The 123,399-nt window shown below is 35.3% G+C and overlaps 6 protein-coding genes across 14 annotated transcripts; 3 read left to right on the forward strand and 3 right to left on the reverse strand.

Annotated features, from left to right (window-relative positions):
- Positions 1-2,469: 2,469 nt before the first annotated feature.
- LOC109091913 (transcription cofactor vestigial-like protein 3) lies at positions 2,470-8,726 on the reverse strand. 3 transcript variants are annotated; one of them, XM_042763309.1, is made up of 5 exons: positions 7,514-8,726; positions 6,487-6,817; positions 6,096-6,098; positions 5,101-5,562; positions 2,470-3,961 (listed from the first exon to the last, which is right to left on the reverse strand). In XM_042763309.1, the coding sequence occupies exons 1-5, from the start codon at positions 7,661-7,663 to the stop codon at positions 3,921-3,923; spliced, it is 987 nt and encodes a 328-aa protein (XP_042619243.1). In that variant the 5' UTR covers positions 7,664-8,726; the 3' UTR covers positions 2,470-3,920. The 3 variants fall into 3 exon arrangements, 1 of the variants encoding a protein (XP_042619243.1); XR_006160767.1 differs by lacking the exon at positions 6,096-6,098 and having other exon boundaries at positions 2,498-3,961; positions 5,101-5,564; positions 6,487-6,814; positions 7,514-8,724; XR_006160766.1 differs by lacking the exon at positions 6,096-6,098 and having other exon boundaries at positions 2,499-3,961; positions 5,101-5,564; positions 7,514-8,724.
- Positions 8,727-16,280: 7,554 nt separating this feature from the next.
- On the forward strand, positions 16,281-27,253 carry LOC109074944 (charged multivesicular body protein 2b-like). The gene is made up of 6 exons (XM_042763310.1): positions 16,281-16,826; positions 19,120-19,211; positions 22,302-22,496; positions 24,427-24,529; positions 25,360-25,466; positions 25,887-27,253. Exons 1-6 carry the CDS (start codon positions 16,793-16,795, stop codon positions 26,004-26,006), a joined length of 651 nt encoding a protein of 216 aa, XP_042619244.1. The 5' UTR covers positions 16,281-16,792; the 3' UTR covers positions 26,007-27,253.
- Positions 27,254-28,705: 1,452 nt separating this feature from the next.
- LOC109074945 (pituitary-specific positive transcription factor 1-like) lies at positions 28,706-45,814 on the reverse strand. 3 transcript variants are annotated; one of them, XM_042763312.1, is made up of 9 exons: positions 45,551-45,813; positions 43,592-43,662; positions 35,702-35,897; positions 33,338-33,487; positions 33,052-33,150; positions 30,989-31,234; positions 30,319-30,483; positions 30,127-30,187; positions 28,706-30,034 (listed from the first exon to the last, which is right to left on the reverse strand). In XM_042763312.1, the coding sequence occupies exons 3-9, from the start codon at positions 35,841-35,843 to the stop codon at positions 29,824-29,826; spliced, it is 1,074 nt and encodes a 357-aa protein (XP_042619246.1). In that variant the 5' UTR covers positions 35,844-35,897; positions 43,592-43,662; positions 45,551-45,813; the 3' UTR covers positions 28,706-29,823. The 3 variants fall into 3 exon arrangements, with proteins under 3 accessions (XP_042619246.1, XP_042619245.1, XP_042619247.1); XM_042763311.1 differs by lacking the exon at positions 43,592-43,662; XM_042763313.1 differs by lacking the exon at positions 43,592-43,662 and having other exon boundaries at positions 29,941-30,054; positions 45,551-45,814.
- An 18,194-nt stretch (positions 45,815-64,008) lies between these two features.
- LOC109054562 (5-hydroxytryptamine receptor 1F-like) lies at positions 64,009-85,385 on the forward strand. Its single transcript, XM_042763314.1, has 3 exons — positions 64,009-64,185; positions 82,330-82,457; positions 84,173-85,385. The coding sequence occupies exon 3, from the start codon at positions 84,175-84,177 to the stop codon at positions 85,252-85,254; it is 1,080 nt and encodes a 359-aa protein (XP_042619248.1). The 5' UTR covers positions 64,009-64,185; positions 82,330-82,457; positions 84,173-84,174; the 3' UTR covers positions 85,255-85,385.
- Positions 85,386-94,562: 9,177 nt separating this feature from the next.
- On the reverse strand, positions 94,563-103,521 carry zgc:152951 (uncharacterized protein LOC569013 homolog). Of its 4 annotated transcripts, none has more exons than XM_019071787.2 (9): positions 103,284-103,521; positions 101,211-101,473; positions 101,001-101,115; positions 97,658-97,734; positions 97,260-97,457; positions 97,026-97,163; positions 95,842-95,931; positions 95,581-95,724; positions 94,563-95,366 (listed from the first exon to the last, which is right to left on the reverse strand). In XM_019071787.2, exons 2-9 carry the CDS (start codon positions 101,463-101,465, stop codon positions 95,238-95,240), a joined length of 1,146 nt encoding a protein of 381 aa, XP_018927332.1. In that variant the 5' UTR covers positions 101,466-101,473; positions 103,284-103,521; the 3' UTR covers positions 94,563-95,237. The 4 variants fall into 4 exon arrangements, with proteins under 4 accessions (XP_018927332.1, XP_018927333.1, XP_018927334.1 ...); XM_019071788.2 differs by having other exon boundaries at positions 97,658-97,731; positions 103,284-103,520; XM_019071789.2 differs by having other exon boundaries at positions 94,564-95,366; positions 101,226-101,473; positions 103,284-103,520.
- Positions 103,522-103,832: 311 nt separating this feature from the next.
- LOC109054533 (glucose-6-phosphate exchanger SLC37A1-like) lies at positions 103,833-117,895 on the forward strand. 2 transcript variants are annotated; one of them, XM_042763316.1, is made up of 21 exons: positions 103,833-103,980; positions 104,406-104,593; positions 107,011-107,092; positions 107,509-107,617; positions 107,724-107,802; positions 108,501-108,636; positions 108,903-108,979; positions 109,183-109,349; positions 109,459-109,511; positions 112,578-112,595; positions 112,659-112,736; positions 112,827-112,961; positions 113,042-113,132; positions 113,787-113,849; positions 114,334-114,440; positions 114,578-114,626; positions 114,817-114,890; positions 114,979-115,057; positions 115,167-115,264; positions 116,133-116,197; positions 116,316-117,895. In XM_042763316.1, the coding sequence occupies exons 2-21, from the start codon at positions 104,538-104,540 to the stop codon at positions 116,329-116,331; spliced, it is 1,632 nt and encodes a 543-aa protein (XP_042619250.1). In that variant the 5' UTR covers positions 103,833-103,980; positions 104,406-104,537; the 3' UTR covers positions 116,332-117,895. The 2 variants fall into 2 exon arrangements, with proteins under 2 accessions (XP_042619250.1, XP_042619251.1); XM_042763317.1 differs by lacking the exon at positions 112,578-112,595.
- Positions 117,896-123,399: the final 5,504 nt, after the last annotated feature.

Genomic DNA, 123,399 nt, shown 5'->3' on the forward strand with positions numbered 1-123,399 from the left:
AAATTCATGAAACTCATGAAAACTGAATTCATTGAATGAATGAATTAAATAATTAATGATTAAATCTATTGCATATGAAACTTAGAAAATATTTTGTTATTTTTGTATTTTATTTATTCATATTTTGTTTTTATTTTGTATTTTTTAATGGTGGGGACAGTGAAAACATGATCAGATTAGCAGAAGTCTGCACTGCAAAAAAAAAACAAACAAAAAAAAAGGTTTTTCAAAGATGTAAAGAAAACCAATATAGTTGCATTATGTTTTACAAGAAAATATTTTTTTTTCAGTATTTCTACTTACATTTTTTATGTTTAATTAAGTGCATTAATTGCCATTTCTTTGTAATTATTTCTGCAATTTACAAGAAATTTCAGAGATAAAATTATTTCAAAGTAAAAAAAAAACAAAACAAAAAGAGTGTCAGAGTGAGCTACAAAATAAAATAAAATAAAATAAAATCTGTTTTATTGAGTCCTGACATTTAAAATATCCTGATATAATTTAAAAAAGGTATAAATTAAGGTGAACATGCAATGATAAATGGACTTCAGAAATCATAAACACTACTGGTTTATTATAAGAGTCACTTCGCAGTTAGTGTCACCCTGTTGTCTTTCAATATTTTGCACATCAGTCACATGAATGGTCTTTCTGGTTTAGTTCTTCAGTAAACACTCTCGTATGGTGCAGTGCCACACACTGACCTGTCTCTGTTCAGAAGAGCGGCCATGTGTTTCTGCTGTTTATGTCACTCTTGTGGAGAGTGGCTGAATGTAGCTGGCAGGTCTCTCTACCCCTCATTTATCTGCTGCTTGCGGTCTGTTAGGGCCACTTGAGAAGCTCTCCTACTGCCTGTGATCACAGGGCCATCGCAAAACTTATATAATCAAGTATAGCAATTAGCAAAGCAGAGGGATGGTGTACCCGCCTGATATGAACAGGCTTATTCATCCACTAGAGCAAGATAACAGCCATCATTCAAGTCCCATCATTTTATTTTAATGGTCGACCTGACCAAAAACACTGAGGAATATGGATGAATCAAGATATAACACAATGACTGTTAGACACAGGAGTGCAGAAGAAGGCTCTTGCTCTGAAGGATAAAATCTCTGTCATTCATCATTTTCATTTCAATATTTTTGGTTCCGTTACAAAATCCTAATGCTTATTTTATGTGGATTAGAGTGAGGTCTTCGCATACTCATTTGGGAAGCATTTAGCTTTTAAAAAGAGTGCTTATGGGGACCTCTCTTACTCTCTTAGACAATTAGGCAGAAATCAATTAGGCAGAAGAGTTTTCCTCTACTTTGAAAAATTATCTGGTTTATAAAGCAATACTGTTTTTTTTTTTTTGTACGTTTTTATCTTCAATATTTTCAATAATTGCTCTGTATACAGTTCATCTTTTTCTTTCTCTGTTTAACAAAACTTTAAAACCATAAAGAAAATAATAATTAATAAAAAGGTACTTATTACAGAAATAATATATTTTAAGGAATACAGTAAGTGCAAACCGGATGTAATGTTTTCAGAAACTTAACTACATATAAATTAAATATAATATAGGTTAAATTTATATTAAATACAGTTGAAATGTAGAGTGTTTTTGACATATTTAAAGCAGATTTGTATGTACACTGAAAAAAATTACACTAGTAAATTTTACGATATTTAGAAACACTGAATTAAAAGACTGAAATTGTATTTTCTTGTAACATACTTTTTTTACAGTGTAATTTTATAATTCTGATGGTTAAAGTGTACTGTTGAATGTACTGACAAGCATTTATGGTAAACTAATATATCATGAAATTTTATTGAAACTTGTATGTCATGTACTTAAACATATTTGTAATGTGTTGCTATTTAGTACATTTAAAATATCTTAACTTTAAATAAGCAATCAAGTACTGCTTTAGTATGTTAGTCAACACATTAAAAGAAGTGTACTTCAACACATTTTAAAACAATGATTTAAAGATTCATTTAAAATAAATCTTTTAAATTGGCATTACATCAAAGGTGCTGTATGTAATTTTTTGACTCTACTAAAGCATACAAATACCATAAAATGTTTGCAGATATTTAATAAACATGCTAAGTTAACATACTTGTTTATCTGAAAAACAATGCACCCACTGACAGTTTACCCAAAAAATGTGTGTTCAGGGCTGGAATGTCATCCTCTGTTTTGGTTTGTGAAACCCACCCACTGACAGTTTACCCAATTGTATTTCAGTACCCCGGGTTGCCAGTTGGTGGAAAACACAGCGTATTTCATTATATTCATCATCAAGTGCGCTCGTTCCTGTTTGTGTTTTCAATTTGGCAACCTGCATGGGTCAAGTCTAAGGAGGAGGGGCCTGGTGAAAAAACCCTCTCCAATATTTTGAATTTGGACTGCAATACCTAGTTCAACCACTCGGTGTCAATCCTACATTTAGCACCTTTAAGTGGCCTTTTATTTTATTAATATTATGTTATCTGCAAAAAAATATTTGAAGTACACTACAAATGTACATTAACACAAAATAGTCTTTCTAGCCTAGAGTTTGAGAAATCTATCATGGCGCAGTGTCAGGATGAAGCAGCTGCTGATGCAGGAATGTGAGGGTCAGTGCCGCCACCTGGTCAGAGATCTCACTCTCGAACCCTCCATTCACACTGCCTGAGCTTCTCCACTCACGGGACAACCAGCCCAACAGCTGCCTTTTACCACAAATACAATGCAGTATCTGGCACTGAGCTTGTATAAAAATATTTAAAGCTGCAGCCCTCTAAAATAATGTCCGATTTCACACCAGCATATTCTACGCTCTTCGCATTCTTTGTGTGGATTTGGGTCGAAGTTGCACGGAGAGGGCGACTGCCACATTCTTTAGCTTTATCAGGATCTCTATTAGGATGAATCTTCAGTGGATGAGAGGAGTCTGTTTTAACTGCAATTGTTCAAGTGGTCTTGGATCGCCAGACAGGAAGCGCATACCAACTTTTAACATTTAAGAGCATTCACGTAAACATTTTATTTTACATTGCAATATAACTCTATGTGTGACACGTCCCAGATTTCGCAGCTTTGCGAGAGATAAAGTTGAATGTGAATGGAATGACACTATCCCTTCTGGGACTTTGCGTTCTCCGTATTTCCTTCCCAAAATTGGTCAAGAGCAGCATAAGCGGTGTGTTTTGGTGCCACTGACCTCTCAAATGCCTCACATCCCATTGACGAGGAAAAGTAAACAGATTTAAAATAAATGTGACATTATGAAGCACTTCCACTGACAACATTTAAAGGGACAGTGATCACTGTAATGATTTAATAATCCATCCAAACAAAACAGATTGTTTGCCAATAAAACTTAGCAGTTCATGTATAGCAGTAAAACTAATGACTGATTCCTTAGACGATTTGACATCAAAAATAATCTTTTAACATGTATTACGAACAGAAAACACAAGACAAATATATTAAAGTAAATCAAGATTTTCTCACACATTTCTGCCTGCTGTACTAATACAATCAGTTCTTTCAACAGAACCTGTGGTTAGTACATAAACACAGCTCTGAAGCATCAGCCGTGTCGAGAAAACCTCCTCTGTGTAGAGAAAGAGGGAGATCTGCCTCTTAAACCTTGTTTAAGGGAGTGTGGCATCCTTTACAGAAGTGTCCTGAACTGGATCTCTGTCCATGAGCGCACATTAAGGGCACAAACTCAAGACAGGATGGTATGCTTTACAAAAACACTAGGTTGTCCCAAAGCTGTTTTTCTGCTTGTCTCGCTGATAGAGACTGATGCTCCCCTGAATAGTTCCCAATAAAGTCTTGTGAGGAAGCAATCCACACGCAGTGCTGTGGGCCTCAGCTGCAGAAGTGGTCCAGTCTCAGGCATGGAGTCCAGTGAAGCTTCTCTGTCTCAGAACCAAACACTGGCCTTCGCTTTGTCTTGCTCAAGCACTGAGGAATCATTAAAACATTAGAATGTGTCATTTATAATAGCAGAAGGTATGTTAGAAGGAATGCAACAGTATTCAAATATATATATATATATATATATATATATATATATATATATATATATATTATATGATATATAATATATCTCTGAGCATTAGATGATTGCAAGACTGACATGGAATTGATATTTTGTGCATTCATATATATATATATATACGTGTGTGTGTGTGTGTGTGTGTGTGTGTGTGTGTGTGTGTGGGGCTATCAATGGCAGGGCTGCATTACATTATTTATATGTGAAAGCAACAAAAATCATAATGTGAAAATAAATATGATTTGTTTCAAACTAGTCAAGACAATGAAGAATTAGTTATTAAAATTATTTTTATTATTATTATGCAATATGAGTCACAACTATTCATATTTTTATTGTTTTGAGTTTTTAACTTATAATGTGAAGCTATTTTTGCACTAATGCTAGACTTATTTATTTGTTATATACTCTACTGTTCAACATTTTTGGGCCAGTCAGAAATTAATACTTTTATTCAGCAAAAATGCATTAAATTGGTCAAAACTGACAGTAAGGATATTTATAATGTTACAAAGTATTCTTATTTCAAATCAATTTTGTTCTTTTGAACTTTAAACTTCTATCACAAATTCTCTTGAATAAATGTATCACGGTTTCCACAAAAAATATGAAGCAGCACAACTGTTTTTTTTTTTATTTTTTTTAACATTGTTAATGATAAGAAATGTTTGTTGAGCAGGAAATCAGCATATCAGAGTGATTTCTGAAGGATCATGTGACACTGAAGACTGGAGTAATAATGCTGAAAATTCAGCTTTGATCACAAGAATAAATTAATTTTAATATATATTCAAATAGAAAACAGTTATTTTAAACTGTAAAAATATTTCACAGTTTTTACTGTATTTTTAATCAAATGAATGCAGCCTTTGTTGAGCATAATACTTATATTACTCTTACTGGCCCAAAACTTTTGCAAGGTAGTGTATGCGATGCAGTAGCTTTTGACTGTAATCACCTGTATCATGACAGATGTCCACTGACCCATGGAAATAACAACACAACAATGCAAAGACCCATGACCTGTCCTCTCATCTCGTCTCACCTGTATCATGACAGATGTCCACTGACCCATGGAAAGAAGTGGGCCAGTTTGCGATGCTACTCGGTTCCAGCTCAGTTTTGATTCCGTCTGCGCAGGACGTCGGGCTACAAGACGCTCTTACACCGGGCAGCAGAAGCGGGCTGAAGCAGGGGTCCAGAGCGGGGCTGTGAGCGTGATGGAGCACGTGGTGGGTGTGGGAATGTGCATGCGGGTGGCGGGGGTGCATGTGAGGGTACATCTCGTGAACGTGAGGGTATCCCGCTCCACCCTGGGCTCCCAGGCCGTAGTGCCAAGAGTCAGTAAGAGCAGAGGGAGGGGGCAAGCCGTGGCTGCTCCAGAGCCCAGTGTCTGCAGGGTGGAAGGCAGCGGCGTGGGGGAAGTCAGGGTGAGAGGAGGTCTGAGAAGGGTAGCCACCACCCCACAGGGACGACGGTAAAGGTTGACCCTCAGAGTGGGAGTTTCCTCTGAAACACAACAAACAGTAAGTTCCAAGAGTGCAATAATATCTGGATATCTGATTTTTGTAGTATCCTTTCATAACGCTTAAAATTAAAGTGAAGGCGAAAAAAGTGATTAAAAATGTAAAAATTTACACTTTTCAATATGGATTTAATGAACTTAAACATAAAACCTTGATGCTGATAAAAAAAAAAGTTTGCAAACACAGAATATGTTTAGCTAAATAAATTAATCTTAATAAAACGAACCATAAGCCAAAAAAAAAACTAAAAAATAATAGGTAAGTAATTCACCAATTTCTCTTGGTATTTGTCACTTTTCTGTTTTCTTGATTCTGTTTCAGATTCATGAACAAAATTTCGACAGCCAGATGTGTTGTGGAATGTGCGTACAAAACTTCTGTCAGATTTGATGTTCGTTTTAGGGTCAATTTGACCCGCAAATTTCATTGTTAATAATGTATTATTTTGTAATTATGTAAAATACATAAAAATATATAAATTATGTATTTTTGTTATGTTAGTTTGCCCAACTACCCTCTAAGGTTATTTACCTTAACGCATTTGGAAGATGCTTAAAACAGGCTTTTTGCACAATTTTTGTTTAAACAGTGCTGTTTATAAAATGTCAGTAGTTACAGTGCTGTTTATAAAATGTACCATTTGTGAAAAAAAAGTTTAAAAAATAATAGGTAAGTAATTCATATGTTTGTGTGTGTGAGCACTGCTAATGTTAATGATTTTTGGTAAATTCAATTGAATTAAATTAGGACACAGATTTTTAATGTAATACAAGGGTTAATAATGAACAAGGGTATAATATGATTAATTTTTAATGCAAATAAACTATATATATATATTTATTAGCACTATTACTGTATTTTAGGATTACAAATATTGTAGATTCCCATCAAACACTGTCTTCTACCTTTCCATGGTCCTCCAGAGTGTAGTGTGCCGGTCTTGGCATCATTGCTGAAGGCGCTGGGCTGGCTCAACGCACGTGAGAAATGCTCGTCCACCACATCCCCGATGTCTCCGCGGAAATAGGTGAACACCACACACCTGGCGCTCAAGTACTCGGCCTCGGCGGGCTGCGTCTCCTTGCAGCGCTCCTCTTCGCCAGCGCTCTGCTCCTCCTCTGGTGGGAGCTCAGGCTCAGGACGGGGCTTCAGCGCTCCAGGCTGCTTACTCTGGCCACAGTCAGAGCGAAACTCCTCAGAGTCCTGCATCCTGCTGTAGGCACTGAACTTCTTCTGCTGACACAGACACAGACAGTGTTATACTGGTCAGGGGTTAATAGATGGAGCACACATTCACCACCTGGTCTTGGACTAAAATAGATTATCGAGGATCATCTCTGAATGTATGCCGATTTACTCCCAAGAAGATTTCCGTACGAGAGACTGTATAAACACATTCAGCTGTAATTCACAGCTTGGAATTTGAAGAATTCTTTATCGGATGTCATGCGGTTTTATTTCATAACAGTAGCATTTAGATAATAATTCAGTCTGGAGACACCTTCTCATATCAGTATTACTATTTTACACTTTTTAGAGTAGCTATACATCTATAAATGGAAGTTTGTGAATGAATAAAACGTCAAAGGAAAAACATGCTTCATGAATTGCATCCAGACTCAGATGTTTTTAGTCACTTGTTGACTGCAACTCCATCTCCATTAAATAAAGCGTATACATATTTTTTTTTATTATGATTATTTGTAGGTTTGCTTTGTAACAAGCAGACATTTTTAATATTTAATTGAAATTTTGAAAATCAATGTCTACGTGTCAAATAATTACATAATGACCACGAATGTAACATTTTTACAGCGATGCTCGGCTCTAAAGAGCGCTTTTAAACCATCTCAGCAAAAATATCTGAAGCAGAACTTTCTTTTTCTCACTCTGCATCAGTTGTGTGTGTCAGCCCGAATGCATGACCTATACCTGCTGCTGCTGATGGTGCTGCTGATGGTGCTGATGGTGGTGGTGGTAATATGCCGCTTTGTAAGCCGCTGCTGCTGCTGCTGCTGAAGTCGCGGGCAGGTAGTGATGAGCTCCATAACTCTGATGATACATAACATCCAAACAGCTCATGGCAGAGGCTTAGACGATCTCAAGAGGCTCTTCAGGGACAGGACAGCTTCCTCAGCCACAGATGAATGTGCTCATCATTCCCCCCAATATAAACCTGAGCTTTGACAAAAGCGCCGCAGTTTGTGAAAGAAAATATTAGCATCAAAACAAAAGTGTCCCCATCGAGTCTTCTCCACCTACAGACAGACAGCGCATCAGCACAGAGCGAGTGCGCGAGCTGCCCGTGAAAGTTACAGCGGCTTCTCTGATTGGTGGGAAGTTTGGAGCGCTGCGATCTGATTGGTGGAACCAAACTGAAATATTCATAAACCAATACTTTACTAGTAAGTGGCTAGAAAAAGCCCCAATACTGCTTGCTACTGAGTTATCTTGTACACGCTCAAAGCTAACATTTAAACAATGCTTAACAGGTTGTTAAGAGCATTACGCCTTTATTTGCATTCTTGATTTTAGTTTATGTTTCTGTGGCGTATGGCCTGATAGACATTTTGACACTGGCGATGTGTTAGGCGCTTGAGGGGAAATTGTAATATCTGAGGATTTGTTTTTATGTCCTCATAATTAGCGATGTTTTAGGTAGGTTTGCATCAGGCATGTGCTGCCACCTGCTGTAGACCAACTGAGTGTCCGAACCAGAATTCAAAACATATGTTTTTCATTGCACATTTTAAACATCGGGCAAAGAATGCATATTTTAGCTTTAATATATATATGAATGAATACATTTAGGACATGAATTGATGTCCTAAAAGAATTATGCTATTATGAATTATGCTATTTTGTTTTTTTGTTTTTAGGATAGAAACACTGTAAAACAGATTTGGGGAACCAGATTAATCTATAACGAGGGGACACAAGTCTTTAAAATAAAGAAGATAAACAAAGTAATGCTCCATACTTCATGGTCTTTATTTCCATTTTAAATAAAATGTGAATATTTCTTAATAAAGAAAGAGAGAATCTGGAAACAAAGGGCAGGGGATAGAAGTAACAAGAAACAGGGTTATATCACAAATATAAAAAAAATAATAATAAATGTAAAAACAAAAAAGAAAATTAAATGTGTGTGCTTATTTAATTAAAAATCACTATAATAACACAAAACAACTATGTGTTTCAATCATTTTTAAAAAAAAGTGCTTATTTAATGAAAAATCACTATAATAACACAAAACAATTATGTTTGTCAATCATTGTTAAATTCATGCATACCTTAATAAGAGATACAAAAGGCACATGACCCATATTCCATTTGCAAACATGGCAAGTCTGATTATATTCATGGTCTATTATAAAGTAATGGATCGACATTTTAATCATTTTATCAACATTTTATTATCATATCATTGAACCATCAATAACTGTAGTCATCTTCAGAACAGAAGAACAGTGTCAGAACATTTGTCCATTGTTACAAAGCCACCTTATGTGATGAGGAGCATTTAGAAAAGTCAAAATGGTCCATTATATTATTCATTTGCTCAGCCCAGCTCTGTCCCCAGTTGTTGTTTGATCTCATCTCCTCTTGTAGACAGGGCTGAACATGTCGTCGTGACAAATGATTTGTTCACTCTGATGGCTAGAGACTACGCAGAAAGAGATGTGAATAATTGAGTGGTGTTGTGATACTAAGTCTATCTAGGGCACAGTCTGAGTAGGCACTTACAGCTACAACAAGACAAACACACTCATGCTTTCAATACAGTGCAGTGAAGTCTTCTCTTGTCGATCCAAGCTAGTACTACAGGCTGAACTGAATGAATCTCACCACAGTGTTCCACTTTCCTCTAATAATAATTCTTAACATGTTTATCATTTTCTTTAAAAAAAGAAGCTTTTGAGAAGGAAACACAAAAGATATATAGCACTGAATTTGTTTTCTCTCTCTCTCTCTGCCTCACAGCTCACAAAGGATGCTTCAGAGGCTAAAGACTCCACTGGCACACATTTTGTCAAATCCCCCATGCGGTGCAGTCATTTTACTTGAGAACAAAGGAAGTTAAAGTACAATACAATAAAGTTTGATTATCATTTTTGTTAAAATTTTCCTTCTTTTTAAAATCCTTAGAGCTGCGTGCCATTGCGTTAAAACTTTTAAATATATATATATATATATATTATATATATATATATATATATATATATTCAGTTGCTTTCATATCATTTTCAGTGCCAGTGCAAAAACAAGAGAGTCAATGGAATTCAAAACAAAGTTCATGCATTTGTTAATTCTAGATGGAATTGTGAATGATAAAATGAATGATACAATTTTTTTTAATGAAAAAAAAAAAAACAGTTCAACTGAATTGAGAATGCTGCTATTTTTCAGTTGTAATCATTATCGCTTCCATGACCGCATGGTGGAAGTTGTCACAGGTGTGGCACAAAAGACATACGGGCTGATGTATTGTTCAATCTAAATATAATAAATTCCAGACAAGACCTTTGCATGTGAGAATTTGCCTGCAGACAAGACTTCTGTGCAGAGGAACAGTAGCATTAACCCTCAATTAAATGCAAATTAGAGTAACACAGCAACTTTAACTATTAACAAATTCTGTTAGACACTGAAGATGAGATCTACACCCATTCATCTGAAATCCACCTGTCAGTCTCACAGTCTGCTTATATATAATATAATGCAGAGATATACAAATAGAATATGTGTACAAATATATAACAAGTATGCTGTTTCCTTTGTGCCATTAAAATAACATTTTGAGTGCTGCATTAATAAAATGTGTTGTAAAATCTTCTCTGCCTGGTTCCATCTTGTGTTACTTGTTGATTTTGATTGACGCATGTCAGTTTTTGCATATGGTGTCTGCATATCTATACTGCCTTGTTGACTGAACAGAAATAATCTTGTAATGTTGAGCAGGTTCAATGGAGTGCTTCTTATTGAGGGGTATATGAATTAAAAAAGATATAATACTTATCATGTCAAGACATAATCATGATACAATACGTATCATTTTTCATTTGAAAAATGTAGATTTCCAGATTTTCAGCTCAAGTTCTTCTTGAACATCCTTTCTTCCTCTCTTCCAGATGGTTGTGCAGAAGCATGATAAATCTGATAAATCCCAAGAGTCTCAGAAATGCAGGAGCTCTTAAATGTTTATTCTTTGCTTATTGGCTTTGCTTTAATACACACTGAAGCATATAATGAGGGAGAACTTGATTGTATATCAGATAAAAAAACAACGGCCATTTCATTTCAGTCCATAAGATCTAATTCTGCTTAAAGAATTTTCATAATTTCTCTATTTGATATTTGAAAGACAGGGCAAGGAATCCTGGCTGATGTTACGGTCAATTGATGTGTTATAATAAGCTGACATGATTGTTTAAATTGAATGAATTAAGTTTTCTAACCACCTTATGGTCTTCTTTCCACTTAATGAGCCACAAATTGTGTTAAATTAGAGATTCACGTGAAATCTTGTATTCTCTAGAGTGCTATAATTCATAAGCTTCATAAGACACAGGGCACACAGCAATATCTCCACCAGAATGAGGTAATCATGTGCATAACCATCCCATCATGCCTTAAGGCAGTGTTAGCAGTTATCTCTACGACATCAGCGAGGCGTAAGGTTTAATGGGGTTCAATTTATGTCACGGGCAAAATCAAAGAACATCATTTCTTGCTGAAATTTTAAATTCTTCCCCAAGACAAATGGTGAAATATGTCACAGAGGTCTTAATGGGAACATCAACAAGCATGTCCTAGGACACAACGATCCTCTTCACATTTTTAATTGTTCAGAAACGATCCAGCTGGTTCAGAAATCACACGGTCACACTCGTCCTGCATTACAAATTTGAATGTTAATTGCATATGCGACTCTTGAAAGGAGGCTCATTCCTGCTGGTATGACCACCATGGAGCAGGTTCAGATTCAGGCTTTTCATGTTAATTGGTCACCTTCATTATTGTTCATTTAAATAAACGCTCCACTCTATCAGGACCATCTTCAGCACTGATTGGGTTTGGTCCACAAGCAGCAGATAATTGGATGGTTTGTTTTTTTATTAAAATATTATCCTTTTGGAAAATTTGCTTTTTGAAAAAAATGAGCAATTAATGTCATATTACAATTTCAAAGACCTCATAGATTGAGACAATCACACTTATCTTTGCTCTTTGAATGTCACTGAAAATATACTTTTGGATTGTTATTAACAATGAACTATTTAAAACAGGGTTTCTGAATGCAAATTTAAGACTTTTAAAGACCTTTTTAAACAAAGTAAGGAGAACAATACGTCAATGTTCTCTTAATGTAAATGTCTTGTATTAGCAACACTTCAAAGTTGGAGAATACAACTTCCAACTGATCTCCATTACTTTTTCATTCATTTTACAAACATAATAATAATAATAATAATAATAATAATAATAATAATAATAATAATAATAAATAAAATAATAATAAAAAAGGCTTAAGGCTTGAATATCTCCCAACCACTAGAATATGGAAATAACTTTTACTGATCACAGTGCAAAAAAGCTTGACTTATTATTTTTTGCAATGCATGCAACATTAAATGTAATTTCTTTATAAATTTAAGATTTAATGCTCTAATTTAAGACCTTTTTAAGGCCTTAAACTGTGGAAGGGTGAATAAGACTTTTTTAAGACCTGAAGAAAAAAAACTGTAAAAACCTCAAGCATACCATCAAAACAAGTCTTTCAGTTGAAATGGGCTTATTAGACACATTAAAAGTTGCTTTTTGTAAGTTGTTCAGAATGCAATGGCTTATCAAGCAAGCTATTGTTAGTAATAAACCTCACAGATTCAGTCACAGGTCTTTCATTCTGCTGTACCCGCGCTTTTAGTAAGTAACAGAGAATGCAGTTCATTCCCATGCATCTCTGCCTGAATTGCTATAATTACACGACTTATACTTAGACCTCCGTTAGATCCTGAGCAATGCTGGCACACAAAGTCTGTCTACACTTTATATTTCTGAAGGACTGCGTTTCCCTCCATGAAGGACTCGTTCTCCCGATGTCCTTGTGCCTTTAATGATTTTAATTCCCCATGCAAATACCGTTCATTTGACTCAGTTGAATAATTCTGGCCTCAGTTTAACCCTAAGGCTGTAGAAGAAGACCTGCCACTGGGACCCCATTTTGTAGGTGTGCAGCACCTCACTTGATCATTTGATGATGTCATTGTGTGCCACTATCCATGCACTAGACTGATTAATTATGTGGTCATTAACGGTGTAGTATGTCACAAGCGCTCATGCATAATATGTCGCTGTACTCCTGTGTGTGTGTGTGTGTGTGTGTGTGTGTGTGTGTGTGTGTGTGTGTGTGTGTGTGTGTGTGTAAGGCAAAATCAACAGGGGTAATAATCTCTCATTATCCATAATCCCTGGTTGGCCCAGTGCAGTAAGGCATGGGACACTCTGATGCTGTATTCTTCCCGGGGCAGATGGAGTGGAGTCAGTCACTCGATATATTAATGCCTTGCCACCAGAGCAGTCGGGCAAAACGCATTCATCACATGAAGATGTGGCTACTAAATCAGTGTGATGAGACCCAGATTCAACGCTTCTTGTTTGCATACATCTATAAGTCTGTCTTGTTAACAGTCATGTCTTGAACACTAACATTATATAGTGTCATAAAGATTATTTTGACAGTCTAAGGTGATTAATTTTATATTGCATAATTTATTATATAGTTGGTATGTATTATATGCAGGGCTCCAGACTAACATTTACGAGCAGTGTCACCAGCACCACTAAGTTCTACAGATGGTGGCCAGGAGTAGATTTGGTATACCACTGTGGGGATGGTGTGTGGGAGTATTAAATATAAAGATAATTTAATCATAAAATTACTATTGTTTTGCATTAATAAGTGCAGTTACTAATAATATTACATGCTTATTTCTTGGTAATACACATTTGACAGTAGAGCACTGAGCTTGGGTTGGGAAGCATACAAAATGTACTTTTATTAACAACAGTAACGTGCAAAATCTAATTTTTATATCTAATTTGTGTTTTTTACATTCTTATTTAATGTAGCATTATTCCTATAATATGGAACTGACCGATAACTTCAGTGAATATAAAAGGAACACCCTTTATGTGTGATTCAGTCACAAATTAATGAAAAGTTTGTGCTTGTCAGTGCACTTTGTGACTTTTATAACTTCATACACAAAAAGTGCAAAACTTTCTTGATGATTTGATGTTTTATAAAAGTGGTTTTTATAATTTCAAAATATAAAGCAAAAAGTACAAATGAACTACAAATAAGCCAATAAGTGCTCCTCTGCTGCCATCTACTGGATATAGTGGTAATTTAATTTTATTTAATTTTATTTTTTTACATAACTGTTTATTTTCCACAAAGTATATTTTGTTCATCCCATTACACAGTACAACAGAATGACAGTGACAAGACAGGACACAGACAATTAAAAAAAAAACAATATATATATATATATATATATAAACAAAATAGACAATGTACAAAAAAGCAAAAAAAAAAAAAAAAAAAAAAAAAACAATATATATAATATAGACAATTATGTATGTACAGGTATGATATGAAAGCAAAGGATCACGGGAGCCCAAAGTGTCCATCAGTTGTACCCTTCGAAATCCTTCATTCCGAATGGCCCTTTGAAGTGGCCAGTTTTGAGCACTTCAGTTTGGAACCCTTCAGTATGGCGGCCATAATTGTTTTCACTCCGAAGTGCCCTTCGGAGGGCGATATATCCCGTTTGGAACACACCGTCTGTCGCACCGGCAGAAAAAAATGGTTGCAGTCTGGAGCCCTGATTAGTCTTTTGTTCAATTTTATACGCAGCCCAATATTGTAGTCATCTTGGACCTTTACGGACAGCTAGTGGCACGTTTAAAATACACCGTTATAGAAAATAATACACATATTTATACAAAATAAAATTAAAACCATGGCAATAAGTAAAAATAACCAAAAAAAAAAAAAAAAAAAAAAAAAAAAAATTGGCTTTACCAACACAGCCCTTTAAATGAAATGTCACAAAACAACATTATTGTAAATCTACTTGTTATTTTTGTGGCGAATCCATAAGAAATTAAATATGGGCCTGTTACCTTACCACGATACATAGCCTGTATGTGTTTTTTGTTGTTGTTGTGCCAAGGGTGTACAAATAAAAATATAAAAAATACATACATGTATTTATTAATAAATAAAATTAAAATAAATAAAGAAAATAAAGAAAGTCCTTGCTATTTCACAGTATCTTAAATGTACTAAACAAAAGCACAGTTTTTACAGCATTTTGTTTGTACTTTCCTTAATAGTGCTTATAATTATCCAATTCATTAAGTACCACAGAAAAAATAGGTTTTATATATATATTACAACATTGAATATCATTAATATATATATATAATCAAGATATAATATATACATATTATATATATATTATATAAATATATATATATATATATATATTTCATGTTCATATTGTAAAAGAAAATTGCCCAATTTGTCATTTATAAATCTAGAAACCTCCCACCATAACAGTCAGTTCCTCACACAAAGACTTTTTTGCTAAACATATCATGAAACATCTAAACATGCTAAACATCCACTGAAGATGAAAAATGTAAGTTTGGAATGACAGAAATATAATTTTGAGTGAGCGACTGTATGAATGATATCGATGGCACATCAGAGTGGACAGATTAGAAATTAATTCTGGATCAGTACACCTCCTCTAAACATCAACACTGTAACAGGAATAGTGAAAGTATCTAATTTCACAGATGAGATATCTTACTTTATATTAGCCTGCTGTCTGGAAACATAGTTAGCACATTAGCATTAAACGCCTGCCAGCCTCGGGCAGATCCATGAGCAGAGTAGACAGATAAATGTTTCAGAGGACTCTCCGTGGGACTTCTCCAAAGGCACAGAGACAGAATCTCTCTACTATGAAATGGAGATTTTAATATACTTTAAAGACACCCTCAATAGCAAATAAAATAGTAGTTTTACCTCGTTACTGCAGGGTAGAATAGGTCTGTGTGCTTGGGGCAAGATGGATCACCAGTGGGCTTATTACCATTATTAGCACATTTAGTGCTAGTCCCTGTAGCCAGCCTTGCTGAATGTAGGAAAACATCTCCCTAATAACCTTAACGAGAATAATGCCCCAGGATGCGCCATGTCCTCCGTAGAGAGAGGGTATAATGTGCTGGGGGCCACACACCCGTTACCCCTCCCAAAGTCACCCGCAGCTCCTCATGTCTCGCTGGCTCTGGTTTCTTAGCTGTGGGGCAGTAATCTCCTGTCTGCTCCACTTTACCATAGCATGAGAATTACACCCACAAGGTACCGAGCCACAAATTGTTCAGGTGGATGGAGCGTAAAATTGATAAGAATATTAAATTTGCCACAGACAATGCTATGGCATAATCTGCAGTAAAGTCTACTGATCGATACTCCAGAAGAATAAGGCTTATAGTGCTTTGTTATCCTATAAATTTGTTGAAATAATTTAAGGGAGAAATTATTAAGAGTGAAACTACACGATAAAAAAAAAAATTAAATAACCTAGCGAGTCATTATGCAGTTAGTTGACATATTAATCTTTTGTTTATTTTTTAAACTCATAATTTAGGAATTTCTTACTTAGGCTATTTCCTGTACATATGAAAGTAAAAGGAGGCCACAATATCGTTCAAACTTTCCAGCTTTTAAATCACATTTTGTCGTGACTACTTCATTTAAAATGTGAGTACAAAAACTCTATTACTCTGAGTTCATAAAAACCGCATGTTTAATAATAGAGAAGAAATAGTTTTAGATGAATCATAGCTAGTTGCACTGCAGGACACTGCTGGAAATGTCAGTCCCCCACCCATAAGAAGAGCCTTTTGTGGAGTAAGACACTGCCCCCTACAGGACGCGAGGAGAACTGCACCAGGACCCCTCGCCCGTGACGTCACGCGCGGCATGACTCGATGGGCTCATGTGCTGGTGCTCCTGTCCTGACAAACGAGGAAATCGGGACCTTTGCGTGGATCGATAGTCAGCTCGGCTCGGGCAGTTAGGCAGAGGAACTAGTTTTATACTGAATTAAAGTCTAAGTTGAGGCAGCATGGCATCTCTGTTTAAAAAGAAGACGGTCGACGGTAAGCCACTTTGTTTATTGTTTTATTATAGTAAGTTTTTCCTGGTCAGATCCCCGTTATAATATAATCTACACCTGTCTGCCTGCTGCATCTCTTGAAACTTTATCAGCTGTTCAGCTGTTTTTACATACCGAAGTCACAGTCATAAACTCGGAATATTAGCTGTGTTCATATAGATGCTTTTGTTATTATTGACTGTGAATAAACTGTACTTTCATTATAATAACAGGTGTTTCATATGAATTTATGACACAGTTGTACTCATGTCTGTCTGTCCCTGATCCACGCGTTATGTCGTCTAACATTAATTACATAAAATTTGTATTTTATTTATATATTTAGTTTTTTTTATTATTATTATTATTTTACATAAATGGTTTTATCCACTGTACCAAAAGTGAAAACGACATTTTTTACATTGCAAGCAGTTTTTTTCCCTTTTTTTTACATTATAAATGTCTATTATATCGAGAGCTCAGCATGCAAAGCAAACATCCCCTCAATAGACAGCATTGTGTAGATCAAGTAGAGATCTGAATAATTAGGATAGTTGTATGGTTAGATTAACAGGTTACCTGCCTTAAGACTTAACTGTCTATTGTATATTTCAAAAACTTCCACTTGAACCTGTCTCTAATGATCAACAATATAAACACTTTTTAAATTCATAACTTATTCATACCAGTCATACATTTTTGTGTAAGGCAAAATGTTTTTATTATTATTATTATTATTTATTTTTTATTTTTGCATTGTCACTATTCAAATTTTTAAAATTTTGTTTTATTTATTTATTTTTTGCTTTTATCAGCTATAAAAATGACTACTGCACATACGGGCTCATATCTTATCAGTAAAGCAGAAGAGTTGGAGGTATTTGAATCAGTCGTGGTCTTTACTCACATGCTGTTGTCATGCTCAAGCTGAATTCCCATCATTCCCGAGCCTTTGTCCTCTCGACCTCCGTGCCAAGGTGAGCCAAGCGTCATCGTGCCACAGTATCCTCTCAGATGGCAGAGTTGGTTGAGCTCAGCGAGTTTTGTGGACGATAACCCTCCCTCAATAATACGTTTTCAATACGTCATCTTTTGCGTAGACTTGTACGTGTACACAAACTCTCTCATCAGGGTTCAGGGATGGGCAAGTAACAAAATTATGATAACTATGTAAAAAAAAAAAAAAAAAAAAACACAAACTCTTTGTGACTTTTCTTGTGCTTTTCCTATTTTTGTACAATATTAATGACATATTTGTTTCACTTCATTATCAACATATATGTAGAATTCTCTCCCAATTCTATATTTTCATATCTTTAATCCATATTTCATACTTTTCAGAACTTTAAATTAATATTTAAACAACTTAACTTTTTGTTTTTTCTTTTAACCTATATTCTTACGTTTAACTTATTTTTCTTATTTTCTTTTATATTTTGCTTTCTTTTTTGACTAATTTGCATATCCCCCTTTTTACCATTTTATTTATAATATTTATTCATTTGATTATACTAATGAATGAACAATTAATTCATTCATTTACTTGTTGATTACTATGTTTTTCCCTCTAAAATTAAATTTCTTTTTTTTTTAAATATAGTTAAAGCTGTGAATAAGTTTACAAGACTCCACTCCTTACAGTGTTTTTTCTTTTGTGTTCTTTAACCCATTGTCTCCTAATACACTCTCTGTTGCTTCTAATATTGACTGTTTAACCTCATGGGATGATATGATTTGATTGGCATTCACAAGGGCACATGTTGGGCTGATTGCTGTGTTGGAGAGTCACATGATCCTTCAGAAATCAGTCTAATATTTGATGGTCAAGAAACATTGTTTATTATTATCAATGTTAAAACAGTTCTGCTGCTTAATATTTTTGCAGAAACCATAATACTTAAAGAAGTTTTGTCTTTAAAAATAGAAAGTAAAAAAATAAAAACAGCATTTATTTGAAATAGAATTTTTTTCATGTAACAATGTAAAAGTTTTTTTTTGTCAGTTTTGATCAATTGAATGCATCCCTACTGAATAATAGTGTTATTTTTTTTTATTTAAAAAAACATATAATATATAAAATTGTGTAAATAAGTTCTAGCAGAACTTTTGCATTGTTACTGTAGAAACGTATAGTAAGTCAACCAAACGCCTTTAAATTTTTATTTTTTTTAAGAGAGAGCCTAAAGGAGGAGGGGAAAAATGAAAGAGAAAAAACTCTCAGTTTCAGATCAGTGAACTGTATGAGGATTTTCCAGACGGTTTTATTGCATGTTTTTCTCTGCCCCATCCTGTCACAGATATCATTAAAGAGCAGTCCAAAGAGCTGAGAGGCACCCAGAGACAGATCACCAGAGACAGAGCTGCCCTGGAGAGACAGGAGAAGCAAATGGTAAGAGGAACAAAGCAGTTTCATATCAGTTGACTTCAACTCCCAACATCCTCCCTTCCAGCTCCATGTGTCTCTGCTTATGCCAGAAAGTCCCTCTTTGATTTCTTTTTATTGCACCAAAGAATAGAATAAGCTAATTAATTTAGTTTTGATCGTTCTGTTAATTGCACTGAGAAACAGGTAGGTCACGTGGGCTTCATATCTCTTTAAGTTAAAAACTGTTCATGGCTCAATACTTCTGAGGATGACTTGAGCGCTCATGTCGGCCCACCGCAATATTAAACTCAGAAGAATCCAACACTCCCGCTCACTCCCTCCAGTTACGTTAATTGTTTCTATGTAAACATAAAAATGTGCATAATTGCTTCCCAAGAGGGGGGCCCTTTTTTCCTTCATCTTTATTGTAATTAGACATGGTTGTGCTTTGTTGTTTCATTTTTTTAAATGACCTATATTGAAAGATAGCTGCAGGGCGGTCATGTGCCGCTGCTTTAACACGCTTACAGTGGGTTCGGAAATCTAAAAACACATTAGAAATATGTAATGCAAAGTCTCAGTTAAATTTAAAGACACTTTTTGGATGGTGAGGAAATTATAAAAACGTTTCCGTTTTGGGTGAACTGTTTCTTCACCCCTCAAAAAACCTGCTTCAGCTGGTGTCATATCTATCATCTGCTGGATAATTATTAGTCATCTGAAGTGGGTCATGCTTTTCATTATCTGGTTTCTGAAAGGGTTCTGTTAAGCACATCAGTCTGTCACTTTTATTCTAGTTTTCCGATCCATAGTGCTGTCCAGTGACTGACGTGACAATAAAACATCTCTTATACGCCTGACGTTACAGCTTCGTCTCACTCAGCTCTCTATACATGAATATTTATAATGATGGCACATCATTTTTATCATGGTGTAACAGTAAAAAATGCCCTATTCAAGTCATATTTTGTTAGTGACAGGTAAACATGGGCAATATTCTCAGAAGCAGCGTCGTTGTTTGTTAAAGTAGGACATTGGTATGTGTGTGTGTGTGTGTGTGTGTGCGTGCGTGTGTGTGTGCTTGTGTGTGTGTGTGTGTGTGCGTGCGTGCGTGCGTGTGTGTGTGCTTGCGTTTTGTTTAGCAGGCATCATGTGAGGTGAGTGCAGCACCTGCTCTAATGTGTGTGTCATTAGAGTTTATTCTATCTAATGTGCCTGTTTAGCTGATCAGCAGGAGTTTACCTGAGAGACTAACATTAAGAGCACACAAGAGAAGACAGGATCTGCTGAGGTAACGTTAAATGTTTAGAAGAATATGCCTAGATAATTATTAATAATGACTGTCTTAAAGGTGAATTGTGTAATTTCTGCACAACTAGTAGAACCAAACAACTGCAAAGGTATATTATATTTTATTTCATTTTTATTATATATTATCTATTTGAATATTTTTCAAAATGTAATTTATTCCTGTGATCAAAGCTGAATTTTTAGCATCATTACTCCAGTATTCAGTGTCATGATCCTTCAGAAATCATTCTGATATGATAATTTGGTGCTCAAGAAACATTATCAGTTTATCAATATTGAAAACACTTGTGCTTGTTTTTGTGGAAACTTTGATTCATTTTTTTCAGGATTATTTGATGAATAAAAAATGAATATCATTTATTTGAAAGAGAAATCTTTTATAAAAAATCTTTAGTCTTGACTGTCCCTTTTGATTCATTTAATGCATCCTTGATGAATGAAGTCTACACTTCCCAAAACAGTTCACCTGCCATCGGTTGAAACTGAAATGTACATGCTGGACCTCTTAAAAAGAGCAGTGTTTTGGAAGTGTCTACTCTCTTTGCAGTGTCAGCCCACTGATGGCTTAATTATAGTCAATTTAGCCAGATCTCGCTTGAAAATGCAGCAGCCGAGTCTGACAAAACAACACAAAAACAAGCACAAATGCTTCCACATACCCATTTTACTGGCGACTTTATGAAACACCAGTAAGTGGAAATGGCCATACTGCTTATATTCTCTATACATTACAGGAATAGTTTTCCCAAAAATGAAAATGAATTTTTTTTTACTCCTCCCAGTGTTGTTTCAGTCCTGAATGCTGTTATTTTACACATGAAATGCAAAAGGAGACATTTTGAAGAGTTGCTGCCTTGTTCCATACAAAAACTATGAGTGACCAAATGTCAACCTCCGAAAAGAACAAAACATAACAGTATAACAGTCATAACAGTAGGCCATATGACTTCTGCACTATATTCAGTGTTCTGAAGCCACACAGCAGCTCAAAAGAATAAGATGTTATTCATTGAGTGTTCAAAAAACACTCTCATTCTCTTATAATATGCATTTATTTTTACCTTACTTGCTCAACGACTCGCAAATGATTTGTTTAATGATTCATTTTTCCAAACCCCTCCTTTGCGTGACGCTGATCTGAGGTGATTGGCCCTATTGGTCTCATTTTCATGTCTGTAATGACTGATAAAGCAGTGTTTGTGAGCGCAGTGCTGCTTTGTGTGCAGCGTTACTGAGGAAACAGTTATTTTTATGCTCCTAAAGCGGCACCTAGTGGCAAAGAATGAATTTGCATTTTCATTCAGACCAAAGCTGAAAGTCCAACAAGTGGCTGGGCAATATGCTAATGTTGACGTCAACATGAAACGACTTGGGATTAATTTTAAAACCGACTCATTTCAATGATTCAGAGTCGATTATTTCTTTTGGGAGACAATAACTTTATACACGGTGCACTTTCAGATTTAAAACTTTGCAGGGTGTTTTTGTTCACTTTGCATGAATGGTAATTTTCAAAAATCCGTCTCATGGGAGATCTCTACAGACTCAAACACACACTCAGTTTCCCACATTACATCTGAAAAAAAACACCTAATTGCTTGAAGTTCCTCAGGGCACAAAGCTGTTTTCAGATGATTACTAATGTAAAGAAACACAGACCTCTGGGTCTAAACAAGTAAACATGGCACACGTTGGTCATGAACATGTCTGGGTGACGTGTTGTTCTGTCCTAGAAGTCAAAACTCAATTTTGTTCTAGCCACTATAACACCCACTGTTCACTGGATGTGTGTATTCTTTACAGGAAATGGAAATAAAAAAAATGGCCAAGACTGGAAACCGAGAAGCTTGCAAGATACTAGCCAAACAGCTCGTACAGCTCAGAAAACAGAAGAACCGAACCTACGCCGTGAGCTCTAAAGTCACATCCATGTCCACGCAGACCAAGGTCATGAACTCTCAGATGAAGATGGCTGGTGCCATGTCTACCACAGCGAAGGTAAGACGCTCAAACCTCCGAATGGATCTGCACGACAACCAAGTTAGTTATTCCAGTGCTGTCCATGGAGGGCTTTAGTGGGACCCCCTAATCACGGGTCTCTGCAACAGTCCCAGTGCTCCCCCACCCCCTGATGACAGCTCTGTATTATTCACATGTAGCCTGATGTGTTCCCGGGAAGTGCTGGAAAAACAGAATCCCTCATGTAGCGATGAACTTCAAAAGAATCCTTAAACAGGGTTTAATTGTCATGTCGTTGAGGGGCTCTTTACTTCAGTGCTATTATTGTGACCCAGTTTATATAGTTTCCTCTCCACATTTAGAAAGATCTCAGATAAGGGCATTCTTTATGTGCTGATTCACAATGTCCTCATTACTGTTCATATTTTCTATGATGCTTGAACAGAATTTAAAATATGAGACATATTGTTCCTGTATGGCACTTAGAGCAGCTCAGTAAAAAGTGTGGTGTGAGGACATTATAAATGCAATGTTTATGGCGGTTTTCTTTGTTTTAAACAAGCTTTCTAAAGGTCTTGTTTTAAGATATTACCAGAAAAAGTTTTGGAATTTTTTATATGTATATAATATGAAGTTTAGATATTACCAGAAAAAGTTTTGGAATTTTTTATATGTATATAATATGAAGTTTAGTTTAGTTTAGTTTAGGAATAATAAGATAATTTAAGCAACCCCCTCAATGGAATTCAAACCTGAGTTGTTAAACACATTATAGCATTTTGTATTTTTATTTTTTTAAGTGTTTTTGTCTCAACTGGTTCAAAATGTTTATATTTTCTGTTTTAGTTTGCATTTTTGTAATTTGGTTGTGTGTTTTTGTTACTATATATATATATATATATATATATATATAAATATATATATTATAAAAATTTATTTTATTTTTAATTTTAGTCTTTTTTATTCCAAAAAAATAAACAATAATAAAATATTTTTTTTGCTGAAAATATTTGTTTTGGATCTTTATATTTTATTTTATTTCAGTTAAAATTTATTATATTTCAAGTAATGAAAGATTTTTTTATGGTTTTAGTTTAAGTTAACTATAATAACCCTGCTGGATACTTTTTTAAAAATGTAGTTAAGATAATTTATTGATCATTAATATATTGAAATATGTACCAATCAATTTTATGCCAATTACAAACTCTATATGTAATTGGCATAAAATGAAGTCTATGCAACACAGCTTTTACAATCTCAACTACCTGCTTTTGTCTTAAGCCTAACTGTTACACTTTAAATGTTGTGTGAAATGGGTAGGTTTATTCATTTTACCTCTGGAGACACTTATTTTGTTGAATAAGGAGACATGCAGATACTCAGTGTGCACTTCTAATGCACACACTTCACGAAGCACATCTTATCTTAACCTATCACTACAGGCATGTAGTGGCATCACATAAAATGCAATTTCAGCCAATTCAGTCTCTGATCGTTCCTGTACTCCTATAAAAGATTCAGTGTGTCTGTATCCAATCCATATTGTATGAGAAAGGAAGCTATTAATATTTCCTCACCTGATTGTTAATGCATCGTGGGATTTGTAGTCAATCATAAGGAGGTAGCTGGTGTAATAGATCTGAGATGGGTGATAATGAGGCTGTGTGTAAATAATTCTCTCTAATCAGATAGGACTCTTCCTGTGTGTCAGCCCCGCCACAGTCTAGAAACCCAGAGGGACAGTAAAACACACTTCTCTCCATGCGACCTATTTTTATGTTCTGTGTCATCTACTTACTGTACTCCCCCTTCGCACCAAATGCTGTGAATCTGAAATTTATGTTGAGCTGCACTCAAAATATATTCATCCGTGGTGGATTTTTTATTACCGTTTTGTGCACCGTAAGGATGCTGTGTTTATTCTCTGGGAGTGTGATGGATGGCTTGAACTCTTTCTGTCTTTCAGACTATGCAGACTGTCAATAAAAGATTGGACCCCAAGAAGACGATAGAGACGATGCATGACTTCCAGAAAGAGAACTTAAAAATAGAAATGACGGAGGACATGAGTAAGTTCTTCAAAGCGTCTGACACACATTAGAGGCTGGATTTGTGGTTCTCAACTGACGGATCTGTTCTGGTCAGTTTTCAGAGGGGAAAAAATGATGCTAAACAATACACACTGAATATACATTATATATTGAGTTGCACTGTATTTTTTAAATTCATCTAACCATATAATTATGCGTAGTCAGGATAGCATAATAAATAGGCGTATCAGCACTTCCCATACTTTACTTCATATCATAAGTTATTCAGCCAGTCAGTTTGGCACATTTTATCTATCGCTTGGCTGAAGCAGCCAAATTAGGTAGATGCCAACCTGGACAGATTGTGTGACATGTTTTCATTCTCAAAAACCATGTTTAAACTGCATAAATTAAAAGATAATATGAATCAGACTATATTAAAACTGGCTCACGTGCAACAAGGGCATAGTTTGTGCGCACAATGAGTTCTGTGCAGTGAATTATTGGCTATAAACTGCATGAAACCATCCAAATTTGTTACTGTGCAATTAATAATTTTGGCACTGTGTTGGGTTACCTCTAGTTTTCAGCAGCTAGACCTTACGGCAGAAGTCCTAGTCACTGTATCCAAAAACTACCTATTTAGACTGTTCTGCATGACAATACTGAATTAGGAGATTTAATGAATGAATGAATTTAAAATCAAATTGTTAGTAAGTGCTTCAAACAGCTAAATATCTTTTGAAGCAGATTGAAGCCAGCTTTTCATCCTTAGCAGCTCTCGTTCAACTTATTAGGTTATATTAGATATTAACTTATTGAGGTTATTCTATCAGATTTCATCAACTTCTACAACTTTTTGTCCTTAGTCAACAATACGCTGGATGAGATTTTTGATGAATCGGGCGATGAGGAAGAATGCCAGGACATCATGAACCAGGTGCTGGATGAGATCGGCATAGAGATCTCAGGAAAGGTAAGCCGCTTTCTTTCTGTCTGCGGCTGTGCTATTCTAGCGACGGCCCCAGCGGCGCTTTCAGCAGATGGCTGGACTCTGGCTGTGCCTGTGATTACTGTAGGCCTTTCTTTAGATTCATGAGATGCAGAATCATCGGATCTGATTGCAGCAGATGTGTATTCCCTCGGGCCAAAATGTAATTCTCATATTACCATATTCCACAGATTCTTTGTCCTGTTTTTTTCCAAATAAAGTGCTTGGGTTCTGTTTTTGCAGAACATTTGGGATAAACAATGATCATATTTGATTGGTGCCACATCTATCGCCCAAAACAACAATTAAACAGAGGCTTATGCTGGTGGAGTTGCAGCAGGTGATCTGTGAAATCTGAAGTTTTACAACTCTAATAAAAGACTTCACTTGTTATTGTTTCCACAGATGGTAAGAGCCCCCTCAGCAGGAAAGATCCTCCCTGGTGCCTCCCCAGCAAAGTCTAAAGCGGCCACTATCTCAGACGCCGAGATTGAGAGACAGCTGAAGGCTCTGGGAATGGACTAAATCTCTTCGCTCTCCACACATGTGCACCCGTTGCCACCAAAGGACTGAGTTCATAGAGGGAATAGGGATTGTCCAAGTAATAAATGAAGGAAAAATGTCAATAAACATACTCTTACTGGAGTATCGCAGGGAGTTGCTGGAGGAGAGTCAGTGGTCAGATACAGCAGATGATGGTTTTGATGTTCTGATAAACTGTTGTCTAAATCTGCTGCACATATTGTAGGGTATAAGAGTGAAGGATGTCATTTTTGCACAACTAGTGGCTCTAAATGAAATTGCAATCTGTTTGTTTGAGCAGCATGATTGGGTGGGATATAACATCAGCTCAACCAATAGTGTGAGCTTGGGGCGGGGCTATCTGTTTGGGTGACCAGTGGCAAAAGGTGGGGGTGGCGGGTGATTGAAAAGTCTAAGGCTGCATCCAAAATCACATACTTCCCTACTATATAGTGTGTGAAAAGAGTAGTGTGTCCGAATTAACAGTAGTCATAAAACAGTAGGTGAAAAGTCACCGGGTGACCTGCTACTTTCGGGCGAGATTGTGAAGTGCACATCTGATGAACACTTTACTATCCCGTGAGGCCACAGGACAGGATTTGTGAATAGTAGAGAAGTGACACATCTGACTTGTAGGTCACATGAAAGTGATAACATGTCGAATGTAGTACATCCAGATTACATTCATACTATTTAGAACATGCTTTTCGCAAACTGATTACTGTATTTAAAAGAGGTACCTACTGTATGTACCTGAGTATGTGATTTGATGCTGCTAGTGTGCAGAAATTACACCCTTTACTTTTAACTTTAAAGGGTGCTATTACTGTGACAATGAATTGTCCTTTAAATCCTTTAAACTGGGAATCCCATGTATTATAGGGCTAATCATCTCAAACATCATGTTAGTCAAAAGATGCTCATTATGTGTATTTTTAAAGTCTTTTTAGGTTATGCATTACTTAAGGAAGTAAGTTACGGAAAACAGTTTTCCTTTGCAGTGAGGTTTGGTATAAACTCTTGCATAGTACATACAAAAAATGATCTTGCATGAGAATCTTTGTTGATATGATAATGTGATGAAGTCTTTACTTATCAACCTTGAAACAATGCAACCATTGAGACCCTTTAACTGCTTGGTAATACTAAACTAAACAAACTGTAGTTTCACAATGGTCACAATGGTACAACTTGAATAATGTGCAACATATGTACCATCATACCATGTCAATGCTGTGAAAATAATAACAGAAATAATCAGTCCTGTGAGTTTTTATACTCTGTTTATATTAATTAATACTTTAAACTTCATAAATAAACAAACACTCATAACTTAACTAAAATTCACACATACAATTCTGAACATTAAAGTTATTTTAGTATTGTGGTCATTAAAGGTGAACAATACAGTACATTGTGAATGAAAACAGTGTTACTGACGTATTTCCTGCTCGTATGTTGTTCTGCAACAACTTAATTTGTGTTTTGTCCGCTGTGTTGCCGTCTCAGCTGGGATTGTGGAAACTGTTAACCATGTCAGGCTCTGATATAAAATGTAGTTAATTAAATGCTGAAATACACAGTTTTACAGATTTTTGCCCCAATTTCCAGTAGTTGCTGAAAGTCTGCAGATTTCAGGCAGTTGGAGTTGACCAACTTTCAAAGAAAATCACGTAGTGTATGGGAACAGACCATGAATCCATTCAATTTGAAGATATCAGACATAGTGTTTTAAAATCTGTTCGGATTAGAACTACAGTATCAGTTTTTCTTTTCAACACTTTTTCCATTCTAACTAACACAATGTATATACAAATGTACAGTTTATGGTTTGATTTGATTTTTTTAATTAATAAAGTACCTTCATATTTGTGAATAACTGGTGTTTCTACCTGTTTTAGCATATGTACAGTTAGCTAATCTGTATGACCATTAAGAGACTAACTGAAAATAAGAGTGGGGTCTGTACTGATCTGTTAAACCTTTAAACTGTAGTCAAAATGTTACGAACCTCTACAATTGTTCTAATGGCCTTTCAGAGCATTTCATATTTCATTAAATTAGACACCATTATTCATAATCATAATGAAACGTGATTTTTAAATAAGGTCTTAATGAGTTTGTAGAGTGACCTTTCTTCAATGAACCGTGGTGCAGTCCATTTATTTTAAAGTAATTTAATGAGGTATGGATGTGTGACTGCTGCAAGCGTTTCTGCAGGACTGAAAAAGCCTTCGACGGCAGAGTCTGCTGAAAATACATAAGGACAAATGCATTGTTTTATTGTTTTTATGTATTATTGTATGGTTTTTTTTATGTATGAAATATGCTGAAAATGTCAAATCCTGCCAACATTATCCCAGAGTATACTGTATTTATTGCATTATTAGATCAGATGGGGTGATAAGGGATGAGTTGCTGACACAGTCAACGGCAGGAGATGATGATTATCATATAGATCATCAGCCATATCTCTCTGCTGAGAGCGCTTGTGTGCAGGTGAGAGGCTGTGCTGTCTCATTATAACACTGTCAGGAACAATGCAATACTGTAAAGTCCCTCAGTAAAACCCAGCAGAGCTCTGATGATAACACATCTGCAGTAGACATCAAATTAAACACACATGATAGATGCTTAATTCTCTCCCTATATTATGTTTGATTATATTTAATCTGAATCACAACACACTTATGTTGTTACAATTCATGTGAAGCATGTTATTCACATTATAATATATGACTTGCAGGATCTTATGATAATATGACAAACCAAGTGTGACTACAATGTTAGTCATTTATTTGGACAAAATTCATAATTTCTATACAAATGAGATCACAAAATGTTTGGTCGCTTCATACAAAACTCTACAGTGCAATGACACATTTCCAGGATATGTTCTCAGAATATATATATTTTTGCTTATATATTAAACTTTGATTGGAATGAATTTAAATATATTAATGATGAATAAATTATTTTAACTTCTTTAAAAAAGTATCAAGATTATATTCTACCCTTATAAGCACTTAGCACATAAGCACGTGTTCTCTTCAGGTTATAGAATCACAAACATTTTATTTGAGAGCAAAAACACTCATTTATAAAAATTAAAAACAAAACTAAACTAAAACATTATGTATTTTAATACCTCAAGTTTCAATTCAAGTAAAAGGGTTGTGTTAATCATCTGATTTATTAAACAAAAATTAAATTAAATTAAATAATGTGGACACTAAAGGCACAACTAACAATCTATGAATGCCATTGCATCATATAACATAATATCAAACCAACTGGCAGTTATTGAAGCTTTTCAAACAAAACATTTAACAAAATAGGTCAAAGTTTAAAAATAAAAAAACTGTATTTGAACAATTAAAAAAAGAGAGAGATCAGAAATTTGTTGGGATTTATATGACAGAAGAGTGGGTGTACATTATTAAGAGAAGTACTGTGACACTGTGACACTATTTGTAAGATGTTAATGATCATATATTCATAAATTAGTTAATGCGAATCTCCACAACTGTGAATATTGTGATAGGACACTTGTGTGAACCTGAGGAAAACTGACTTCAGACATCTACTAAAAACACATTTCAAATGCAAAAATGTTTCATAATGTCATAGTTTGTTTGCATATGTCATTTGGTTTGATATTTTGATTTCCTTGATATAACATTCAGACTTTTGTTTTTGGGGTCACTGCATATCCTCACTCCTGCTGCTGAATCAGCATGAACCCACTCACTGCCAAAGGGTGGTGTTGATTATTTGCCTGTAGATAATCACACATCAGCATCGCTAAGACCCCGGATCTTCAGGGTCTGCAGGCTGCGATCTCTTTGGCCATGAAGGAGCTGTGATGTAGGCTGGTTTTGACCCTCTTCTCCCTCTGCCGGCGGTTACAGAACCAAACACGCACCACCTCCTTCTCCAGATGGAGACCCTCTGCCATCCGCACAATCTCCTGAGATGATGGCTTACTCTTCTCCACAAAATTCCTTTCTAAGGCTTCCTTAGCCCCAAGACTGAGGGAGGAAATTAAGAACTAATTAGGTATTAATTAGAGGGAAATGCTGATATAATGGCTTTTGTTTTTTAGATCAGATTCCTCATTTACCTGATGGTTGTTCTCCGTTTGCGTTTACGCTCATGCATGCCCATCTTCTCATTAAAAAGAGCTGATGAGAATCACAAATTAGAGCTAGGTATTTTAGAGCCATCTTGTGTTTTCATTAAAAACTCTGGGATAACGGTATGATAGTGGTAAATAAATACATAAATGATCTCACTCAGGAGTGTGTTGACTCACCACCGGCTTGCTCAGCCTCCTCCAGCCACTTTGCCAGGATGGATTTGAGCTTGCAGGCGTTTTTGAAGCTGAGCTGCAAGTTCTCGAAGCGGCAGATGGTGGTTTGGCTGAATTCAGAGCCGTGCACAGCCGCCAGGGCTTCACCCACATTGGTCTGTGTGTAACCTGTCAATCACAGCTAAAAGTTAGGAGAAGTTTTAACCCTTGTGAAAAAGAAGTGTGCTTAATCGTATTGAATGTGCACTTTTAATGTACTTAAAATCTTAAAAATAGCTAATTTAACATTCCCTTAATAGTTTCTCTAACGTTCACATAACCAGGAAAAAATGTTTTTTAAATCATTTTGAAAAATGGAAGTTCTGGATGTTCTAAAAAAGTTTGAGGGTTTATGTTTCATAACACACATAAGTACCAATTCTAAGAATTTTTTTTTATATATATTCTGCATTAAGTCTCGTTTACTTGTGCTGATTATTTTGGTCAAGAGTTGCCCATTTAGGCAGAGAAATGACCAAACAAATGTCAAACAAACAAATTGTGCAGCTGAATGTAGATAATAGCTCAACAATAGACTGCCACAGAAATAACTAATAGAAACTAATCAGCTAAGCTAAATAAACTAAATATGATGCAGCAATGTTTTACATAAGTATATAAAACATGGTCCAACCTAGTTTGATCCTCCTCAGTTTGAAGTCATTAGCAAACTTCTCCAGTTCACGGATCTGAGGTGAGTCCATGTCAGGCGGCTCTTCCAGGGGCCGGCTTTTCCTGCGCAGCTCCTGCTTGATGTCACCTAGAGTGGGTTCGTCTGTGAGCAGGGCCTGGGGCAGCGGCGGTAAGCTGTGGGTCAAAGCACAGGAGCCCCCACCCAGACTGTGCTCTGGGAACTTATAGAGGCGTGGAGCCAGAGCTCCTGCGGGACAGGACACAAATGAAGGTTTGATTTACTCAATTATTGTCTTTTCAGCATCATTACAGGTACCCAAGGACGTTTATCATTAAGGGACACTGAATTATTTTGCTGTTACCATAAAATGTCAATACCAATTTACTTCATATAAAATACAAAAATTAAAAAAGAAAGAAATTAATAAAATACATCATAAAAATACACAAGGCTGTGTGTTAGAGCGAATAACTGTTCAAGGAGATCAAAATCTAAGAATATCTAACATAGAATATCTGTGTTTTGTGACAGTTGTTCATGAGTCCCTTGTTTGTCCTGAACACTTAAACTGTCTTTTGTTCTTCTGAGAAATCCTCCAGCTCCTGCACATTCTTTGGTTTTCCAGCATCTGCTGAATATTTGACGGCTTTCCAGCAGTGACTGAATGATTTTGAGATCCATCATTTCACTCTGAGGACAATTGAGGGACTCATACATAACAATTAAAGTGAAAATATTTACTGATGTTCAAGAAGGCAACACAATGCATTAAGAGCCGGGGGTGTAAACCTTCGAACAGGATAAATGATGTGTACATTTTTCTTATTTTGATTAAAGATCATATTACTCATAGATCATATTAGATCATAGTATATCACTGCTGGAAAGCGGTCAAATAAGCAGAAGATGAAAACCTTCAAAGAATGTGCAGGAGCTGGAGGATTTCTCAGAAGAACAAAAGACAGTTTAACTGTTCAGGACAAACAAGGGACTCATGAACAACTGTCACAAAACATGAAAACAGTCGTGGATCATCCAGGTAACCACTCACAGTATTAAGATTTAAGGGTATGTAAACTTTTGAACAGGGTCATTTTTTTAGAAATTCAGTTATTTTGTATTGTGGAGTATATATAAACATCTGTTATGTGAAATAGCTTATTTAAGACAGTACTAAATAAAATATAACATGCAATTTTCATGACCCCTCTTATTTAGGGGTCTTTTTGCAAGGGGTATGAAAACTTATGCACTTATGCACATCTATCTATCTATCTATCTATCTATCTATCTATCTATCTATCTATCTATCTATCTATCTATCTATCTATCTATCTATCTATCTATCTATATACATATATATGGGGGGATTTAATGTTTTAACAATAAATTGATCTGCATCTCCCTCTAGTGGCTGGATATATTCAGAGCAATATCACTTCTGCTTCACACACACTGTATTCAGTTTTGATTATGTTTGAAGGGTAGTTTAATTTCAGTGGCGAGAATTCTAGAATCCAACAGGCAAATCAATGTAGCCTATTTCTTTTACATTAAGAGCATGCATAATGCATAAACATTAATATGATTCTATTATAGAGTTATAATCCAGTACAGGCAAATGTGAAATCAAAATATTCAAATGTCAATGCAAGGGTTAATTATTTTCTTTATTGATTTTATTTAATTATTTTTATCTTTGGACAATAAGGATCTCTTCTGTATGCATCACTAAACCTATAAACGCTACAAACACTTGTTATTTCTTGCCACAGACACTAGATGGAAGCACAAATATGTTGAAACGACCTAGTAAACGCTCACATTTCTAGTAGCGCAAGACAAGTGTGGCACAAACACACTAGACACCAGCACACGCTGCTGTCATTGTCATGGATAACCATTTTTCTCTGATGATATATTATTTATTCTGACTGACTTTGCAACTTTTAAAATATGTACACTTGGCTGTTCTGTTTGTCAGCTCTCAGTAGGAGTGAATAACACTGCAAACACCTGAATGTCATGGGGTTTGGAGGTTTGGATTTAAGCACAGGTTGTACCTTGCAGTGAGTTGGCACTGTTGACCATGTTGGCATGAGGCATGCTGCAGGTCTGCAGGATGCGGGTCTGAGAGATGCTGGCAGAGAGCATTTCCTGTGCTGGAGACAGAGATCATACATCATTAACACACTCACTCACTCACTCACTCACTCACTCACTCACACACACACACACACACACACACACACACTAAAATCTGTGTTTCTGTGTGTGTGTTTATGATGTACAGTAATACATATGCACAGATTTGGCGCACTTGTGTAACTTGTGCAGAACATGACGTACCTGCCATCATGCCGTAGGTGGTCTGCTGGTTGCTATAGTGACATGGGGGCATTGGGTAGTGCAGGCTGGCTGACGCATTGCCCAAAGCAGAAGCGGACAGGTGCATATGAGAGCGTTTGGACGACTGGACCAGAGGGAGACCTGAGGGGACTAAACCAGACACTAATATCAGTGATACAGACAGACAGACAGTAGTGCATATACAAGATTGGCATTGAAATGATGCGATCAACCTTTGATCCCTTATTAAAAACACCCATTGTTTTATCCAGAGTGCCAGCAGTTAAATCCCCAGATACACTAACCACCACATTATGATAAATAACTCTTCAAACTTCAGAAAGCTGACGTTCCCAGCCACTTTCCGCAGGTGTAAGCGGGACTGAGTTAACAGAGGGCATATGTGCATGAATAAAAATGCCAAAACATTTCATTTGAGAGTTTTGCATCTTCTGGCTCAGAGCCTGAGCTGAATTGCACAGTTCAATAATTATGCATAAGAACTATGATTTACTTTGGTAAACAATGAGCAGAGATTTGAATCAATTCATTGAGTTTCTGACAAGACTTTCACTTATGCTCTCTCGCGTGTGAGACAAAACCGGGACAGAATAAGTACATGATCATTTAGCCATCAACGTGTCAAAGTAATAATATGGCTGCTTTGATAATTATCTTTGAAGAAGTAACAGCTGTGCAAATTGAGCTGATTAGCCACGTCTATATAATTTTGACTTATTTCAACAAATTACTGTTTGTCTTGTCTTGCTCCCGATAGTGACTGTGAGAGGTGTCACTAAAAACCATCTGACAAAACACACACTACCTTTCAAAAGTTTAGGGTCAGTCAGAGTTATTCTTTTTTTAGAATTTGAAAGAAATTAATAGTTCCACTCAGCAAAGATGCATTAAACTGAAATTTCAGTAAAGACATTTATAATGTTAAAAAAGTTTTCTATTTCAAATAAATGCTGTTATTTTGAACTTTCGATTCTTTAAAGAATCCTGAACTGAATCAGTTTTCAGAAAGTATTAATCAGTTTTTAACACTGATAATAATTTATGTTACTTGAGCATCAAATCAGCATATTAGAATGATTTCTGAAGAATCATGTGACACTGAAGACTGGAGTAATGATGCTGAAAATTCAGAAAACAGTTATTTTAATATTAATATTTCAAATAAAGGCAGCCTTGATGAACAAAAGCAACTTTTTTTCAAAAACATTATACAATCTCACCTGCTCCTCTAATTTGAATCACAGTAAAATACGTGTTTCTGATTTGAAAAGACATTGTTCAATGCATTATACTTTTGTGATATTTCTCCAAAAACATTTCCCCTGGGATAAAGAGATGTGATCTTTGGAAAGGTCACTTCCTCAGAGTGAGAGTCAGATGGATTGTGAGTGATGACAGCAGTGAGGACTGGAGATAATATCAAATAATATGTGAACTTTAGGGTCATATAGACTAGGTCGAAAGGACATCCGCTCATAGTCCAGTGTCTCTCTCTTTCATCATCACCTTGAGCTTGTTCTGTGTTTTTCATAAAAACCTTGAAGGAAAGTATTCCCACTGGACAGATGCTATCATGGCAGAGTTGAGAATGATCTACAAAAGTACAATTTTCCAACTTATTTCAGATGTAATGTTTGCATCCTCTTTAATTAAAGAGTTTTTTTTTTTTTTTTTTCATTTGGAAATGTTTCATACAATAGTGATTTATTTAGTGCTATAAGATTTTTTTTTTTAAAGAAATTGATACATTTATTCAGCAAGGATGAATTAAATTGTTTAAAAGTGACAGGAAAGTCATTTATGTAAAAAAAAATACTTCAAATAAATACTATTCTTTGAACGTTCTATTAATCAAAGATTAAATAAATCGCTCACAGTTTCCACAGACATATTAAATAAATACATCTATTCAGCAAGGATGCATTAAACTGATCAAAAGTGACAGAAAAGTAATTTATGATATCAACTTAAAAAAAAACTCAGTTTCCACAAAAATATTAAGCAATATTAAACTGTTTTGAACATTTAAAAACATGTGAAACTGGAGACTGGAGTAATAATGCTGAAAATTCAGCTTTGCATCAAAGGAATAAATTGCTTTTTTTCAAATATATTAAAATAGAAAACAGTTATTTTCAGTTTTAATAAAATGTAACAGGTTTTACAGTATTTTGGGTGAAAAATGCAGCGTTGGTGAGCATAAAAATTTTACAGACCCCAAACTTTTGAACTGTAGTGTGTGTGCATTTAATTAAATATATAAATTAAAAATGTTTAATCTATAATTACAGTGTTTGATCGGTTGTGAATCACTGTGTGATGGTCCAAGAGCATCAGATTTACCTGGAGGCACCATGTTGGTGGCGTGGCTGGTGACGGGCAGACAGTCTGCAGCTCCGGTGTGATGCATGAGCAGCGGCAGAGCAGCCGAGTCTCCGCTCAGAGTAGTGAAGCAATCAGTGGTGCTGAAGGCCTGGCAGGTCATGACTCTAGATCTTCACCTCAGGGTCTGAGTCCTGCACACGAGGCATCGGCACACCTGTGTGACACGAGCAGGGCGTGTGCAGGTATTTATACTGAGCCCCTCAGACCCCCTCATCCCTGTTAATGAGCTCTTGCTGTTAACAAACCATGACGGCCCGCTGAGGCAAAGCTCTGGTAATTAGGGCAAAGAGGTGCAATCTGATACTGTCCACTTCCACTGTGTGTGGCTTCCAACAAACACCAGCGACAGCTCTGACAAACCACGGCTTATGGGACTTAAGATTAATTAGCCGTTTAAGGATGTGTTTACATCTACATTTGAGATGCATAGAGGGAATGTGTCCAGTTGCATAAGTATGGAGTTATCACTGAATGTATGACACGAAAAAAAAAAATGCATGAGTATTAAACCATAGTATAGTAATAAAGAATAAAGAGGAGCACATGAATATTTATAAATTATATTATATTTATAAATTTCTAACATGTCCATGTTTTTTAATTCAACATCAATATTTTACATTAAAATCACACATACATATACTGTATGTTAACTGAAACAATGGTTTGGTATTTCTTTACATGAAATTTCTGTGTTTCATGATTATTTTTGTGTTTCATGATTATTTACAGTAAAGATTTTGCTGAAGGTCTACAATATATTTGTGCTAATGGGGCATGTTGTTAAAAAAGGTCAGTGTGTGATCAATTCATATTTTATATTAATTATGAATTCTATTATAAAATAAAAATATTAATTATTTTCTAGCCACCATTGGTGGAATTGATATTACTATTATTATTATTATTATTTTGCTTTTTTGTTAAGCCTCCACTTGTTCTTGTTCAAATACGAAACTACAAATATGTTTTTAAAAGAACAAATATTTAATGTATTTTCTCAATTAATGTCATAAGTGTATATAGAATAAAATAGAGGAGCTGAAACATTTTTAAATTAAATTTAAATTAATTAAAGCATGTTAAACTGCTGATAAATTACAGAATGTAAAACTGCATTAAAAAACACGTTAACCATTCACTTTTTTATTATTATTTCTTTAAAAACTATGATAAACTTGAGTGAGCTATTAATGGGGCATGTTGTCACAAAAGGTCAATGCAGAATCAATTAATATTTTAACTAATTTATTTTCTGGGAGCAAGGGTGGAATAATAATAATAATAATAATAATAATAATAATAATAATAATACTTTTTGTTACAACTTTATCATACATGCCTATTTTTCTCCATTTTAATGACTAAAAAGCCTCCACTAATTCTTTTAAAAGAAAGAAGAACTATGACAAATGTTTTTAAAAGCACAAATACTCCATGTACTTTCTCAATTAACATGAGGTCATAAAAAGTATATGAAGAATAATTACAGAAGAGCTGAAACATTAAAAATTTTAGATTAATTAAAACATGTCAAACTGCTAATGAACTGCAGAATGTCACACTGCTTGACATTTCATTTCAAGCATTCAAACAATGTTTAATTTAGTTTAGTGAAACATGCTTTGGCTTGATTCCACACGAGTGTGAATGTTTACTTGACCGGTGTGTTGCTGGCCATCTGGTCACTGGACAATTAGTTTGTGTTGTGTGTGTTCTGGCACATTCATTTGTTTGTTAACATAATCTCCAAAAGCCCTAGTCTTGAGACAGAGATGTTGTGACTTGCTTTATTTGTGATCATCTAAATTACTCTGCTTAGCTGAGCAGGTGCCCATCTGCAGGCTCAGGTACAGCACAATAGTTCACTTCAGCACAACATCCTGAGTCTTCGTGTTGCCTGAATTAAAAATTAATCACCTGAATATTCCCCCTTTGCAAACTGAGGAGGATGTGGTGAATATTTCTCATCAGAGTTGTAAATTGTTGTATATCAAACACAAATTTTTTTTTTTACTTTCTTCTGGCATCTCACACACAATGGCTGATTAATAAATACTGCAGAATTGTAAATTAAGGTCTTAATCGTGGATTTTAGCGATGGAAATGCACCATTATATACCCATGTCTAGATTTACATGTCATGTAATCATTTGAGTGTTCAAACTTAAATTCAAAGCATAATCTGAGTGGGGAAATGTTTTGACTCATACATCCCTGACACAAACTCCAGATCCACTGAATCCGGTGCGGATTCCTGTTCAAATGACTGTGTTACACCTGTAGTTTTTTCCATACACAAAGGTAAATATGACTGTACCTTTAGCCAAGTTTTGAAACCATAGGAATGTATACAATGGCAGCAACAGAAATATAATAAAATAAACAAATGTACAATAAATAAGGACAGTTATTAAAGGGGCTATATGTATGAATTTTCATACCAATCACTTTTATTGCCAATGTGTGGACAACTTGTAACAACACTTAAAAAACACGATCTTCCCTGAATTCTTAGGCTGTCATATGAAAGCCTGTGGACTGATTTCTATGTGAAGGATTGGGGATGTTTTTGCCGGGAATATCAGAAGGATGTGACGAGAGCTTCTCTTCCATTATATGACATGTGAAATTAATGCTTTCACAAAGATCAGCATAATCCAGAATGACTACTGTAATGTCAATGTGTCACGCAAAGAAAAGGGATCAAAATAGTCTTACTTTATAATCAAACGTCGCTGTCCGATGAAAAACCACGTATGTCCATTTTGCAGATTTTGAGATTTTTTCGACGGATTGAATGTCCAGGTTCATTTCCGTATACAGTATGCTTCACATATCTAAATGGCCAATGAAAAGTTGTGAAATCATGTCATCTGATTTTCACGTATATCCATTTGGTGTCAAAGCTGTCATCACGCCGCGTATCTCCCGCCCCTGTGGAAGCATCTCGCCGGTCTCGTGAAGTTTCATCGAAGCTCAGCACTGGATAGCCGAATAACACTGTGAGGTAAAGTATCAGCAAACGTTTGTTTTTGACAACTGTTCTCAAGTTATTATATATTTAATAAAACTAAGACGTACGCTATTTAATAAACTGAGCGTATTCATCTGTCAATATGAAACGCGACTTGGCCATTCTAATTAATAATCGGAAGAACGCGTATCGACCACCGTTACTGTAAAATATGCACGTATGTCCATTTAAACTCAATTTTGGCCAAATGTGGATTATATCATTACACTGGCAAGAATATGGTTACATGTAAAGATGCCATACCAAGTATGACAACGCTACGTTCAACTGCTTTTGAAATACGGTGTTTTTTCACACATACTCAAAAACTATAATAAAACTATAATAACACCTCAACTTTACACAAAATATATATAGTCTTACTTTATAATCAAACTATCATAACGGTGTAATTTTACCTCATCTTTCGACATAATGCCGGTAAACTGCAGAGCTGGTTCAAATATATCCACATCACTATGATCAAATGCTTTCTTAACTGCTGTTTTCTCACCTCTGTCATTTTTGTCTTATGTTTATTTTGTTATTGAGTGCATCATATTTGCATATTTATCTAAACGCTGCTCTCAGAAGCGTGGACGGTGTCTGGGATGTTCATTAACAATATTGCTGCAAAGGTATTTCAGACTTATTTTTAACTTCTAGCCATGAGGCCAAGGGAGAGCATTTATGAATGGCAGTGCCATGTGACAGTAACAACATGACTAGTCTCAGCAAGGGATTCGCTCATTTCATGTTGACCGTGCATGTACTGGATCTTTTCAGTAAACGGAAATGATTAGTTCATCTCTTGAGTCTTCGGGTCTGAGTCGTTTGTTCTTTTGTCACGTCATGTGACAGCAGTATTGAATACAGAAATTAGTAAATAATTCCAGTCGTCCTTATAAACACACACATAGTCAGTTTTTTAACAGTCATGTGATGCATTTCTGGTTTCAAATTGTAGCTTTTTATTTCTTTTAATTTATACTTTTGTGAATTTCTGTCATGATGCTTCTTTTTCATAACATTGAATGTGAGTAATAAAGAGTTAATTAATGCTTTCAACTTTATCCGTATGATGGGGGAAATCACTGATAAAGTTATTAAAGGGATAGTTCACCCAAAAATGAAAATTTGATGTTTATCTGCTTACCCCCAGGGCATCCAAGATGTAGGTGACTTTATTTCTTCAGTAGAACACAAACTGAGATTTTGCTTTTTTTTTTTTTTTTTTCCTTCAGTCTGTCAGTCATATAATGGAAGTGAGGGGGAATCACAGCTTTGAGAGTCAAAAAAACATACAAACAGCCCGTGACGATACATTGATGTGTAAAGACACAAAATGATCAGTCTGTGCAAGAAACTGAACAGTATTTATATCGTTATTTACCTCTAATTCACGCGATTACCAGCAGGCTCATGACTTACGGCTGTAATAGCAAGAAGAAGAAGAAGACGCGTCAGGACAGTTCGGACATTGCGGAAAACAACAAAAAAAAACATAAATAAATAACAATCACATTTTTGCACAGACTGATCGTTTTGTATCTTTACACATTCTACATGGAGCTGTTCACAACCTTGGACTCAGAACTATCACAATATTGATGTCTAAACATAGTGCCTTATGAATCTGAGGTGGTCAGGTGATACAAGTTGTAGCTCTCAGAAAACTCCAGTTCACTAATTGTAATTACTAACAAACTGCATCGCCTCAATGAATTAATTGTTTCGGTTTCTCATAATTTGGCCTTGGTTGCATTATAGGTTATTTTTCTTATTCTAAGTGTGATCAAAGCTGCTTAATTAGATGTGTTGGGGAATTTGGCTCTTAACTTGTAAACATTTTAACTATATTCTGCTGAAATGAATGAAATGACTTAAAAAAAATTGCTAATTTGTTCACTTAACGGCAACCGGAGCCACTCAGTAAATCCATCCAAACTTCCCATCAAGTGTGCACAAGTGCAAGCACAAGCTAATAAGTTGCTGGCTGCAGTTCACTTAACGGCAACCGGAGCCACTAATAACAATGGTTTCTGAATTCTACATAGCCCCTTTAATACTACTAACTGAAATAAACAGTTCTTAACACTAATAGTAACACACTAATTATAATATAGTTTGTTAGTCTATGTAGTCTAATTTGCAATTGCAATTGCAATTAGTTCCAATCCAGGCAGAATTTAGAGTCAAAATACTTTTTTATCCAATCAAATAATAAATGGTGCTAAAGTTCATAGTATTTTAAAGTGTTGTTTTTTATTCAAATTTTGAATGTTTGAATTTTTATTTTTCCATTTTAAATCTAAAGTTTTAGTTATTTTGTTATGGGGTTTTTAATTTTTATTAGTTTTGATTTTTAAAATATGCTTATATACTCATATAGTTTATGTATTTTTTAAAGAACAATGATAATTTTTTTTACTTTTATTTCAGTATTAAGTTTAGTTAGTTTTAGTAGATCAAATTAAACTAAAGAACAATGATAAATGTTGCCTTTGCAACTAGCCGACATAAAATAAGCATATGTTTTTTAAATGTTTTTCATTACATTAATTTTATATTCAGTTACTTAAAAATAAATCTGCCTTTTAGATGTCATTTGTTGTTTAAAACTCATATGACTGGCTGAAAAACAGCTGTGGTCCCATGAGTAAAAATGACAAATGTATAATATCATGTACTAGCAGGGTGCTCTGTGCCAGCAAGTCATTGAGAGAAACACTAACACATGCTTTCTCTAGTTATTGTAGAAAGCCTCCTTAGTGAAAACAAACACAGTATTTTTCTAAGTGCCACAAAGTTCACATTTTTTTGGAGAGATCAACCTATGAATAGCTTCAAAAATGTTTTAACACCAAATTAATGACATATTTAACCATTAACAATTTGATGAAATAATTGATGGCTGAAATTCTAAACGGATGAAGTACTAAATAATTACATTACCAAGAAAGTAAGTTTTATTAAAAATGAAGTATTATTGACAGTAAAACAGTCTGATTTGTAACTGCAGTAAGTCCTGCAGTAATGCGACAGCACTTTCAAATCCTCCAGCCTGTCAAAAGAAGTGACCAATGGAGGTGAATGCAACACATGTCCCAAGTGAGCTGGTGACTGCTCTTAAAATAACCCCTATTGTAGCTACGAGCTTCTGTTGTGATGGAGGGTGAAGCAGAGAGATAGATGAAGAGAGAGCGAGAGGGAAGAAAAGCAGAAAAGGGAAGACCAGTAAAAGCAGGCTTCAAGCACAGGATTAAGGAGACCGTGAAGAAGACCCTTTCCCATCAGAATGAACAAAGGACATGTGATTTGAAGAAGTAAGACCATGTTCATTACGTCTTACAGGTAAATCCCTGCATATTGAGTCCTCGTAGCCTGTCAGAGTAACCAAGCACGGCTGCACAAAGCCCCTAAACTTAATTAATGCAGGGGGCATGAGCTGAGGAGCAGTGCTCGGCCCCTGCACCTGTCCTGACCGGGTCCTCGCCCCAGCCTGACATACACACCCCTCAGTCAATGATCCAGCCCTGCAGTGGGAACATGAGCATCACACACCTTCTCACAGGTATCACACCCGTCTAACCCAAGACACACTCGTACTGTACAGCTTCCTAATTCTGGAAATGTGTGTGTGGAGAAACATCCTCTGAATCAGTGCTTCATGATTAGAGGGTCGTGACCCCAAAATGGGTCACAGGTCTGTTGTGATAAGGCCACAGACAGCAGGAAAAACAATGCTGCCAATAATACGATTCAACTATAACAGTACAGTTAGGAGACAAACACATTTTCCATTTCTTTAGTTTTTGTCCTCAAATCAAACTATTACATTTATTTGATCAAAAATACTAAAAGCATTGGAATATTGTGCATTATTGTTATATTTAAAAAAAAAAAAAAACATTTAAAATACATATAAATGGAAGTTATTCCCGTGATGTAAAGCTGAATTTTCAGCATCATTACTCCAGTCTTCAGTGTCACGTGATCCTTCAGAAATCATTTAATATGCTGTTTTGATGGTCAAGTAACATTTATCATTATTATTATCAATGTTGAAAACTTATAGAGAAATATCTTTAGATTTATTTATTGATTTTTCAGGATTCTTTGATGAATAGAAAGTTCTAAAGAACAGTATTTATTTGTATTTGTTTGTATTTATAATGCAGTATTGGTGAATAAAAGTATATACTGTATATTATAAAATAATATTATATAAAAAAATCTTACTGACCCCAAACTTTTGAACAGTATTGTGTATTTATTATTTATATATAATTTATTTTACTAGTATTTTATTTTTATATTATTTATTCATTCATATACAGTATATACATATATAAAATCCAATACATATTAAATAAATAATATATTATATTATTTATTTATATACTCTCTGTGCATGTGTACCTGGTATTACTTACGTTATGAGGACCAAATGTTCCCACAAATATAGTAATAGCAGTAAATTTTGACCTTGTGGGGACATTATTTTACTTTTTTTTTTTTTTTTTTTTTTTTTGGTCACCATGAGGAAAACAGCTTATAAATCATACAGAATTGTTGTTGTCTGAAAATCTAAAATAGCAGAAAGTTTTGGGTGAAGTGTAGGTTTAGGGTCAGGATTGAAAATACAGCTTGTACAGTATAAAAACCATTATGTCTATGGGATGAACCAATAAAACATGGAAACCAATGTGTGTGTGTGTCTGTGTGTGTGTGTGTGTGTGTGTGTGTGTGTGTGTGTGTGTGTGTGTGTGTGTGTGTGTGTGTGTGTGTGTGTGTGTGTAAATGTTTGATTTTAGGGACATTTATATTACCTTTTCACTTTACACTGGATTTCTAGTATTTGTTGGACTGTCAGGAATTATAACCAGTGATTCTGGAGGATCTAAAAAGAAGAATCAGGAAGCAAAAACACCACCAACAACAACAACAAAAAATAAACTTTATCAATAAACATTATTTACTGAAACTTATCATTACACATAAGGGTTAATAGGAAGAAAAACTAGTCTTCTAAGGGCTCTCAAATCCAGGAGTTACCAATCTGAATCAGTCTGATGAAAATTTTACAACTGAATCACCATATGAAGACTCACTGAACTACTCTTAGTTTCTCTGCCACCAAGAAAGCAAAAATATGTTCTCTCTTTATCTGTATACACGCATAATCATCATTTGTATGCAAGTTGTTTGTTGACAGAGCATATATGTGGGCTAAATTTGAAATGTAAAAAAAAAAAGCTAATTATTTACAGTGGACTGTGAAAATTAAAATAGCTTTTATGTCTTTTCATTTGTTCATTATAGTTATGTGTATGTCTCTAGATAATAAAGCAGATGCGTGGTAGTTTGTTGTCTTATGGTCATTCATTCATTCATTCATTTAAATACAGTAGCTAAATACATCAGACAGTAAAGACCTATTTTCAGCACTAATGACATCAACAAATAAATCCCTACGAACATAGGGTTTTTGTTGCAATACTGTTTGAACAATTTTGGTCAAATCTGGTTCACAAAGCGAATGGCTAATCTAAATGCTTGTATTTTCCATTTCAAATGAGCATAAATAAATGAGCACTATCAAAAAAGCAAGTGTCAAATGTTCAAATTCAAACCATTCCTGCTTGAAACATTTTTATGCATTAGGAAACATCTATAAATTCAGATCTGAAGTCAGCCAGCACGGATCTCACAGTTAATAGGAAATTAAGGAAGAGATGGGCTGATTGTTAATTACATTGCTGAACAGTCATTACCCCTGGTTTTTACTCTCAGAGCGTGTGATGAGAAATGCTAAATTTGTAATTCTAAAGTGCTGGAAGAACGTCGCTTACTGAGTTTCTCTTTCACTCTTTAGACAGGAGCTTGCAACTTGTGCTTGTTTCATGCACATTAAGCATGTGACTTTGGCTGTGATGAATGTCATCTGCAAGTAAACAGGTCAGAGCTCAGGAGCAAAGCGAATTGAGCAGCCTCAGTTCCTTAATTCATTATGCAAACATGATCTATTGCCAAACAGTGTACTGATGAATATCAAGAGAACCAAGTCCTGAAACATCTGCCGAGAGGGATCAGTCATTCAGACTTCAATGCATAAACAAGCAAAACCGAGGCAATAAAGGTAATTTCATCAGTATATTCAACATCAGCCCTTATTCTAAAAGGTTAAAGCAGAAATCCAGCTCGCTATAGTGACCACATCGGTACACATGATTTTATCAGTTATTTAGCAAATCTGATTTCCACTTGTTTGCTCTTATTTAGTTCATGAATTGAATATTTTAAGATAGTGTATAAACGCATTTTCATTTGATGTACTGTATAGCTCTATGGTAAAGGTACAAAAGCTGTTACTGGGACAGTACCCTTTCAAAAGGTATACATTTGTACCTTTTTTACCCCTCAAGGGTGCATAATGGTACAAAGATACTGCCCCAGTGACAGCTTTTGTACAAGCCCTGAGCCTTTAAGACACTGTAAAACATGGGCAGGTTTATTGAAAATTAGTTTGTATTAGATTTTTTGTTTTTTATAAATTATCTCATATTTTTGCAGCATATTTGTTTTGCATGGTTTGGTATAATATTACAGTTCATACAAATATGTGTATAAAAATGTTCTTTGTTTTCACTCTTGGGGCCTTTTACTAAATCATGAAAACATTCAAGAATAAATCAAATTGCACAAAAGATAAACATACTGAATCAATTAGTTGAGTGACTCTTATTGTTATTATTATTATTTTATAAAAAATGGAAAAAAGGACCTACCTCTCAAGCAGAAACTGACTTTTTGTTCTCTCTGTAATTTTGCCGTGGACTAAAGAGCATCCAAAAGCACCATCGGTACGACAGTCTCCTCTTCTCAACAAACTGAACTGTGCTGAACTCGCCCCAGGCATTGCATTTACAATTTCTCTTTTAAAAAAAACAAACTATTTTTTAGATAAATGTGATGTTTAAAGAGTTTTAGCGGAGCTCCACCTGTTTGAAACTTCTCTCTCAGCCTCACATCTTTCCCCCGTGAGCATCAGGTTCTGAAGTTTGAATGTTTACTTATGCAGCTTCAAAATGCTTCATTCATACCCTCTCCATTTTCATCATGTGTCCAGTCTGTGCAGGTTACAGCGTTCGGCTCTAAATATTAATATTTGTGAGTCAACAGCAAGTCAATCTTGAAATGATTATTAATTTTATTCAGTTTTTCTTGACAACTTCCTGAAAATATTTCACTTGCTATTGCATTTTCATAATTTGTGGGGAAGATGTACATACTGTGTATTTTTATGAAAATGAGCAAAATCGGTAGATATGTAATGCAATGAATGGTGACAAGGATGAAATTCACAGCAAAATCGATTACATCCACATCATCCGCCGACGTAAGATGGAAAAATTTAGAAATGGTTGGTAACTAAGCAACAGGCTGAACAAGGAATGCTTGCTGCTGTGGACGGAAGATACACGCTCTGCATATCATGCTGCTGTCTACCAAAGCACACTAGATAGTAACCTATCTACATTTTTAGAATTCTTAGGATTTCCTTTGTTTCTCTTAATGTATAGTGGACAATAACAACTGTACAATTTAGGATAGGTATTTATAATGTACCAGGTTTTACAAAAAGTAAAATTCTGAAAAATCTGTCATCTACCCAGAAAATATCTAGTTAGGGTAGATGACCTTCAAGAACAGACAGCAGGTAAAAGTGGTTCAGTCACAGTAATAAAGGCTTTTCCAGACAATGTCTACTTGTGAACCTCAAAAGGATACTTCGGCACAGAACAATGCTAATTCATGTCCATCAGAAGATTCGGAGCACTCAACAACAGCCACAGAAAGGCCCTTTGCATGACTTCAATTCACTGACATATGCTTCTGGTGTTGATAGATGCCATTATTTCTTCCTGAAGGAAGATTCACAAATTGAAATACAATATTGTGTTTCTTTACAATTATTTGTGTATCTTCATGTACAAGACTGAAGTTAGTCATATAGATTTTGTGTCACTTGCACAATGTATTATATTATTAAACATTTTTACTCATATACTGTAAGTTTTCTGTGTGTGGTTTACCTAAAAGTTTACCCTTATTTTCAAGGGGCACCATGGCAGGACAGGATTACTTGAACCTGCAGTTGAGATAAGATATGACCAAAGAAATTCTAAAACATACATACAAACAAAAACTAATATACAAACTTGTAACACTAGCAATGGGAACAAACAGAAAATACATAAGCAATAAAAAATATAAAATATAAAAATTACAAAAAAAAAAAACAAAAATTGTAACATTTATAAATAAGTTAAGTTGCATCTCAATAAATTAGAATGTCATGGAAAAGTTCATTTATTTCAGTATTTCAACTCAAATTGTGAAACTCGTGTAATTCACTGCACACAGACTGAAGTAGTTTAAGTCTTTGGTACTTTTAATTGTGATGATTTTGGCTCACATTTAACAAAAACCCACCAATTCAAAATCTCAACAAATTAAAATATGGTGACATGCCAATCAGCCAATCAACTCAAAACACCTGCAAGGTTTCCTGAGCCTTCAAAATGGTCTCTCAGTTTGGTTCACTAGGCTACACAATCATGGGGAAGACTGCTGATCTGACAGTTGTCCAGAAGACAATCATTGACACCCTTCACAAGGAGGGTAAGCCACAAACATTCATTGCCAAAGAAGCTGGCTGTTCACAGAGTGCTGTATCCAAGCATGTTAACAGAAAGTTGAGCAAAAGGAAAAAGTGTGGAAGAAAAAGATGCACAACCAACCAAGAGAACCGCATACTTATGAGGATTGTCAAGCAAAATCGATTCAAGAATTTGAGTGAGCTTCACAAGGAATGGACTGAGGCTGGGGTCAAGGCATCACGAGCCACCACATACAGACGTTTCAAGAAATTTGGCTACAGTTGTCGTATTCCTCTTGATAAGCCACTCCTGAACCACAAACAACGTCAGAGGCATCTTACCATATGAGAGCAAGTTTTGTATTTCATTTGGAAACCAAGGCCCTAGAGTCTGGAGTAAGGGTGGAGAAGCTCATAGCCCAAGTTGCTTGAAGTCCAGTGTTAAGTTTCCACAGTCTGTGATGGTTTGGGGGTGCAATGTCATCTGCTGGTGTTGGTCCAATGTGTTTTTTGAAAACCAAAGTCACTGCACCCGTTTACCAAGAAATTTTGGAGCACTTCATGCGTCGTTCTGCTGACCAGCTTTCTGAAGATGCCGATTTCATTTTCCAGCAGGATTTGGCACCTGCCCACACTGCCAAAATCATCAAAAGTTGTTTTAAATGACCATGGTGTTGGTGTGCTTGACTGGCCAGCAAACTCACCAGGCCTGAACCCCATAGAGAATCTATGGGGTATTGTCAAGAGGAAAAAAGAGAAACAATACCAAACAAATGCAGATGAGCTGAAGGCCACTGTCAAAGAAACCTGAGCTTCCATACCACCTCAGCAGTGCCACAAACTGATCACCTCCATGCCACGCCAAACTAAGGCAGTAATTAAAGCAAAAGTAGCCCCTACCAAGTATTGAGTGCATATACAGTAAATGAACATACTTTCCAGAAGGCCAACAATTCACTAAAAATGTTTTTTTTTTATTTTTTATTATTGGTCATAATTATGAAGTATTCTAATTTGTTGAGAAAGTGAATTGGAAGACTTAAAACTACTTCAGTCTGTGTGCATTGAATTTATTTAATACACAAGTTTCACAATTTGAGTTGAATTACTAATAAATGAACTTTTCCACAACATTCAAATTTATTGAGAAAAATGTTTATCTATTCTAAAACGTACATACAAATATATTTTAATTACAATAAATACATATATTTATTAATTATATATTTATACATTTAATTAATATAAATTAATTATATATTAAAATGTTTGTTATTTTATTGTGATACTGACAGCAGTGCTCACTAACAACTGATGCTATCATAAAAATGAAACAAACTATAAATAAAACTTGACTTATTTTTATAAGGACAACCCCAAAAGGATTATAAAGATTATAAAAGGTGCAACTTTATTTATTTATGTCAGATTTAGCTCAATTCTGGGTACAAATTTGTTGCCAAAGTAGGTACACAAACACACACACACGCAATGACAATTAAATAAAAATGTAAATGATATATTTTGAATGAATGAAATCAGTGAATAAGATTTGAAAATTGTCTTGTGCGTCCCAGGCCTTCTCATCACCACCTGTGTTTTTTGGCGGTTTGTCTGAGTTTTTATTAAAGGTTCAAGAAATGTTAGTATTTCAGTATATATTAAAATTATACCAGTTACTGAAATTAAGGTTTTTATTGTAAATTTAAGTTCAATCTATAAAACCCAATGCAACCGTACTCTTTACGTTTTACTCTTTAAATTGAAGTTCTGGTAACCACAGCTGATGGTTTCTTTTGTAAGTTGTTAATATGTAGCTGTGCAATATTATAAAAAAATATGTTAGAAGTAACGTCAGTTGGACCCTTCCTGGCAGGATAGCTGTAGGACAAATAAATAATTCCAATGGCCATGAGTCATGATGGGGCAATTTGAATGGGTCTGACACTCTTGGAAAATATCAACGGTTCCCCTTAGGGCTCAGTCAGAGGCTGTCATAATGTTGTGGGTCTGACACATCTCCTATTCACTGTGCAGCACTCTCATTTACCTAGCATCTGTGTTTCCAGCCCAGATAATAATTAGCTTCACTTTTGTTTTAGTAGACAAATGCTAATCAGCCAAGGCAAGAGGTTAGAGATTAGAAAGCAAGACTTTCAATGTTCTTGCACAGTTAAAATGTTAACCAGATGGCATCTCCATCACCATTTATGGGTAGTATTGTCTGGTCAGTGGCTTTGATGCAACCTTTGCAGATAAAAGTGCCACAGCTAATGATAGGCTACTGCTGGTCCTTTAATATGAGCCTGGAGGTTGAGATCAAACAGACCATGATGAAAGTGGCTTGCTGCTATCTTGTTGGACAGAGATTCAAGATTAACTATAGCAGGCTCATAGCAGTTCACCTTAATCTTTTGGATTCTGGGCCGCTTTATTGATATAACGCCATACAGAGTGTAATCAAAAGATAATGTGAAGTGTCCTTGTAAAAGGGCCGTAATTGTCCACTTAAGAGCCGATGTTATTTTGACTGTTAAAACTTTGTTGGGACTAACACAACTTTCTCGCTTAAAGCAGACACACAGGGGTTTATTTAATATGAGTGCCTAGAAAGTCACTTTAAGTTAAGAGTTTTACTGTAGGGTGTGACCAAAGGAGCATGGCAGACACGTTATGATAATACATTCACAGTTTGTTCAAAGTGATCTGTGCTGCGTCTGAATATATCTGCTTCCAAAAGAAATATTAAAAAATCAGATATATCTGCTTCTATACTAAATAGTACAGAAGTAGGAAAAAAGTATGTAAAAAGCAAAGTGTGTTCACTGAGGCTGGTGAATCACATGACAATGACCACAAGGCAAATAAACTGCTTTAAAACAAAATGTATCACATGCAACACAGTACTTTATTACGGAATCAAACCTCTTCTTAAAAAATAACCATAAAAATATATGTGGTTTCGGATGCAGCGCTGGTCTTTATTAATGTTCTTAAAAATTTAACAAAAAAGTTTTTAGTTAGGTGTTCATCAAACTTCTTTTTAAAAGTGAACTAGTTTCAGATGGTTTAGAGGACATTCAAAAGCACCATTCCTAGAATGTTTGCTAAATAATACAATAGAAAGTTCCCTTAATGTTTTCTCTAACATTCACAAGACTGAGAAAGTTTTTTAAACATTCAAAAAACTGGACGTTTTGAATGTTTAAAGAACTTTCAAAAATAAGGTTTTCATAACTTCTCTATAATCCACATCTCTATAATCCACAAATAATCCACACAAATCCAGTCTATTAATTAATGTCTTTTCAAGTGAAAAGCAGCGTATTTGTTAGAAACAAATTTATCAAGGTGTTTTCTTTGCTTGCTCCAGTGAAAAAGTCCTCTCACATCAAAATCCACAGACATTTAGAAAGTGCTTCAGTGCTAAACGGAGCCTCGCTCAAGGACACCACAGTCGTGGTATTGCCGGCCGGAGACTCGAACCCACAACCTTAGGGTTAGGAGTCAAACTCTCTAACCTCTAGGCCACAACTTCCCACATACAGTGTGTGTTATTGTTATCCAGTGTTCACTCTTCAGACCTGTTAATTTCTGCATATTGCTTATTGATTTTTTAACCCTTTTTTCAACATTTGGTTCATTAAAATAAATAATATGCAACCATAATCCGAATCCAAGTCTTGTCTTTTAGGTGCGTCTTGTGGCATTTTCTGTACATTTCTGTGGCATTGTTTATTATTTTTTGTTTAAAAAAGCAAAAAAAAAAAAAAAAAAAAAAAAAAAAAAATATAAGAATGTTTATTTTCAATGTATTTTATAATGTTTATATAAGTATGAATTAACATAAGTTTTTCATATGTAAGTTTTTCTCTAAACAACAGATGGCAGGATTCTGCCTTTAACACCTAAATCAATAGCCACAAACAACTTATGTTTAACTGAGATCAATATTAAAGTGTTTTTTTTTTTCATAAAAATTTAATATTTTTATATGCAATTTTTATTATTAAAATGTATTTTTTTTTTTTACAGTTGCGTCCATTCGTTTTTCGTTTTTTAACCCAGAAATACAGTCAGTTTTCCATCGTTTTTCGTTTTTCTAAACACAGAAATGCTAAATACGGAAAATGCGGGTTTTCTTCTTTAATGGTTCAAACTATGATGAATAGAATAAAGCAGACACAAACTAATTTCCAGTTATTAACAATTCGTATTTCCATAAAAAATCGTAAAAAATGATATAAAGCTTGTTTTTCAAAAATAAATGCTAAATTTAATTTACCATTTTTACTGTCTTTATACAAACGCTAGCGCACCTCTCGCTTCTACTGACGTAGGCTACCATAACTGTTTTATAAAAAACTTTTAGCGTCAATATTTTTATGATCGTAAACATACTGTACACATACTGGTAAAAAATAAATAAATTAATTAATTAAGTTAATTAAAAAATTAAAACCGTATAGCTTGAATGCAACTGTAAGTCGCTTGGATAAAATTGTATGCTAAATGCATAAATGTAAATGTAAATGATCTTAAAAGTGCCCCTATTATGCCATTTCTAAGGTTCCTAGTGTTGTGTTGGGAGTCTTCTACAATAGGTTAACATGCATGCACTTCAAACAACCCTTTTCGTTTTATCAGAATATGCATTTAATATCACTCATTTTCAAACGATTCTCAAAACGATTTGTTCGAAGCAGTTCTAAGATTCAGTCTCTCTAAACACATAGCTCCCATATGGTCAAGCCTCATTGATTATAACTGATTTTTGAGATCGGGATAAACTGAAATGAATGACAGCTTTATAATTATTATAGGAGCGCAGAGCGCGCTTTTCTTGGCCAATTTATCAGAATTTCAATCTATTTAGTTTTCATGATGCTGTTGGACTGAGTGACAGCTGCACGCTGCAAACATCTGCATATAGACTGCAACCGAAATTTTGAGAATGTGGGAGTTCAGATTTGATGTGGTCGCATTTGTGCTAGTGCATGGTCTGCCCTGCTCCAAAGCATCTGCTCCATACTGTAGCAGGAGTCAGATTTCACTGATCACATGAAGAGAGAGGCGCTTTCAGTGACTGGTATGGTTTATACTTTGCAGCATCAGCACGAGCGCGAAGGTGCGAGCAACGCTCGGCAAAAAATGACGCAAATATTAAGGAAATGATGGAAGACGGCGGATTTGGATTTCACACTAAAATAAAATAAAAGACTGCTTCATAAACCAGAGAAGGTGAACATGTTGGTATTCTTGTGGAAACAACAACAACAACAACAACAACAAAAACATGCAAGTCCTGTCAGCGACAGCCAGTTTAGTTTCACTTTCTTTTTGTTTTCAAAAAGCTTGTTATCTTTGCTGTTACCTCACGTTACGCCATGGAGGCTTTCTTTATTATTTATTTGTATGTTGTTGTTGTGTTTGTTTTTTATTTATTTATTCCTCGCTGTTTGCTAAACATTCTGTAATTTATTAGTTTGTGTACATATATATAACAGCATGTGGACCATGCCTCATCTTACTAGTTTTTTTGTTAATAAACGTTAGGCTATCTCGTTTGTCATTATAGCTTATATATATATTATAGTTTTTTTGTTGTTGTGCTTTTTAATTAAGTATAACAATTAATCAAACTTTTGTTTTAGTCTTAAAAAATGAAAAGTGTATAGATATAGCCTAAGCAAAACAGACAATTATCTTTTCTTGTAAAACGTGACACAAAGATCGCTATATGAAGTGAAAGCGTCCAAAGTCTGACTTATAACACAGCAAAAGAGGAATTCCCATTCACAAAATTTAAATCACAAATGATACTGATGAAAAAGAACGGGTTGAATGTTGAACACTCGTTACCATAACTATAAACTATGATACAAGTTAATCAGCATGCATGATTAAATGCCATGCTGTAGCAAAAAAAAACAAAACCAAAAAAAACCTGCGACCAAATGATGTGCTCCTGCGACCAACTGAGAAAGTCGAAAAAAAAACACAGGAGGACCAGTGGGAAGAATGAGTCTAGAGCCCTGTGGCCTAAACACGGCATTATGCGAATGACACTATCAGTGAACAGGGCAAAAATATGTCAAAATGTATAAGGTATGTGTAGCCTACACATTGTAGCCTACTGTACGTGCATTGAGCGACCATGCATGGGTCCTCTCCAATAACCCCATACAGCACACAAAGTTATGACAAAATTATATCCCAATATATAATTTTATGATAATAGATTTCCCAGGATTCTGCAATGTCTATTTTAAAAATAATATCTGTATCAAGTCTTTGCATTGTTCCAAAGATGGCTCTAGTTCTAACTGAATGTGCGGGGAGAAAGCATCACTAAATTGGCCAAAGAAAACTTGTTAAAATCGACATTTTTCTATATTAATTTGTGCATTTTTTCAAATGTTCATTAAAAGTGCAAAAAAATCATTAACAAAAAATCTGAAAAGAAGTCAATATTTTACGTTTTCGGGCAGCATTTTGTGTGTACGGTTCTATTTCAATTTTGGTTTTCAGCATAGCATTTAAAAATACAATAACCGTTCATTTTTCGTTTTTTCCGTCATGGTTAAAAAACGAAAAACGAATGGACGCAAAAGTACACGGACCGGGGTCATACTGACTGGAGTCATGTGAATTACTTTTGTGATTTTTGTGATGTTTTTATCAGCTGTTTGGACTCTAGTTGACGGCACCCATTCACGCCAGGTGATCAAGTGATCTAATGCTAAATTTCTCCAAATTGGTTCTGATGAAGAAACAAACTCATCTACACCTGAGGGTGAGTAAATCTTAAGAAAATGCTCCTTTTGATGAACTGTTCATTTAAGAATAAAACTTGAAGTGAATGGAACGAATAAAAGGAAAAATATCCAGAGGACTTTCCCTCCGCCTCAAGGACCTTTTGTATTTCACTCTTTTATTCGCTGCAAATTCACTCTATGCAATGACCTGCTGACAAGTTAATATTGTGTCATCTGCATTGGGTCTGTATGTCTAAAGTAGAGGTTTGAGAATAAAAGATGGTCACTATGTTCTCCTTGAATTCAGCAATTGCAGTCAAAACTAATGTCAGTATCTCAGTATTCATATGCTGTAACCTCTGTGATGGCTCACACTGTAATGGCAGAGGCTAAAGAAGAAAGTCTTTGGTGACAGGCTGTTAGTGGGAGATAAAAGCCTGATACAGACACTCAGGCAGCTACGTAAATCATTTTTTTATGGCTCTTTAACCACCTGGACAAAAATCAGACTATTATATATAAGGCTCTGTGAAATGAAGGACAGTTTGTAAAAGAGACAAAAGATGCAGACAGAGCAGGAACGGGACAGACAGGGTACCAGGAACAGACTGAATGGCGAACAGAGAGATGAGGAGAGTTTTCTGGCTGTACTGAACAAAAATCAGCATCTGCCTGGAAAGCCATGGTCATATTTCTTTTCAGTCCATCTGTTTCTCATCTGCTCATCGCTGTTTGAAACTTGTGCATAATGTTGTTTCACAGGCCCACACACCATATTCACAGTGCTACTCGTCTACAAATGATCCAATGTTTTTCCTCAAATGATTTTACATATTGCCTTTAAACTATTGGTCAGTGCTCTCTAAACAATTAACATATTCTGAACACTACACAGTTTTCATAAACAAATGTTTGTACATGTTTTGTATTGTAGGCCTACCTTTTTAGGCCTAAACTTTATGTATTTGAGTTACGTATAAAATCTACATCTATTTTGGATTACACAGTTTTAACATAAACGAATAAACTTAATGTGATTCATATTTGACAGTCATACATAAAACAGGAAAAATTTATGTAATGGTACTAATGTTTTAAAATACAGAATAAATGAACAAGCTTTTTCAACAGACTGTTTGTCTCACTGTAACTGAATCTGTTCTGTAATGAATAGAGAACACTTTCATGTCAGTATTTGCTTTAAATAAATGTCAGCAGTACTTCATTATTCAGTGCAATTGAACTTTGCTAAATTAAGAGTCTGATTCAATGGTCTTGTTGATTGTTTGAAGAGGACTGACCATAGTTTGAAGAGATGAAAACAATCAATCGAATAAAACCGCACTATTCTCTATCATTAATTATGCTGAAACATGGGAATGTATAGCAGAAGCTAACAGAAGCAGCTTCTGCAAATTATGTACTAACCTTAACCCCCTTGAAATTGCTGCACATTTGCTGCAAGCTTATAATTATAGTAATTCAGAACTATTTGAGGCTTGGGAATGGTTGCACAGAGAAAATAATGAGTTGCTAAAGACGAACATTATTATACGTCTGGTATGGCTGGGAAATCTTGAAATCAGGAAATTGCAGTGCTGTGCAGTGCATGTAGAACATCCTCATTAGCAAAGCTCTGCGGAATTCTCTTCTAATCACACTTTGCTAAGAAAACCTCTGAGGAAGTATAGCCGTATTGTTGCGCCGCAGTGTATTTTGAGTCTAATTAAGCATTGCTGTCACTTTTTTGTGGGAGACAAACAAAGGCCAATGAATCTTCTACCGGGTTTCATAAAGATGCTCTGGGACATGAAGTAAGAGCACTCATTAAAATAAATAAATAATCATAACTCTGATTGCAGCTATGAGACAGGTCAATTCTGAAATACATAATGGTTGTTTATGTAACCATTATTTATGATTATATTACGTTATGTTGAATTCATTATGCATCACCATTAAAATGCTGCAATATATATGCCTCATTTATTTGTGACCCTGGAGCACAAAACCAGTCTTAAGTCGCTGGGGTATATCTGTAGCAATAGCCAAAAAAACATTGCATGGGTCAAAATTATTGATTTTTCTTTTATGCCAAAAATCATTAGGATATTAAGTAAAGATCGTGTTCCATGAAGACATTTTGTAAATTTCCCACTGTAAATATATCAAAACAATTTTTTATTGGTAATATGCATTGCAAAGAACTTCATTTGGAAAATTTCAAAGGTGATTTTCCCAGTATTTAGATTTTTTTTTGTACCCTCAGATTCCAGATTTTCAAATAGTTGTATCTCAGACAAATATTGTCTGATCCTAATAAACCATACATCAATGGAAAACTTATTTGTTCAGCTTTCATTAGATACTGTATATAGATCTAAATTTCAAATAATTGACCCTTATGACTGGTTTTGTGGTTCAGGGTCACATTTTTAAGATGCCAATTTTCATTCAGAACTGCTCAGTCAGTGAAAAATAATTTTCATAATTTTTTATGAATAACTCATTTCCAGTTTTTCAATATATATATTTTATTTGTTTTATATCTTTTAATAGCAATGCTTTTTAATGAAAACTTTCTGAATAAAAAAAATTCATAATTTCATAATTTCCATTTTTCTATATTTTTAACAATGGTTCTTCAATAAACACATTTTACGAAATACCACATTCTCATGTTTTTCATAATTTAGAATTAGTTGCATATTTTTTAATAAGAATGTTTTCAATAAAAATGTTTTTTTTTTCATAATTTTTCATAATTCATTCATAACAAACACATTTTTTTATAAAAGTAATTATCTTTTTTTTTTTTTTTTAAGCTGTTATTTGTTAGAATTTATTCAAAATAATGCATTGTGGTGTTGTGACACAATAAAAAACATAGACATCAGTTTAAAATTTGGACATGGTTTGATTTTTTTAAATCGACTTTACTTTTAAAATAATTCTTCCCCCGCAGCTCATTTCTAATTGGTTAAACTCATAGTCTCCCATTAATATTATTTCTAAGTTCTGTATATAAAGCCAAACCTACAGTAATAAGAAATTTTGAATTCTAGTCTCAACAAGCCCTCCAGCTGCTGTCAGTCCGTCCTCAAAAGAACTGTGAAATAGAGCAGTGTCTCAATGAGTGCCACGTCTTTGATTCACTGAACTGAATGATTTATGATTTTAATATTTTCTCTTTTTTAAATCTGACAGTTTCCTCCCAAAGACCTCCCAAAAAAAAGTGTTCAGGCATGTGTTTCAGACACAGTTTTTCAGCCAAATGTTTGAAAGAATCTGCAATGCTTCAGATAACAAACTGGCATAATGATTAGCAAGTAATCATTTTAAATCCTAAAAAGGTTAAAGCTTTAATTGCGAGTTATACAGCATGAGGTTTCTATGCAAGCTCTGTTAATTTCCCACTGAAGAAGAACATGAAGACCATTCAAAATGCAAATGACCAACTGGTATTTTTATTGTATTATAGTCAAAGGAGAGCCAGAATGGACAGTAATTGTGAAAGTGGAAATCAAATATGATGTGATACATTGCAATTATGCCAAGTGATTATGCCCTGGTCATTTTTTTCTAGCTACTTTCACTTGTATAACCTTTTAAATATAACAGTGGTGCTGACCATTTGAGTTCATACATTCATATATCTGACATGACATCAGAAAGGATTTGTTTTGCCAGAAAAAAAATGCACTTATGAACTCAGAATTTAGAAAATTGGATACTCAGAAAATTACCTGTAAAATGCAAGTCATATCAGTCCACTGAAACAAATAATTCTTAATTTTATTCATGTCACTGGATGTACAGAACTGTACCAAATGTTTTTATTGTGACTAAGCATATGAAAGGCCAAAGGAAAGCTACCTCCATTGCTATCTATTATTAAAGCAACAGTTCATGATACTGTCATCATTTATTCACCATCATTTCATTCTAAACCTCTCTGCTTTTCTTCCATAAATCACAAAATGAGATTTTAGACCGACAGTCTGCTCCTTTCCATGCTGTGAAAATCTCTAAAACAAAGTCAATATGACTCATGCACAATATTTGAAGTCTTTTGATGTCATATTATAGCAAATTTATGCCGTAATTCACCAATTATCTTGCCTTTAATGTTGTTTCAACATATTAACCACCATTCATTTCTGAAAAGAGCATCTTAGACATTCAGCCAAACATTATCTTTTGTGTTCTCTGGAGGACAGACATTCAAATGGGTTTAGAATGACACGAGGGTGAGTAAATGAATCATTTTCGAGAGCTTTCTCTTTAAATTTAATGTGTATTTGATGGTTAGATGTATGTTAGTCATATATAATCTCAGGGTCATTTTAATAATGATATGGAAACTGAATGAATTAGGAGAGTGCCACATAATATGCTCTTCTTGACTAGGCCAGTCCACATTAATCAATGCCTGTCAGTGTCACGGTAGGTTGTGCATATCTAATTAAAATGCTAAAATAAACTCTCATTAGTAAACAGGAGGCACTGCTTTGACATTACTTGTGAAAATACACCTGGTGGCTCAGATAATCAGCCTCCTCATTCCCTTGCTTGTTGGAATTGAATTCTTTGACATTTTAATTCATCTTGAGTGTAATTCTACTGGGCTTATCAGTGTGCTTATTTCCCCATTGTCTTAAAGCAGGGCTGCGGTAGCCACTGCATCACACTACAACCTTGTGCTATTTTCATCAAGTAAAACTTACGCTGTTTGACGAACATATCTGAGAGATTATGGTTATATGAAGTGGTGTTATGTGAGTTAATACATCAGCACATGAATTACTATTATGAAGTTAAAGGGATACTGTATAGGAAGGAACTGCAAAGAGTGAAAAAGATGTTGAGCTACTGTAAAATCTTAGTAACATGATTTTTAATTAATGCAATTAAATACCACAGATCAATTAAAATCAGTAAATTCAGTGGGATTTCATTAAAATATTGTTTTATAAAAAAAAGGTGTCATTGAGTTTTCAATGAACTAAACTGATATTTTCTGAAAATATTTGCCACACTCTTAGCTGTAATTTCTGTGGCACTGGCATCATCAAAAGTAAATAGGAAAAAAATGTTTGGAATGAAAGTTTAATTCAACAATTAAATACTGCATTAGTAACCATTAATATGCAATCAACATTTTTTTTTTATGATCTCATCACATTGTGTGTTTAGTTGTATTTTGCATCCAGTTTTGTGGAAAAATAGGAGCTGAAAAATGCAAGTGTAGCTGATTTTACTAATAGCTCATGTACACATGAAATGGAAAGCCAAGTCATGTGCATTGCATTGTGGGGTATAGTTTTAGTTTATGCAGTGTGCTATGTTACAGCTTTTGTAAAGGTAAGGTCATTCAAGCAATGCATAAAGAAACAGTATGCATATAACTGCAGGCTGCAGCAATAGTAAGAGAAGAATTTCTACACTTTCTGCTTGCCATAGTGACATTTGCACATGGTTTACATTCTTCATCACAGATTCGGCAAATACACCAATGTTTCAGACATTTTCATGAAGCAACAGAAACACTTTTAAATCAATGCTTTATTTACTGATTAATACAGCATGCGTATGTATACAAGAATAAAGTGCAACATAACTGTACACAAGATTTAGCTATATATTTACCAGTTTTATTTTGATAAACATGACAATCTGCAAAGAATGCTGCACAGAATGGGCCAGCCAACTGCTCTTGAATCGGCCTTGTGGTACTTTAATGGTGTCGACACTGCCTCAAATCAGACAAAATTTCAGCAACACATTATTCTAAGGACCAATTCTCATTATTAACTAGTTGGTTATTAGCATTCATATTACTAGCATATTGACTGTTTATTAGTACAATTAGTACAATTGAGAATTGGACCCAAAACTAAAGCATGACCAAATTTCTAAACAGCATGCACTGCTTGAAGTCAGGCAATGATTGGTCTGCACAGTGCCATATGAAGTCGAACACACCCAGCAACTGTTCTCAAGCAGGTTTTGATCAGATAAATAGTCCCACCCCAAACTCACACCACTGGTGGAGTCAAAGGGTGCCTCTCAAATGCAAGGCTGCATCACAGTAAGGCTGAATACAGTATCTCATCATTGAAGGCCGTCTCAATTTAGAGGATCATTGGAAGGCCACCTTCATTTCTTTTATTCTGCTTATTTTGAAGAATACATTAAGTGCATCCTTTGCATTCCTCCGATCACACACAATCCTTTGCACCTATTCTGATTTATGAAAAAAAAGAAAAGAAAAAAAAAACTGACAGAAAATTATTGGCATTTAACTTGCCCAAAATCATTATGAAATGCGAGGCAAGAATTTTTTTTCTTTTTTTTTGTAAGGTTAATCACATAACTCTAAACTGCCTATGACAAACAATTCTCATTCACTGGAGTGCAATAATAGAAAATAGAAAGTCAGGTTTAATAAAGGTTAATTAAAAATTAATTTTTAAATGGCATTTTTGTGCCATGACAGAAGTGGTGGAATTCGGTACGATGTAGTCTTACAAATGTACTAGACAGTCTCATTCTAGGATTTAAAGGTGCTGTATGTAGGATTGACACCGAGTGGTTGAACTAGGTATTGGAGTCCAAATTCAAAATATTTGAGAGGGGTTTATTCACCCGGCCCCTCCTCCTCAGACTTGATGCACACGCAGGTTGCCAAATTGACAACACAAACAGGAACGAGCGCACTTGACGATGAATGAAAGGAAATAAGCTGTGTTTTACATCAACTGGCAACCCGGGGTGCCGAAACACAATTGGGTAAACTGTCAGTGGGTGGGTTTCACAAACCAAAACAGAGACAGACATTCCAGCCCCGAATGCACATTTTCAAAGGAGAATAACTGACTGTAGCATTGTTTTTCAGATAAAAAAGTATGTTAACTTAGCATGTTTCTTAAATATCTGCAAACATATTATGGTATTTTTATGCTTTAGTAGAGTCAAAAACTTACAATCAGCACCTTTAATGCTGAGGAGGAATGGATACTAATATGTGCTTTTAAAGTACTTATGTCATTTTAAAGCACTAACATGTGCCTTTAAGGCACTAATACAATTTAGGGTAAATAAGGTACAAAGATGTAGCTTTTAGCTTACCGTCTCAGTGACAGCTTTGTACCTTTTTTCTGAGAGCCTAGGACTAGGGAGGACACAGTCTTCTGTTTGAGAAGCACCCATCCTTACTGCTGTCTGCTGGTCAGGAGGAACAAAGAGAACAAAAAGAGCAATATTTTAATAGCATCCCCAGAGACATAGTGTTTTCACATTGTTAATTTTTTTTTTTTTAGGAAAATCAGTGCGAATCTTTATTGAATTGAATATTAAGCAGAGATAGGAGAAAGCATCTTCACATTAAGAAAAAATTTCACCTCTATATTCAATGTGGCTTTTTGATTGTCCAAAATTGACTTTAAATATGTTTGCTTTAATTTTTTTCCAGAAGCCAAAACAATTGATTTTGCACTGTCCAAAGAATTCCTCCATAAACACATATATCAAAAACAGAACGTTTTGCTCCTCACTCAAACCATTTTAACCATTCTGCAGAGACAGTGTACCGTCAGGGAAATGGTTTCTCAGCATACACCAACAGAGAAAATGTGTCCATTATTCAGAGTAAGCATTATTTGCATATGCCTACCGCACTATGCAACAGTTCCCGGATAAACTAAGGGCTTAGCAAAGATGAAAGGAATGACTTCAGAGAGAGCGTATTCCCCAAACTCTGGGTCTGAAAATGCCTCAATACCTGACAAAAACAGTAAGGGAAAGAGAAATGATCAAAACGCATCTGTGGCTGGCTGCATAACGCGTGCTTCTGTATTAGCAATTGACTTCATTGAGACAGAGCACCCAGCAGGTGGCTGAAACAGAGAAGAAACCTCCTTGATACAAAATAGCCTGTTTTGCTACTGTTGCTGCTGTTTTTATTAAAGGGATAGTTCATCTTCAGTTGCTGGTCCCCATTGACTTGCATAGTATTTTTTTCATACTATGGAAGTCAATGGGGACAAGCAACTGAAGGTGAACAATCCCTTTAAAATGATGTGGCTTTGGTTAGAACACTTATAGATTGACAACTACAGTAAGTAATTTTCTATTTGTGTTAAAAAGCCCTCAGTTTTATAAGGAAACATCATTCTAGCAACTTTTATCCTACACTATCAAAATGTCAGTCTTGTGAAAAATGTCAATTTCTTTGCTCCAGGCTAAACCTATTGGGTTAAAATTAGAACCTTTTCACCCGCATGTCCTTTCAAACCTGCATGATTTTCTTCTGGAAAACAAAAGGAAGATTTTTTCTCCTTTTTTTCTGTCTGTCCAATCTGTGATGTTTTGGTGGTGCAAGGATGAGGTGAAGTCTGGTATCTTTGATTTGATTGATCTCAATCATTTTGACATTGGTGAGCGCTCTGCGACCGCTGGGGCAGACCAGCACAATCAAGCCATTTCTAATCATTGGATGGACTTACCCACCTCAATTTCTGGTGGTTACAGCATGCATTACATTCTCTGTAAAATGAAAATGTAGCCCTACTGAGCTCGCAGTAGAGCTGATTAGAACTAGGCAAAGGCCAAACGCTCATGGAGACGGCTGGGAATGATAACTCAGCGGGACAGGGAGAGTGATTCTCTGGATGTTTTTGAAAGCTGCTTATTTAATTGGAGACATTTTACAGTTTACCACAAGCTAAAGAGGGAAGATGAGACCAATTTACTCATGAAAAATGCCTTACTGTTGCATGCATAAAAAAGTCAAAGGCCACTAACAGTGACAGTCTGACCTTTTCAGCATCCACAGCTCCGCTAATTAAATTCCCAAACCTTCATTTTTTGCTTTTTCTCCATTGTCTGAAAGGCAGCTTGGCTGTTGAAATACGCTGCTTCCAGTTTACTCACATATTCAATACTCGGGGTGAATGGAAACATATGCAAAATATGAACACATCTGAAAAGGAAATTTATTACTGTGCATCACGTAAACCATGAAGACAAATTATATTTAGCTCCTCATTGTAACTGTTGGATTAAAAATAGGTCACCTAGCTATGGAAAAACTAATGTACTATAAACAGAAACCACAAAGGTGCCGCAATTAAAAGTTTCTTGATCTTTTAAGATAAAAGACTTAAACTGTACTTTAGAAATTTCACGTTGTGACTTTCGGAACTCTTTAAATCAAGAAACTTCTCTTTGGTTGGGGAAATTATTATTATTATTATTATTATTGAAACAGTAATCTGGAAAAGTGATTTTCGTGTTTACTAAATTATGATTGTTTTAAAATCATATGATATGATTGCTGTAGACTGTCAGTGAGTTTATAGTCAAATATCTATATTTTTGGATACTGCATCCACAAGAGGTTTTGCATTATTCCGTATCCCAGCCTTTCAAACACTTAGAGTTCTGCTGTTTTTCTGTTTCATTACACATTCAAAAATGTCTCATTAGTAAGACATTATTGAGGCATGTATTAATGTAGGCTACAGTAAAGGTGTAAAAAGCCATTGAAAGGGTGTCTGCTAAAGCACATTTGGGTTTGCACTCAGCTAAAAGTGCAAAACCAACGTCAGCTAGAATATTTCCAGTATATTTCAAGTCATCAGTTGTGCCTTTGATGATTCTCTGTGATGCCAACGAAAAGAAAAATGCTACAAATCTAGTTAGTTGTTATCTGTTGTTGCCTGGGGGGGGGGGGGGGATGTGTGATGGGGCATTTTACACAAACTATAACTGTATCAAGCAATCACTCCGTCTATTAGCTCCTTTACACAGCTGTGCACGTGGGTCGTAAGTTGCGCGCTCACGGCGCCTGGTCGATCCTGGCTGAATGTCAGTATGAGCACGAGCGCTGCTCTCTAGTGTGCACCTGTGAAAGACATTCATCTGTCTCGTGAGGAGAAACATCACATTCCAGCGTGCGCTTCCAGAGGAATGCCGTCATCTCAACACTTCGCATCACAGTGTAAGTCATTATTTCATTTGTATGCTATTTCGGTGTCTAAATAAGTGGTTTCTTGAAGTTCCTCTGATATTAACGACGGTTTATTGGTCCATTTAAAGTTGTATCAAGTTTGTTGCCTAGTAATAGCTTGTTTCCAATATTGCAAAATTAAACTAGCTTATAGGCACAGGTAGTTTTCAAACTAAAACGGACATGTCTGCTTTTCAATTATAAACGATGTTGTTAACAGTGCGAATCATTTATCTTGCGGTTTTATGTTATTTTCTAGCCCCGTTCTAGCGTCTCGTGTGAAACACATGATTTTACCAGATCAAATCTGTCATTATCAAACTCTTGATCTGAATCATTGGAGTTTGTATGATTTATAGCATGTACTGTTCAAGATGCGTCTTTTATGAACAGTTTGATGGTGATTATGAATGATTTTTGTCAGATATGAAGAGAATGTTTTACAGATGCATCGAGCATCCCTGTAGGAATCCGCTCTAAACTCATTCATAACTGATGCATTTTTGACCGTTTTAGTCTAATTCAAATAAATACTGATACAAACCCAGTATGTGGATGGCAACATAAAAGAATAATAACTGAAAAAGTGTCATTATAGCAGTCAAGTGGAGCACAGAAATAGAGATAGGATACACACACATCACTAATATTCCCTCTATGGCATAACAATAACAATAGACTGTATAGTGAATAATAAACACTAATTTGGTGTTTTTCCAATCATGCCAGCATATCCTTTTTTATTTATAATAATGTATAAATTCAACACTATATGTGTCATTAGCATAATGGCTGGTTATGGGCAAACATTGTTTTTGTTCATTAGCATATTGGCTGATGACTTCACTTGATAAGTTGGTCTTCATATTTTTTTTTTCCTTCCATGACATGCAAGTGATTGATGAAGGGCTTCCTCAGAATCTAGAGGAAAGCCTCCATCTCAGCATATGAGAACACAGTGTGAGTCATTATTTCATTTTCTTTACAATTACTGGAGGTTTCTGGTTCATCCTAGTTTCTGCTAGGTGCTGTTTATTGGCAAATATTGTTTTCTTTCATTAGCATATTGGGTGCTCACTTGATACTTTACCATTAGTTTTTTGTATGTTTCTCCCTTACATGACATGCAAATGATGGATGAAAGGCTATATCTCAGAATCCTCTGTATCTCACCGTGGTTTTAGAGAAAAGAAAAAAAAAATTCTGGACTTCATCCAGTGACAGTGAGGCACAATAACATATGTTGTGCAAGAGTCATTTGTCAGCAATAACAGATACTGTGTTATGCACTGGCAGCTCTCCACTCGGGAGCATTTGTCATCATAGGTTTAGAGTGTGAGGAGCTTGTGGACTTTGTCTTGTCATTTCACACCTGTCTGAGTCCGTGTGTTGAGAAGACTTGGATGCAGTCATGTGTTTAGTCTAGAGAAGTGTGGTAGAACCGTCTTGGTGTGCGTGTTTTTTGTTTATTTGTTTGTTTGTTTTTTCTTCTCACAGTGAACAATTTTGAAATGATCCATGTGAATACTGCAGTTCTTGAAAATTGGGTGCAGAGAAGATTAAAGGGGCTTCATATATATATATATATATATATATGTGTGTGTGTGTGTGTGTGTGTGTGTGTGTGTGTGTGTGTGTGTGTGTGTGTGTGTGAAGAACAAAGGAACATTTTGTGCAAAAGAAAGATTCCATGGAATCTTGGAACCATATTTTTGGCATTGTATGTATCTTTTAAAATTTTGTGTTTTTTTTTTTTATGTATTGGTCAGGTTCCACCGTGACACCTTACCCCATATAGTAGGAGGTCTAAACATGTGTTCAGTGAACTGTATTGTTTTTCTTGGGCAGTAATGGTGGATGGGATGTTCTAAAGCTTTTTTTTATTTTTTTTAATATTTTTTGTAGCCACGATTTTAAGGTGTATGTCTGTAAAGACATAAATATTTAACAATCTCAAAGTTTCTAATGTTTTAGTTTAAAAATTCTTTATTGAGGAATTTTTAAATGCCAATAAAGAAAATTGAGTGGGAAAAATACTTTCAAAGCCAGTGAAAATGTGGGCAGCCACTGTTGTGATCAAATATGAGACCAGAAATCATGTATCTTGTAACCGTTTACATTTCCTAAGGCCTTCATCACAGCAAATACTTCTAATGTTAGGCTGCTATCTGATCTCATGTAATAATCGTATCTAATTTTATCTGATCTTTGAGAAGCTAAAGTTTAAAAAAGCAGGGATTAATGGCATTTTTGTCTCACAGATCAGATGATTCTGGGTTATGGTTTCACAGCTGAAGATGTAGGAATTGGTGAGGATAAAATCAATGAAGTGCCTCCCCTGAGACATCTTGGAAACTGTGCTTTTATGTGAGCAACAGGTCATATTGTAGACTGTGTCCTCAGATACAATAACAAAGATATTTTAGAAATGGCAGGTAATACAGTATAGCCATGTCTATTGTCTTAGTTCAAAGAATGTTTGCATTGGAGACATAATTTGCAAGACGACTGCTTTGCATCACTTTGATCCAAATAAATAGACCTGTTTAATATCTTATTGTCCCAACACCTCCATGTCTGGCATCATAACTGACAAAAGGAAGCATATGTTCCCATGAAGAGTCGGCTGAGAAACACAACGGATGTAACAGAAATAGCATCCAATCTCCAGGCATCTCTTTGAGTAATGTTAATTGCATTTTTAAGTGCTTCAGCTCAAGTTTTGACATCGTACTAACAAAGAAAAAGGGACTTCTCTCAACAGGAGACCCTTTAATGGTTATTGCTTTGACACAAAAAATGGCAGGTCAGCTATTTTTCTCCCATCTCAGACGCTGCATACATGTGTATTGCAATCACTTTAATTAAGGTTTGACAAAATGACAATAAAGTCATCGTTTATTCAACCTTATGTTGTTACAAACACATATGACTTTCTTTCGTCTTTTATTTACAACCTTATGTTTCTTCCGTTACAAACACACTCATGACTTTCTTTCGTCCGGAAAAAAAAGACATACACACACAGACGGAAAAAAAAGACATTCACACAAAAACATTTTTGAAGAATGTACTGGCTGCTCTCTTACATTCAGTGAAAGTTAATGAGGATCTGGGCTGTTGAACTCCAAAAGCATCATATTGTACATGTTGTCCAGATGACTTGTGCGTTTTTATTCCAAACCATACAATAATTTTATTTAAGGAACAGGCTAAAATTAAAATGTTGAATAAAGACTTGAATAAAGCCATTTTATGGTTTGCTTGTTGTGTATTTTGTAGTCAAATCTGCCTTGTTCCATGGCATCAGCAGTGTTATGACCAATCATCATTGACGAATGTATTGTCGCAATGCAGCAAGTTTGAACAAGCAAAGGTGCGAATGAGCACTACATTTTTGTCTGTTATTCACACAAATCTATCATATCACATCTATAATAATCTATCATATTGCTTTATGATGCTTTCACAGTGTTCTGTGACTGGATTCTCAGTCACTTTTTTTTGTATGGAAAAGACTGGTGAGTACATTATTCAGCATACTTCCTATTATGTTCCACGGAAGAAAAAAAGTCATGCAACTTTGAAATGACATGAGGGTGGGTAAATGATGACAGAAGTATCATTTTAATGAAGGTCATGCTACTGTATCTCCCCAAACTCCAAAGTTATTCAATAAAGAAAACACATGTTGTGAAGGAGCACTTTGTTCCCCTCAAGTGATGAAGGAAATTATAAAGCAACAGTACAGTGCTCAGGATACTTCATATTTGTGCTGCCACTGTATTTGTCCTTGAAACGCCTTTATCTTTGTGCTTGTAGAACACAGTTCCCATTACATTCAAACAGATGACACATTTAGTTATCATCATGACTGCTGATTTTTGCCATTCTCTTATCATAGCAAAATATGCAGAATGTGCCTTGTAACTGAAAGCAGTAATGAAGCATGCATTTGATGGCATCCCTGTTTTCGAGTCTTCTTTATCAGTTTCTTCGTTTATCGTTTTTCTCATACACCCCTTTTTCGCTTTATGTAAGTGTAATTATTCTCAGTTCTGTCATATTTGGTACTGCCCTGGCTCTGATGACATCGCTCGTTATATTACGCCAAGTGGCACTGTTATCTTTTTTCATTAGTACCTGCTGTGAAGAGGAAGTGTGTATTAAGCATTCTCATCAAGCATGTCCTTTTCAGATCCAGAGCTGAGAGGCACCTCATTCAAAATGCAATTAGAGCTCTTTCTCGATTGCTTAGACATCAAGAGGTGGTGCATCGTGTCATCACAAACTTCATTCATAGCTTACCATCTTTTAAAGTTTATACAGTTGATATCAAATATTGATGTATGTTGCATAAAGAGACCTTTTTGCTGAATCACTCAGAATAATACTTGACTGGTTTGCCTATGGGTATTTCCAGCTGTTATTTGAGGTCTTTCTTTGTCATGCAAGCAGCACTGATCACATAGATTAAATAATATAATGCCTATTTTAATATACAGATAAGATAAGCATGTTTTTCAGTTTTAGTCTTAAGTCTTTTGTTGCCTTTTACCGGTGTTTTACATCCATGACAATTACAATGTTTGCTACAAACGCAGCTGGAAATGGTGTTGTTTTATATTTTTGGCAGTATATAAGGATATTTTTCAGCGTTTTTAGTGGAATACTATCAGTAGGGGAAAAATATTCAGCATTATTGCATTTACTCAACAGCATATGATTTTTAAAAGATGTATGAAGTCACTTTTCTTAGGTTCACACAGGTGTAGCTCATCACATTAAATAAAATGATTAATCACGATTAATCACATCCAAAATAAAAGTTTTGTTTACATAATATATTAGGGCTGTCAAATGATTAATCACGATTAATCACATCCAAAATAAAAGTTTTGTTTACATAATATATGTGTACAGGGTATATTTATTATGTATATATAAATACACACACATAAATTATGTATTTAGAAAATATTTACATGTATATACATTTATATATTTATATTCTTATATTTATATTTATATAAATATATTTAATATATAAACATAACATATTCTTAAATATATACATGCATGTGTGTGTGTATTTATATATACATAATAAATATACACAGTATACTAGTGGTATATTATGTAAACAAAACTTTTATTTTGGATGTGATTAATCTTTAATATGCTGTATTCTAATGTAATGACATTAAAATATAAAAAACTAAAAACTCGACAAACTGTTTGTGATATGTTTTGCTTACGCTGTCTTTATCTAAAAGAAATAGCAATTAGTTTAATATGCTGTATTCTAATGTAATGACATTAGTGTTATTTTAGTATTATTTTATACACTATTATAGTATTTATAACATTTTTGAATTAGCTTTTATTTTTTATTTTAATTTCATTTCATTTAGGTTTTAGTAATTTTGTGTGTTAGTCTTTTTTTAAAATCTAAATTTTAAATATATATCTAAATATTTTCTAAATATGACTTTAATTGATTTTAGTTTGATTCAGTTTAGTTTTAGTAATTAAATCTACAATCCAATAAAGCATGACTGTTTTTCATTTTTCATCTGATATTTATATTTTTCTGTTTTATTTCAATTACCAATATATAATAAAACATGTATGGTTTGTATTTGCAAATACTTTAAGTTTTTTTATAAAAACTTACATCATAAATATTAAATAAAAAATAAAACTAAAAACATGTATGGTTTGTATTTGCAAATACTTTAAGAAATGGCTTTTTTTGAGCTCATAAATATGAAAGAAAAACTTACATTGGTAATATTTTATAAAAAAGAAACCTAGCAGGCACACAACGTCATAAGACGTTGATTTTTGGTTAAGGCAAGGCAAGTTTTTTATATAGCACATTTCATACACAATGATAATTCAAAGTGCTTTACATAAAGAAAAGAAAAGAATAATAATAAAAAAAATTATTAATACCGTCAAATTTCGGTTGTGACGTCGGGTGACCAAAATTCAATGTAAATTCAACGTCTAGCGTCAATGTTAAATTGATGTCCAATACCGAAGTCTGACGTTGATATTTTGTTGTTTTTAGGTTGTGTAACCAAAATCCAATGTTAAGTCAACGTCAAATTCACATCAAATACTGACGTCAACCCGATTTTCATTTTCAACCAAAATACAACGTCTTGTTGACTGACGTCATGCCCAACGTCAATCTGACATTATATAGATGTCCAGTGCCTGCTGGGAAGATAAAGACTGCACTAGACTCACAGACTGCAAATAATGCAAGAAATACTAAGCTAAATGTGTATTGAGAACAATTTATCTTTAAAGTGCAGAAGGTTTCATGCCAAATGTTCCAGTTTTTATTTATTACTTGATCTGTGTTTACATGTTACTACATTTTTTGAGAGATTGAAGTCTTTGTCAGTCATTTTGTGTGCCAGATGTTTGCTTTAAATATTCATACGTGTTTATGATTCTAACTAACTAATCAAACATCTTTTAATTGGCACCCTTAATTTCATGAATTAGGAATCTAAGCTGTAGAAACTGCTGCAGTAAAAATTTATTTGATTTAACTGAAAACAAATGATTCTAGCATGTCACAAAATGCTCATTCAGTAAATTAGATATGCATTTCATCCATCAAATAGGTTGAACTAAATGCAACTGGCATCTGTCATTTTGTGTACGAAATGTATTAGAGTCACACAGTTCATTTAGTCCATGAAATTGCATAGTCAGGTTACACTTGGCACCCCATAAAAGACTCTCTGACAGAGTTTTGTTTTTGTGTGGGTGAATCTGTTGCTGTTTATGCATGTTTATTAGTCATGGATCTTGGAAAAACATATTGTGATGAACATCATGTGGCCTGTGGTCTTTTGTTTTACCACTATTATGCTGGTTATCAGTGTATTTTAAGGTACAAAACAGATTGTAGTTTCTGTTAACATTATATTAGTTAATTATATACACATAAAGACATGCAAAATATTAAATACAAACATTGGCATACATGAAAATGCTTTGACACAATCTGTATTGTTAAAAGCACTGCACTCTAAAAACTGCTGGGTTGAAATCAACCCAATTTGGGTTATTTTGGCAACTTTTTTATGGTTTAAAATTACTACATTGCTAGGCTAAAAGGAACCCAAATCGAGCTAGGCATTAAACCTACAAATCTTGTTCATTTTAAAATAACTTTTACACACAAATAATAACTATCAAAAAAAAAGAATTGAAAAAAAACAGTAAAAAAGTAACATGCATGTAAGAAGAAATGCAGAAAAGTGTGGCATTAACAGCTACAGAGTTTATAAATAAAGCATTGGACATTTGTTGAATATAACTTTTAAGATCAAATTTTACTTTTTTTGGTAAATTTTATATATTGTATAAAAAATATTCAAAAACACTATTATACAATAATTGAACAATTAGTTAAGTTCTTTACAAACTATTCTGCCATGACTGTACACACATAAACCACAACATTATCACTGATATTATAACATTTAACAGATGCATGCGTGTGTGAAAGAATGTGAGCATGTGTATAAATGACAGAGTGTAAACTCCATTTCTACTAAACAACACAGAACAAGCATTTAACATTTTGTTTTTACAAATTATACACTTACAGTTTGTTTCATAGTCCATGAATACGGATCGTGCATCACTGTCAACTTTCATGATCTCTTTAGCATAATTGATGTAGTCATGAAGAAGCCCCATCAGCACAGCATGTGACATCTTTTACATCATCCAGGGCAGTGTCCTCCTTTAAAACCACTGTTGCATCAGTTTAGGGGAAAGGACATTCTCTTCTTTCATCACCATTCATCCCAGTCAACGCCTATACATCATCATTAGCACAAAAATAAAAAAATATAAAAAAAACTTAATAAATAAAAAACCAAAACAAACAATTTTCAGATAGAGGTGTATTAGCACTAGTGTGAGGGCATGTAATATTGTTTGAATAAATATATTGCTTTCAGAAAGCTACTTCTTTACTGAAAAATCAAAACAGACATGACATTCATATACCTCACAAATTTTCATGCACGTGGAGGGCTGCTTTTCAAAGGGTTAATTCACCATAAAATAAAAATGGTCATAATTTACTCTCCCCCATGTTGTTCCAGACCCATACAAACTGTGCGTATTTTTGGAACACAAATAAATATATTTAATATTGTCTTAAATTTTGTCCTCCATTGCTAGTCTGGGAGACCAACATTTTCTTCTGAACAGACAGTTCGCTATCATATAATTTAAGATTTATTCATATATAAATATCAGAATGGATTACTTCTACAAACCCGATTCCAAAAAAGTTGGGACACTGTAAAATTGTGAGTAAAAAAGGAATGGAATAATTTACAAATTTCATAAACTTATATTTTATTCACAATAGAATACAGATAACATATCAGGTGTTGAAAGTGAGGCATTTTGAAATGTCATGTTCATGAGAGCTAGACATTCCAAAAAAGTTGGGACAGGTAGCAATAAGAGGCCGGAAAAGTTAAATGTACATATAAGAAACAGCTGAAGGACCAATTTGCAACTTATTAGGTCAACTCGCAACATGATTGGGTATAAAAAGAGCCTCTCAGAAGTCAAAAAAAAAGTGTCTCTCAGAAGTCGAGATGGGCAGAGGATCACCAATTCCCCCAATGCTGCGGCGAAAAATAGTGGAGCAATATCAGAAAGGAGTTTCTCAGATTCAAAGATTCAGAGAATCTGGAACAATCTCTGTGCGTAAGGGTCAAGGCCGGAAAACCATACTGGATGCCCGTGATCTTTGGGCCACTAGACGGCACTGCATCACATTCAGGAATGCTATTGTAATGGAAATCACAACATGGACTCAGAAATACTTCCAGAAAACATTGTCGTGAACACAATCCACCGTGCCATTCGCCGTTGCTGGCTAAAACTCTATAGGTAAAAAAAAAAGCCATATCTAAACATGATCCAGAAGCGCAGGCGTTTTCTCTGGGCCAAGGGTCATTTAAAATGGACTGTGGTGAAGTGGAAAACTGTTCTGTGGTCAGATGAATCACAATTTGAAGTTCTTTTTGGAAAAATGGGACGCCATGTCATCCGGACTAAAGAGGACAAGGACAACCCAAGTTGTCATCAGCGCTCAGCTCAGAAGCCTGCATCTCTGATGGTATGGGGTTGCATGAGTGCGTGTGGCATGGGCAGCTTACACATCTGGAAAGGCACCATCAAGGCTGAAAGGTATACTCCAAGTTCTAGAACAACATATGCTCCCATCCAGACGTCAACATGACAAGGGAAGACCTTGCATTTCCCAACATGACAATGCCAGACCACATACTGCATCAATTACAACATCATGGCTGCGTAGAAGAAGGATCCCGGTACTGAAATGGCCAGCCTGCAGTCCAGATCTTTCACCCATAGAAAACATTTGGGCGCATCATAAAGAGGAAGATGCAACAAAGAAGACCTAAGACAGTTGAGCAACTAGAAGCCTGTATTACACAAGAATGGGACAAACATTCCTATTCCTAAACTTGAGCAACTTGTCTCCTCAGTCCCTCAGACGTTTGCAGACTGTTATAAAAAGAAGAGGGGATGCCACACAGTGTTAAACATGGCCTTGTCCCAACTTTTTTGACATGTGTTGATGCCATGAAATTTTGAATCAACTTATTTTTCCCTTAAAATTATTAAAAGTTTAAACATTTGATATGTCATCTATGTTGTATTCTGAATAAAATTGAAATTTGAAACTTTCACATCATTGCATTCAGTTTTTATTCACAATTTGTACAGTGTCCTAACTTTTTTGGAATCGGGTTTGTACAATAACTCTGTATTTATGAGGCTTGAAAATACCAATTATCTAGACTCTCAATGGATTAACAAAAAATTATGAGAAAATTAAAAATATATTCATTTGTCAATAAAGACAGACAAAAGTCTTATAGGTTTGGGATGACATGAGGGCAAGTAAATGATTATTATTTTTTTTTTTTGAACTATTCCTTTAAGAAAGGAAGACCAAGAACGATGACTCTCCAAATCAGACAACTCCAAAGCTAGTTTGAGTTCTTTGATTGAAAAACACAGACATCAATGGATATCATCACGTAATAACACTTAATCACCATCAAAATGCAAAAAAAACATGAAGTAAACAACAAAAACACAAAATAAAAAAAAATAACCTAAAAATAACAAATAAATCTCAAAAGAATGATGCTCTCCTATGTCTCTGGCTTTCAACATCTACAAAATCAAAAAAACAAACATTCTTTTAATTTTAGTAAACAAAGAAAAATTGATAACATGGAATTATGAAGTTCACTTGCCTTAAACGGTCTTTCCCTCTCTTCCAAAGAAAATCGCCTCCTCCTCACACAAGCAGGCTTCTGTGTCCTTAACTCCAAAGTTAGTTTCATTCTCAAAAGAATTAAGTTATCTGGTCTCTGGCTTTCAATATTCTACAAAAACAAACATTCTTTTAGTCTTAGTAAAAAAAAAATTATAACATTTTGGAATTATGAAGTTTACATTACTTGCCTTAAAACCGTCTTTCCCTCTCTTCCGAAGAAGCTGAGAAAACACCCCAACACCCACAAAATAATGCTTCTGTGTAACGTTAGTTAACTCCCGGCGTGGGCACAATGAAGACACAAGCTCAACAAGTCTGAAATATTACATGCAAAACATTACTTTTAACAATTACCACTTCAACAGCCTCAAAATAATTATGCTAGTCTTTATTACATAACGGCGTTTACATAACTAACCTACATTCAGTTTAACTGCGAAAAATAAGATAACAAATTAACGTGACTGTAACTGTAACCATAACCGTATATTAACACCTCAAAAAGTGCAGATATTGTAAAATCTTATGTAAATATGACCTAAGACAAGACACTCACGGACGTTATATTAAAAGTACCTCTTCCGTTCAGTTAAAGAGGCAGTTAAGACCTCTGTTTCTGAGGCGAAAACCGGGTCAGCGTATTTTTCAATATAAGCTCTTTTATTTCCGCCTTTTATGAAACCTCAAAACACTCCCGGACATAAACAATGAATAATAACTTTAGATTTTTAATCTTTACTTACCATAATGTCTTTCACTCATTTCTCGCTTCTTTCACGCTGAGAAAATGGCGGCTTCTCACACTGGCGTCTGATGTTAACATGACGTGCGTGCTCTCTTTCACGTCTGCGTTCACAAACAAGTACCGATCAATAACAATTCAAAACCAAATTTCAGCCCAAAATTGGGTTAAAACAACCCAACATCCTACCCAGCGGTCTCAACCCAGCATTTGGGTTGAAAAAACAACCCAGCGTTTTTTAGAGTGTATATAAATAAAGGTGACTTGACTTGACATTGTTTTTAAAGTGAGTATCTGGCAACCACAGTTACCATTTTTTTACTTTATATTTAAAAGGGGTTTTTACATCGTATCTGTCAAATTCAGGAATAAAAGTCAAAATTTTTCCTGGCAGTGTCGGTGTACCCTAGAGAAAAATATCATAAATGTTGCAACATTCTTCAGTGATGTTCTTATGCCTTTTTGTATTATTCCTGGCAGTGTCGGTGTACCCTAGAGAATCTCCACACAAGAGCGAACAGAAAGCATGTGGGGGGAGACAGTGAACACAGAAAGTAAAAAGAAGTTTGTTCTGTAGAAAAACTACTGAAGTTAGGAAGCACAAAAACAGTAAAATGCAAGAAGACTCAGGCCGAACTAATTATATTCTCAAAATGTTACCAAATATTTACTTCGATAGTCCTCAGACATACCTTTTAGCTTTTGTAACTATCAACACTGGGGTTTTGCAGCTTTTAGTCTGTCAGTCTTGTGCTAATGTATAGTAAAGATGCTAGTGTTCATATGCATGTTTCAATTTTGAGAAAGTCAAAAAATTAATGACTCATTTTGCATGTAGAGGAGGTTTTTTATGGACTAAAATGCTGTTTAATATGAGCATGTTTCTCCCTCTAATAGCACCTGCCATTAAAATAGCTAGAGAGAGCTGTTCATTAACGCTCCTATTCATATCAATGGCAGTTGCTCAGTTGGCACATGCACCACCCAGGAGTATGTGAATTGAAATAATCTGCATCGTATATATCATGGGAATAATTACTCTGGAGCTTCAGGAAAATGACATCAAGACACTGATTGGATGAGACCCATGACATGCCCAAATGTTTCATTAGGAAATACCATACATGAACAATGAAGAGTGAAACAAAAAACTGTGATCGCCTGATGATTACAGTGAAGAGTGTCGTGTGATCAATGTAGGCAATTTAGCAATGTGGCCGAGTGTCACTGAGTTAAATAACTCCATTAGCTGCAGAACCAACAAAATCCTTTTGTTGAGAGCCTGTCCTAATGTCTGGTGCTTTAATAGATAAATTGGAAGAATCAACATAATCATTTTTTCTATTCTATTCTATCCCTGACTGTTTCAGGTTATACATTGGAAGGAACAATTTATAATTTACCTTGGTTCGGGGGTCATGGTTCTATACGATTTCGGTACAACAGGAAAAATAAAATCTACTATGCTCTGTATTCTTTTCATTTATTTTGAACAGACACTAGTGCAAATTACAAATTTTTCCACCTAGATGTGAAAATACTAAATATTATTACATTGTTACATATATAAACTCAGCAGTACCTATATACATATAAGGAATAAATTCTTGAAATATATTTGATTTAGTTTACAGATAAACAAGGGGAAAAAAACAGTGCAACACGTAACGTAGCCTTTGCTGAGTTTCAGTTCATTTTTGTAACAGGCTTAATTTGTTTACAGAAAGGAAACTCAAATGGCAGAAAGCAATATGCTATTTGTTTTCTTTATTTTACAAAAGCACAACGTTTTGTTTTCATTGTGAGTGTAAACAAATAAAAGCAGACCTTTATACAGTGATGCTTATTAAAGTTGATTCTGCTGGTATAAGGAAACAGTTGCACACACACACACACACACACACACACACACACACACACACAAAAAAAACCACATCAGTTCCAGCATTGCTAACTTGACAGCGCAGTTGGAACTTTATCAAAATAAAATACAGTGAACCAAACATCAGCGCGCCTGCCTCTGTGTCACCGTTGGAACGCGACTGGAACACAAAGCCTATAATTTACATAATAAATAATAGTTTAGCATTCAGATACGTTACATCGCAAATATGGAAATATTATGGAATATTTGGATGTATGCCGAATGAGAGAGGTAGGATACACAAGCACAAAGCTCCATTTCGCAAAGAGTTGAGTGCACAAGCCTTTAAAGTATACTCCTTTGTCAGTCTGTGAGCAGTGTTGTCAATTTAGTAACTTTGTCGCCAGATTTAGCGACTTTTCATACCCCCAGCGCCTTTTTTTCCCCAAAAAGCGACTAGCGACAAATCTAGCGACTTCTCGGACAAATCTTAGTGAGTCTCTTTGACTCACTGATACTACAGCACGAGCGTGAGATCTGAGAAATATCCAGCTGCAGACCCGCAGCACCAGCAGTTTCAGAACCGCAGCCACAGAACCGGAAGTGAGGGGCGGAGTTATTGACAACGAGAGCACGGTGAGTAGTATGTAATGTTTTTGCTATCATATGTTTAATAATTATTGTATATATTACGCTAAGCATTTATCTGCTAAGTAATTAATGTGTGCTTGGCTTTATTATCTTATATATCTTGAAGCTTGAATTTGTTATACTTTATAGTATATAACTTTTTTCTGTGGATGTTTAGATTAATTTACACATTCATTATTTAAATAAACAAATCGTTTACATAATGAAGACGTTTATTATTCATATAAATAAATAGTTTGCTTTAATTTCCTCTGTTATATGCATTGTTTGTATGTTAATATTACCTTAGTTAAGTTATTTTAATCCCATTTGTCATCATTGAGATAACTGTGTGTGGCTTCATCTCTTGTAGAGACATATAAGGATTCAGAGAGGTGACACATTACCTGAGCTGCAGCAGTGCAACCAGTGTTACAGCAATTACCAGCAATATTCTGCTTGACCAGCATGTTTAAGCCAGCCAAAGGTTTTTTTTTTTTTGGTGCTATTTACAGGGAGAATACTCTTATTTTTTGTTGTTTTCCAGTACATCTTGTCTTGGGAAGTAGTTATCAGTTAAACAACTTTAACTATATAACATTTAAACAACTGTAACAATGTTCCTCCTACCTACCTACCTACATCCATATCTATCAAACAAAAACAAACATAATTGATTGTTACTTTTAAAATTATGTTGCTTTTTGTGTGTGATAATATATATATATATATATATATACATTATAAGAAATTATAAAGTAAAATTTTCCTTTAATATTCTGTAATGTAGGAGATCCCAGTAATCCCAGACAGAAGTTGTGAAATGGCTCCATTACAGCAGACATCTGCTCAGTCTGGCCAGTGGAAGAGCCTAATGGAGGAAGAGGACAAGGAAAAAGCCCTCAAAAATCTCCTGGAACAATCAGAAGCTTCTATGCCAATGTGCCAGTATGCCAATGTACTCAGGGGAGTATTTTTGTAGGATTGTCATGACAAAATGTGCCCAAGAGTGAATTGTTCATTTTGTAAACTTCAATTTAATTATTGTGTACATTTTGGTTGTTTCTTTTAAAATTATGCAGCTTTGTGTGTGTGTGTGTGTGTGTGTGTGTGTGTGTGTGTGTGTGTGTGTGTGTGTGTGTGTGTGTGTGTGTGTGTGTGTGTGTGTGTGTGTGTGTGTGCGTGTGTGTTTTATTGAAATGTTTTAGTTTTCATATAGAAAAATGTATGTTCTTGACTTTGGAGTAAACATTTATTTTGAATCTTGTGATTAAAGTATATTTTTTATAAAATGGCCAGAAGTTTCAAACATTATTTTTAATATCACAAACAGGAAATAACTTGCATAATACAATAAAACGAATAACTGTATAGGCCTACAACTAAATTACACAAAATTGATGTTTATAAAATGCTTAATATATCATAAAAAAATTCATACATACATAAAGTAAAACCAAACTACCCCAATAAAAGCAAATTACCCCTTAAAAACCGTAAGATGGCGCTACTCTGTTAAGAACATAAGCTCCGCCCCTCACTTCTGGTTCTCTGGCTGCGGTTCTGAAACTGCTGGTGCTGCGGGTCTGCAGCTGGATACTATTGCGTGATCTTGCTTTCACAGCACACACCTCTCTCTCTCTTTCTCTCTCTCTCAGCGAGCGGCAGAGAGGAGCAGCACTTTCAGTTAAAATAGATATGATGTTGCTTCTCTAATTTTACATGCAATTATAGCCAAAAACAAGGCACAGGAATTGTCTTTGTCTTTGCTTATGTTATGTGTATTTGATTTCATCAGACAACGGCTCAATTATAAATCAGGATTTTTGTGCAGATTAACATCTTGGAAGGGAGAGCTGGTTGTCTTAAAGGGCCACATTTCAGTCACTATTTCATATTCATCCCATAGACTGACAACAGAAACAGTAAATTATATAAATGAAAACTGTTTTATTGAGAATTTGGCTAAATTAAAATACAGTATGTTAGCACAGAGAGGCAAACTAATGTAAAAGGCAATACGACGTGATGACGTCATGAATATGCAAATTAACGGATGATGTCATCTAGCGACATTTAGCGACTTTTCAAGCGGGCTTTAGCTACTTTCAGTTGAAATAAGTTGGCAACACTGTCTGTGAGAGACGCTTCAGAGTCAGCACATGGTCACTGTATAGTGGGCTTTGTTTTCAAGTGCGCAACTGGGGGTGAGTTGCCTGTATTCATTTTAATGTAATGTCCGTACCGTGAGTTGCCTGTATTCATTTTAATGTAATGTCCGTACCTTCAAGTATCATTCATTAATATATATATTACTTATATTTATATATATATATATATATATTATATATTATATATATTCACTCTTTTCAGCTGAATGTTCAGCATAATTCATATATATTATATATATTCACTCTTTTCAGCTGAATGTTCAGCAGCCAGTAACTTCTTTCAAAAACATGAACATATACATAAATAAAAATGTAAACATAAACATATATATATTATATATATAATTATAAAAAAATGCATTTTATCATTAACCAATAAAACAACACAAGCAAACCTCAATCCCTACATACCCCCACATTCCCGCCTGTGCATCCGCTCACTCTCATGTTTGGGGCTGAATACAAATGATCATCATAATTAATGGACAACTAGGCTATATCATGGAAAAGACATCAGCATCAGCACAGTCCGGCGCAGAGAAAAGAACAAGCCCGATATGAAGCCTGTGCATCTCTTTTAGTTAGCTATGTTCATAATCCTGTGAAACTTTTTTGACTGTTGATGTTAGTAACATGTTTTAATGTCGGTAATAATTTCACCACCACCAACAACGCATCTGACTCTAAGGTGCTGTATGTAGGATTGACACCGAGTGGTTGAACTAGGTATTGCAGTCCAAATTCAAAATATTGGAGAGGGTTTTTGCACCTGGCCCCTCCTCCTCAGACTTGACACACAAGCAGGTTGCCAGATTGATGACACAAACAGGAATGAGCACACTTGACAGTGATTGAAATGAAATATGCTGTTTTTTCCACCAACTGGCAACCCGGGGTGCCTAAAATACAATTGGGTAAACTGTCAGTGGGCGGGTTTCACAAACCAAAACAGAGACAGACATTCCAACCCAGAACACACATATTCAAAGGAGAATAACTGACTGTAGCATTGTTTTTCAGATAAACAAGTATGTTAACTTAGCATGTTTCTTAAATATCTGCAAACATATTATGGTATTTTTATACTTTAGTAGAGTCAAAAAATTACATACAGCACCTTTAATATTCTAGTTTCAACAACTTAAAATGTATTATATAAAACAAAGAGGCGACTGGTTAATTAATAATAATCATATGGTTTCATTGAATAACACTGTTAAAACAGAAAAATTGCTGTTGTTACACTTACAGGGCGATCAAATCCTTGTTTAATACTGACAATTTGAATTCAAATATCCACTTAATTTAAATTTTTTTGTCCACCTTTTTGTGATAGAAATGCTACAGCCTCTTTAATTTCTTCAACAAAAACATGTGGACATCACAACCCTTACCAAAATTAACCATGGTTATCGTAGTAAAACTGCTTATTTTATTTTATGTGATTTCTGAATGCTTGAGACAGCTGTATTAATCAAATCATAGCCATAGTTAACTGTCTAGAGAGCAACAATTGTATTTTATAAATAATGCAATTTAATTACAATTGATTTATTTACTTTCATATTTTATTAAAGTTCTATATTGACCCCTTATAGTAGTGTTTTGTTTTTGTTTTTTTGAGGGAGGGGGCACAACAATACTATTGTGCTTAGGGCACCCATTTGGTGAGCAGCGACCCTGTCCACAACATTTAGCTTAAATCTTTCAGTTCTTCAGATAAACTGACCTTACATCAAAAACAACCTGACTAATACACTAACGCCGTTGTGTTGGCAGAGAAAGAGCTTGTAGAGTGTTTAAAATCAATTTTTGTTGAATAGCTCTGGCCTTTTCTTCAGAAAGCCTGTCCCCATGAGTCTCTATGACAACCATATTCTCACAGCCAGCACTAATACAGACACACTGCCAGCATGTAATGAAGTGTGCATCAGTACAACCATTTTTATTACTCACTCTCACACTTTTAAGCTCATTGCATAGGTATACAATGTATGTGTGCATGTGTGAGTATTATATTATATATTCTATTCATCAAATAATTCAGTTCAAACTAAAATAGTAGCACAACTGCACAACTTAAGCAGCATAACTGTTTTCAGCATTGCTAATAATTAATGTTTCTTGATCGGCAAATCAAAATATTAGAATGATTACTAAAGAAAAAGCATCCTGTGAGCTCTTTTGTCTGGATAATGTGGCTTTCTCTCTTTTTTTTAAAAGAGAGCGATTCAGATGCGCTTTAGAGAAAATTATATTCCTCTTTCATCAATGATTTCAGCAGCAGTCATAACATCTATTCCCTCAAACTATCTCAAACTTCCCTTTGACGTTAACACTCATTTTGATTTTTCAGATGATTTGTGGCAAATGATGGCATAGACCACCACGGTCAAGATCTTTGAACACAATGCTGTGATGACATGCAGCTCGATTAACGCACACAGACAGAAGCTGTCAGATGAATAAGCAGCACTTCTACAGGTAAGAATAGTGAAAATCCCTGCATGATATTTCAATAGAATAAACCAGGTGAACTCAGAATTGTTCACCAGTGAATAGAAGAGGCCACACTCAAGAAAAGTCCACATTATTTAATGCCCACGAAGGCCATTAGATTAATGCTTTCTTGTTATATGACTCACATAGCACTGTAATAGTTATCAGTTGATTTTTATTTGGACAAAAAATAAATGTTTGATGACTTGGTGGTTCAATAAGTGAGAATGCTTGTTAGAATTATTCGAACTGATAACTTAGGAACTGGTGAGTCATTGAAAGTGTGTGTGGTCTTTGTTTTATTTCAAGCATTCTGCTCATCATTACATTTAATAGCAATCTCAAAACTTAAAATACAGTATATTGTGAAATAAGGTGTGTGTGAAGCAGATTTTAGTTTTGCTACATCAGTAGTTGCTTAGTAACAACACTTAAAAAACATTTTTCAAAGAAAAAATAAAACAAGTATTATTGGAGTATGTTTTATAAGAAATACTATTTCAGTCTTCATGTTTATTTCAGTATGTAACTTGACGTTTATCTGTGGTATTTACTTGCGAGAGTGGAACTGGTAAATCTTACACCAAATCTACTGTAAATGAAAGTTTGCTGAAAAAGCCATCAAAGATGTAGATGTATAGTTTGATTCTCCCTCTGAACAGATTTGGAGAAATTTTGCATTTCATCACATAAGGCCCTTGCACACTGAGTCCGAAATTTTCGCACGTTAAAAAATAAATATGATCTCACATTGTGTCAATCACGTTTACACACTGCCTCCGAAACTTTTGTCCGGATTGGGTTAAATTTTCTGCATTTTTCACATCCGTAGCAAGCATTTTGAGAGGTGTTTTGACAATTCAGAGCCACCGTACAAGCGAACGCCAAAATCCAGAATGGCATCTGGCAAGTTGATCCACTTCTTCTCGCTGCACAAAGCACTGTATTGGTCCTTGCACACTGAGTTGGAAAAGAAGAATTGGGGTTGGTCTTCTTTTTAATATGTGTCTCCAGTATCAGTATCAAACTGAGCCATTGACATCCTGAAGTAAACTTTGAATCGCCCGGGATATTCCCGCAGCTCCTTGAGAAGGTGGAACTCTCCTTGGATTGGATGATGGATCCAAAATTTTCTCTTTAGGAAAATATAGAGAGAGGACAACACAATCATCCTCAATGCTTCAAGACTGCATTTTGTATAGTTTTGCAGATTTTTTCGCAACAGATTAATTAATACGTATCAGACTCAGTGTGCAAGGTTTGTGTGTGTGACAAATTTTTAGGATGACGAATATGAAAAATTGCATATGAGAATTTGTGCAAGGACCTTTACTCACCAGTGGATCCTCTGCAGTGAATGAAGCTGATAAAAACATCACAATAATCCACAAGTAATCCACAGTAACTTTACATCACAGGAATTAATGACATTTTAAAATATATTCAAATACAAAATAGTTATTTTGAATCAGGTAATTATCAATTATCAAATCAATATCAGGTAATACATAAACTCACTGTAAATATTCTGTAAATATTTAGTTTACATTGGATAACTAATCTGCTTAGTTTAATGCTCATTTACGCACAGCTAAGCTACATTGTATCATATACACAGCTGCTGCATCCAGCCCCATGTGAACTCATCAGCAGATTTTTTGTCCTGTCTTAGTGATTCTGCTTGTCCTGTTCTGTCCTAGGCATGAATTCAAATGAAACAGATGCCGACGAGCCCAGCAAAAACACATGTGGCCTGATTTTCCTCTCCCTCACGCTTTCGTTTCTTGCTATACTGACGATGGCCATGAACTGCTTGGTCATTACAGCCATCATCGTCACACGCAAGCTGCACCATCCCGCAAACTATCTCATTTGCTCACTGGCCGTGACCGACCTTTTGGTGGCCGTATTAGTCATGCCCTTCAGCATTGTCTACATTGTGATGGAGACGTGGGTCATGGGTGAAGTCATGTGCAACATCTGGTTAATCGTGGACATAACCTGCTGCACGTGCTCCATTCTGCACCTAGCAGCCATCGCTGTGGACCGATACCGTGCCATTACGGACGCAGTGGAGTATTTGAGAAAGAGGACATCTCTACGGGCCGCCATCATGATCAGCGTGGTGTGGCTCCTCTCGATAGTGGTCTCTCTGCCGCCAATGCTGTTGAGACCCCAGGAAGACAACACTTGCATCATTAAGCACGACAACATCGGCTCTGTGCTTTACTCCACATTGGGGGCTTTTTACATCCCGCTAATACTCATTCTCATTCTCTACTACAAGATCTACCGAGCAGCAAAGACTCTTTACAACAGGAGAGCCAGCTGCCTCAGCAAGTCGGAGATGAATGGACACATGCTTCCCAAGTGCAGCGACCGGGAGCCGACGTCCCCGGACACCCTAAGCCCTCCAGAGAAATCGCTGTCTGATCCCTCCACCGAAGGTGACAGAGTGCGCATCGCTGGGAAAAGCCCAAAGACTCAGTCTTGCAGAGAACGGTCCATCAGGAGATATCGCATCTCCAGCACACATGAAAGGAAGGCCGCCACCACTCTGGGACTCATTATAGGGGCTTTTGTCATCTGCTGGCTGCCGTTCTTCATCCATGAGGTGATTGTGAACTTGTGTAAGTCCTGCACTCCATCTCCTGAGATGACCAACTTTCTGACTTGGCTGGGCTATCTGAACTCTCTCATCAACCCGCTGATTTACACCATCTTTAACGAGGATTTCAAAAGGGCTTTTCAGAAGTTAATCAAGTGCAAGAATTATCTCTAACACCAGTGAAGGGATTGAAAAAAAAAAGAAACATTCAAAGAAATTAAAGGGGTCATCGGATGCTACATGCACTTTTACAAGTTGTTGGAACTGAAATGTGTGTTTGCAGTTGTGTACACAACCACCCTGTAATGATAAAAATCCACCCAGTATTTTATTTTTTTTTTTCAAATCCACAAATCTTTACCCCTTTCTCAAACCGAGCCGATCTCAGATGCCTGTCTTTGTGACGTCACACACACCCAGGCCCCTCCCACTATACTTTGATTGACAGAAGTGTTTCAGCACAGACTGGACTGGCGTCTTACCTTAGACCCGCCCTGAGTGAGCTGTTATCAGTCCTGCATTGTTTCACCGCAGGAGCAGATGTAGACAAGAATGACTCCTAAATGATTGAGGTGTTGTTAGATGTAATAATGAACATAGCAGTCGTCATTTACTCCTGACATCTGAGCCGCTGAAGACGCAGTGGATTAACATTACTTTTGTTTTTGAAGAGAATGCGCCTGCTGAAACATAAATGCGTCTATGTTCGTGTGAATCATTCGTGGTCCAGCTTCACCAACAGATGAAGTGAGTATAAGCTTTTTTAATGAATCTTTGCAGATCGCCTTTCCTAATAATTTTAAAATAAAAAACTTCAAAAATGAATGCTCCTAAAGTAAACAGTCTGTCAGAGAGCAGCTTAGAAGAGAGGGTGGGGTCACAGAGCTTATTAACATTTAAAGGAAAATTCTTCAAAACTGTGTGCTCTCAAAATAGCTGTTTTTGGCAGGGTGTTTTTACACTACCATTGAGAAATTTTAAACAAAGTATGTTACAGACTTTTGTGGGCATCCTATGACTCGTTTAATTAATCAAGCAATTAATCTGCATAATTAAATATTAGTCTTTTAAATTAAATGTTTTTTTTAATTGATTCCATTCAACAATTAAATTTAACTAAAAATGAACAACCTAAAACCAAATCAATTTTCGAGTGTAATATTAAATACCTGCAACAAACTGCATAACTTCAATAGTTCTGTGAGGCAGCAAAGTAACTGCCACTTTTCATACATTTTCACAAATGTCTTATATTTAGATAGAAATACGTATATGCAACTAGATTAGTTAGAGCTGAACAATATTTTTGAGGGTTTTAACATTATAGCTTTCAAACAAACCTTAAAGTTTGTATGAAAATAATACTATTTTTCATAAGAGGAAGAAAGTCAGTGTAACAATTTACAAAAATGTCCCATTTAGCTGACATTAGTTAATGTATTAATTAACATTAGCTAACAATGAGCAAGACATTTGGAAAAGTATTTATTAATCTTTGTTAACATTATTTAATTAAAATACAGCTGTTCATTGTTGGTTCATGAGTTCATGAAATAATATTAACAGATACAACTCAATGCTGAAAATAACATTCATTGTTAGTTCAAATAATACAGATAACTAATGTAACTAATGTTAACAAATTATTGTAAAGTGTTACTAAATTCAGTTTACAGCCCATTACATAAATATTCAGCCATGTGAATGGAAAAATATGACATGTAAGTATGTAGATGGGAACATTGCACTTGCATATAATTAAAATTGCACTACCAGTCAAATGCTTGGACACACTGGACTGATCTCATGTTTCTGATGGTCTTCATCAAAAAAAAAAAAAAAACATTCCCATAATGTTATTGTTTTAATGGCTATAAATGTGAGGGAGTGTCCAGATGTTTCACTGGTACATTACACAAACAATGGAAAGGTTTGTCATTAGACACTTCTTGCATTTGGGCTTCTGCGGTAAATTTGTTAGGCAAATATGTTGTGCATTTGTTTATTTCTTTGGTAAGGATGTTACTCTGATGTAAAGGTGAGACCAAAGACATGAACAGAGGATTAATTCATATATAATATTTTAGAAACTGATGATTTGACAAGCGCCCATGATGTACAAAATATTCGTCCTGATCTCATAATGTAGCTATCTGTTGTTCATGTTAATAAATGTTTTGCATTATGTACAATATGTTGATAATACTGATAATATTATATAAAGTGACACAATAGATCCTAAATTATGACCACCAATTTCTCAATCTCAAAACTTTAAACAAAGGAAAGCAAGATGTTCGGCAAATGTTGTAGCAAGAAAAGATTTTATGCTCATGTTTTCTTGTATTCAATTAAAACTGGTGCATAACATCCTGTCGTCTCCTTTACCTTTATGAAATCTCTCTTTTTAAGAGTCGCTTCATCTCATACTGTAATAATTCCATTAAACATAACACAGTTACTCATATACAGTTCATAATCAGAAATATACATATTCAGACTATCATTGCTGTTGGTACGTCACACTAACTGACTCCAGTTCACTGCGTAGAGCTGCAAGTCACTATCATTTTAGAGAGTTTTGTTTTGACAGTTCATTTCAATTGGCAGGTTCATTAAACTGATTCAGTGTTTTGTTTGAGTCATCATCACTCAAAAGTATTCCCAGAAGTCTCCACATCTCATTTGACACCCTTAATTACGTCCTAATTGTGTCTGTGCTTGTTAAACTCCAGCTGATTTTTGTTGGTGTATTAATGTGTATTAAAAAAAATCAAAGCACGTGTAACTGCTCCATCAGAATGGTACTAACTACATGAAATATGGAGTAGCACTGAGCACCATTGCTTTCAAATAGTGCTCCAGTTCATCATTAGAATAGCCATGGCCTTTGTACGACAAACTCAGTTTATTTCAAGCTACTCCAGGGTTGATTTGCTCATGTGTTTCGAACCAGTGTCTCTTGCAGCCTTTCTCCGTATTTTGCACCATCCATTTCCCTCGTGTTTTAACAAGATGTCCAGTTCCTGCTGATGAAAAGCAGCCCCTCAGCAAGAGGCTGCCACCACCATACTTCACAATGAACTATGTGCTTTCTGAGGTGTAGGAAGTGTCAGATTTGCACATACGACTTTGATTTTGAGATTAACAAGCTCTATCTTTTCCCACATTGCAGCTAGGTCACTATTAATGTTTGTTCTGCATGGTTCTGTCGAAGTAATGGCTTTTTTTTCTGCCGCCCTGCCTCATAGGCCAGTGTTATTCAAAGCTCTTAATGTGGTCAGGCTGTTTTGGTGTTGTGTTCACTTCCTGATAACTCCTCATATTAATACTGCCCACTGCAGACATTTGGATATTGTTTTGTAGGCTACCTTGTCCTAAAAATAACTATTTTATTGAACATTTTATTAGGAATGCTCTTCATTTTCACATTTTCCTGCCTGAATAATGAGCTCTTATCTGTGTGGGTTTTACACAGAAACACGGTAGTTATTTTAATTATTCACAGGAGAGGCAAGTGTAAGGTGGCTGTGTCCTCATTAGGGCCATTTATATTTTATATGTGAGTGTGTGGAGCTTCTGTAACACTGGGGTTCAATATTTCAGCACTTCAAGGTGTTTCTCTGTATTATTATTTTTTTTAAGAAAAAAAAAGTTCTTCAAAAAAAAATATTTTTTATTCCAGGGCTTAGAAATAACACTACAGAGAGCTACAGGTTTTGTAATTGTGTACCTTGAGAGGACTGAAGAAAGAATATCTTACTGTGCACAACCAATCTGATATCACAGGAAAATATCACTACTTTATGAGGTGGAGATTTCATTTGAATTTGTATGGTACTAATCTTACACAAACAAAGGTGTTTTTTTTTTTGTTTTTTTTTTTTTTTTAAGATTGGTCTCATTTCCATTTCATCATGCCTGTAATGACTGATAAAGCAGTGTTTGTGAGCACAGTGCTGCTTTGTGTGCAGCGTTACCAGGAAAAAAGCTATTTTTACTGCTCCTAAAGTGGCACGTAGTGGCAAAACAAACATTTATTTGCATATTCATTTAAGTGGGAAGGAAAATATGCTGTTTCATGTTGAAGTCAACATGAAACGGCTTGGGATTCGTTTTAAAAACGAATCATTTCAATGATTCAGAGTCGACTCTTTCTTGTGAGTGACAGTAACTTTATACACAGTGTACTTTCAGATTTAAAACTTTGCAGGATGTTTTCATTCACTTTGAGCTGTTACACACTGCATGAAAGGTAATTTTCAAAAATCCATAATAGGGGCACTTTAAACTAAACTTGAAGGTCCACCCCATAACATAAACATCACTGAGGCTTAAAGGAATAACTCACCCAAAAAAATTACTCACCCACAGGTCATCCAATATGTAGATGAGTTTGTTTCTTCATCAGAACAGATTTCAAGAAATTTATCATTACATCACTTGGTCACCAGTGGATCCTCTGCAGTGAATGGGTGCCGTCAGAATGAGAGTCCAAACAGCTGATAAAAACATCACAATATTCCACACGACTCCAGTCTATCAATTGTCCTGTGAATGTCCTGCGAAATTTAAAGCTGTGTTGAAACAAATCCATCATTAAGATGTTTTTAACTTCAAACCACTGCTCCTAGCTAAAATACAAGTCCTTAAAAAAGTCCTTAATCCATCCAAAATGAAAATGTTGTCTCTTCGGACATGAAGTCTGAAAATGATTTAGCTTCACAAGACATTGATGGAGTGGAGTCGTGTGAATTATGTGTGGATTATTGTGATGTTTTTATCAGCTGTTTGGACTCTCATTCTGACGGCACCCATTCACTGAAGAAGATCCACCGGTGAGCAAGTGACATAATGCTGCATTTCTCCAAATATTTTCTGATGAAGAAACAAACTCATCTTAACTTCTTATGTGGCCTGAGGACAAGACATTTTTCAGCAATTTTTCTTTCTTTTTCTTTTTTATTTTTGGTGAACTATTCCTTTATGTATATTGTACAAAAACATACAAATGACATTGTACCAGTTCATACAAATTAGCCACCAATTTGCCAAAACATTACATAGTCATGAATGGCCATGCGATTGTGTTGGCACAGCACACTTTCAACATGCGTTACTGAGAATTTCTTCAGTGGTTCACAGAAAACCTTGGTGGAAACCTTGGTGGTTTGTTAACAAAAGACATAAAACAACAAGCTGCTGATTCTCTGTCTCGCCTCAGCATTCATTTAAAACCTTTATATTTCAGAACTTTTGTTCAAACTGTTAAAAATCAGCTGACATTAGCGACCTAAACAACAACCGCCCAGTCAAAATGGACTTACTTTGCAAAAATGTTTTCATCAAACCAGTGTGCTTCTACCCTCCTCTCTCTCTTTATGACACATAATGCATTTCTTAAAGTCTATTACAGTTCAGAAGGGGAATTTCTGAATGCAGATAAAAGAAAATGTTTTCCTAGGTTTTTCTAAAATTGTTGTGCACGTCTGTACCTGTGCCTCAGGTCCATCCACATTGAACCCAATGACTTTCCAGTGTTAGACTCTTGGCATTTGGATGTATGACATTTTGAAATTACTTTATGAGTTTTTTTTTTTTTTTTTTTTTTTTTTATGAAAAGACAAGAGGTAGCCAAGACCAAAAAAAAAAAAACTGCGCCTGCTTTATATAGTTATTTACTTGAACATCACTGTAAAAAAACACTCTACTTTCCAAAAAAACTGGTTTATCACAAATTACTTGTAACATCTTCATCCTGTGTGGTACTTTTATCTACAATAATGTTTGTTTAATGTTGCTGAGACTAATGTTTATTTGACAACAGGCATTTACATTTTCTGGTTTTATTGATCATGTCTGCAATGCATGCAATGTGGCACAGCGAGCTCATCAGCTGCGGTTAATATGTTGTGCCATTGGACGCGTATCGTGAGAATCAACCGTGCTGTGGTTGGTGGGCGGAAGAATTGGCTAATCTCACAATCATGGGCTCAAATGATGCTCAAGGCAACAGTGTTGCAAAAAGCTTCACAACAGCCTGCAAGTCTTATAATGTTTAAACCTAAGACTGCAAGATGGTGTAACAGTGCCATTTTCATTTTCTATAACTGAGTATGCGTGATGACTAACCAGAAATTAATGTATAGTGGTGTTCAAAAGTCTGAGACGACATAGGATTTAGAAAAAAATCATAAAACAAAGAGAAATAAAATAAAATAATAATTTAAGGCTCTGCACCATTTCTAAGTCACTAATCAAATGTGACCAGGCTCATCATAGTTAACTAAAACTAAAACTACCATTAAACAAAAGTTGTTAGCTAAAATATTTTATTGATTTATTATTTAATTTCAGCTAGTTGCCAAGGCAACATTTCTGATTGTAAATTAGTTGGTAACATGATGTAGTAAAAAAAAAAAAAGCACAACAAAATTACTATAATGTTAAATACTGTAACAGTATCTCAGTGATACTAAAATGACACAGCATGTGACTCATTTGTACATACAGACAGATGTTTTTGCTTTATCTCATCTTAATTAGATCATATCAAATCATTCCGGAGAACATGATCGTGGAGTTGTCCCGAAAGCAATTTATATTAAACCTCGTGGGTGTTTAGTTAGCTGGCAAACCACCTATAAGCAAAAGGCAGAGACAAACCAAAAATACTAAAGGTATTGTGTGGAAATTGGGGAATTTACAGTCGTATGCACTGTACACTGTTGTAGGATATCTTGAAACACAAAAATTCACTATTGAATTCATATATACTAAAGTTTATTGATTTGGTTAAATTTAAGACGGTATAAGTCATGTTTAAAGCAAGGAAATAATTTACTTCCGGGAAATAATCAAAAAATGTTTATGGAGAGGCAGGGTGGGTATAATTTGAGAGATGAAATAAAACTTTAAAAAACAGCTCAAAAAGAACTACTCTGAAAAGTATATATTATATGTGGGGTGAGGTTGTGGAATAAGTTTTTAAATACTGTAAACTTTAAACATTTAAAAAGTCATTAAAATTGAGTTCTAAAAAGGTTATGAGGTGGAAATAATGAAAAAAGATTGATTATCAAGATAATTTTTTTAATTTTTTATTTATTTAATGTATTTGTTTAATGGTTGTTGTGCAATGAGGATATGTTGTATGTGGTGGGATAATTCATAGATGATGGAATTTTGTATGGTTATATAAGGGGTGGGAAAATAACAAACTTTTTGCTTCAGCCTGCTCCTTTTCGAACACATGTAATTTTATTTTTGATATTGCATTTATGTGATAACACAATTGTTGTATGTTCATATTTTACTTTATTTTTATTTTTTTTTATTTTATTGGTTGTTGTTCGAAATAAAAAAATAAAGAAAGAAAGAAAGAAAGAAAGAAAAACCAAAAAACAAAAGTCAATAAAAAATCAGCAAATAAAAAATCTCAAAAAATGTTACAATAAATGCAAATACAAAAGCTTAAAAAAGGTTGCATAATATATACACTAAAAAAAGTGTATATATTTTGTATAAGTTTTTGTTTTCATTGATCATTATTAGATCTGTATATAAATATAAAAATGCATTGTTTCAGTGAAATTGAACATAAAGCAACAGTGCCTCCCCCTGAATATCACACACACTGCAACAGGTCAGTGATTGTCAACTGTTTTTGACTACATTGGACATCAAACGGCAACCCAGAATTATTCACTGTAAAAAGAAACCAAACAAAATTTATTAATATCACCACGAACTGCATAGGCAAAACAATATGCAAAAATTTGCTTTGCATGCTATTTGGTTTCTAAATGACTTAAATTTCAAAGGCTTTATGCTCTCATATCTGTGTCTGGCACACTTCATGTCACACAACCTGTCCATGTTATAATTTGGTTGCTTCTAACAAGTCACAGAGCAATTTGCTGCAAAATACAGCTTCGCTGAACCTACAGCCTTCAACTTAAACAAACAAACAAACAAACAAACAAAGATGTGGAAAGCATTTTCTCTTTCCTTTAAACGTGATTCACTTATTTTCTGCTGTAACCATGCATTATGCTAAGCTGCATATTATTATTTAGATTATTTACATAGAACAAATCTGGCACCTGCTTTTCATTTCAACAAAAATAAGTGCACATGAAATGTCCAGTGCATATATTTTATTTCTTCATATTTTATCATTGTAGTTTATTTATAAAAGACAGTACAGTATTGCTCTAGATCATATAAGTAATCTCCATGCATAAGAATCAGTCCAGTCTTGACATTTAGTTCAAGGTGATTGCATTGATATCCTTCCTTACATTGAACGAGAAAAGGATGAGGTAACTCTGGGACCTTCTCATGGGTGAGCTATGATTCAGAAATCTCCCCGCTTGCAGATGAAAGTTTCAAATGAACTGATTTCCTGAAGCAATGGGATGTGCGGTCAAGTGGAGGAATATGACTCTGTGAGTCTCATGCAGAGGTGAAAAGGCACTGTCTGAAACAGGAGGCACTGAACCTCATTTTAATCGTGCATCTGATCCCACAGCGTCAGCCCTTGCAATACTATTCTATAGTATCACATGCATTACTATTAAATTACATGCCTATAGGAAAATCAACATCTATTAAAACAGGATTTTCCAGATCCATGTTGCTCACAGACTTGAAAAAAAAAGGCTTCTGAGTTCTGGAAGAATTTCTCTGCCTGAAGCAAGATGAGGAATTGCTTTTCAGAAAGTTTCAGTCTTGATCTCATTTTCTATAAAAAATATTATGGGAATTCTTTTTAACCCTTGATCAAATCAGGTACTGAGCTGCATCATAAGAAACAGGCCGTGTTTATGAGAAACCCATTATGAGATTCTATCAGCCCTGACGCCCTTTAAATAATTGATCGAATAACATCATGTATTACAAGAAGTATTGGATGCTACTGGCTGGTGTAATTCTGATGAACTGATATGTGTGCTGCTCGCTTCTCTGCTGAAGACATCCATCATTCAGACAGAGTGAGAGTCAACAATACAACAAACAGCATGAAAGATGCAAAATTTTCCATATCCTACGCATTTCCCTACAGATCTTTTTAGCAGAAGCACGTCTAGATATAAAACATTCAAAAAAAAAAAACATAAAACCATCCAAAGAACAGCAAAATAATATATATATATATATATTTCTGTGAACTTAGATTGTGCCCTCAAATAAAAACATTCCTGGAAGTATCTGCAAAGGCTTAAAAGTCATATTGTATACTTTTACGATGCATTTTTTCCCTTTGTGGCGGAGTATCAATTAAATTGCCATCCACTTTTTTGTCTAATACAAGAAGAGAAAATAATATTGTGTTATATTATGGGTGAGTAAATTAAGACAAACATTTCCATTTCTCGGTGAAGTATTCTTTAAAACAATATTGTGAATATATATATATATATATATATATATACATAGGTAATATATATATATATATATATATATATTTCTGTGAACTTAGATTGTGCCCTCAAATAAAAACATTCCTGGAAGTATCTGCAAATTAGTCATATATTTTAGTGTTTTTGTAAAAATATACATAGGTAAATATTGCAGTTTATTACTGTGTATTGTTAAATTGGTGCATATATATATATATATATATATGCACCAACTTAACAATACACAGTAATAAGTATGTATGTGTATACATTAAATATAATTTTTCCTTGAGGTCTTTCGAAAAAGTGTAAATTACAAGTAATTTGCACGATAGTTCAATCTGTGCAAAGTATGTTTCGTTACGCTCCATGGGTATCATAGTGTTGCTGAAATATATTAAAATTTTAAAAAGAAATCAACATATATACAGTACAATAAATATAATAATGCGGATAAATTAAAGACATCCTTGCACGAGAATATTTAAAACATGTAACTGCATAATAGTCAGTGCAAAACACTGCAATACAATTTGGAAAATTATAGGTATAAAATTTCATTAGAAATATTAGGCTACAGTATCACATTGCCCTTTGGGAGGTGGAAGAACAAGGTAAAGGGATCGAAATGCATAGTTTTAGGGTACAGTTTTGATTTGAATCGCTCGTCTCGGCTGCGTGTGTTCAGCAGAAACAAAGTACCCACAATACGTGAGTGATAGAGTGATCATGTGCATGAGAATGGGGTTTAGTTCAGTCTGTGCTGTTTATTGACCAGTCATAGGGCAGATAGCTCACTTTGACCTTTCCTTGTGAAAGCAGAGCCTGCAGAGTCCTCTTCTTCTGTGACGCTCCCATATGGTCAAACACCCAGTTCAGCAGCTGATAAAAAAACATTAAGAACTTAGCAAGTGTTTGTTTAAAGACAGAACCAACCACTTGCATTGTATGGAAAAGAGCAGCTTGTAAATTCTGCTAAGTATCTCCTTTAGTGAAAAACATATATATGAATGAATTATTTATGCATGGGTGAACTATTGCTTTAATGAAACCACATGTGCATGAATCGAGAGTGATGATATATTTTTAGTAATACCTTCTCATCGGTGCCTCCAAAATCTGCCTTGTACCACTTGAAGATCTGGCTGAGTTTCACTTCTCGTCCCACGCTGTCAATCACGCAGCTGTCGTCATTCTCCAGGAACGCTTCTGCTGCAGCACGCAACTGACTGTCGATGTCCTGATGTGACACACGCAGGGAAATTTGACTGTAAAACACTACATGCTTTACTCTGTCAGAATGAATGTATAGACACTTATAGACTGTATTGTAATTGAGGGTATTCTGGATGTTAACCTCTGGTGTATATGTCTTAATTGGAGGGCAGCCCTTTGCACCACAGTTCAGTGCAAAATGAATGAGAGGCTCAACATCAGGAAGTGCCACCTAATGGATAAAGACACGCATTACTATGATAATAACATTCACAGATGTCTTTAGTACACTATCAAAAGTTTGGGGTTGGTGAGATTATTTACTGATTTTGAAATAAGTGAAATAAGTCTCTTATGCTCACCAAGTACTACATTTAGTTGATCAAAAATACAATAAAAACTGTAATATTGTGAAATACTTTTACTATTTAAAACAACTGCTTTCTATTTGAATATATTTTAAAATGTAATTCAATCCAATGATTCGCTGCTCAAGAAAAGTTTATTATTATCAATTTTTTTTTATTTGTTTTTTTTTGATAAACGGATGGTTCAAAAGAACAGCATTTATTTGAAATAGAAATCTTTGTAACATTTTAAATTTTTATGGTCACTTCTGATCCATTTAATGTTTCCTTGCTGATTAAAAATATTACTTTCTTACAAAAAAAAAGGAAAAAAAATCTTACTGACTCAAAACTGGTATAATTAACAGAAATTGACAAGTTTAGACTTACACATATAATTTTTTTTCACTAAATGGGTTAAGCCATTAATTACAAAAAAATAAAAAATAATAAAGTGAGTTTTTTTTTTTAATATTATTTTAAATATAAATTTTCAGTCTTTTGACATCCCTAATTTATTTTATTTTAAAGTCGTATTTTCTTATTTATAGGCTTAATAAAATAAACCTGAAATATTTCCAAATTCACCTGGAAACTGCCTAAACCACTGAAAATGTTGCTGTTGCTAAAAATGCGGTACCTTTCTGCCATAAATCACAGGCAATAGAAATCAGAATTCACACTTGACATACAGTTTTAAAAAGGTTCCAAAATGGGGGTTTTCACCATGATTCCAAAGAAAAAACATTTTTGGTTCCCTAAAGAACCTTTCAGTTCTGAAAAGAACCATTTTTCTTAGTGCAAAGAAATGTTAATAATCTAAAAAATCTTTTTCTACTAAAAAGATACTTGAAATGAAACAGGAAAGATCCCACGGATGCTGAAGATTCTTCATCGAACCATAGATACCCATTAAAAAACTAATTATATAATATATCCCCGGAGTGAGAACAAAGTTCACCTCCTCTTGCTGGAATACCTGCAGTCGAGGGTCGTTCCTGGAAAAGGGCTTCAGGAGTTGTGCCACACCTTTGCGATTTCCTCTAAGCACTCCATTTTCAATATCCTGCAGTGTGAACACCTCACCGCCAATGAAGTAGCTCACATAGTTGAAGAACTGGAAAACACGAGACCAATGTACAAGCACTGAAAACATTCAGTGTTGATCAAAACAGCAAAATCAAGCCAGAAGAACGCTCTCCGCTTCTCTTACCCGATACCTTTGCCATATGTTTTTGGGAAAGCCCAGCCGCAGGTTCCCGTGGATGACGAGGGCGTTGTAGATGTTGATAAAGAAAGCCAGTTTCTCCTCACGACTCAGAGACAGCAGATCCACGCGCTGAAGCTGGACAGCTAGATCACAGTACCGCTGGAAGCACAGGCTCTGGGACATGGCCTTGTAATCAACTGTCTGGTCAAGAGTGCAGAACAGACGGTCACTACGACACATACACCTTTCTGATTTAAAACATTATAATGTGGCGTCATGCTCCTTAAACATCAAATGTCTGAGCATGAATCATTTGTGCCTGTGTCGAATCCATTGAACATGGTCTTGAATCTGTCTGATATGCAGTGTGTGATGAGATGAGTGGTGAAACAGTGCAATACCTTGCCATCTTCAGAGAGATGATCCGAGTAGAGTTTCAGGATCAGATTCCTCAGTGCCTCCGAGAGCTCACAGGCTGCTTCGGGCAAGTGTCACAAACAATGAGAATAAGAACGACTGAAACATTGAAATCATTACGTAACTGATAACTAGATATGTGTTTCCTGAAGGAAATACCAGCACTTGTAACACAGCGAAAACAGTTAGTGATAAAGTTATAGGTAGGTTTATGTTATTTTGCTTTGATGTTATTAAATGATTAAAATATGGACAAGGAAGACGAGACCAATCAATAAAAGTATGCACATAGATTTAAGAGAGGAGATTAATTGCAATTCAGTAGAAGATGTCATTGTTGATGTCATTCGGTCATATTCTTTAAATTCTATCATTTCAATCTTAAAAAAATTTTAAATACACAATTATGACAAATCACGATTGTTCGAAACATTTAGGCTCATTAAGATGTTAAATAAATATTTTTTTTCCAAGAAAGTAAAGACATTTATAAATATATAAAAGATATAAAAGAAGAAAACATAAATAAAATTAGGCAGAACAACTGTTTTTGACATTTTGATAATAACAAATGTTTCTTGAGCAGCAAATCAGCATATCAGAATGATTTCTGAAGGATCACGTGACTCTGAAGACTGGAGTAATGATGCTGGAAATTCAGCTTTGCATCACTGATATAAATTACATTTTGAAATATATTCAAATAGAAATCAGTAATTTCAAAATTGTAATAATATATCAGAATATTTTGTGATATATTACTGTTTTTTTCCACAATGTTTCTATGTACTTTTCTTTCAAAACATAAAAAAAACTCATAGAACTGAATTTTTTGAGCATTAAATCCCATTGCATTTGTGCAACAGTCATGTTAAAATGTCCAGCATCTGCAAAAAATATGCTACCACCACATTAGGTATCACATTTTGATGCAACGTGTGTAGACTTATATGGAATGCTGCACTTGACACTTGTCATGATTAATTCATTGCCGCACCTGTAACCGCAATCTTGATTATTAATTTAACTAACTGTGAAGCCCTAATTACAAAAACTAAAAATAGACAGGACACCTAAGCCTGAAAATATAAAGTAATACTGGATAAATAATATTTATTATACTTTATAAATAATATATTAAAAAAATATTAATTGACTGTGGTTTTATACTCAAAACAGACACTTATATAGTAAGCATGTAACTAACATTTAACAATGAACCAAACTCTTTAGCGATTAAAGAATCATTGAGTTAAACCCCATGCTTCATGCTTTTGAGACACTTATAGAAATGCATCCTCACCATTAAACTCTGGGTAATTTCACCTGCTTCCTTCCTATCTACAAAGTGCAAGTATAATTGGAGCCAAAACAAGCAATGAGAGCCAACACCAATGACAAACACGGTTCAATACGCCATCCTTCCACTGAAGATTTACAAAGATTTTTTTTTTTTTTTTACAGTACTAGGCCAGGAACTCATCATTACTATTATAGAATAGACTAGGGATGTGTCTAAAAGCTGAAAAAATGCTATATGAAGATGGTACAAAAGATAAGTGTTATTTACATTTCTTTATATACTATTTTTTATTTATAAATATTTAAAATAGCTTTTATCATTAGATTTGCTTATAAGAAAGTAGAGAGTTATGTGCTTTGATATTTTATTAGCATTGGTTTTATTGCTATATAGTTTTAGTATGTTGAAAAATGCTATGAAGGTAAGCAAGACGTCCGAATCAGAGGTTGTACCTTTTATTTTCCTATATTATTTATTTTCCTATATTCTAAGGACATATGCTATGTTTTAGTATTATTAAATACTATTTATTTATAACTTTTTAATTCACTTTTATTTATTTCAGTTTTCAAAAGTTTTTGTATTTTTGCCTATGTCGATTTCCGCATTGTTTGTATTCGTTTTTTATTTTTTTTTTATGTTTTCTTAATATGTGTTAATATATTTTTTTTATTTGATTCAGTCAATTTTAATACTGTCAGTTAAAACATTTTTATTTTATTTTATTTTTAGCTTTATTTTAATTACAAAATTTTTTTTTTTTTTTTTTTTACAGTACTAGTTTTAGTTAACAATAACAACACAGAGATACTGTAACAGCTTGGTTACTGCAAAAGCTCACTTAGAGATGCCATTCTTGTACCTTGGAAGCCATCCTGAGGTTTTCTGCCAGTTTCGGCTTTCTTAGGAAGTGTCTTCATTCATACAATGCTGTCTGTTCAGTCAGTGACTGACAGGGCAGTGAGGGAGCTCTACAGGTTCTACAGCAAAGTCATGACAAGTCCCACACAGTTTTTGATTGCTGTCCTAGTCATAACTAACCTGTTTGTGGCTTGATAACAATAGAGTCAATTAATGTTACACCCAAATAAATTCCTTCAGTTTCATTTGGCTTGAGAGAGGTGACTGAAGCTGCCCACACCCTTCTCTCTGCACATTCATTCAGAACACACGCTGTTCCTGTACATCCTGACAATCACCTCACTCCTCTACTGGATGTCCACAACCCTCCCACACTTAACCTCTCTTAAAGACGTACAGCCTGACTAATGAAATTCACCTGCATTAGACTACAAATGCAGAATACATACCAAAAGTTTTGCCTAGTTGACAGAATTTATGTTTCTCATCTTGTTAAACTACTTCAATTAATACATTATTGAGAAAGGATGCATTCAATTTAAAGACAACTTACATTTTAAAACATTCAAATAGAAAGCAGTTATTTGTAAGTGAAATAATATTTCACATTGTTGCTGTTTTTATTGTATTTTTGGCCACAGTTTTGATCAAAACGTACAGACCACAAACTGGTAGAAACAAGAATGCAACTCAAAAATGATGTTGATAAAAAGCTTTAAAATAAAGCAGCTGGGTTGCACTGTGTTAAGATATTTTAGTAGTCAAAGCAAACAGATAAAAAGAGTTTGTCACCTTCTCTGAACTGAAACAGGGCTCTGTTATAACATTGATCAAATATAGCATACAATTTCTAATTGTATAAAAGCAAGGGAGAGACCTTTAGGGATGGACTGATTCAGTTATCTTTTATCACTATAACCTGGCAACAGCAGATATCTGTGGAGAAACAGCTGGTGATAAGGAAAGGTTGGCTCATGCAGGCACAAAAAAATAAATAAGAAAAAACCTTGCCAAGTCCCTTTGTTAAAAAATGGGGCAAGACAAATAGCAGTCATTCCTTCAACACTCTGTGCCAGTAACAAGTATAAGGAAGTACTGTAGGAAAGCATCCGAGCATGTTTTTCTGAACACAACAACAAGCAGACAGTTCATGACATACTAACCTCCATTAACCTCGCCAGCAGAGTCAAGGCTGTTTTCTCCAGGTACAGGCAGAGCGTCCGGCGGCACGGGGTCCTCTCTTACTGACAGGACGAGACGCTCCAGCCGCTCAGGATCCTAACAACAACAAAAACAACAACTCTATTTTATTGCCAATTTGCTAATTTCCCAGAAGTAAATATCAAGCCAGCTGTGAGTCATGCAACAGTTACCGTTTCTGGTCTCACCAGGTTCTGGAGGTCCTCGTTGTTTCCCACAAACAGGTTATTGAAGAATATCTGTGGCACGGCACTGTGTCCTGTGAGCTTCTTCAGTCGTGCTCTTAACTCTCTGTGCTTGTTCACATCCACATCACACACAGGCACACCTAGCGTACTCAGAGTAGCTTTGGCCTGTATGCAGTGTGGACAGCCTGGCACGGAGTACACTGTTACCCGTCCCCTCATGACGGTCCCGTCCTCCACCATCACTGCACCTGAAAGTAAATGCAACGATCCAAACATATGAAAGTTGTCACATAAATTCCCTGAATAGTCGTAAAATTAATGAATCAGTTAATAAACAAAGGGGACACTCCACAAATACAAAAAATGACTTTTTTAAACCATTCCAGGCAAAAATCCTGCATTTAAGATCAATTATATAACATAAAATGGTCTGGATGTCTTAACGTTCTTTATTTTGTGTAACAAATAAACCGTTACACTTAGCTAACTTATGCCATAATTTAGGATTAATATATTGAACTGATATTCGACATGTTTATTCAACATCTACATGGTCAGTGTACAATGTGCTTTTCAGAAATACAAACATTTAACAGCAAAATACTATTGTGACATGAATTTTGCTTCAAATAAACTACAGAAACAACTCCAACTATGATAAATACACATGCATAAGCATAAACAACCCCAAATAAATCACAATAAATAATTATTTAAAGACATGAAAATAATAAATAAATAAAAACATAATACCATTTATAAGTATTAACATTAGTGCCTGGACAGAGTTTTATGGTCACAACCTAAAGAAAAGAACATGAAAAGACAAATAAATTAGAACAAAGACAAAAATTACAAAACACAAAAATCCTAAACAATTCAACTAAAAAAAACAGAAACATTAGAACACAGAAGATCCTGTGTATTGCCCCTAAGCACAGCGGCGAGCCTCTCATGGGGCAAAACTCTCTCTACACCACTGTGTCACAGAGGGCAGAGTGTTATTATCCATCTAATAATGATGCATTTCCTTGCCACGAGTAGCAATTTATCTAACAATTTATAACCTCTTATGTCCAGTGTCAGTAGAAAGAGATTGGTGCTAAGAATGGTGCTAATTTCATAAGCAATGAAGTTCCAGAATCTTGAAATGAGCTTGCACCTCCAATCAATTGTAATTATGGTAAAAAAAAAAATAAAAAAAAATTAATGGCTATGGCTTTAATGGCTGTCCCATATTTTGTGTGTGCATATTTTTGCTAGAAATCTGCTAAATCACAGTCGCCTATATTTATTAATATTTTAAATTATCTTTTATTTTTATTTTAAGTTTTAGGCATTTTCTACTTAGCTTTATTTTATTTGTATTTCAGTTTTAGTTAGAGTCATTTTTGTACTTCAACTTAACACGTTTTATTTCAATGACACTTCCTTCATGTTTCTATTTCTTTCACCTTTTAACTTTTTTTTTATTATTATTTACATTTTATCTTCAGTTTTTATCATCTTTAGTTTAATGTACAAAAAAAATTGTTTAATTAATTTTATTTAATAATTAAGCAAAAATTACAAACATCATTTAAAGGGTAAAAACAGCTCATATTTAGCCGAAACCCTTCAGGCTGAAAAATATTTTCTGAAGGCCAAGCACCTTCATTTATACATTACTTATTAAAAAAAGATACATTTTACACAGAGGTTTTGTATACTATTTATAGAAAGATCTTTCTTTACAAAATGGACCACACTAATCAATGTTTAAAATACAGTGCCTGATACTATAAAACACAGTTATGCTTCCTCCATAATGAACACAATATATTCCTAATTTAATTTCACGTACTTTAATTTTAATTTAATCCCAAGGAATGTATAACAACACAACAGTAACAATAGCTGTGCATTTAATATCTGCTTACTAAAGTAAACGTTTGCACAGGAATCTACAGACCAGTAATAAGAGCCAGCAGTTTAATAGAGGTTGCGAATCCGGTTCTCTCCCAGAGCTACAATACTGCTGAAGCTAAAGCACAAGCGCTTCTGTGAAGGTAACGTTACCTGTTCTTGCTTTCGCTCGAGTCTCTCAGCGCTCAGAGGAACGGATCTGCTGAGTGCGCTAATTCTGACCAGCTGTGCGTAAACAACTCAACATTGCTGTGCAGAGTAACTGAGCCCTATAATGCTATTCATAATGACCAAACATGATATTCACTTGCAGCTGCATGATTCTCAAATAACTGAGTAGAGAAGAAAACAACCGGATCCTAACAGCACTGTGAAGTCAGAACACACAAGGCTCTTCTTCTTCTTCTTGTAGCGTTTATTGGCGGTGGGCAAGCCACAAGGCTCTACTGAACGAGTCTATCATTTAATAATAATAATAATAATAATAATAATAATAATAATAATAATAATAATAATAATAATTTATATATACAGTCATTTATTGTGTGCATTCTGTAATAAATGTTAATAAATCTGTTCTTTTTTTATGTATATTCAATAACATTGGCTCATTGTAGTTTTGTCTTGGCTCATTAATATTTTTTTTCAGGTTACTTAATTTTAAAAGTAACAAATTTAATTTAAATGTTATATCGCAAGGACGATTTTTTTACGCGTAAACGGGGTCTTTTATTTTGAAATGTTTTGCTTCCTGAAATCGTACCGTTGCTTCTCTCTTCACGCGGCTCGTGAACCGGTAGGTCGCTAGTAGAGACAGCGCTGCTGCTGAACGGAGAGACGGCTTCACGCGGTAAGACCACGGGACTGTTTTCAGTGGAGTCTTTTAAATATGCGCTTATATCTTTGACAGATGTCACGTTTGATTAAAAACGCATTCTTACGACCTTCATACAAAGCGAGAGACCACACAGTTATAATGATGTAGAACATTACTCTTAGTGCGAGTATTATTGGACTGCAGTGCTGTTGAATGAATATTATTAATATTATTAGTTAACCAGAGTCTCCGACTGAAGGGTCTCTCACAGACACTGGATCTGCTTGTACAGTTACAGTCTCGTTATGAGTCGCATTTATGATCTTTGACAGATCAGACGCGGTCATTTCCTAAAAGATTAAATGAACGCTAGAATAAACACGATACTGTTTAATTAAGTGATGGTTTGTTTGTTCACCTCGCTTTTAGTCCCTCATTTTTTCTTCCTGTTTCTTCAGGATATAAAGCCACTGATGCGCAAGGTCCTCTTGGTCAGATATGGGTCTTGTGAACATATATCTACAGGCATCCTGCCTAACAGCTTTATGAGATTTACTAAGCAGCTGTAACACACACACACACACACAAGCATGGCACCAGTCCCACCTGGCATCCGCTTCCTGGCATCCTTCAACAGGGACCAGTGGTGAGTTTGTCTTTTTACTATTATATATAGAGAGAGAGAGAGAGAGAGAGATGCACTTCCACAGCCTAATAAAAAATACTAAACTAAACTACATCATTGGGAAACATAATGTGGCACAATAATTGTTTGACCTTGATTAGCTTTTCATAACTAAATAGATTAGTTTTCATAATTGTTGAGAAGCAAAAATCATTGCTGAAAATACAATTAAATTAATTGAGGAATTAAGTTGGAACGTCTGTCGTTATTATTCTACACGTGTCCGCACCCTTTGAAAGTTTGTTTATGAAATATTTTAAATCTGACTGTGGTTTCGGTTTTCAATGAGAGTATATGTTTAACAGATTTAATGTCCATTCTGTAGAGTTCCAGCAGTTTTTCCCTCCAAAATGAGAACGATCTTCAGACTGTGTCAGGGCGTGCCAAGCATTAATATAGCTGCTCTGTGCTGGAGAACAGTGTAGAATAGATTAGAACTTTAAATAGATTAGAACTTTAAATAGAATAAATTAGAACTTTAAATAGAATAAATTAGAACTTTAAATAGAATAAATTAGAACTTAAAATAGATCAGAACTTTAAATGTAACCTGAATTACAGTGGGTATAGAAAAGAGTCACCCCCCTTAAAATAATTTTGTTGTTTTATCCAGCTGTATTTACTCAGTGCAACTTATAATATCCAAGTGAAAGATATAATACCAACATGTCAGAAAAAATAAAAAAACAGAATCACTGAGTTGGAAAAAGGATCACCCCCCTCCTATAAATGACTTGTAAACTCAATCAGGTGCAGCTAATCACCTTCTCGATGGCACACAAAGCCATTTGACTTTCAGCTGTGATCAGCTGTGGTCATTATAATCAACTCAGCATGAAAAGAGCTTTCCTGAAGCATTTCAGTCCTTGGTAGTGCAACTGAAGCAAACAATCAACTCTGGATAAAAGATCTCTGGGATAAAGTTGTGGACTGGCACAAGTCAGGAGATAGATACAAAAAAATGTAAATGCTTTATCAATACCTATAAGCACAGTGAAGTCTGTTATTAAGAAGTGGAAGGTATTTGGTAAAACACAGACCCTCTGGTATTTCTCTGGGGTATTTCTCTGCAGCAGGGACTGGAGCACATGTCAGGATAGAAGGAAAAATGGATGGGGCAAAATATTGTCTAAATCCTGAAGAAGATCAGCTGCCTCTGCCAGAAAGTTGTCAATGAAGAAGGTTTACCTTCCAACATGACAATGACCCAAAACACAGCAAAACTGAGCACACAGTGGTTGAAGGAGAACAAGGTGAATGTCCTTGCATGGTCTAGTCCGAGCCCAATCTGTGGAAGTCTGTGGAAAGACTTGAAAACTGCAGTCCACAAACATTCACCATCAAATTGAACTGAACTTGAGTAGTTCTGCAAAGAAGAGTGAGCAAATATTGTGAAGTCTAGATGTGCAAAGTTAGTAGAGACAGAAACAAATCCCAACAGACTAAAGGCTGTAATCAAAGCTAAAGGTGGTTCAACAAAATACTGACACAAGGGAGTGATCCTTTTTCAAACTCAGTCATTCTGTTTTTTAATTTTTTTTTTATATTGTTTATGACATGTTGGTGTTATATTGTTCACTTGGATGTTATAAGTTGCATTGAGTTCATACGTACAGCTGGATAAAACAAAAACTGTGTCCGTCTTCATTTCAGGCTGCAAAGCAACAACATGTTATTATTTTAAAGGGGGGTGATTCTTTTCTATACCCACTGTACATGTATGTGAGTGTATAAACACCCATCTGTATTTAATCAGAGCTTAAATTCCATTGCATTCCTGCGTCATTGCAACACCTTTGCAATATAGATTGTGAATAATCTGGTTTAGTGAGTTCCTCAGAGGAACACACAAGCTAGGCAAGGTGTGTTTAAATTCCTGTGTGCTTTAAAGAAACCTCTTAAATAAGATCGAGATGATTACAGCTTCTGCCCTGCTGCAATAGCAGGTAAAATTACAGGACATCTTTTTTTAAACCAGACAGACCAGAAATGCAGTGCACTGTAAAATAAATAAATACTGTAAAATATAATGCATTTTGTCCATTTAATGTAAAATACTGTCAGATTTATGTTTTTTCCAAGTAAAAACTAAGAATTACCATATAGTTTATGATTTTTTTTACTTTTTTTTTTTTTTTTTTTTTTTTATATGAAGGATACCTTTAGCATTGTTTCTTATTTTCTTGTTTTGTGTTACTCTTATGATGTTTTGTGTGTGTATGACTTGTGCTCCATTTCTAAACCAATAGGTGATGTTTTATAAACAGGCCCCTTACAGTGAATTTGTGATGATTTATCATGTTATAGGAGGTAATTTCACAGTAAAATGTCCCTATTTCCTTGTCCTCGTTGAGCTTTGCTGTGTTTGGTTCCCGCAGGTACAAGGCCTTCACGTTTGCTCTCACGTTCCTGCTCTACACAAGCTTCCATCTGTCCAGGAAGCCCATCAGCATTGTCAAGGTAACTCAATCCCTGTCAAATTGAACAACCCCTTTAAAGGAATATTTCACCTAAAAATAAAAACGGGCTCACACTCAGGTCATCCAAGATGTAGATGTGTTGTTTTTTCATGGGAGCAGATTTGAAGAAATTTAGCATTCCATCACTTGATCACCAGTGAGGACAAATACCTGAGTCCTCTATCCATAATATTGCTTTATTATAAAGTTGAATGTATAAGTGTGTCCAACTATATCCACGTACTGTATAGTGTACTTGTGTATGGCGATGTATTCCATATAACAGATCTTAACTGCTTGATTGCTTGTATTGTCACAAAAAGCAAACTTTTATATTATTGCTCAGCTCAGAGCTGCTAAACATGACTGTAAGGCATAGAGATGTAAGTTCATGTTGTGTTGTGTGTGTTCATATAGAGTGAGCTGCATAAGAACTGCTCTCATGTCATGCGAGCTCCTACAGAGAGCAGCAGCGGTCAGCAGCCTGTGCTTCACCCAGAACTAGACTGCAGCTGGAAACCATTCGGTAAGATTCAGATACTACAGTATATTATATTCATAGTAATATGTGTTTCTGTCACTTTCAGCCAGTGCATTAAATATTTGGTATCTCTGTTTCTCTGTCCCTGTAGACAGAAATAACTATAAGCAGTTGCTCGGAGCTATGGATTACTCTTTCCTGTGCGCTTATGCCATAGGCATGTATCTCAGGTAAGAACAGATACAAAACACTCAAATATTAATGCATTTGCACTAAAATGGCTTAAAATGTGGCTTTCAGAGATCTAGAGTTTAAAATTCTCTCATCATTAACATATGTCAATCCAAACCCATAAGACACAAATGAAGATATTTTAATGCAACCTGAGAGATATCTGTCCCTCCAAGTCTGTTCCCCCAAAACCTTGACACTTCAAAGATCATAAAGACATTGTCAAAGTAAACAATTTGAGTGGTTTAATTCAAGTCTGATATAATTTAAGCTTTTATTCTCATATAAATATTGATCAGTGCACATACATATAGAGCACAGCAAATACGGTAAAGCGATGCTCAGTCGTGTCTTAATGAACTTTTTGAAGTTTTAGTGTAATGGACATTCATCTCTCAGGTTTCCTTAAAAATTCAGTTGTGTTTAGAAGATGAATCAAAGTTGTGTGGATTGAGAAGGACTTGAGGGACAGTTAATGATGATAGAATTTTAATTTGTGGGTGAACTAACCCTTTACTATTAACGAGGGATGTTTTCTACTTAGTTTTTCATTAAATTAATTTGAGAAAAAGTGATATTTGATGTAAATTTGTACTCAGATATTTTAATACATGAAAAATACTGAAACAGTTTGAACTAACACACCAAAATGGAATCTGTTTGTTAGTTGCTAACATTCTTAATACAATCTTTTCAGTGGAATAATTGGCGAGCGTTTGCCCATTCGCCTGTACCTGACTGTGGGCATGTTGACCAGTGGTCTTTTCACCTGTCTCTTTGGACTGGGATACGTCTATGACATCCATAGCCTGGGCTTCTATGTATTTGTTCAGGTGGGTCATACCTGTACAGAATAATCCTGATATGCTCACCAAGGCTGCATTTATTTGATCAAAAATACGGTAAAAACAGTAATGTTGTGAAATTTTAATTGATCATTTTATCATTTAAAATTATGAAAAAGAATATTATAAAAAAAAAATAATAATAATTTCATTTTTAATTTATTCCTGTAATGCAATTTTTTTTTCTGCAGCCAGACTGCGGTGTCACATGATCATTCAGAAATCTTTATTTGTGTGTGTGTGTGTGTGTGTAGGTGGCCAATGGTTTGGTTCAGACCACTGGATGGCCTAGTGTTGTGACTTGCATTGGTAACTGGTTTGGCAAGGGCAGGTGAGAAGCATTACACTTTCCACTAACATCATAAAGTCAATAAAACTCTAAACGTGAGCATCCAGTGTTTTCCTTTGCTCAGACTCTCAATATGAACGAATGCTTATCCTCTTAGTTGCTGTTTTTTTTTTTTACACACTCTAAACTGTAACAGATCTGTTATTACCACCCAAATAAATGTTGCATATGTGTTGTGGTGTCAGGAGAGGCCTCATCATGGGTCTGTGGAACTCTCACACATCAGTGGGCAACATTCTGGGCTCTTTGATCGCTGGGTATTATGTCTCTTCTAACTGGGGTCTGTCCTTCATCGTCCCTGGAGTTATCATCGCTGCTATGGGAGTCATCTGCTTCCTCTTTCTTATAGAGCGTAAGTAAAAATGTCCTCTGCCTTACTGATTTGTGCAAGTGTGTCTGGGTGCAAAATTGTCTAAAGCACTAGTTGGTGGGTTTTGATGTGAATGCTTCTGTATCTCCAGACCCTAATGATCTGAAGATCGCCTGTGCACAGAGCTCAGCTCCCAGCAGTCAGGTTAGTCAGATGGCCTTCAAGAATATAATGTATGTATACACTATTGTGAAGGTTTTTTTTTTGTAAAATTGATAATGATAATTAATAGCAAATCAGCATATCAGAGTGATTTCTGAAGGATCATGTGACACTGAAGACTGGAGCAGTGATGCCGAAAATTCAGCTTTGCGTAACAGGAATAAATTAGATTTTAGAATATATTCAAATAGAAAACAGTTATTTTAAATTATAAAAACATTTCTCTATATTAACATCTTACTATATTTTTGATCAAATAAATGCAGCTTTGGTGAGCGTAAGATAATTCCCCAAACTTTTGAACGGGAGTGTATGCCTTTGTTCATACTGTACACAAATCTGACGTGGATTTCAAATCCAGTCTCTCAGGAATGACTAGCCTGCACTGAAATTCTACAGGCAAGTGAATCCGATTTGTTTTGTTTTTTTAAACCGGTCTGTCAATACTCATTCTAAAATAAATAACTGTACATATCAGATTTCATGTGGTTTTTGCTGCTCAGCTGACAAAAACAAAACTAGCTTGAGTCAGAAATACAGAAAAAATACACTCACTGGCCACTTTATTAGGTACACCTTACTAGTACCGGGTTGGACCCCCTTTTGCCTTCAAATCTGCCTTAATTCTGCGTTGCATAAATTCAACAAGGTGTTGGAAGCATTCCTCAGAGATTTTGGTCCATATTGACATGATAGCATCACGCAGTTGCTGCAGATTTGTCGGCTGCACATCCATGATGCGAATCTCCCGTTCCACCACATACCAAAGCTGCTCTGCTGGATTGAGATCTGGTGACTGTGGAGCCCATTTGAGTAAAGTGAACTCATTGTGATGTTCAAGAAACCAGTCCGAGATGATTTGAGCTTTGTGACATGGTGCATTATCCCACTTGAAGTATTCATCAGAAGATGGGTACACTGTAGTCATAAAGGGAGGGACATGCCAGCAACAATACTCAGGTAGGCTGTGGCGTTTAAACGATGCTCAATTGGTACTAAGGGGCCCAAAGTGTGCCAAGAAAATATCCCCCACACCATTACACCAACACCAGCAGCCTGAACTGTCAGACAAGGCAGGATGGATCCATGCTTTCATGTTCTTTACACCAAATTCTGACTCTACCATCTGAAAGTCGCAGCAGAAATCGAGACTCATCAGACCAGGCAACGTTTTTCCAATCTTCTATTGTCCAATCTTGGTGAGCCTGTGCGAACTGTAGCCTCCGTTTCCTGTTCTTAGCTGACAGGAGCAGCACCCGGTGTGGTCTTCTGCTGCTGTAGCCCATCTGCTTCAGGGTTTGATGTGTTGTGCATTCAGAGATGGTATTCTGCATATCTTGGTTGTAACGAGTGGTTATTTGAGTTACTGTTGCCTTTCTATCCTCTCTAACCAGTCTGCCCATCCTCCTCTGACCTCTGACATCAACAAGGCATTATCATCCACACAACTGCTGCTCACTGGATATTTTCAGACCATTCTCTGTAAACCCTAGAGATGGTTGTGCGTGAAAATCCCAGTAGATCAGCAGTTTTTGAAATACTCAGACCAGCCTGTCTGGCACTTAAGTCCCCTTTCTTCCCCATTCTGATGCTCGGTTCGAACTTCAGCAAGTCGTCTTCACCACTTCTAGACATGCATTGAGTTGCTGCCATGTGATTGGCTGATTAGCAATTTGTGTTACCAAGCATTGGAACAGGTGTACCTAATAAAGTGTATATTTTTGCTGTATATCTGAACAAAGCCTGCGGGAGCCGGACAGTGTTTGTGTGATCTTCACATGAGTTAATGTCTTTTCCCAGCAATCTGAGGAAAGGTTGGTTAGAAAACATGATGCCCTCGTGCTCTATAGCAGTCGCTATGACAACAGCCCTGTGATGCGTACACCTGCGAGTCTCAGTCGAGCGTGAGGTGCTCTTCTAACACAGGGAGAGTTCACAGTTCCCAAACGCTTCAGCAGATTGATTTGATTCAGGAGGAGTGGCTAATCAGGAGTAACAGAGACAGAGTTAAGGATGGAGGAAGGGGAAATGGAGATTGGTGCCTCTTTTCCTCATTTTGACTGTGGAGGAGGAATTAAACGAATTCAAGAGCAACTTCAAACACTTTTTAGCTTGCTGCTGCATAATTCTTGGTTCTCTGTCATTGTTTACGCTAATACCTATTGATTTGTTTCTAAAGGATCTTTAAATATTCATAGTGATTCATTGCAATTTAGGGGTGTTTTTGAAAACGCACTGGAAGAGGGAACTGGGTCAATAATACGACATGATAATCAGATGCACTGATTGAAAATATATGCAAATATTTAGCATTTTGATATGTAATATATTGGTAGTTTGCATAGACATGGAACAAAAAAATTTCCTAACAGGTTTTAGGTAAAAGAATAATGTATTTGTGTGTGTGTGTGTGTTTCATTATTATTATTATTATTATTATTATTATTATTATTATTATTATTATTCTGTTACTTGTGTTATTATTTCTTTACCACTTTTACTCAACTTTTTGATATCGCTATTTTTTTCAGGGAATGACAAATACATATTAAAAAGCAGAAATATTCATTTTCTTCTTTTTGTAATTATAATATGATTTACATATATTTGTGTATGTATGTGTATATATATGTGTGTGTATGTATGTGTATATATATATATATATTTATGTGTGTGTGTATATATTATTAATGAAGGACCAAACAGGAAATGATTATGGTCTATTTATAATTATAACGTAATTACAGTATATGTCTGAGCATGTGTGGTTTATATATATTCAGATTTTTATCTGTATATCTATATGTTTATACCTACATGTTCAGATTTACATTTATATATTAAGAATTCTATTATATATTAAGAATGTAAAACGTTATATTCAATATTTTTGTATAAATACAAATTCAGATTACTTCTAACTATTTCCTGTTTGGCCCTTCATTATATCTAATTAGATAATTAATAAATAAAGAGAAAGAGGGAGAAAAATTACATGTCATTTCAACTACTCATGTGTCCTGTGTTATATTATTATAACATATGTAGAATATACCCAGTCTATGGATTTTTTTATTTGTCAGTGTGACACTGTTATATATTTCATATTATTATAATTTTTTTTTTCAGAAGGTTCATAAAAACTGGAATGGTGTGAATGGACATAAAGACCTGTACTTGCAGTACAAGCCAGGAGCTAAAACACAGGTTAGTCCACCACACTTTAAACCTTCTTGCTGTCTATCCGTCACTCTTTAGAAGTATTACCTGAGATGTCTTCTGTGCTGTGTTTGTTAGAGCTGGGACACAGAGCTTCTGCTGGGACAGGAGAGCATTGGAGTGTGTGTTCCTGTGCAGCAGCAGCAGGTGGTGGTGGTGAAGAGCGAGGCAGAGCCGTCACCCATCAGCTTCATGAGAGCTTTACGCATTCCTGTGAGTGCTGCGCATCCGTCTGTCCATCAGTCAGCAGGTGTTACAGCGTCACTCAAGTTTATCCTGCTGTGTGTTTGCAGGGAGTGGTGGAGTTCTCTCTTTGTCTGCTGTTCGCCAAGTTGGTCAGTTATACCTTCCTCTTCTGGCTCCCCCTCTATATCACTAAAGCAGGTAACTCACAACATTTAATATGAGAGCTATTACATCACTTCTAACAACACATATTTTTAATTTCTGTGCTGGCAAGACATCTCTGTATAAATATAAGGATGCTATTGCAAGCAGGCATTTTGAAAAGTGTGTTGTGTATGTATTTGCACCCTTTTTTTTTTCTTTTTTTTTCAAAATTAAATTTTTATTTAAATTTACTCACCCTCAGGCTGTCCAAAATGTAGATGAGTTTTTGTCAATCAGAACAGATTTGGAGAATTACATCACTTGCTCACCAGTGGATGCTCTGCAGTGAATGGACCACTTCATAAAGAGAAAAAAAGCATCTGATAAAAACACCAAAATAAAAAACAAGAAACCCACACAATCTAAAACTTCAAACCACTGTTTCCAGCTAAAAGATGAGTCCTCTATCCAAAGCATTGCTTTCTCAAGTGAAAAGTCATCTTGTCTGAATCAGGAGAGAAATATGCACAGTGTTTTTTTTTAGCAGCTGCTTGGACTTTCATTCTGACGGCACCCATTCACTGCAGAGGATCCATTGGTGATCTTGGATGGCCTGAGGATGATTACATCGTTCAGCAGATTTTTATTTTTGAGTGAACTATTCCTTTAATACATCACCGTGACTAAGATGTATTTCCTGTTTCTCAGCTCACCTTGATGCCAAGAAAGCTGGAGACCTTTCAACTCTGTTTGATGTGGGAGGCATTGTTGGTATGTAGGGTTATCAGTGTTTTGTGCAGACACATGTGGACACTCATTGGTTGCTTTGTTTAATAATGACACAAATTGTGACATGTCTCAAAACACCCCATACTAACAAGTTCACCCTCATCTTGACTTGTTTAGGACACGTCCAGCCTTGTATTTTCATATTAATCCATGTTTCTTTCTACATCACTCAAATATTTAAATGACGTGGTGTCCACTGCTAACCATGCAAATATATCTAATTTTATCAAAACCAATATTTAGAAGTTTGTGGTCAGAAAGAGTCCACAAATAATTATAAATTCACAAAGGATGCATTAAATTGATCAAAAGTGACCGTAAAGACATTTATAATGTTACAAAAGATGAGAAGTCTGCAACAATCAACCATGTTTGTCTACCTCATGTTTACACAGAAAAGCAACAGAAAAACAGTGTAGAGTGATGCAAAAACAAATCACGACCCTTAAATATTTCTCTGTTTGAGGAGGGATCCTGGTGTGTGTGGATGTGTGTGGTGTGAGTGTGATCTCTGATAAGATGGGAAAGAGGGCCACCACTTGTGCTGTGATGCTTCTGCTGGCTGCGCCCACAGTATGTCATTCTGCTGATCAAATACAGAGGAGCTTGTGCATTTAAAGACACTTTTCGCTGTGTCACTTTTATCTCACTATTCACAGTGGTTTGTGTGTGTGTGTGTTTGTGTTTGTGTGTGTGTGTGTTTATATTAGCTCTACGGCTTCTCTATGATAAGTCAGTTTGGCCTGGGTCCCACTATCGGTAAGACATCCAAACCTAATATTGCCTTTCAATGTAACATAAGAGCTTTTGACCACCGTTGCTTTGATTCAAAGAGAATTAATGAGATTAACAGTGAATAGCTGATGCCAACTTTAATGTGTTATTATATTTAATGAAAAAATGCTTAGTAATTATGCGGTCTGATGTTTGTATGTTATTTGCTATAAAGGCATGCTGCTGGTGTGTGGTGGTTTAGTCAATGGACCGTATGCTCTCATCACAACAGCTGTCTCTGCTGACTTGGTGAGCGTGTCTTCTTTGAATCAGGTCAAGTGTGTGTTTGCGTGATCTTATGCTTATACATGTGTCACATGCTTTTTTTAATCTATAGGGGACACACAAGAGTCTGAAGGGCAATGCCAGGGCTCTGTCTACAGTTACAGCTATTATAGACGGCACTGGATCTGTTGGTAAGAGTGTTGTAACTGCTCCGTCTCCAGCCACTCATTAATGTTTTATTGTGGTGCTGTCTCAGGTAGAGCTGAGAGGGGTCACTCTTGCACCTTTCATCTTCTGCAGGTGCTGCTGTGGGACCTTTGTTGGCAGGGTTGCTGTCAGCACAAGGCTGGGATCAGGTCTTTTACATGCTCATGACTGCAGACTTTTTAGCACTGCTGGTGAGTTGAAAATAGATGCCGACTGCATTATTTCAGAGGTTTGAAAGCATAGTTCACATTTTTTTATTTTGTTTTGAAAACCCTATATGCTGCTTTTTCCATACAGTTTTAAGAGACTACCAAGCTCCTAAAAGAATCAAAAAACACCATAAAATTAGTCCATAAACCCCATGCACATTTCAAGTCATCTGAAGCCATGCAATCTGAGAAACAGGCTGAGATTTGAGTTGTTTTGCACGGAAGGTTTTCTCAAATCTTGTTCTTCATCCTACATTTTCAAATGACTTGTATTTTGGTCTGTTTCTCACACATAGTTAGTATATAGTTTCAGAAAAGTTCTAAATAAATTGATTTCATAACAAACAAGCTTTTAAATAACCTAAAGTAGCTAAAAATGTCGATTTAAGCAGATATTTATTATATTATTTGTTCCCTTAACACCTGCCATTATTATTTTAAGAACTAGGGTTTTAATGGTCACATAATGGAATTTTAAAAGTGTGATTTCTATTTTTTTTTTTTTATTATTATTATTATTATTATTTTAATTTTAGTTATTTCTAATTCAAATTATTTTCTGAAAGTGAGTAGCTTTGTCAATACAACAGTACCAATAATTTCTTATTCGTAATACTTATTTTATAATTTTTGGGGCCTTTTTGGAGCTGGACACAAGCGGTCACTATCAATTTTTGTATGGAAACATAGAATAGAAACTAGTTTTACTTCCCTGTAGGGAAGCAAGTTTTGTGGTGAATACAGTTTCACAAAACACTGTACATTTAAGACAAGTGATAAATTAACTTAATTCACACACGGTTATGGCATCCAAAAAGAATTAAACAAAAATTGTTTGTATGCTCTTCAGCTTTTACTGAGACTTGTGATGAAGGAGCATTGCTCTCATAGGAAGCGGCCGGGAGTCGCCGTCGAGTGAGTGCTGGTTTTTCTTGTTCTTTAGTTAGTTACACTTACAAATCAGTGGCAGGGGACGTCCTGTCTTTTATAGATACAGTTTTGATGATAAGTCTTTTTTTCTGTTTATTTCTAGACTGAAGGAACATTGAGTACTTTGCACTGGATATAAATGTTCATCTCTGACCACTTCTTACGCTGGACCAAAACTTGACTGAAACCTGTGCTTAGTCCTCTGTTTTAAAAAATGGACTATACAAAAAGACTTTTTATTTCCTTTCTCAGATGAGAAATCATCAGTTTAGGGTGAAGCAACTTTAAGGAACTATTTTCTTACAGAATATTTTTTTCTCTCTAGTTCATCATGAAGATTCAGTCTGGACCTGCAGCTCTGCTTGCATTTGTCCTTTGGTTGTACCCAAACAAAATGAACATGACTCAGTGTGAGATCAAGCCTAAATATCCCTCCAGTTAAATAATGCACAATTGCACAACCAAAAGTAGCCTCCCTTTGCTGCTAACAAGGGGAATTTAAAATAAATGCAGTATAATTTTTACTCTAGATCCCCGCCGGGCACACAGCGCCTTCATTAAACACACAGAACAAATGTCCCTGTATATAGTTCATAAATCCATTCTTGCATGAATTGTCACATCGGATTGAACATGACAGTTTATGTAAGAATGGTTTAAGAATGATTTACACCAAATTTTGTTCTGCTCGTGTTTCATAAACGAGGCCCATAGAAAGCATAGCCGATTGTCAGTTTATGTATGTATGTGTATATATATGCTAAATCTATAATATATTATAAATCTCATCTGCCTTCCTATAAACCAAAGCCAATCTTGTTAGTTGTTGAGAAAATGTGTTATATTTGGACTGTTTTCTGTGTCTTACTGTGGGTTAATGGTTCTTATCCTGTGTTTATATATATATATATAGGGGATCTACTAGCTAATTATGACAAATTATTTTATTTTATTTAATTGTATATTTATTTGTTTTTTCACTGCTGGCCTGTGACTTAATGAATAAATGTTGTGTTTTGAGTCGGTATGATGGAAGGTGAGCAATAGTGTTTATCAGACCACTATTCATTCATATGCAAGCTGTTCTATATTAATAATAGAAAATATATCAACATCATAATTTGTTTTCTCTGTAGGATGCAGTATGAAAACTTTAAAATCGTTTCTGTTTCCAGGTTTAAAATGTTCCAATCAAGCTCGGTTTGTACGATCTGTGAGCAAACCCAAATCGTCTCCTTGATTGTGTTTGTATGTACACATTTAGGACCCGCACCTGCCTCTGCAGCTATAAATATTTAAAGTGTCTATTTGAATGTTCGGGTTACTGTAGGATTGTGTCGTTCTGCAGAGCTAGAGGCACATGTAGATGCTTGCTGTGAAGCTGGACCTCTTATGTAATCACGCTTGTAGCACGTGAGCATTTGCCCTTACAGGACGACATACTCTAGGTAAATGAATGTATCTGTATCATTTTTGGGTAGTTCCCTGGTGTAATGAGAGACAATACATTGTGCCTTTTTTCTATTTGTGATTTTGTATAGGGATATGTCTTTGGAGTGTTCATTTTTAAGTTATTATTGGCACTTTTACAGAACCCTGGAACAAATAGTTTTGGAAATGATCTGTACTGTTTTGCTGTGTGTACTAAGAGGACATTTTGAATAAAGCAGACACAAAAGGCAACACATCTTCCTCCTTTTTTTGACAGTGCAAGCTATGTGCTTTAAAAAAAATTCTAAAATATATACATTATAATAATTTTATACACACAGATTCATGAACGCATAATTAAATACAATGAAGAATAATAATATAAAGATTTATACCAATCCATTAAAATTATTTTAAAACAACAAAAATAATAATTTATAAAAAACAACAAATTCTAAACACACTAAAAAAAATAACTCACAATAGGTCTTAATCAGCAACTCTTTAACTTTTCTGACTCACTTGAGGTCTTAATCAGTGTTGCCAAGTCCGCGGTTTTGCCACGAGATGTTTTTAATTTCTGCGGGTTGACCCAAATAACCTGCTATTTAGCCCCTGGAAGGCGACTTTTACCAGAGGTACCCCACCAAAAAATGTGTATTTTATAGTGTGTGACGGAAATGTTATGCCTCTTAACATATTGTGATGCCTTGTCCGGCCAGAGCAACGAGACGAAAACATAAAACCCATTATAAAAGTTATATAAACATGATTTCTAGTCGTGTCTTCTTTTGGAAGAAAAAACAATGTAGTTTCGCTTTCTCAACGAAACAGCGTCACACACCGCAGGTGGCTTCAGTGAGCAGAGGCGGGTGGCTTGAGAACGGCGTGGCAGGCAGATTCTACGAAGGAGCATACCTTGGTCTTGCAGTTACAACATATGACGACCCCGGGCTGGACTCCGCTTCGTCCACAGTGAAAGCCGATTCTGCGACCCACAGTGCAAAGTTGATGTATTTCCTCAGCGACCAGCACGGATCAGCTCCAGACATGACAAAGCGGATATCATCCTCTTTTGGAAGGCCAAACAAAGTAGTTTCGCTTTCACAGTGAAACACACAGCGTCTATACGACATGGTGGCAGTGGCAACAACAACAATACTACAATGAGAATAAAAGGTACGCCTTATTTCTTTGCATGAACATCTGGGCAGTGTTATGCAAATATTCCCACATACTGACGTAGAGATGTGGGGGCGTGTTAGAATGAGCCATTTCAGGGGGGCGTGGACGAGTCTCAACTTTTATAAAGAATATCTCTTTGGATTTGAGACTTTAGTCTTTGCAACTTCACCAAGAGCTTGTAACACTCCAAAGAGAAAGGAAAATTTGAAATTGCATCATATGATCGCATCAAATAGGTATCCGATCGTGAAAATACAAGGTGTAATTGCCCTCCGAAATGCTTTCAAGATGGATTTAAATCCGATCGCTCAAACTTCAGAAAGTATGGGATGCATGCCCCCAATGTTGCAGCTATGATAAAATCTTGTATGCTAGGTAGACACACCTTTATTAGCATAAGTTGTTCATATTACACTGAACACTGGGACCCCCCAAGGATGTGTGCTGAGCCCCCTCCTCTTCACTCTGCTGACCCACGACTGCACACCGTCACACAACTCCAGCCTCTTCATTAAGTTTGCGGATGACACGACTGTGGTGGGTCTCATTAGCAACAGAGATAAGACAAACTACAGGAGCGAGGTGAGGAGCGGCCCCCATCATGTGCACCTTCTACAGAGGCACCATCAAGAGCATCCTGAATAGCTGCATCACTGTGTGGTATGGCGTCTCACTCGCAAAGCCCTCTGCATTGCAGGTGATCCCACCCACCCATCACACAGCTTCTTAGTCCCTGATTTCCATCAGGGAGGAGAGCTGCGGATCTCCAGGCCAGGACCAGCAGACTGAAGGACAGCCTTCATTCATCAAGCTTTTAGGAAGCTGAACTCGCTTCCGAACAAAGCCCCCCCCCCCCCCGCTTCCCTCTTCTGCCCCAGGCACCACTGAACTATGAAACACCCCCTATACGTCCCACATCCCCAGGTCCTTCCACCCCCCCCCCAACGAGAATATATGGTGCATGCACCAGTCACTTTGTGCAGCATTGGTCTGCTCACTACCTCTTCAGCATAGAACTGACGTCATTCTACTACCTTTTCAGTCAGTTTAAATAAAAGAACTGCTCTCTGAGCCCTTTGTCACTTTAATCAGACTGAATAATGTTTTTTTTTTTTTTTTTTGCACTACAATCTTTTTTATCTGCACAGTTCTCACCTCACTGGTTTACACTCTGTCTGCCATCCCCATGTGCCTTGCGCTGCTTTATTTAACTATTTTTTATTTTATTTTATTTTTATTTTTTTTTACATGCCCTTATTTGTATAGTGTATTTTCTATTTAATCTGTATCTATCTGTATTTTTACTGTTTACTGTTAGTGTTATCTGTATGCACCATGGGTCTGAGAGTAAGGCAATTTCAATTCTCTGTATGTATGTACTGTACATGTGGAAGAATTGACAATAAAGCTGACTTGACTTATTTATTCATTTTATCAGTAACATGGAGATAAAATGTATCTACTGTAAGTTTAAATTCACAGTCATCTAAACTTTAAACAGCAGAAGAAAAATGCTTCCAAAAAGTAACTTTTATACCTCAAAATCAGTATTTTGTTGAAAACTTCTGCTGAGGTGAAATGATGAGAGAGAATAGTACTGAGCACGTGCAGATTAAGGTTCATAGCTTGTTTCTGATGGGAGGAATTGAGTGTGTTACAATGCCCCCGGACATAAAATAAATATCTAGTTGAGCTTTAGCTCTAGATAATAAGATATTCAACAGACACCGGTCTCATCTTAAGCGGTCACAGTGAATCATCGAGTGTTTTGAGTGTCCATGTGCAGGTGACACATTCATCAGTGCACACACACACACACACACACACACACACACACAGGTGGCAGCCAGTCAGTCAGTGAGAACAAAACAGATACACTTTCTCTGTTGAAAGGATGAGTGTTCCACTGTGTGTGAATTCACACATGCATATAATTGAGTATAATGAGCATGTTTCAGCTCTGGGGTCTTTACAGTATAACAGATGATTAATTTGACTTGCCACAGGGAATCACACCCTTCCCCTGAATGACTCTGTGCTGAACCCCGTCTGTTCATTTTGCCACCTCACCGCCCACAAACCAGACTCACCTTCATGAATTCATCATTGTGTCGTCACGTGTATCAGCAGTTCTCACGTTACGTTAGGGTCTTTACCATGTTCATTTATTTTTTATTTTTTTTTAATTCATCAAATCGACTAATAATCATCTTTGTGCTGTGTTTTCCCACCAAAAGTGACGTCACTTCATGGAGGATGATGTCTTGGAACGTATAGTTCATTAAAAAAGTGAACAACAAAATACTTTTTTTCAAATATTGAATCTAGGATTCTGCATTTTATTTCCCTATATCCTTCAGCCCAAGTTATTCGGGGAGGAGATTTCAAAACTGTGTTTAATGAAATCATTGATAGATGCCCTTCTTAAAGTAGACCGGGCCCTTCTTCTAGTGAACAGGATAATGTATGTTTAAAAATGGGTCTTACTGATGTGTGCCGATGTGAGAATCAGACAGGGAAGAATATACATAAGGACTCATCTCTTCATTCTCGTATCGACTACTGGCTAGTGCAGGGATCTCCAACCCTGCTCCTGGAGATCTACCGTCCTGCAGACTTCAGTTCCAACCCTGCTCCAACACACCTGTCTGTAATTATCAAGTAGCCCTAAACACCTTGATTAGCTGCTTCAGGTGTGTTTGATTGGGGTTGGAGCTTCTATCTGTAGGACAGCACCCCACCAGCAGCATTGTAGACACCCCTCTAGTGTCTAATGATTGAACTAATAATGTGACCTCTGTATCAATAGAAACTTGCATAATGACATCATAAAGGAATATTACTAGAAAAATCAGTCAAAAAACACTGTAGCTATTGGAAATTAAAAAGCAAATTGCTTGAAAATGAATGTTTAAAGGAACAAATTAAAGGTATCATCTTGAAAATGAATGTTTAAAGGAACAAATTAAAGGTATCATTGAAAAATATAGAAAAATAGAAAAATCTTATGGAAAGTATTGGGGATTAATGAAGTTTGACATTAGAACGGAATTTATTAATCAAGGAAAATTGGAAACAAAAAATAAAAATATTAAGGAAAAATCAGTTATTGATGATATTTTTAATTTGTGCAAAAAGAAAAAAGGAATCTTCGACTGACTGTGAGTTACAAATATTTGATTTATTGCAAATTGAATTAGATAAGGATTATGAGGATAAAGCAAGAGGAGCATTTTATAAGAACTAGACTTTAAAATAATAATAATAATAATAAAAAACTTTTCCAAAGAGCCAATGGCATACAGTAGGATATGCATGCAATTTCCTGCGAAATCCGTCCCGACAGCAAAATATAATACATTATTATTATAGATGTATTTTATTTATGAAGATCAATATCACTTAATCACATAAATAACATAAAAAAAAAAATCCCAATAATATTCACTTAAACACTCAAACCAACAAAATCAATAAAAAAAAATTCAAAACAAAATTCACTCAAAGAGCAGGTCATATGGTATTTTAAAGTGTCCTAATATTGTGTTGGAGTGCCCTACAACAGGTTTAAATGGATCTAAGGTCAGAAACATTGTAATTTTCTCAGAATGTATCATTTAATATTAGAGTCATTTGCCACTGATTAGGAAACATTCGTTCCAAGCAAGTTCGGAGGCAAGCCCCTCCCTTCCTCAAGCCTACTCTGCTCTGGATTGGTCAGCTGGCGAGTCCTTGAGCCAGTTAGCCAGCGCATGATGAGTCCTTGAGCCAGTTAGCCAGCGCATACCATTGACTAAGTACCTTTAACATAAAAACAATAATATAGTCAATCCGTTTCTTATAATGACAGAAAAAGACAAAAACACTTATGCCAGCGATCATGCCCACAGCTAAAAGTTTAGCTGCTAAACTGTGAACACTAGGTGGATACGTTTAGCCGAGTGGCTAACGTGACTAACTGATTGAACACATGACAGTTTGGTAAACCAAAATGTGTCTACTGTAATGTTTTAAGAACGAAAGACAAAAGACGCTCACAGGAGCACCAGCCGAAATCACTCATCTCTCCCGCATTAACCCTGTAACTGCCAGTGCAGCACAATAAACAGCAGTTTCACAATTATTATAAAGTCTGTGTGCTACACTACATTTCTTTATTATTAAACAAAAGTATTAGAACGACGACGTCAGTCTACATAATCGACATATTCTTAGGTTCACTGCGAATTTTTAGAACTACTTCAGTAAGACAGTAATTCGTGCTTTACCTGGAAAACACATTATATGTACTTTGAAAAGATAGAAAGCTATATAAAAAAATTAACATAGTAATAGTTATTTACCACGGGGCTTACAACTACACAGAAACCATTTGCAACTTTAAAATCCTGATCAGACAACACAACGACAAACAATTAACAATCTCAATTACAGTTGTCATTGAAGACCTAGAAGCTAAACGGTGATTACACAACCACACCCAAACAATTATTAAGCATGCTACATAACAACGTAAAGCACACAATTATAATAACACACTTACAGGTTGTGATTACGGAGGAAGAAGCTGA

The sequence above is a fragment of the Cyprinus carpio genome, chromosome A9, assembly GCF_018340385.1.
Source record: "Cyprinus carpio isolate SPL01 chromosome A9, ASM1834038v1, whole genome shotgun sequence".
NCBI lineage: Eukaryota > Metazoa > Chordata > Actinopteri > Cypriniformes > Cyprinidae > Cyprinus > Cyprinus carpio.

Excerpts from the sequence above, each read along its gene's own strand:
- LOC109091913 (XM_042763309.1), bottom strand. The coding sequence starts at position 7,663 with ATGAGCTGTTTGGATGTTATGTATCATCAGAGTTATGGAGCTCATCAC. Across the intron at positions 6,818-7,513 it reads AGCACCATCAGCAGCAGCAG|CAGAAGAAGTTCAGTGCCTA; the intron begins GTATAGGTCATG and ends TGTCTGTGTCAG. Across the intron at positions 3,962-5,100 it reads GGACATCTGTCATGATACAG|TGCTTGAGCAAGACAAAGCG; the intron begins GTGAGACGAGAT and ends ATGATTCCTCAG.
- zgc:152951 (XM_019071787.2), bottom strand. The coding sequence starts at position 101,465 with ATGGTGGAGGACGGGACCGTCATGAGGGGACGGGTAACAGTGTACTCC. Across the intron at positions 97,458-97,657 it reads ATCTCTCTGAAGATGGCAAG|ACAGTTGATTACAAGGCCAT; the intron begins GTATTGCACTGT and ends ACTCTTGACCAG. Across the intron at positions 95,367-95,580 it reads TTGGAGGCACCGATGAGAAG|CTGCTGAACTGGGTGTTTGA; the intron begins GTATTACTAAAA and ends TTTTTTTATCAG.
- LOC109054562 (XM_042763314.1), top strand. The coding sequence starts at position 84,175 with ATGAATTCAAATGAAACAGATGCCGACGAGCCCAGCAAAAACACATGT.
- LOC109074945 (XM_042763311.1), bottom strand. The coding sequence starts at position 35,843 with ATGACCTGCCAGGCCTTCAGCACCACTGATTGCTTCACTACTCTGAGC. Across the intron at positions 31,235-33,051 it reads CAGTGCCAACTCACTGCAAG|GAGCTCTGGCTCCACGCCTC; the intron begins GTACAACCTGTG and ends CCTGTCCCGCAG. Across the intron at positions 30,188-30,318 it reads GGAGGCTGAGCAAGCCGGTG|CTCTTTTTAATGAGAAGATG; the intron begins GTGAGTCAACAC and ends GATTCTCATCAG.
- LOC109054533 (XM_042763316.1), top strand. The coding sequence starts at position 104,538 with ATGGCACCAGTCCCACCTGGCATCCGCTTCCTGGCATCCTTCAACAGG. Across the intron at positions 107,618-107,723 it reads CTGCAGCTGGAAACCATTCG|ACAGAAATAACTATAAGCAG; the intron begins GTAAGATTCAGA and ends CTGTCCCTGTAG. Across the intron at positions 107,803-108,500 it reads GCCATAGGCATGTATCTCAG|TGGAATAATTGGCGAGCGTT; the intron begins GTAAGAACAGAT and ends CAATCTTTTCAG.
- LOC109074944 (XM_042763310.1), top strand. The coding sequence starts at position 16,793 with ATGGCATCTCTGTTTAAAAAGAAGACGGTCGACG. Across the intron at positions 16,827-19,119 it reads TAAAAAGAAGACGGTCGACG|ATATCATTAAAGAGCAGTCC; the intron begins GTAAGCCACTTT and ends ATCCTGTCACAG. Across the intron at positions 22,497-24,426 it reads CCATGTCTACCACAGCGAAG|ACTATGCAGACTGTCAATAA; the intron begins GTAAGACGCTCA and ends TCTGTCTTTCAG.